At 42.8% G+C, this 144,179-nt stretch overlaps 1 protein-coding gene, 1 long non-coding RNA gene and 1 other non-coding gene across 3 annotated transcripts; 1 reads left to right on the plus strand and 2 right to left on the minus strand.

Moving 5' to 3' along the window:
* Window positions 1-15,816: 15,816 nt before the first annotated feature.
* On the plus strand, window positions 15,817-90,241 carry LOC134737922 (uncharacterized). The gene is made up of 4 exons (XR_010123357.1): window positions 15,817-15,940; window positions 33,425-33,585; window positions 84,941-85,464; window positions 87,657-90,241. It is a non-coding gene; the product is annotated as an uncharacterized LOC134737922 (long non-coding RNA).
* LOC129044766 (U6 spliceosomal RNA) lies at window positions 75,113-75,216 on the minus strand. Its single transcript, XR_008504765.1, has one exon. It is a non-coding gene; the product is annotated as a U6 spliceosomal RNA (small nuclear RNA).
* A 21,585-nt stretch (window positions 90,242-111,826) lies between the features above and the next one.
* Window positions 111,827-112,147, minus strand: LOC129044370 (large ribosomal subunit protein eL42-like). The gene has a single exon (XM_054502273.1). The coding sequence runs from the start codon at window positions 112,145-112,147 to the stop codon at window positions 111,827-111,829; it is 321 nt and encodes a 106-aa protein (XP_054358248.1).
* Between the last annotated feature and the right edge of the window lie 32,032 nt (window positions 112,148-144,179).

Raw genomic sequence — 144,179 nt, forward strand, 5'->3', positions numbered from 1 at the left:
AGCACTTTGAGAGGCCGAGGTTGGGAGGAGGCAGGTCACGAGGTCAGGAGTTCGAGACCAGTCTTGGCAACATGGTGAAATCCCATCTCTACTAAAAATACAAAAATTAGCCAGGTATGGTGGTGGGAACCTGTAATCCAAGCTACTTGGGAGGCTGAGGCAGGAGAATCGCTTGAAACCGGGAGGTGGAGGTTGCTGTGAGCTGAGATTGCGCCACTGCACTCCATCCTGGGCGACAGTGTGAGACTCCATCTCAAAAAAAAAAAAAAAAAAAAAATGATAACTCTATGAAGGTAATACTGTTACTATCCCCATTTCACAGGTAGGGAAACTGAGGCACAGGGAAGTTAAAGAACTTGCCCCATGTCACACAGGCAGAAACAGGCAGAACGAAGAGTTAAACCTCAGCCCTCCAGCTGTACTCTGTGCTCTTCACCAGTCACTCCAGGCTGCTTGTGGCTGCCTCTCCTGTATTGAATGCTCTCTTTGCAGGGTGCCAAGGGCTCCCTGGCTGGGGCCAACCCCCATTTAGAATATCTGGGAACCCCAAGCCCACTGTGGTCACTGGTTCTTTCACTTGGTTGATATAGTAGAGAGTTCCAACTGCACTATCTGACCCAAATCTCTCTGCTTCTCTCAAACTTTGGAACCTCGGACAAGTTAACTTTGTCTCCTGAGGCCTGTTTCTCCATCTCTAACCCAAGGATATCTCTGCTGCTCACTCAGGGTTATAGTGAGAATTAAAGGAGGTTATGGGCATTTTTTTTTTATTTTATTTTTTTTGAGATAGGGTCTTTCTCTGTTGTCCAGGCTGGAGTGCAGTAGCATGATCTTGGCTCACTACAGCCCCTGCCTCCTGGGTTCAAGCAATTCTTATACTTCAGCCTCCCAAGTAGCTGGGACTACAGGTGCATGCCACCACACCCGGCTAATTTTTGTATTTTTATTGGTGACAGGGTTTCACCATGTTGGCCAGGCTGGTCTCGAACTCCTGACCTCAGGTGATCCACCCACCTCAGCCTCCCAAAGTGCTGGGATTACAGGTGTGAGCCACCGCACCCGGCCTGCTATTCTGACTTTTAAAGTAGTAATAGCTCCTGTTGATTGGGTACCGATTGTGTGCAGTCCCTATCCTAGCACTTCATAGACACCAAGAACCCTGTGACAACACCCTGTAAAGTCTTTCTACTTACCCCTGGGCTTCACTGCCAATGAGCTCATTACATTTAGTGGCTCAGATGTCATTAGAGATCCAGCTCTAAGGGGAATCTAAGGATTCTAAGGGGGAATGGCCTATGAATGACGTTCTCACTCATAGCATGGGTGAGAGATGTGAGATGAGAGATGTGAGAATCCCTGAGACATGTTTTTGTGCCCCTCACTGGATCCTAGTTAATGCTTCTCAGGCAAGGTAATTGAAAACATTTGTTTTTATCTGCCTGGATTTTTCTCTTTTCCTTTATCTTTCATTTTCCTCCATTCAAGTATGCAGAAGGTCTGTGCTTCCTTAGCTCAGAAGTTTATAGTAGGAGGCTTGCGATTGGAGGTTTGTGGCCTAAGCTAAGTGCTGATAGACCGAAGTCCTGCAGGGTTCAGGTAGGTAAAATGTCAGCAAAACAGAGGAAACAGGCTGGGTACAAATGTAATAAATAATGGTGGAGAAGTTGGGGCAAACTGATGTGTACATACTCTATCCGAAGGGACCAGCGATACCAGATCTTATAACTTTCCAAAGATATCTGTGTGGAATGTCCTGATCTAAAATTTTGACAATTAATTCAGCTTGATTTTTTTAAGCTAGAGGCAGGCGAACACACTGCTGGAAAAAAAGCTTACCCTGACAGTTGCAGGCAGTCCTCTGGTATAGCCAAGGAATATAGGGTTTGAGAGAAGAAGCATCCCCCAAATGAAAGAGAGATTCACTTAGGATATGGGGAGAGAAGGATGTCTCTAGGGACTCTTTTTCTTTTATTTTTATTTATTTATTTTTTGAGACAGAGTCTCCCTCTGTCACCCAGGCTGGAGTGCAGTGGTGCAATCTTGTGATTACTGCAACCTCCGCCTCCTGGGTTCAAGTGATTCTCCTTCCTCAGTCTCCCAAGTAGCTGGGATTACAGGCGTACGCCACCATGCCTGACGTATTTTTGTATTTTTAATAGAAATGGGATTTCACCATGTTAGCCACGCTGGTCTCGAACTCCCGACCACAGGTGATCCGCCCACCTTGCCCTCCCAGAGGAGTGGGATAACAGGTGTGAGCCACCACTCCTGGCCTCTAGGGACTCTTTGAGCAAAGGGACCTGCATCCTGATGGAAAGACCTGCACCCTGGGATACGGTAAGACCCTAGGGGGAAAAGCTACTTGGTTCACATAGGAGGCTGGCAACACATGTGGGGCTCCCCTATCCAGAGAAGCTTGTGTCACATATCAGGGTGTCAGGCCCAAAGGGGTCATGTGGACTGGACAGTGGCAGGGGTGGGGGTGGTTAGAGGAGAAATTGCTTTGGACAAACCACTTATAACCATAGAGAGCCTTCCTGAACACCTTAATACTAGGTGACACCCTGGAGTCACTGATGCAACCTTGGGAGAAGGAGAGATCCAAAGTAGGATTGAATTTCTTCCATTTTGGTAGGAAAGAGCTCAGGATCAGAATTAAGTTGATTTGTGTAAAATTACTATGCTCGTTCCCTCGCATCTGAGTTTGTGGACTGAGATTCATACTCATGCTTCTGTTTCAGGGAGTGCCATGGCACATCCGTCTTCTTCCCCTGAGGGTGTGACTTTGCATGTCTCAAGCGGTTAGCCCCTCTCGTCCCCTGCCAATTAGTGCTTTATCTCTTCCCTTTAGGTGCTGTTGACCTCTCCAGACTCTTGGGGTCCTTCAGCCATTTGCACAAGATTGTCCTTGAAGCACATCAGCCAGTGGCCATTGACAGGACACTTCTCCCAAAAACTCGTGATGGTGGGCTTTTTCCTCTTCTTCTCCTTCTCCCTCTTTCTCCTTTCCTTCTCCCTCTCCTTCTCCTTCTCCTCCTCCTCCTCCTCTTCTCTTCCTCCTCCTCCTTCTCCTTCTCTTTCTCCTCCTCCTCCTTCTTCTTCTTTTTTTTTTTTATTGACGAAATCTCACTCTGTCACCCAGGCTGGAGTGCAGTGGTGTGATCTCGGCTCACTGCAGCCTCCACCTCCCGGGTTCAAGCAATTCTCCTGCCTCAGCCTCCCTAGTAGCTGGGACTACAGGCGCGCACCACCACGCCCAGCTAATTCTTGTATTTTTAATAGAGACGGGGTTTCACCATGTTGGCCAGGATGGTCTTGATCTCCTGACCTCGTGATCTGCCCTGCTCTGCCTCCCAAAGTGCTGAGATTACAGGCGTGAGCCACCACGCCCGGCCCCTACTTCTTTTACAAGACACTTTTTCAGAGGTCTCCATTAAATGACAGTCTTTTGAGGTTATTCTAAAAAGGTCTCAGAATAGAGGATCCAGAAGAGGCTTCCATCATCATGGACTCCATGTCATGTATTGTTGATAACCCATGTCTTTCACTCTCTTTCCATAATTCAGCTATATTTTCAGAATGCCAGACATATCTTGGGCACAGTGCTAGAGGCTGGAAGCGCACACAGAAATAAGCCTGCTCCCTGCTCTTAGAGTTCTCAGTCTAGTTAGGGAGGCAGAAGCATCAAGAGAGTGCTGTCGTGTACTGCGGTGAGAGTTGGTGATGGCATGAGTGATGGAGGAAAGGGGAGAGGAGGAGGCAACAGGCTGCTCGGGTGTAGGAGGATGTGGTGAGCTTCTAAAGAAAAAAGAAGAGAAGTTCTCATGCTGACAATGGCATTGACCTGGGTTGGAAGAGTTGGGAATATAGGGATGAGGCCCCAGGTGAATGCTTATAATTCCTCATAGAGGAACATGAAGTAAAGCTGTTTGGAGATGCCAAACTACTTAGTGTGTGTGGCAGGGACAATGTGTGCGCTCACCAATCCCCTTTCCCTTCTCCTCTTAGATATACAGTTAGACTATACTTCCCATTCCCTCTCACAGTTTGGCAGGACCATGTGACTAAGTTCTGGCCAGTGAAATGTGTGCAATCTCCCACACTGTATTTCTCCATCCTTTGGCTTAATGAAGAGAACTCCAAAGACGAAGATGATAGAACCAAAAATTGGATGGAGCCAGGGCCCCTGAATGACTGTGTGGTATAGAGACCCAGAGGACTCTAACTTGAGCTGGAAAAGTTTATTGCTTAGATCACTGTGATTTGGAGATTGTTTGTTCCTTCTGGTGTTTTATCAATGCTGCTACCGAATAAAGTCCAGGGAAGGAGGAGAAATTACAGATTAGACTGAATAGGAAGATTGGGGGGCCAGGTTATGAAGGGCCATGAGTACCAGTCTAAAGAGTATGAATGACCATGGCAGACTTTTTTTTTTCTTTCTTTTTTTCTTTTTTTTTTTTTTTTAGATAATGTCTCATTCTGTTGCCCAGGCTGGATTGCAGTAGCATGCGTCGTTAAGTCTCACTATAGCCTTGACCTCCCAGGCTCAAGTGAACCTCCTGCCTCAGCCTCCCAAGTAGCTGGGACCACAGGCATATGCTACCAGGCCCGGTTAATTTTTTTAAAAAATTTAAGAGATGGGGTCTCACAATGTTGCCCAGGCTGGTCTTGAACTCCTGGGCTTAAGCAGTCTTCCTAGGTTGGCCTCCCAAAATGCTAAGATTATAGGTGTGAGCTACCACACTCGGCTGGCCATGGCAGATTTGCAAGCTTGTTTAAGGTAGAGTGGGAATATGAATGGTAGTGATGACAAGGCAGTTAGATTTGCCCACATTTCTCAGAGCATTAGTTCTTTTGGGTAGCAGTTATGGACATCTGGTTAAGAGAGCCTTATAGTTGAGAGGCTTAAAACCAGACTCTGTCAGCACCATGATGTACAACTTGAGGTCCTCATAGCGAGTCAGAGCAAACCAAATCGACAATACTGTCAAGTATCTATTATGGTTTGAAAATTTTGTCCAATTCATTAGATGGTATTCTTGACTACTGACATTCCCACAAGAAAGTCTACCTTCTGATGACCATTAACACTCTTAACATGCAAAGCAAACCAAAGACATTTTAGACACCTTTCAAAGAGGATTCCAGCTCGTCTTTGCCAATGGAGGGGGATTGTGGGGAGCCCCAGATGATTTGTTTGACATATAAAAAGTCTAAAGAAAGGCAGGCAATAACAAGGATGTGGAGAAAAGGGAACCCTTATGCCCTGTCAGTGGGAATGTAAATTAGCACAACTATGGGGAACAATTTGGAGGTTCCTCAAAAACTAAAAATTGAGCTACCATATGATCCAGCAGTCCCACTACTGGATATATATCCAAAAGAAAGGAAATCAGGCTATTGAAGAGATATCTGCACTCTCATGTTTGTTGCAGCACTGTTCACAATAGCCAAAATTTGGAGCAATGTAAGTGTCCATCAATAGATGAATGGACAAAGAAAATGTGGTACTTATACACAATGGAGTACTATTCAGCCATAAAAAAGAATGAGATTCTGTCATTTGCAACAACATGCATGGAAATGGAAGGACTTATGTTAAGTGAAATAAACCAGACACAGGAAGACAAACATCGCATGTTCTCACTTTGGAATCTAAAAATCAAAACATTGAACTCATAAACATAGAGAGTAGAAGGTTGGCTACCAGAAGCTGCAAAGGGTAGTAGGGGTTGGGAAACGGTTAAAGGGTACAAAAAAAAAATAGAAAGAATAAATAAGACCTACCATTTGATAGCACAACAGGGTGACTATAGTCAATAATAACTTAATTATATATTTTAAAATAACAATGTAATTGAATTGTTTGTAACACAAAGGAAAATGCTTGAGGGGATGAATACCCCATTCTTCATGATGTGCTTATTGCACATCACATGCCTGTATCAAAACATCTCACGTACCCCATAAATATATACACGCACTATGAACCCAGAAAAGTTAGAAATAAAATTCAAAAATTTGAAATACAAAAACAATTAATTAAAAATTAAAGTCTGAGGAAATTGGTGAACTGTTTCTAGCAAAGTTACATAAATGCACACAAGCAACTTGAGCAGTACAATATAAGTCCAAGGAAAATTTGGATCCTGTTGACTCATCAGATATGAAGTGAACTTTGACTTTGGAAGAAATCCTTCCATTTGATACATGGTGCCGGGAAAGATCTAGGATGCTTTGGTATTAACAGTGTTTTCTGGGGTTGTATGTATAGCAACAAAGAGGTCAGGCCAAGGCATTAACAGTGTTTTCTGTGGTTGTATGCACAGCAACAAAGAGGTTAGGCCAAGGCAGATATTATTCACTTGAGAGAAACCAGATTAGAGGCAAGTGTGGGGGCATGAGCAAATGTGCGTGTATGACCGGGGCTGGAATTGTTGTCTGATAGTGTCCATAGGCCAATGGGTATTTCACTGTTGCCTACGAAGCAGACCACAACTTTGTGCAAAAGAAACGCCACATCACGGGTGTGTATTTAGTTCAGGATTGTATTTTAGGTGTTTTTTTTTCTGATGCAAGAGCTATATTTCCACTACAGAGTAAGAGGTGATATTCATATGGAATTGGCATATATTGTGTGCCCATGAGGTGCCAGGCTAGATGTTTTGCATCATTATCTTGTCTAGTTTTAACCAGAACTCTTTAGAGTAATGTGGTGCTATTTCCATTTCATTTATGTAGATATTGAGGTGTAATGAGAATATGTGATTGCCTAAGGTCATCCAACTTGTGAGTGGTAGGGCCTGGAGGTTGAGTCTAGTTTTCCAATTTCAATTTCAAATCCAGCATACTTTTTACTCCAGGCCTTTTTGTTGTTGTTTTGTTTTGTTTTGAGACAGGATCTCACTCTGTGTCCCAGGCTGGAGTGCAGTGGCAATCATAGCTCACTCTGGAGCCTCAAACTTTCAGGCTTAAGTGATCCTCCCATCTCAGCCTCCCTAGTAGCTGGTACTATAGGTGCGTGCCACCACACCTGGCTAAGTTCTGATTTTTTATAGAGACAGAGTTTCTTCACGTTGCCCTGGATAGGTTTTTTGTTTGTTTGTTTAAGACATCGATTAATTGGTAAATTTCTTCTCAAGAAAGCAGAATGTTTTTGTTTACATATGCTGATAGATTTTCTTACCTGCTAGGCATAGTACTGATACCTAGAAAATTTGTAGTTTCACCCCACACATTTTTGGAGATTGGTGTTACTCTCCTCTCCTCTCCATTTTGTTTGTTTGTTTGTTTTTGTTTTGTTTTGTTTTGTTTTTTGAGATAGAGTCTTTGCTCTGTCATCCAGGCTGGAGTGCAGTGGCGTGATCTCGGCTCACTGCAAGCTCCGCTTCCCAGTTTCATACCATTCTCCTGCCTCAGCCTCCCGAGTAGCTGGGACTACAGGTGCCCGCCACCACACCTGGCTAATTTTTTGTGTTTTTTTTAGTAGAGACGGGGTTTCACCATGTTAGCCAGGATGGTCTCGATCTCCTGACCTCGTGATCTGCCCACCTTGGCCTCCCAAAGTGCTGGGATTACAGGCGTGAACCACTGTGCCCGGCCTTTTTAAAATTTTTATTATTATTTATTTATTTATTTATTTATTTATTTTTGAGATGGAGTCTTGCTCTGTCACCCAGGCTGGAGTGCAGTGGCACGATCTCAGCTCACCTCAACCTCTGCCTCCTGAGTTCAAGTGATTCTCCTGTCTCAGCCTCCTGAGTAGCTAGCTGGGATTACAGGTGCGTGCCACCATGCCTGGCTAATTTTTATATTTTTAATAGAGACTGGGTTTCACTATGTTGGCCAGGCTGATCCCGAACTCCTGACCTCGTGATCCACCCACCTCGGCCTCTCAAAGTGTTGGAATTACAGGCATGAGCCACCATGCCTGGCCTTTTTCTTTCTCTTTCACTTCCCTTCCATCCCCTTTTCTTTCTTGTTTTCTTCTCTCCTCTCCTCCTTTCCTCTCCTTTTTCTCTTTCCTCCCTTTCCTTCTCTTTCCTATCTCCCCTTTCCCTTTCTTTCTCATCTCTGTATTTAATAATAAAGAAAACACTGAGGGTAACTCACTAAATTCATTTCATGACTCATGAATGGGCTAAACCAATAGTCTAAAAATGCTGCTTAGAGAGAAGTTTCCAGAGCTTCTATGAGTTTCTCTGGCTCCTGCATTCTCCCAAGGCCTGTTGTTTTGGTCTTCCTTGGATTCTGTGAGCAACTCTGAATCCTTCCTGTAAGCTGCCCCCACTCCAGTCCTCCATTGTTCTGTGCCTGAACAAGAAGGTCAGTTCACATCACTTGTAACTGAGGAATCTTAGCTATCAACTGGCATCCCTTGTCAACCTTTTCTTTCTGCCCCTTACTCCATTCTCCCTCAGATTATAGGCAGATTCATTCAACAGCATTGCCAGTGCTTTTGGCTCCTAGAACAGTAATTAGGCTCTGGGTTCCTGAGGACACTTGGTCATCACTACAAGAAATAAAAAATAGCCGAGCATGGTGGCTCATGCCTGTAGTCCCAGCTACTTGGGAGGCTAAGATGGGAGGATCTGTTTGAGCCTAGGAGTTCAAGGCTGCAGTGAGCTATGGTCATGCCACTACACTCCAGGGGTTGAGTGCTGCATCCACCTGGAGACAAAAAGGCTTTTAAAACATTAGCACAGAAGCACCATGCTAGCAATAGTGCCGGGATGAGTTGCAGGAGGTTAGAAGGTATCATCAGTGCTGCTGATGGAGAAGGCAGTGCACAGCTAGCAGGCCCCTCTCTGGATCTGATTGGTACTGTGTGTCAGGGAGCTAAAGGGGACTCTACTAGATTTCAGGGTGATATGCACTCATCCTATGCCACCTCTTCTTCTGACCACAGTCATGACCTAAGGTAACATGAAAAACTTGGAAATGAGACATTTTAAAAATAGTATTTTAGCCAGGCATGGTGGGGTGTGCCTGTAGTCCCAGTTACTTGGGAGGCTGAGGCAGGAGAATCACTTGAGCCCAGGAGTTTGAGGCCATGAGCTATGATTGTGCCACTGTACTGCAGCCTGGGCAACGTAGCCACAGTAAGAGCTATATCTGAAAGAAAACAAAACAAAACAGAAAACCAGGAATGTTTTACAGAATATCGTCATTTTAAAATGCTTTCTCATTCATTGTTTTGACATTTCTTTTGCTCTGACCTCTTAACAGATTAAAAAAAAAAAAAAAACTGGGACCAGGGAGATTATACTTAGGGGGAAGGCAGCAAAGAATGATGCAAAGATCTAGACAGGCTTTGAGATCTAACAGACAGACCTAGTTTTCAGTTTTATTGTTCGTCATTCATTTATTCCGCAGGCTTCTGATTTGTAAGCTATTATGTGCTAAAAATGATGCTGGGCAGGGTTTGTGTCATGGGCACATGACTTCTGCAGTTACACAGGACTCCACACGTGGGGGGTTCCTGCATGTGCTTTTTTTTTTTTTGCGTTTTTAAAACTGATATATCATAGTTGTACATATTTTGGGGGTACATGTGGTATTTTGATACATGCATACAATGTGTAACAATCAACTTAAGATAATTAGGACATCCATGATTTCAAACGTTTAACTTTTCTTTGTGTTGAGAACATTACAATTCTTCTCTTCTAGCTATTTTGGAATATACCATTGTTCCAAATTATTGTTAACTATAATTTCCCTACTGCACTACTGCACTGTTGAATATGAAGTTATTCATTCTATCTAATTTTTTTTTTTTTTTTGAGATGGAGTCTCGCTCTGTCACCCAGGCTGGAGTTCAGTGGCACAATCTTGGCTCACTGCAACCCGCATCTCCTGGGTTCAAGCGATTCTCCCATCTCAGCCTCCTGAGTAGTTGGGATTATAGGCGTGCACCACCATGCCCAGCTAATATTTATATTTTTAGTGGAGACAGAGTTTCACCATATTGGCCAGGCTGGTCTCAAACTCCTGACCTCAAATGATCTGGCTGCCTCAGTCTCCCAAAGTGCTGGAATTACAGACCTGAGCCACCACTCCTGGACTATCTAATTGTATTATTATTATTATTATTATTTTTTCATAGATGGAGTCTTGCTGTGTCATGCAGGCTGGAGTGCAGTGGCACAATCTCAGCTCACTGCAACTTCCACCTCCTGGGTTCAAGCAATTCTTCTGCCTCAGCCTCCTGAGTAGCTGGGATTACAGGCGCCCACCACTGTGCCCAGCTAATTTTTGTATTTTCGCTAGAGATGTGGTTTCACCATGTTGGCCAGGCTGGTCTCGAACTCCTGATTTCAGGTGATCCACCCACCCTGGCCTCCCAAAGTGCTGGGATTACAGGTGTGAGCCACCACGCCCAGCCTCTAATTGTATTTTTATACCCATTAAACAATTTCTCGTCTTCCCCCTCCCAACACACATCACCCTTCCCAGCCTCTAGTAACCACCACTCTACTCTCCACCTCCACGAGAGCCACTTTTTTGTCTCAAACATATGCATGAGAACATGCAATATTTGTTTTTCTGTGTCTGGCTTATTTCACTTAACGTGATGACCTGCGGTTCCATCCATGTTGCTGCAAGTGACAGGATATCATTTCTTTTTTAAGGATGAGTAATATTCCATTGTGTATATGTACCACATTTACTTCATCCATTCATCTGTTGATGGACACTTGCGTGGATTTTATGTCTTGGCTATTGTGAACAGTGCTGTGATAAACATGGGAGCACAGCTGTCTCTCAGAAGGTCCCAGGCTTGATTTAATGATCTACTGTTACCATCTTGAAATTCTTAATAATTGTTAGACAAGAAACCCTGCATTTCCACTGGGCATGGTGGCTCATGCCTGTAATTCTAGCACTTTGGAAGGCCAAAGCTGGAGGATCGCTTGATCTCAGGAGTTCGAGACCAGCCTGAGCAACATAGTGAGACCCCATCTCTATGAGAAATAAAAAATAGCCACGCACGGTGTGGCTTATGTCTGTAGACCCAGCTACTTGGGAGGCTGAGATGGGAAGATCTGCTTGAGACTAAGAGTTCAAGGCTGCACTGAGCTATGATCATGCCATTGTACTCCAGCCTGGGTGTCAAACAAGACCCTTTCTCAAAAAAGCAAAACAAAACAAAACAAAAAAACAGCCCTGAAACCCTGTATTTTCATTTTGCATTGAGGCCTACAAATTATGTAGCTGGTCCTGATGCCTGTTGCTAGGTATAGAATCCAGAGCTGAGCAAAAACCAGCCATGGTCCTTGCCCTAGCATAGAGTATAGTATAGGAGGTTGATGACCTGGGACAACACACTTTCTGATTCTCGGTTTTCTCATCTGTAAAATGAAGATAGTCATTCCAACTTCAAAGAGCTGCTGTGAGCACTAGAGATAATTGTGTAAAGTGTCCAGCCCAGTGGCTGGCATGATGTTCTCAGTGGGCTTGAGATGCAGAGTCCCCATTTCCCTGGTCTCTCAAGGGAGGTCAAAGCTGGTATTTTTTCTGCTACCTCGATATCATTGACCCACCCAAATACTCTTCCATCTCTTATACATTTGGTGTCTTTTGGAGACCGACGTCTTTGTTGGAAGCCTTTGTCTTCCACTCTGCAGTTGGGCACACCCAGAATCCCAAAGCCTGCCAAGGCTTTCCCACTGGGAAGCTAGCATTCCTCCAGTGCCTCGGATTTGCCATGGCAGTGCCCTAATGGAACCAAGGCTGATTCTTCGGGCTGGTTGAATCCCTGGGGGCCCCCATAAACCTGAGTGTCATGAACAGATGGCAGCTTCAGATTCATAGCATCTGTTGGTGTCAAATGTTAGGAAGAGCACAGCCAATCAATTATCAGAGCGTCCTTGTTGAACAAGGCTCTGGTCACTGCTGGAAACCATACCAGAGCTGTTGGTAGTGCCAGGCATTTTTCAAGGAAACACAAGCAATTTAAGATAATCCATGAGTGGAATTTTCATCCCGGGCTCCCCAATTTCCCTGAAGAACTGTGTGCAGTTGCCAAATGATAGTGAAATAAGCAGTTTGTGATTTCCTTTGAGAAACAAATGCCTTGTGATGGGAGTTAGAGTGAGTCCATCATAATATGTAAGAGAAGAGGGACAGTGTGATTCAAAAGCAAGAGCATGGATTTTGAAGTCAGAAAATCTGGGCTCAAGTCCCATCCTTGTGTTTTAGTGGCCGTGTGTCATTAGACAAGTTACTTGCCCTCTCTGAGCCTCAAGATCCCTAGCTATACAATAGAAATAATACTAGTTACCTTCCAACACTGTATGTAAAGGGAATAGTACCGGCAATATCATGGAACTCTAATCATCAACATTCCTTTCCTTTCCTGTTCTGTTTTGGGTATCCACTGGCTGAAAGGCTGGGAGGTAGATTCTAAATATGAAGCTAAGAGGCTACTTTGTATGGGTCATACTTATGCTAGTTTCCTGATGGCCCATTTCCATGGGCAATTGGCACTGTTACTATACCAACACTTGTCACTCTAACATGGTACAGGTTGACCTCCAGCTCAGCAGCTCTCTGGCCTAGTGCTAGCTCACCCTGGGGATTCTCAGATCTCAGCACTGACACATGTCTTCATAGTGAAGACAGACTGATTGTGTGCCTAAAGGTAGACAGTTGTTTCTCTGCTTGAGGTCTTTTGACTATGCAGATCGTGTTGTCCAAGGCCAGCATTACTGCCTCCTAACAGGTCTCTTGCTGATAATCCAGAATTATCATCTTCAATCTACTCTACCTTATTCCCTTCTTCGTTCCCTGTCTCATCATTCATATATTCATTCTCTGAATGAGGATTGTAAGCTAGCACTGGGAATACAATGGTAGACAAGACTGGGAGCAGCCATGACTTCAGGGAGCACCCAATCCAGAGGAGGAGACACAGTAGCTGAGGAGTGCAGCTGCAGGCTGTGGGTGCTGGAGGAAAGCAGGTGCGCACCAGGCTGAGGGTGGGAGGAAATGTCGGAAAAGGTGCCCTTCGAGAGCCAGAATTGACAAGTAGCCACCCAGTGGACCTGTGTTTCTTCTGGCTCCTGAGGGTCCTCCTATTTAGAATGTGAGTGACTGTGTCTTGTGTCATCATTCTGTCCACGTTTATGTCTTCGAATAGACTAAGAATCCTATCACAGCAGGAGATGCATCTTCTTCAAGTAGCTATCCCTCCATGCTAATGTTAAATGATTAGGAATCAATCAATCAGTGTATTAGTTAAGTAGTTAAAATGAACATAGTGTCATTTTGGGTGGAGTCTCCATCGTGAATAAATATCCCTGTGGTACTTAGGAGAAGGATTCATGTATACACTTCTTGTATGTGAATTTGTACTTCTTGTACTTAAATTTTTGCTAGTGCCAATTCAGGCAAAGCATATTTTGTAGCTTCTTAATTGTAGTGAGCTGAAACTAACAGCAACAAAAAAGCAACACAAATAATAACTACTATCTAGTGAGAACTTACTATATATCAGGGATTGTACCAAGTCCTTCTCATGTTTACCCATTTAATTCTCAGACTGTCTTTATGATATAGTGACAATTATTATCATGCCAATTTTACAGGAGGAGCAACTGATACATGGAGAGGTTCAGTTGTCTATAACAACTGACATGGAGAGGTTCAGTTGTCCCCATAACAAGTAAGTTTCAGAGCCGAGGTCTGAACTAATGCAGTCTCCCTCCCGCATCAGAGTTCTGGACCTCGGCAGTGGGTTATCTCACTTCCTGCACCCTGTCAAGGGTTAATTCTTGCCTTGTGCCAGGAGAACTGGCAGATTTCTGGCAGTGTGTATTCATCCCTTTGCAGCCTTGGCACAGATTCCCATTCCCTTCTGCTGACAGATGTCTCTTAAAAGAAAGTCATTGTTGACAGAGACATGCATGGAAAGGTCCAGTTTATATGAGTTTAGTCAAGGAATTTCCAGTCCTATTGACAACTGAGTTGTAGCTTGCAGGACCCCACTATTACTCAGGAAAAAGGCTGTGACCGAATGGTTTCTGTCCTCTCTGCCGGCCAGCGTTTTGCAATGTTAGTAGGGCCAGGCATTACAACAGGGAATCCAATTGTTGTTGTGCATATTTCTGAAGACACACGATTCTGAAATCTGTAACCCTGCAGTCAGTCAAGGTTTGTACCAGCGTTGTAATCTGTTTCAGGGCTGCCAAATAGTTCTTTTGAAAAACTTATTGGCAGCTCACACGTTTTCTGCTGTTGTGTTTTGAACAAGTGTTTCCCAAAACTACTTCCTAACAGCACCAAGCAAAGGGTTGGGGGAGGAAAGAAAATAGAACAGGATAGTAGAATTTACTGCGGAGGAAAAACACAAAGTGAAACCACCACCACCATTTACCAGCATCACTCCTAAGCCTGGACTGTGGCTCTCGGCTCTTCATAATTTGAAATCAGAGCTTCTGAGCAGGTGGCCTTTCTCTGGCAAAGGCGATCTCTGTTTTTATTTAGGTTCAGAGAGGGGTTTCTCTTCACCCCTTTGGAATTTTTCAGTTGGCAACGGTGACTTCCAGGAGAGAAAGATGCAGGCAGTGGATGATTGGAAAATACCCTGTCATAGAAGAGGCCAGATGCAAAGATGTTGATGACCTGTGGGTTTCAAGGGCAGTAACTCCTTGTTCTGCATGGTGACTGGTGTCACGTGTGTCCAGCTCAGGCCTGCTGACGGGGCCCGCTGCTCATACCATCCTGAGTTGAACAGACTGGACCAGAGGCCACTGGAAGCACAGCTCCTAAAAAATCCGAACAGTGATTTTTGGCCTTTTCCCAACATCCAGGGAATCAGATTGGAGCTAGGTCAGGGTTGTGAGCACCCACTGCTCTCCTGCACATTGTCCTTCCTTTTGGGGTTTTGGAATACACATGGATATATTTAACTAGATATAGTACATATATTTTAAAGATACATACTTAGCATATATATTTAACATAGATATTTCTCGAATATGCATATTCTGAATATATGAAACATCTAAGCTTGACATTATTTGTACATAAAGTAAGTATAATATTTATATTTATCACTTTAAATTTTATACATAGAATGGTTATTTCTCAAGATATCTATATATCTATGTATTTCCAGCTCCTAAATATATTTATATATCTTTATATCTATATACAGCGAAGATGGTTCATATAAATAGATATATACGCACGTACACACACACTGTATATATATGTATATATGTATATATGTATATATGTGTATATATGTATATATGTATATATGTGTATATATACGTATATATGTATATATGTATATATGTGTATATATGTATATATGTATATATACGTATATATATATTTCTCCTTTTCCAGCTTTTCCAGTTACCTGCACACACACACACAGACGTACATAAGCATCTCGTATATAGAGTTTTCTCTTTCTTAAGCTGCCATACCTCAGCAGTCACTGGACACCCCCACATGGCTGTCAGGGCCAGCAAAGCTGTATCCCCTTGGAGAGGCAGAAGAAATTCACAGTCCCCTTATAAAATCTCTCACTTGCCTTGCACTTAGGGGATGTCAAAAGTGTTCTCTCTCTGCCAGCTCCTCACTTTCCATACCCCCTTGAATCTCATGTATTTACCACCTTGTTTTTTTCTTCTTTTTTTCTTTACAGTTTTTCAACAGGGGCTTTGTTTTCATCAAATGAGCATTTTAATGCGTAGTTCAAGGGAAATTCAGTCCGTATGTTTCAGATTCATTTACAGTTAAATCATCAGTAGTTTTGCAATCACAATTTGGCAGCCAGGAGATCTTGGAGGCTTTTTTTTTTTTTTTTTTTTTTTTTTTTAGGCCCTTTGACTTGGAGTCAAGATGTGCTGTACAGTTTGGTGCTGAGTGCTCTGGACGCCCCAGCAGGGCCGGAGAAAATCTGCAGAGGCAGCAGCAACTGGTAGGTGGAACAGGGGTTTGGACCTGCGGACTGTGCTTGCTTCTTTACCATGTGCTCAAAGGCCACTTATCTGAAATGAACTGTGCATCGTCACCCTGGGCTTGGCTTCTCCATCTATAGACTAGGGTGTTACCTACACTTATGAACGTCTTTGTGCTTCATTCCTTTTATCTTGAAAATGGGGACAACAGTAATAGGCTATGAAGGATGCATAAGCTATTTAAGGAAAATGCTTAGTACTTGGCCTTGTAAGAGTTCTATATGGCTGGGCACAGTGGCTTACGCCTGTAATCCCAGCACTTTGGGAGGCCAAGGTAGGGAGGATTGTTTGAGCACAGGAGTTTGAGACAGCCTGGGGAACATCGTGAGACTCCCATCTCTACAAAAAATAAAAAAATTAGCTAAGCATGATGGCATGCACCTGTGGTCCCAGCTACTTGGGAGGCTGAGGTAGGAGGATCTCTTGAGCCCAGAAAGTAGAGGCTGTAGTGAGACCTGTTTGCACCACTGCACTCCAGCCGGGGTGACAGAGCAAGACCCCGTCACAAAAAAGAAAAAAAAAAGTTCAATAACTCAATGACAGTTACTATTGTTCACATTCCTGCCAGTTGGGTAGAAAATTGCCAATATTGAGGACACCTTGTATGTGCCAGGTGCTGTACTAGCTGCTTTTAACTCAGTTCTAATGAGAATCCCACCTTGTCTCCTACCTCTGCCTCTTACCTTGCTGAGTATCTTTTCTTCTCTGCATGATTCTCTCTTCTCTTGACTTTCCTGACTGGCTGCAAGTTCACACAGCTCTGTTGCAGGTCTCCTCTTTTCTGTTTCCATACACTCTCCTTAGGCAGATGCATCTTTTTCTATAGTTTTAACAACTTCTATGCTGTATTTTCATCCTCAACTTCTTCCCTGAGTTTAGGCCCATATATTCATATTCACTTGGATGTTGCCAGGGGCCTTTACTCAATAGACCCAAAGCAACATGCTTGACCTCTCTATTGTCCTCCCCACCTCCTCCGTCTCCAACAAATGGTCCTGTGTGCTTGATTCCTTGCCCTGGCTAATGCTATCACCACCCAACTAGTTACCTGATCCCGGGCACTCATCTTGATGACTCTTTCTGTTTAACCACCAGTCTAATAAATGACCAAGTCCTGTTGATTTTATGGATTTCAGGCTTTTTGAATTTGCCCCTTCCTCCCAGTTTCCACAGTTCAGCAACTCAGGCTTTGGCAGTTCTCCTAATGGCAGCAGCAACAGCCCCTCTCTTATCTCCTGGCTTCCAGCATTGCCCCCTTGGAAGTGTGTCTTCCACTTGCATCTGGGTGAGCTTCTGAGACAGGCTAGAATTCGCCACTCCTCTGGCTGCAAACTGTTTATACAATTAATAGCCAAACTCCTGACTTTGACATTCAATGCTTGCTGCTGCCTATCCCTAAGTTACTGACCCACCCTCATCCTTGGTCTCATCTCCTGCCGTTAATTAAAACATAACAGTCTGGTAATCCCTGGGTGGGTCCTGAAGCCACTTTCTGAATGATTGTACTGGGGTGACATTCCAGATCTATTTGCTGTTTTATAAACTCAGGACATTGGGGAGATAATGGAGTAGGGGTGCCTCACTGTGCTACCTCCAGCCGACCCACATCATTGCCTGCCTGCCAAGCAGAGCTCTGCAGACGAACTGCAACCCAGCTTCTGCAAGGGACCGCAGATGCTGGTTTTCACTGGCAGCGCAAGTCAAAGGAAGTATGATGGTACTCTCTGGGGATAAGTTGTGGCACTTCAGGATTTGTTGAAGGACAGGAGCTGGCTCTGGGCAGCTGAGGCAGGCCTTTTGACCTGCTCTTCCCTCATCACTAGGACTGGAGCAGAAGAGAAGCATCCTTGAGTCTCAGCAGAGCTCGTCGGTAGTCAGTAGGGTGGCTGTGAATTTGTAGTGGGAGGCTGACCTGCAGAGATGGATATCAGCTCTCTGCTTTCTTTCAGCCAGGACCAGGCACCCCACTCTGCTCACCCCACATTTTTATGCCAAGAGGAGAGAGATTGAGATTGACTATGGTCAAGTGCCTTCAATGAGCCTAGCTCCATGACAATGGCACATGAGTGTAACCAGAACCCAGAATGTTCTCATAGAAACATGGTGGTGGCCTGGTTGGCATGGTGGTGCATGGCTGTAATCCCAGCATTTTGAGGGGCTAAGGCAGGAGGATCCCTTGAGCTCAGAAGTTTGAGACCAGCCTGGGCAACATAGCAAAACCCCATCTCTACAAAAATTAAAAAATTAGCTGAGTGTGGTGGTGCATGGCTGTAGTCCTAGCTACTCAGGAGGCTGAGGTGGGAGGATTGCTTGGGCCCAGGAGGTTCAGGCTATAGTGAGCTGAGATTATGCCACTGTACTCCAGCCTGGGCAACAGAGCAAGACTCTGCCAAAAAAAAAAAAAAAAAAAAAAAAAAAGGAAAGAAAGGGAAGAAAGGAAGGAAGGAAGGAAGGAAGGAAGGAAGGAAAAGAGAGAAGAATGTGGTGGCCCATGTCACCTGCTTCAGAATGTAGAACAAAATAGGATTAGAGTTTCTGACTGCTACAAAACTCTTCTGCAATTTCTTCTGGAAGATGTGCCCAGGACAGTCATACATGTTAGTGGACCAGGGAAAACCAAGCTGGGTGGACAGGAAAGCCCTGGAGCGAAATAACCTGAATGTCTTTTTCTGTCTCCAGTGGCAGTTGGCTTGCTCTGGTTGCCCATTCAGCATTTCCCCTGGACTCCAGAGGCCTGGTACATGCATATCTCCAAGAGAGTATAAACCAAGGAAAATCGACGTCTGTGTAAACTATTGAGGAATCATGGAGAGGGAGAGATGAATTCTACCTGGGGTGGGGCAAGGATTGGCGAAGAAAGGGACATTTACATCGGGTTATGGAAGAGGAATAGGAGTTTTATGGGCAGAAAATAGGGAAAAGCATTCACTGCAAAGACAAAAACATGTGAAAAATCATGTTTAAAAGCCAGTAAATGGGCTCACCCTAAGGGAAGAGTGGGGAAGATGAAGCTAGAAAGAGCCCCGCAGGGTGAAGGTCCAGAAGGTATGGGGGCTGAGAAGACTGGGCACTCTCCTTATCATGCCAAGAGGTGCTAGACTGGTGGAATAAATTTTCCTGCAGCAGTTTCAAGTTGACTCGAACCCTGGCCTTTTCACCCTGGGCCCTATGCCCTTTTATTTTCTGTCTTCCTCCCGCCCTCAGAGTAATTTCAAATAGGTCTCATCTAAGTGAGTAAACATCTCCAATTCAGGCACCCTTCCAAGAAAACGAAAAACACAAAACAAAACAGAAACCTGGGGATTTTACTACTTGGAGCGTGGAGGGAAGAGGCATGCCCAGGCAGGAACCCAGCTCCAGACAGCTTGGGTGGGACAAGAGGGCTGATCAGAGACGCTGGGATTCCCACTTGGGAGACCAGCCCTAGGGCTCTTCTTGCATTGCTTCTCTTTTTCAGGGGAAAAGAAATCTCAGAGCAAATATTTGTCATGAAAAGGAAATTTTGGCCGGCCTCAGAAATCACAGATAATTAAGAGATATGATTTATCATTGGTGATGTTTCCCCGTCATGGCCAGAGTATGAGTAAGTGTTTTTCAAGCTGCTTGGCCTTAAACTCAGCGGCGGCTGCTGGGGAAGGCTCTTCTTGCACTGTCGTCGCTCTGTCGTCGTTGGGACACAGGCAGGGGCTGGGCAGAGGCTAGGCAGAGACCTCTGGGTCTTGCCAGTAATAGTTCTCTGGTCTGTGAGCCCTGCCTGCTGAGGGAGAATGGCCTGGCAGAATGGAGGGAACGCTGGCTTTGAAGCAAGGCAGACCTAGGTGGGCTTCCTTCCTCTGTCATGGCCTCCAGCAACTTCCTTAGCTTCTCTGAACCTGTTTCCCCCTTTGTGGAGTTAACACAGAGGTTCTCAAATGAAGCAATTTTGCCTGCCACCCCAAGGGACACTTAGCAATGTCTGGAGACATTTTTGGTTGTCACACTAGGAGTAAGGGTACTGGTGGTATCTGGTGGGTTGGGGCCAGGGATGCTGTCACATGTCCTGCAATGCACAGCATAGCCCTCCACAACAGGGTCCTGTCTGGCTTCGATTGTCACTAGGGCTGAGGTTGAGAAAGCCTGAGTCACAGCAATGACACAGACCTCAGAGTTGCTGAGAAGATCACGTGAGATCATCTATCTGTACTGCCTGACACAGAGTGAGCCCCAGATAAATGGGATAAATAGAAGTTTAAAAAGTGGCTGCTAAAGTCATTTCTCCAAAAGGTTATAAGGCCACCAGTCTGGGGTAGTTCTGAAGGAGAGATGCCAGCCAGGAAGAGAAGAAGGCTAACCAGACCTACTCTCTCTAAAGATTCTCCCTCACACCCTCCCTTTCTTCCTTCTTTTCCTTCCTCCTCCTTCAAATGTTTACTGAGCACCTATTAGCAGCTAGAAATGGGATATAGTAGGGAATAGAACAAAAAGCTTGCTGTCCTCATAGAACTTTCATCCTAGTGAATTTCCCACAAATGAATAATATACATTATGATATGCCAAATGGCAAAAAAAATATTTTTAATCCTATTAAAAAAAAACCTGATAAGGGGCATAAACAGGGGTGCTGGGGTGTATGTGTGTAATCGCAGTAGGTGGGAGCAGGGCTTTGAGCAGAGGACTGGAGGACATGCAGGCGAGAGTCCACCAGAGTCAGCGTCTATTCAGATCCCAGAGCTCCGCTCCTTGTCCGGAGGGCAGCTCCCAGCCCTTCTCAGATGGCCGGGCTGCTTTTGGCCAGGGTTGAGCGGTCCTGCGCCAGCTCTCTCAGTGTGGAGCGTTTCAGGGAGCACGGGGTAGATCAGCTCTGCCTGTCGGCCCGCCCTGAGCTGACCACAAGGGTGTTTGCAAAGGAAGGGTGGGGGGTTTCGCCGATTAGGGTCCGTGTGCTCAGGCCCTGGCTTGAAGGAAACCTGGCTGGGCGCCCAAGGGGTGAGTTGCTGGCTCTTGGTCTGCCTGGAGGGGCCTGGGGCTGTTTGTACTCCACCCCGGGTCCTGGCAGCTGACTCAGGGCTGCCTGCCATAGCAGAGGCAAGGCCAGCTTCCAACTTCAGGAGGAGTGTGTCTGCAAGTGGGGCCTTTGCCATGGTGGGTGGGGGAGTGAGAACATTAGAAAAAAAGAAAAGATGCCACCTGTAACTACCTTCTTCTCGGATCCTCAGGGCTTTTCCCCACTGTGCCTCCTTGAATGCCTGGGAGAGATCGTAAGGAAGTAGGATCGACAGGACTGGGTGTCTGTAGGGTGAAGAGATGCAGGGTCTTGAAGCCAGAGAGATGGGGGAGGTCAAAACTCTTTCCACTTTATCATCACTTGTTTCCATTTAGCAAAAGTCTTTGCTGAGCAGTCCCCACATGGCCAGCACTGGACTAGACAATGGCATCTGTCTTGTTCCCAGCGGCACCCTGCGTGCCTAGCACAGAGCTCTACAGACAGTGGGGGTGCAATGAGTACTTGGGGAATAAATATTCAGGGCATGTGGATTATCTGGAAGAGAAAAGACAAATGGCAGGCCACCATCGTCTGGGTCACCTGAGTTGGGTAGCTAAGATTACGCATAAGGTGAGAGTTTGGAGAGGTGTCTCAGAGAGGAGAGGCAGGGCTGAGGCAGGTGGAGAGAGATCTGGAGGCAGGTCTAGGAAGCGGTGAGGGTGGCTTTTCCTGGAGCCACTGCAACTGATGGTTAGGCCAGAGATTTAGGGCAGAGCCATCACCAAAATGAGGAGACGGGGGAGGACACGAAGGCTTTCAGAATAGGGAGTGAATGAAGACGAAAGTACTGTTCCTGGCTCCACGCCTCTGCTCATGGTGTTCACCTTGCTTAGGGATCCCGCCCATCTCCACTCTGCCAGTTCCTGGATTCACGCAGTCTCAAGTTTTGGAGGAATCTTTTTTTTTTTTAAGACAGAGTCTCACTTTGTAGCCCATGCTGGAGTGCAGTGGGGTGATCCTGGCTCACTGCAACCTCCACCTCCCAGGTTCAAGTGAGTCACATGTCTCAGCCTCCCAAGAAGCTGGGATTACAGATGCCCACCACCATATCTGGCTAATTTTTAAATTTTTTTTAGTACAGACAGGGTTTCACCATGTTGGCCAGGCTGGTCTCAAACTTTTGAAGGAAGCTTAAAGGCTACCAGGTCCGTCCTCAGCAGCACCCCCTCCAGTTGCTTCTCCACCATCCCCTGGGGTCTGTTGTTCAGAGTATGCTTGACATCTGTAGGGATGGGGTGCCCTCTGCCACCCCACATTGCGGAACAGAGATTGCAAAATGTTGACCTGAGGCCATATCTGTCTTTCAGACAGGATTTGTTTAGTTTTCTATGTGTTTAAACAATTTAAACATTATTCTTCAGTATTTAAAAATCAGATTTTACACCCAGAAATATAAATAATTTCTGGCTTATCTTGACATGGAAAGATCTGGCCACACTGGGTCCACATTCTCAAATGGCAAGAGTTGGCTGAAGCTGAAGCTGAGGAGAAGCTGCCCCTTTAGATGAAGCATGTGTTCTGCGGTTTTCTGCTCTCTCCACCTCTTCCTATTAAGCCCACCCTGCTTTCCTCATTTGCATAATCTGCCTGGTATCTGTAGCCTTTGGGGCTTATGAATAGGGAATTTGAATAGGAATTGGAATCAGTCAAATGTGAGTGCAAATTCTGACTGCCACTTGCCAGCTATGGGTCAGTGACCTGACCTGAGCCCCAATTTTCTCATGTGTAAAATGGGAATCATAACTCTCACCTCTTGGAGTTTTGCGAATTAAATGCAATGATGTGTTTACAGTACCTAGTGGAATTTCTGGACAGCATAGGTAATTTATGGCAGCTCTGATTTTTGTTATTATTCCTTTACTCCCTCAATTTATCTGGATTTCAGAGGTCCCTCCTGTGTAGAGTCTTCCTGACTTCCAAAGAGGTGAGAGGAGTTAGTGCCTGGCATTTCTGTGGCCCTGGATGTCCAAAGCCCTTTTGCACAGACTCACAGATCACATTCGTGCCGTGCCCTCTGCCCGTTCCTGCTCCCAGCTCCTCGATGCCACTTGCTGTTGTCGTCATTCTGCATTTTCTCCCTGCGTTGCCTTCCTGGTCAGAACTCAGTCCCCCTCCCCATGCCTGGCATAGTGCTGTGGGCAAGGTCTGCAGGCCGCAGGCTTGTCAACATGGAGACCCACATCTCCCTTTCCAGAGAGGCAGCGGCTTTCATGGGAAAGAGCCTTGGGGTCAGAAAAACCTGGTTTTGTTCCAGTGCTGCCACTTTCTACTCCTGCAACTTGGGTCAAGTTATTTCTAAGCCTCAATTTACTTGTCTACAAAGTGGAGCTACGAAGACATAGCTCCAGGGTTAGCAAGAGAATTAAATGAGACAATACAGCACCTAGTGCCAGTTGCTACTTACCGAGGGCCGATCTCTTCTGCTTCCTCCATCTAACTGCTCCAGAACTTGATAAGCTGCTTAAGCAGCTACCATTTTCAAAGCACCTCATTTGTGCTAGGAGGGTTGCTGTCAGCTCCCATCACGCAGTGATGACTCTGAGCAGCCCCTGCCCTCAGGGAGCTCCAGCAATGGGTCCAGCACCCAATTCCTGCTGCACTGTGAGGATTAAGTGCCCCTCTCCAGGGCTCAAAGAGGGTTTTGCACAAAGCCTTGGCTTTTCCCAGTTGAGAAAGCAGAACAAGGCCAGGAGGCATGGGAAGCGATGGGTGCTCTGGGTGATCATAGGAGCTTCTCTCTCCAGAGGAGCAGGGTGGCAGGATGCCCAGGGTGGTGGGAAAGCCTTAGGTCTCCTGTTCTGGAGATGAACAGGGCTTCTTCCTGAGAACTCTGGATGCAGCCCAAAGCCTGCTCTGCCTTCCCTGCAGGCCAACAAGGCCCGGAAGATGAGCACAGCTCTGCCTTGGGCACGTCTGTACCTGGCAGGACCTTCCTTTCCTTCTCCTCGGAGCCTGGTTGGGGGCACCAGCAATATCTGCCGGGAAATATCCTGGTGGCAGACATAGGCCAGGAATATGATGGAAAGGCCCATAGAATTTGAAGAAGTTCCGGGAAGAAAACTGGTGTGTTCCGGCAAGTGTTTTGCATTTTTTTTGTTTTTCTCTTTGATAGGAAAAGCACGCAGTTGGATTTTTCTTTGGCAGTTCTTTCCTTCTCAAAATATGAAGCTCTGGGAGGGGGCGCTACATGGGCCTGGAATCTGTGTGGTCCCTGAGACCTTTGGGAGTGTGTGAGGCAAGAACATGGAATGAACTTGCCGTTCTGATAGAGTTGCACGTGTCAGGGAGTTATCCTATCAATTAATACAGATAATAATATCATGTATTGTGTGCTTACTACGTGCTGGCACTGTGCTAACCGTTATTTTTTAATGTTTATTTATTTGTTTATTTATTTGGGACCAGGCTGGGCTGCAGTGGCCCAATCTCAGCTCACTGCTACCTCCATCTCCCAGGTTCAAGGGATTCTCATGCCTCAGCCTCCCATGTAGCTGGGATTACAGGCATGAGCCATTGCACCTGGCTAATTTTTTATATTTTTTAGTAGAGACGGGGTTTCACCATGTTAGCCAGGCTGGTCTCGAACTCTTGGCCTCAAGTGATCCGCCCGGCTTGGCTTCCCAAAATGCTGGGATGTCAGGCATGAGCCACCAAGCCCGGCCTATTTATTATTATTTTTTCCAATTTATGTTTATGGCTGGCCGCAGTGGCTCACACCTGTAATCCCAGCACTTTGGGAGGCCGAGGCGGGTGGATCACAAGGTCAGGAGATCGAGACCATCCTGGCTAACATGGTGAAACCCCGTCGCTACTAAAAATACAAAAAATTAGTCGGGCGCAGTGGCGGGCACCTGTAGTCCCAGCTACTCGGGAGGCTGAGGCAGGAGAATGGTGTGAACCCGGGAGGCAGAGCTTGCAGTGAGCCGAGATCACATCACTGCACTCCAGCCTGGGCGACAGAGTGAGACTCCTTCTCAAAAAAAAAAAAAAAAAAAAAAAATTTATTTTTATTTATGTATTTATTCCAAAATTTTTTTAGAGTTGAGGTCTTGTTCTGTTACCCAGGCTAGAGTGCAGTGACATGATCATAGCTCACTGCAGATTTAAATTCCTGGGCTCAAGTGATCCTCCTCCCTCAGCCTCCCAAGTAGCTTGAGCTACAGGCACATGCCACCATGCCCTGCTCTGTGCTAATCTTTTTACTTGCATTATCCCTTTTCATTCACACAACAATGAAGGAAATGTGATCATGCTCATTTTACAGGTGGGAGAACTGGGGATTTAAACAGTTGAGTGGTCCCAGAACAACAGAGTTGGCAAACCAAGTTTGATCCCTGAGACTACACACTTAACTGCTTAGCTAGAACCGTTTGAAAGGCTCAACCACTCAGTGAGGGAAGTCAGTAATTCTGGTGTTTCCTATTTTGAGATTCAAAACGATACAGTAATTTGCTGAAGCCATACAAAGGAATGCTTTGTAGAATTGCTCTGATTCCTACTTTCTTGGGGAATAACTATTGGGAAGCAGATCAAGCTGCATTTGAAGAAGTAACTAGAAAGTGCTCCCATTTATTTTTTGTTTTAAGGGTTTCAGTGGCTCCTGTTTGCCCGAGGCAAAAAACAGAGCTCCTTGGAGTGCCCTTCACAATTGCCACAATCCAATGTACTTTCTGCACTTGTCCCTGTCGATTGCACTTCATGCTCACACTCTAGCTTCATGGAAAAAGTGATTCTACCTTTGTGTCCTGGGGCAGGCTCGTAAGACACACTGCACATTGTGATGACCTGCATCTCTTCTCATACACACGCATAACAGAGAAGTCAACAGAGGACTCATCTCCTTCAGGGAAGAGACCAACTGAGTCATATTTGCTTCTTCATTCTGCTCCCAGCACAGAGCCTGGCACAGAAAACACATGCTCCATGCCTATGTTGAGAACGCATAAATGAATGAATGAATCAAAGAGTGTGTGTGTGAGAGAGAATGAATGAATGGGATGAATGAGGATGGAGTAGCCCTCTTCTTTTAACACCATTTCTAATACCAAACCAGGCCAGAGACTTTTGCCATCTGCAAGTATAGACTCCAGGAGAGTGAGGTCAGGAGAGGAGAGGTGAGAGCTGAAAGCCTTTGTTTCATCTTGGAAAGGTAACAGTGAAAATTTGCATCCCGAGTTACAGTTCATAAACCACACCAGCAGGCCTCATCTTATTTCTCTTCATAAAGGAGAAGGAAGCTAAGATAAAGTGTATAAACTTCAGGCTCCAAGAGGGTGCTGAGCAGAGGGGATGCTCCATTTCTTCCCAGCTCAGGACACCCATGTGGTGTGGGAAAGACATCTCTGTGATCCAGGGAAACAGCCAGGGGTGGAGCCAAAAATTAAAGTGGGCAGGAGAACTTGTGGGTAGTTGGAGAGAAGAGAGAAGATGTCCAGAACTTGGCTTGAATCTCGCCCATGTGCCAGCTTTTGAGTGTGGAGTTTTACTTATAATCTCTCATGAGTCTTCAAAACCATCTCATGAATCCTCAAAACCATCTCATGAGGAAAGGATTACAGTTGACCTTTGAACCACATGGGTTCGAGCCGCGCACATCCCTCTGCCCACACTTACATGTGAATTTTCTTCTGTCTCTGCCACCAAGAGGCAGCAAGACTAACCCCTCCTCTTCCTCCTCCCTCCTCAGCCTACTCAATGTGAAGACAATAAGGATGAAGACCTGTAAGATGCTCCACTTCCACTCAGTCAATAGTCAATATATTTTGTTTTCCTTATGATTTTCTTAATAATGTTTTCTTTTCTCTTGCTTATTTTACTGCAAGAATATAGTATTTAATACATATAAAATACAAAATATGTATTAATTGGCTGTTTATGTTATTGGTAAGGCTTCTGGTCAACAGTGGGCTATTAATAGTTACGTTTTTGGGGTGTCAAAAATTATACAGATTTTTGACTGGTGCCCCAACACCTACGTTGTTCAAGGGTCAATGATCTTTTAGATAGTGCTCACCATGAAAGGAAAATAAATCTTGGCACCCCAAACTCACCAAGCTGAAGGCAAAAGTTAAGCTGGGAACTGGGTCATGCAAACCTGCCTCCAAGTTTTGTTCCTAAATAAGATGGGTACAAAGATGAAAAGCTACATAAAGATGAAAAGCTACAAGGAAATTCCCGGTGGTCCCCAAGATCTTTACCCTAAAGCATTTCTGTTAAAGCTCAACGTGGCAATTTGTTAATAAATAGATAGCTTATCTTCACAGGTGTGGCAATACAGGATAGAACTATAAGTCATCCCTCTACCCACCTGAAACCAATGCATATCTGATTGTTTCCTCTGCCCTATTGTCTATGTTATCTTACATAAAAATGCAGATTCACTGAGCCAGACTAAGGCATGAATGACTGTTTTCCCCTCCCCGCCTCTCACATGAAAATTGTGTATTCTCAATTTCTCACCCTTTCTTCTTTAAATATTGAACCCCTCAAAATCATATTTGGAGAAAGGCATAGACCTATCTCTTGGGTATCTCTTTTTTTTTTTGGAGATGGAGACTTGCTCTGTCACTCAGGCTGGAGTGCAGTGGCATGATCTTGGCTCACTGCAATCTCCACCTCCCTGGTTCCAGCGATTCTCCTGCCTCAGCCTCCCAAGTAGCTGGAGTACAGGTGTCCACCACCATGCCCAGCTAATTTTTTGTAGTTTTAGTAGAAATGGGGTTTCACCGTGTTGACCTGGCTGGCTTCGAACTCCTGATCTCAGGTGATCGGCCCGCCTCAGCCTCCCAAACTGCTGGGATTACAGGCATGAGCCACTGCGCCCAGCCTGGGTATCCTTAACTTAGGCAAATAAACCACCTAAAATGACTGAGACTTGTCTCAGTCACTTTCCTTGATTGACATCACTCACACATGAGGTGATTGAAAATCTAAAGGTTTAAGTAATTTTCTACCTGAAAATGTAAAAAAAAGGGGTTACATTCAGAGCTGTCTGACTCGAAGCTGCTTGTTTTTAATTCTCCATGGCTCCCTTGTGCACCCTTGGTGATGGATTAACTAATCCAACCAATTCTTTCTTTGATTCTACTGCATGGAGACACAAAGATAGAGAAGGCCTGCTGGTGACTGACAGTGTTTGTGTGCTGGGAATGGAGAGTTGTGGAAAATGGATAGGTAAACAGATTTTTCCTACAAGGTGCCAGCCATAAGCAAAACAGGATGTGGGAGCACTGGGTGGAAACACAGAGCAACTTAGCCTGGGATGTTGTTGAAGTCTTCATGGAGGAAGTGATGATGGTGTGGGTCCTTTCAAGAAGCTTAATGGTGAGCCAAGCACCATGCTGGGCAAAGTGCTCTCCCAGGCTAGTGAGGAAAATGAGGGAATGAGAAAGGAGGATGAGGAGGGCTTTGATGGTGATGAGTCAGATGCGGGCACAGCCTTGGTAGTAGGTGGGTTTTAGTCCATGCTCCAAGATGCCCAGTTTTTCATGAGAAAGAAAAGCACGTATGCCCACCCAGAGGAATGATTGTAAGACAGGCCAAGAATATTGAGAGCAGAATGCACAGCCAACACAAACTTGGCTTTATGCTCTTCTTTCTATGGGGATTTCTCTCCCTTTCCCTGCCTATCGTTCAGTGAGCAGAACAGAAATGTGTTCAGGCACAGGAGGAGGATGAACTGCACACCAGTTGAAGGGAACAGTATGGGGTAGAGCAGAGTAGCACAAAAGAGCATGCACATTGTGAGTCTGTGTAAGTTAGCTTTTGCTGTATAACAAACCAACTCAAAGCTTAGTGACTTAACCAATATTTATCATTTTTTAGAATGATTTTTTGGGTTAAGTGAGTGATTCTCCTGGTCTAAGTGAGCTTAGCTGTTGCTGGAAGGTCTGGGATGGTGTTACCCACATGTTTGAGGCCTCAGCTGAGATCTCTTTCCACATGGGCCTTATCCTTAAGGAGTCTAGCTAAGGTTAGTAAACATAGTGGCTGGAGGGGCTTGCAGAAAGAAATAGCTTTCAAGCTTTTGCTTGCTTCACATTCGCTAATGGTCCCATTGGCCAAAGACAGTTTCATGGCCTACTGAGATTCAAGGGGCAGAGAAATATGTTCCACTTCTTAATATAAGGAGCCACAACTCACACTACAGGTATGGGAAGGATTTATGGGTGGGAAATCCAGTGTTCTTTCTGCATATGGTGATGGTAGAGAAGAGGAAACCAAAGAGACAAAGGCACATCCTGATGGGCCTTGAATGCCAAGTGAAGGGCTTCAACTTTATTTCGTAAGCATTGAGCGTTCCTAAAAAGATTTAAGCAGGCCAGCTTTGGATTTAAAAAACCCATTCCAGTGGCTGTAAGAAGGTTGGATTGGAAAAAGGTAAAATTCAGGGAAAGTACCCATTAGGCCATCCACAGTTCAGGAACAGGGAGTCAAGGCCTGAACCAAGACTGTCACTGAGCTCTTTGAAAGCAGGGCCATAAGTTCCTCATGTTTTTAGCCCATGTGTAGCACAGTGCCTGGTCTTGAGTTGGTATTCACCGAATGCTCAAATGAATGTTATACGGAGAGCAGAGTGTGGACTGCCAGATGGTTTGGAGGTCGGATGACCAGGGCTTTTCTGATAGGCAACAACAGATAGAAAGAAGAATGAGATGGGTGTGAGTGTTCAGAAATTTGTTCATGTCAGCTGAGGAGGTGAAGGCTGGGTGCAGAGTCAGAAGCCAGTTACAAGGACTTGAGATGCACATCTCTCTGTCCAGCTTCTATCACCTCCTTCATGTCAAGGACACTCTCTAACATGAACTTGGGCAACTCTCTTCATTCACCAGGGCCTCTGTTTCCAAATTCTTTAAAACAGAGATGGTAACTCGAGGACCCTGGCAATGCCAGTAATATACTCTGAAGAGAAACTATGAGAGAACTCCACATAAAGGGCGGACATCACTGATGCCCTCTCATTAAGGTTGAGCATTATTGGACAAACCTACCCACATGAAGGGCAGGCTGGGAGGAATGGAGCAGGTTCTTTTTTTTAGTGAAGAAATTTTCCATTGGGAGCTTCATGGAAATGATGCTCAATGCCTTTACCACTCTGCCTTTCCAAAGCATGTTAGTCTCCCTCATGAGAGAATCTATGTAATGTACTGGTGACGTAGGCATCATCAAGGCCTATTATGCCCATTTCCCAGATGACGGGCATCCCATTGGAGGTGGCAGTGATTGGCAGAAAAATTACAGGCAAAGGCTAGGTCAGAACTCTGAAGCCTGAATTATGCCCTGAAGGTCATGGCCCTTCTCCAGCAGTAGCTCCAATACAGGCTTCTCAAGTTTACCCGACTCTAGCGCTAACCAGCTTTTCAGAGTCCTTTCTCTCCAATAGTCATCTTTGTGTAAAGAGGCGAAAAGCAAATGTTCCAAAGAATGAAAAGGCTCTTCTATAAAAGGATTTGTATGAGATCAAAAGGGTTTCTAACTGGGACAGACCTGCAAGCTTGGAGTGCTGTGCTTTTCCAGCATGTGCTGTAATGAATACATACACTGAACATTACATATCATCTGCATATTAGTGACCCAATGCACAATTCATATGGTAATGCCATTAATTGCATATTACCTAGGCTGCTTAATGAACATTACATAGGTTTTTAATGGATGTAGTTATTATAATTGAGTTCAATTATATCCCTTCCATGCATATGAGGTCAATAGACTAGCTTGACCCCACGGGGTCTGGGAGAAAGGAAACAGGTGTTCGTAGTGAGGGCAATTTGTGAGCTGGAGCAGAGGGAAGGGAGAGGCCAAGGGCCAGAGACGACTTGCTTGGCTGGGCCCTTTTGAGGGCCTGGATAGTGGTGCATAAAGCTGGGTAAACAGCAGGCAGTCTATGTACAAAGGCAGGATCTCCTGCTTGCCCCTCTGCTGTAGGTTTGGAACAGGGCACCCGACTGGAGCCCTGAAGCCAGCCACGCCCACGCTGTAACAGGACACTTTCTTCTAGGCTGACCCAAAGCCAATGGGCAGTTGCATCACTTCCTCTGGCAGAGTGGAGGCCACATGATTCTAGCATCTGGGCTTGCCAGGGATGCAGGGGAGCCCTGCCTGCCTATGATGCTGGGGCAGAAGGCCCTGAGCCTGGTGTTGCTTCTTTTCTCCAAATTCTATGTCTGGAGTGGAAGAGGCAAAGCTGCTGCTCCCATATTCTGGGTGCTCACACCCTCTAAAAGAGATAACCCCATGTGGACAGAGAACTAGGGAGTGAAGAGGCATCAGAGTTCTAGATACTTCCCTTCCTAAAAAAGAGAAAGGTGACTCAGAGACGACAAACACCTGCCATAAACTAGGCACTGCTGGTGTTACATACTTTACTCTCCACTGGATTTCTCCCATTTGATTAAAGTGATATTAAATCTTCAGAGAGGTTAGAAATTTTCCCAAGGGCACACACACGCACGCACGCACGCACACACACAACACAACACACACAGAGCTAGTTGAAGGTGGGGTCAGAATTTGAACTGAGGTCTGTCTCACCCCAAAGTTTACAGCACCCAATTACTCCAGGCTGCTTTGTTGCAACTTTGCTGTGTTCCTATTTTTGAAGGCCACTCCAGAAGTTTGGGGTAAAATAATGATGAAAAGAAAAGTTTGATGCAGATATCCGGATAGAAAGAAAAGAAGAAAATGAATGATTTTTTATTTTAAATCACAGAGAGAGAATTTGATTTTTCCAGTAACCTTCTTGCAAAGTATACATTTGCATGTCTCTTTTTCTGCCTGTCTTTCCACTCTCATTGACCGCTGATTTGCTAAGTTGGGCTGGCCAGGAATATACTTTCTATTTAGAAAGTAAATGCAGCCAGATTTGGGCCCCGGCCTAGGAGCTGACTCACTTTTGCTGGGATGACACATTCACTGCGCATGTTTCACAATTTTCAGAAACACCAGATTTATTTCTGTCAATACCCAGAACCCCACTTCGCCGTCCACCTAAGGCCACACACTGAGGCGTTGCTATTTTTTTCCCTGGGGCCTAAATGGATGGGAAGACTTCCCATGCCTGAAACATCACCCTCATTTGTAAGGAGAGAAAGTCTGGCCAAGAATTGCAGTGTTTTTAACCAGAATTTGGCTGGCTTTCAATAGCTTTATGCCAAAGCTGTACCAGCCAGAGAGATGGCTGTGAGTGTGTGTGTGTGTGTGGAGGTGGGGGTTGAGGCTTGAAAACAAGGCAAAAAAAGAAGGAGAAAAATAAAAAAAAGCATGCAGACAGCAGAGGGGAAAGGAGAGAATAGGAGAGCATGAGGGTTGACTAAGTTTGGCAAGGAAGAAAAGAGAAGGAAGAGAGGGAGTTTAAAAAGAGAAAGGCAGCAAGAGAAATAACAAAGGAAGAATCAGGAGAGAGAGGGAGACATTAACTTACTTTAACTGATCAACTACTATGAGAATGCCAAGCATTGTTGGGGATGCTTCTGCACACCACCTCATCTAATTCTCACAACCACCTTGTGGGTACACACAATGAAGCTTCATTGTTATTAATAAAGAAGTATGAGGCTCAGGAAGTTGGAATCCTTTGCCCTGAGGCTATACTGATAATACAGGGCAGGGGGATTTGAACCTCCCATCTCTGACTTTTAAAAGCTTGGAGGACTCTGCTTGCAATCAGGGAGCTTCATGGGAGGCCCTGTGATCTGGATGGTCCGTGACAGTCTCCTCTAAGGGGGTTGTTTACACACTTAGACACTAAGTGCTTAGGACTTGAAGGGACTGCTACATACACAAAGCTCTGGATTCAGAGCTATCTGGAAACTTTCTCCAGGGTAAATAAAAACAACCACTTCAACAATGTTGCCAATGAATCTCTCTCCAAAAAAGAAAAGGAAAGGAAAAGGGAAAGTGATGCTATTTTTTCCCCCTCCAAAGTAAAGGTTACAACAACATTTTCTTTGAGCTGATGTGAGAGCAGCCAGCAGACATTTCTTTGGTAACCATCTCCATGTGTCTGTGTGGAAAGTACCTTGCAGTGACTAAGCGTTCGTTGAGGTGATTCACTTGTCACTCCGCTTGGGGACTTTGGACTAGTCCTGGCAGCTGCAAAGTTATTTTCATCGGCTTCTGACCTAGGCCCTCCCTGCAGGGCACAGGTGCCTGAGAACGTACCCCTGTCTCTGCTCACAAGGTGAGCAAGGGGACCTGGAGGACAAGCTCTCTCTGGACTCCTGGCAAGACTTCTAGAAAGTCCTAGCTGCTAATTTTCTTGGCAGTCTAGGAGTCAGGGATCTGAGGCAGCACTCAGGGCTTAAAATGAAATGAAGCTCATTTACTGAGCATCTAGGATATGCCAGAAGTCTTCTCTTTATTTGTCTCATCTTCCTCACAGTAATCCAAATAAATGTTTTCTTTTGTCATTGAAACTGAGACCCTAACAGAGCAAGAGGCCTGACCTTCACACTTATGTAACCCAAGATCACAGAAATGCTGAGGGGCCATGTGACTCCAGTGAAGCAGGAGTATCTATCCAGCCACAGAGATGGGAACTGTCCAAATGGGACCTGTCTGTTCCAAAGGTTATTCTGCTTGGTAAGTCTGTTTAGATTGCAATATTTTATTAAAATTATATACACATAGAAAAGGGCACCTATAAGTATACAGGTTGATAAATGTTGACAACCTGAATAGAGCCTATAATTAACACCCAAATCAAAAAGCAGAACATTCCCTGTGGTCACCTGTCTCCAAGATGACTGCCATCAGTTCATTTCCTCCAAGTACATTAATGTCCTTTTCCTGGAGAAGTTGAATTCTTCCTCTTTTCCCCTTGAATTTGGACTGGCTTTAATGACTTCTTTGACCATAGAATGAAGCAGAAATGTTGCTAGGGCTAGATCATAAAAAATCTTGCAGCTTCTCCCTGGGTCTCTTGGAAACCCTCTCCAGGAGCTCTGAAATACTACATAAGAGGTCCAGCTACTTTGAGACTGTCATGTTGGAGAGGCCACATATAGGCATTCCGGTTGACAGTTCCAGTGGAACCCAGACTTCTGGTGATCCCTGACAAAGCAGGAAATTTGTTAGGAGAGTTTTCTTGGACCCTGCAAAGCAGCCCATTTGCCAGCTAAAGACCACTGAGTGACCCCTGTCAAAACTACATGGAGAAAAAGAATCACCCACCTGAGCCCTGACCAAATTTCTGACCGACAAAATCATGAGATATAATGAAATGATTGTTGTTTTAAGCCTCTAAGTTTTGGGGGTAATTTATTAGGCAGTGATAAGATAAGTAAATATAATCCATCAGCGCAGAAGCCCCCAGTTGACCCTTTCCAGTCATTATGCTCCCTCCAATGGTAACCATGTGTCAACTCCTCTACCATAGATTGGTTTTTATACCTTCTATCAATGGAATCATACAATATGTTCTTTTTTTGTGAGCCTGGCTTCTTTGGCTCAATATTATGTTTATAAAATTCTTCCCTAATGTTGCATGTAGCTGCAGATTCTCATTCTCATCCTTGTAGTCCAATGTGTGACTATATTGATTTATCCATTCTATTATTGATAGACATTTGAGTTGTTTCCAGCTTTTGGCTATTATGAATAACATTGCTATGAACATTTCAGTGTGTGTGCATTTCTGTTTGATATATACATGTATCCCCATATATATACATGGAGAGAGAGAGATGGGGGTGTGTGTGTGTGTAGATATGTATATAGCTGTGTGTCCACCTATATACATACCTATATCCATCTCTATCTCTATCTCTATCTCTATCTCTATCTCTATCTCTATCTCTATCTCTATCTATATATACACACACACACCCCCCACAGTGTTACAGGTCTCATATATATTAGGTTGGTGTAAAACTAATTGTGGTTTTTGCCATGACTTTTCTCTCTCTCTCTGTGTGTGTGTGTGTGTGTGTGTGTGTATATATATATATATATATATACATACACACACATTACTTACAAAGTTTTAAACACTTTATTCCCTAGCAATTCCTCTCCTGAGGGTGGTGTGTATGTGTGTGTATACAGGTGTATGATATAGTTTGGCTGTGTTCCCACCCAAATCTCATCTTGAATTATATTTCCCATCATCCCTATGTGTCATGGGAGGGACCTGGTGGGAGGTAATTGAATTATGGGGGTAGTTACCCCCACACTGCTGTTCTTGTGATAGTGAGTTAGTTCTCATGAGATCTGATGGTTTTATAAGGGCCTTTTCCGCCTTTTGCTTGGCACTTCTCCTTGCTGCCACCATGTGAAGAAGGACATGTTTGCTTCCCCTTCCACCATGATTGTAAGTTTCCTGAGGCCTCCCCAGCCATGCTGAACTGTGAGTCAATTAAACCTCTTTCCTTTATAAATTACTGCGTCTCAGGTATGTCTTTATTAGCAGCATGAGAACAGACTAATACTATGTATATAGGTATGCATATAGATGTGTGTCCAACTATATACATACCTATGTACACCTATATATATATATATATACACACACACACCTCCCCAGTCTTATAGGTCTCATATATATATACACACACACATATATATAGGTCTTCTAGGGTGTGTGTACACACACACACACATTACTTACAAAGTTATAAGTACTTTATTCCCTAGCAATTCCTCTCCTAGGGTGTGTGTGTGTATATACACAGGTTTTCAAAATGGTTGTACTTGGTTTATATTCTCATCAGCGGTGTTTGATGGTTGCTCCATATTCTCCTTAGAACTAGCTGTTTTCTGTCTTTTTCTTTTGTTTTGTTTTCTTTTTCTTTCTTTTTTTTTTTGAGATGGAGTCTCGCTCTTGTTGCCTAGGCTGGAGTGCAATGGCATGATCTCAGCTCACTGCAACCTTTGCCTCCCAGGTTCTAGCAGTTCCCCTGCCTCAGCGTCCCCAGTAGCTGGGATTACAGGCATGTGCCACCACACCCGGCTAATTTTGTATTTTTAGTAGAGACGGGGTTTCTCCATGTTGGTCAGGCTGGTCTCAAACTCCCGACCTCAGGTGATCTGTCTGCCTCAGCCTCCCAAAGTGCTGGGATTAGAGGCATGAGCCACTATGCCCAAACTGTCTTTTTCATTTTGCACTTGAGGATCTTGTACAATTAGCTAGCACACAACAAATAACAGGGCTGTCCACCTGCCAACATGGCATCTGAGACACGCAAGCTAAATGCAGAAAAATTGAGTTCCCTTGACCCAGATGGGCTCCTTCCATGAAAGGGAAAGAATATTATAATTGTTTGTTCATGTCCAAGAAGAAGGTAGCTGGGTTCAGCTTTCACTGCCTTATTCTTCTGGAGAGTTTCTGTTTTGTAAGTCAGGCTCACTGAAGATGTGATAGAGGAAGTGATTGAGATTCTGATTATTTTCTTCATTCTTGGGCCCTGAGTCATCTCCAGGCCATGGGGCATTTGGGAAAAGGTGAGGCGGAACATGGCAGTTGGGTTTATTTTAGGGCAATCAGATGGCTGGGTCATAAAAACCTGTTCAGGGGACTTGAAAATTCACTCTGCTGCATGCTCCATGACTCATACATTTTTGCTTCCTAATTGATGTGACAAGACATCCGGGCACACTAAACTCAATATTACAAGGGAAAAAACAAGAGCGTGACTGATTTGGGTAGATGTATTGAGCTTATGGCAGCTGAAAAAAGTACTGTCCTCATGTGACTAAATTTCCTTAAATCCAGTCGAATCACAGATTTTGAAAAATGGTAGAAACTTGGCGTGATGGTTAGTTTTTTGTGTCAACTCAGTTATTTAAGCAAACACTAATCTAGATGTTGCTGTGAAGGTACTTTGAAGAGGTAAAGGAAATCACTTGTCCTTAAGTAAAGGAAAGAACTGGACATCATTTAATCAGTTGAAGGCGTTAAGAGCAAAACTTGAATTTTCCTGGAGAAGACAAAATTCTGACTCAAGACGGCAGCATCAATTCTTGGCTGAGTTTCCAGTCTGCCAGCCTAGCCTATGGATTTCAGACCTGCCAGCCTCACAATTAAATGAGGCAAATGAGATATGTACATGTGTGTACACATACATGCATATATACATATACATATATATACATGTGTGTATATACATACACACGTAGATGGAGGAGTGGATAGATAGATTAATAGATAAATAGATGGATAGTTAGATACTATTGGTCTTCTTTCTCTGGAGAACCTTGACTGATACATATGATATAAATGAAATGAAACAATCCAGAAAAATTTTTCAGATTTTGATCAAAGGACAGGCCATCCTGTTTCTACGATGTGCTTGGAATGGGCGCCTGAGGGTAGGTATGATTGTCAAGCACCTTCCCTGCTTAGCCTGACTCAACTGTAGAAAAATGAAGCTGAAAAACACACTATGGCTACTCATGAAAAGTTCTGGATGGTAAGTTGAGATTTCTGTTGAATCCTATGGCCAAACTCTAGATCATGTTTAGCCCTGTCTGGTTCTATGGAAATCCTTCTTTCATGATTGACTGGCTACAGGTGAAAGCAACTCTCTTTGATGTAATTAGGAATTAACCTGGAGGAGTCCTCCATGAATACCTGTTCTTTCCAAACCCATTCTGTCTGAACACATCAATGTTCTCACCAACTTAGACTGAGCATGGACCAGCACAAGACTTACACTCATGGAAATCTGTTTTGTCTTTTTATAAATAAAGTCAATTAAGTAATTCTTAAAAACAATTTTTTTTTTTGAGACGAAGTCTGACTCTGTAGCCCAGGCTGGAGTGCGGTGGCACAATCTCAGCTCACTGCACCTCTGCCTCCCGGGTTCAAGTGATTCTCCTGCCTCAGACTCCCAAGTAGCTGGGATTACAGGTGTGTGCTGCCACATCCAGCTAATTTTTGTATTTATAGTAGAGATGGAGTTTCACCATGTTGGCCAGGCTGGTCTGGAACTCTTGGCCTCAAGTGATCCACCTGCCTTGGCCTCCCAAAGTGCTGGGATTAGAGGTGTAAGCCAATGTGCCTGGCCAAAAACAACTTTTATATTATTGAGTTGAAAAATAATCTTATATCTGAATAGTTAACTGATTTATCATTAGGGCCCCCATGTGTGGATTTCTGTGTGATGGCAAAACAAAGACAAACTAACCCACTTTGAATGTTTTTCCACCAGACCTTGCTATCTCAGGATTCTAATAACTCTCTGTACTACCTTGGATGGGTCACTTAGCCCTTCAACACTTGAGTTTTATTAAAAACTTAAGTCTCTGCCAGAGCAGAAAGGAACTTAACAGGTCACCTAATTTTGACATTGACAAAATGAAATAAGTGTCTCACAGCAGATTTCCTCATAGAAATAGAAAGCATCAACATTTTTAAGAGATCCACCCATAGGCCAGTCCCTGTTTTCACAGATGCTGTGTCTTATGTCTGGACTCCAATGCTTCTAGCTCTCTGTAGAAAAATTGACAACCGTCATCTGCAGTTTTGATACTGAACTCTGGGTAAGCTCAGTTTTGCCCATTGTTTGCCTTCCTTGGAGAGATTTCATACACAAATCAATATTGAAGGACTTTAAACACCCTGTAATGTGCATATGTATCCACATGTACCCACATAAGTAAGACACATCTGTAGAAATCAGGAGGACCCTCTTGCTACAGAACCAAGGCCAAGGGCCCTTTTTAGAGAGACTTGGGAGGCTCCGTCTACTTCAAAAGCATTCTCACTGGTCCCATGGCTCCAGGTGCTCCCCTGTTAATACATTCTTCTCCTGCTGCCAGGGTGAGATTCTAATATTCGATAGAATCACGTCCCTCCTGCAGAACCTGCAAAGGTTCCCATTTCCCACTAAATAAAACCCAAACTCCCTAGTCAGACATACATGGTGCCCCATAATGTAGCCCTGCTCCTCTTGCCCTCTGTACTCCCACCATCCCCATCTCATCCGCAACTTCCCAGGAACACACAGAATGAAGCTCTCCCTTCCCTGAATATGCCAGAATTCCCCTAATGTCCACGTCCATGCTATTGCCCTTGACTTTGTCATTCTCATCCCTTCTACCTGGGAAAATATATTTTAAAAGCTAGCTCAAGTATCATTTCCTCATTAAATCCTTCCAAGATTTCCTGGGAAGATTATTTTTCCATTAACTCACTCCTATAGCAGATTTCATGGATTTCAGTGATGGCCCTTATTATATAGGATTGAATTAGTTTTTTTGTGTTTGTTTGTTTGTTTAACATTAGCTTCCCCCTCTAGACTGTGAGCTCACAGATGGTAGAGGCTGAGTCTTGTTTCTGTTAATAGTTGTGTCCCCATCACCCAGCCCAGAACCTGGCACAGATTATTGTGGGTACAACTCAGAGTTCTAGTTGAGGTATAAACGAATTATAAACATATAAAGAGGTACACAGCACTGAAAATAAGAAGGATGGCTCTATTTCTGAAGGCACTTATACTCTAGAGGATAAACAGACACAAAGTTGATACCACATTGACGTCCAGGTGGAGCATGTGATGGCTAATGGCTCTGGTGCCTGCTCTTCCTTGGCCAGGCTGTTGGGGAAACTCATGCTGATGTGAAGTTGCCTCTCTGAGCCATCCCCTATGGAGGTTGGTGGTCCTGGGGACTCTGCAGGTCCATAAAACCAATCTGTGACCAAGACACGTTTGTGATTTTAAGCCACTGAGATTATTGACGGTTCTCTGTTACTGGAGTATAACCCAACCTATGGTAACTAATATCCAACTCATGGCACCATTCTTCTTAAGGACAGGAAAAGAGTCCTGGCTTGAAATGCAGGTATACGCTTTAGGAAAACAAGTCCTGTTTTGAGATTTCCAGCTGTCCTGTTTTTCAACATGGCAGCCAGAATCTGCATCTTGGAGCCAGGAACTGTGTCCGTTCTTGCCTAAGAGAGCATCCATTGGAAGTTCCCCTTTCAGCGTCATTGTGGATGCTATTCAGGGAGGTAAGATCTGGCTGAGATCTGTGTGAAGGGCTCTGCCCTTGGTCAAGAGTCCTCCTGTTTTCTGTCCTTGAACTAAAGGCCAGGAAGCCTTCTGTTTCCTGGACTCCCTCCTGAGTCCCAGGCCTGGATTATGGAAGAAGGCTGAGAGCAAGACATCAAGGTCAACACCCAAGGTGGTGATGAGTAATCTTATTTGACCTGGCGTGTCAGTGAAATGGCTCCACTCTCCATTTCTCTCTAACTGTGCAGAGGTGGCCCCACTGGGGCATGTGTGTGTTTTCTCAAAACCATTTTCTGAGACTGGTTTCATAGTTCCATTTTACAAACTGAAAACTGACAGGCAGAGAGTCTAACGAATTCAAACCAATGTCATAGCTATTTGGTGATACAGCCTGAATTCAAAAGGAGGTATTTTAGTTTTTCGAGCTTTGGTTGTTTCTACTACCACACAGTTGTAGAAGTGAGTTTCAATGAACATGTATTGGGAACCTCTCTGTGGCAGGCATTGTGTGAACACCGGGCATGAATGTGAACAAAGCTCAGTATCTACCCACGAAGAGGTTTCAATTTTGTTGGGGACCCGGGCACATAAATGAGTGATTATAGCAGACTCAAAAATGCCACATGTAAAGAACACTGGGGAAGAACCATCAGGGACGGCTTCCTGAAACAGGGACCATGGGGCTGAGATCTGAAGTGTGAGGGGGGATGTTCTGGGCAGTGACAGAGGGGAGCAAAGAGAATTCTAAGCAGAGACTCTGGTACATACAAAGGCACTGAGGTGTAAGACAGAGGGACTTGATGGGGAACTGAAAGCCTAGTTGGTGTGATAAAGAAGTGGTAGGCAGGGAATTTACAATCATCTGCAAGCAACCTACAGCTCTCTGAAATTTGTGGGGGCCTTAAATAATTTAGATAATTGCAACAGGTCTTCCCTTGGCTTGACATCAAAGTCACCTCTTCCCAGCAGCTCCTGAAGTTGCTGAGGATGCTGGCTCAGGGCCATTTATCACCACCCTGGCTGGACTGGTGGCTGGAGTGGTGGCAGGCCCGCCGCGAGGCCCATGAGGCAGTGACGACAGTGCCCTGCAGGTACAGGTACTAAACGCATTCCAGGTAGAGCAGTGCTACAGCCTGACAACCTCCCAGGGGCCTCCACTGAAGGCAACAACAACACTTTTAGAGGAGAAGGTAATTAGCTTTGTTTGGCGAGACTTCCACGGATTCTGTGCTGTGCTAGTTACTAAATATTGTCTCATTTGATTCTCAACCATCCCAAGTAGAGGGCTTTCTCCTTCTCGTTTTATAGGAGAAACTTGGCTTCTCAGGGTTTTGCACACCTTGTCCTGGGTTACACGGCTGGGATTCAAATCCAAGCTTCTTCATATCTTTCCCTTACCCAGTCCTGCTTCTGTGAATTCTGGTTGCGGATTTTAACTAGAATCAAAATGGAGAGAAATCGCCTCTAAAATGGGTGTATTGAATATTCTTTACATTTCATACAAAACGAAACTCATTCTTGGACCCCTTTGGTGGGCCTTGGCTTTTCGTGACCTGTTTTCCTGGGGGCCTGGCCGGCCTGGTCATTTTTGGCAGTCTCTGTGCTGGGTCAGGCCATGCTGCCTTGGTAGCTCCTTCCTGCCTGAGGAACTACGGGGCCAGAAATGGTAACTCCTACTTATTTTTAATCCTGGCCTTTAACCCAAGAAAGTCACCACTGGCTTTTGGAACAGGCTTCCCCCAGAATAAAGGGAGGAGGAGATTAACGATTCAAATGGGGAAGTGGTTCAGCAAGGAGGAGAGCAGGGAGGAGCAGGGTTCCTGAGACCCGCAGGGGTCTCAGGAAGCCTGGCTGGAAGAGGAATCCCAGAGGGAAACTCAGAGCATGCAGGAGGCTGGGCAGTGTGCAAGGCCAAGGTGCAAAACGTGGGTGTGTCTTCTAGGGTAAGGGAGCAGGGAGAGGATGAAGGGGTGGGAGGCTGGGATTGGAGCCCCAGGAGTAGGAAGTCAGTGAGGGAACGGTGCCTGGGGTGTGTTTTGGTTCTGCTTTCAGAACTAGAGCAGTGGTTTGGCTGCAACATTCAAAGACCTGAAAATATGGAAGCAGACTTTGGGGAAGAGGACTACTGAGAATAGCAGTAGTGAATACAGGAAGTGCTGAGCCCAGGGCTCCACGGAGAAGCTGTGGCTTCTTTCCGGAGCCTGTCAGTCTACAAGAAGAGGACGTCCGGTTCCAAACTGTTCCAGGTCTGTTAGGGTCATCCAGCTGGTTCCCTCTGTCTTTTGCTGAACGTCCTCACTCCAGACTTGCCCATATCAGCTTAATATACTTTGCAAACCTGAAGGGGACATAAAAGAAAAGTTGCTGTTAATTAAATTAATTGTGTATTTATTCAGCATGATTTGTTGAGACCTAATCTGTACCAAGTCTTGGAATTTAGAGATGAACTGAAACTCACTGCTTGATGCAATTATATAATATGGTGTGACTGGCAGTATAAAGATGCACATTCCCAGAGCTATGGAGCCCAGAGAGGGGAGAGGCTGAGCAGGCTCCGGGAGAGTAAAAGTCATTTTCCCAATGAATTTGCAAAGGTATGTACACCAACTTGACCAAGAGGAAAGCAAAGGGCAGGCCAGGCAGAGAGGCTACCTGTGCTGAAAGGAGGAAAGGAGACGAAAGTGTATGGCATCATTGGGAAAGAGCCAGGATTGGGCAAAGATGAGGCCAGGAATATAACAGGGATGGGGGGCATAAATTCCAGGCTATAGAACTTAGATTTTATTCCATAGGCACTGAGAACTAAGGAAGGTTTTTATGTAAAAGGTAAATGGAATCTTAATACTATATTTCAGGATACCAAAGTTAGCATGATTATGATGAATGATAATATTAATTATTGTAAATGATAGTGGTGATAAAAATACAAATAAATCCATCCATCGCAGGTCAAAAATGATGGGCTATTACTCTCATGATCATATTGCACTATATATGACTCCATCTTAGTGGACTGAAGCAGGAGATTCTCCTGCTGGCTTTGAAGAAACAAATTGCCATGTGGTGACCTGCCTATGGAGAGGTCCATGTGGCAGGGAACTGCGGGTGGTCTCTAGGACCTGTGGTTGGCCTTCAGAAAACAGCCAATAAAAACAGCATCTTGTGTCATGTATCTGCAAAGAAATGCATTCTCCCAACAACTCATCCAATTGAGCCTCCAGATGAGAACACAACCTGCCTGACAACTTGTGAGACCCTGAACATACAATGTTTGGTTTTCCATTCCTGAGTTACTTCATTCAGAATAATAGACCCTGAGCAGAGCTAAGTTAAACCTGGACTCCTAACCCATGGAAACTATAAAATAAATGTGTATTGTTTTAAGCTGCCAGTTTTATGATAATTTGTTATAGAGCAATAGATAACGAAAACAGATTCTCCTAAATGAGCGGTGCAGTAATCTGCTTCTGGAAGACTCTATTATAGTTAATGTTAAGGATTACAAAACTGCAGATATGCCTGCTTTACAAGCTGGTATCATCTGCAGCTACCCACAAAGTAGAATTTGAGAGCAAGTGCTATCCCACCAGGTGTTCCAGCCCCTAATAGTCCTCCATTGCATGTTGGCAATTGGAGAGTAAACTTCTTTTTTTTTTTTTCTTTTTTTTTTTGAGACAGAGTCTTACTCTGTTGCCCAGACTGGAGTGCAGTGGTGTGATCTCAGCTCATTGCAACCTCCAACTCCCAGGTTCAAGTGATTCTTGTGCCTCAGTCTCCTGAATAGCTGGGATTATAGGTGTGCGCCACCACACCCAGCTAATTTTTGTAGTTTTAGTAGAGATGGGGTTTCACCATCTTGGCCAGGCTGGTCTTGAACCCCCAACCTCAACTGATCTGCCCGCCTTGGCCTCCCAAAGTGCTGGGATTACGGGCATGAGCCACTGCACCTGGCCTGAGTAAACTTCTTAGAGTTTTAGAGGCAAGGCAGTTAAGGAGAAGAGCAAAGGCTTAGTAGTCAGATAGGCCAGATACTACCATGCAACTTTTGCCTATATTTATCTTTGTATGACTCAGTTTTTTCATCGGTAGTGTTGGTGTAATCTACTTAGATATATCAAGAGGGTTTAAAAAAATCAAAAACTACCTATGAGGTACTATGCTTATCACCTGGGTGGTGAAATAATCTGTACACTAAACATGATATAGTTTACCTATATAACAAACCTGCACATGTACTCTGAACCTAAAAGTTTTATTTATTTATTCTTATTAATTTAGTTTAATTTATTATTGTTTATTTTTTTCCATAGGTTATTGGGGTACAGGTGGTATTGGGGTACATGAGTAAGTTCTTTAGTGGTGATTTGTGAGATTTTGGTGCACCCATAATGTGAGCAGTATACACTGAACCATATTTGTAGCCTTTTATCCCTCACCTCCCTCCAACTCTTGCTCCCAAGTCCCCACAGTTCATTGTATCATTCTTATGCCTTTGGGTTCTCATAGCTTAGATCCCACATATCAGTGAGAACATACAATGTTTGGTTTTCCATTCCTGAGTTGCTTCATTTAGAATAATAGTCTTCAATCTCATCCAAGTCACTACAAATGCTGTTAATTCATTCCTTTTTATGGCTGTATAGTATTCCATCATATGTGTGTGTGTGTGTGTGTATATATATATATATATATATATATACACACACACACACACATATGATGGAATACATAAGTATGTATATATGTATGTATATATGGAATACATATATACATATGATGGAATACTATACAGCCATATATATATATATATATATATATATATGATGGAATACATAAGTATGTATATATGTATGTATATATGGAATACATATATACATATGATGGAATACTATACAGCCATATATATATATATATATATATGATGGAATAGTATACAGCCATAAAACGGAATGAATTAACATTATCAGAGTTTCTTTATCCGCTCGTTGATTGATGGGCATTTGGGTTGGTTCCATGATTTTGCAATTGTGAATTGTGCTGCTATAAATATGCTTGTCCAAGTATCTTTTTCGAATAACGACTTCTTTTCCTTTGCATAGATACCCAATAGTGGGATTGCTGGATCAAATGGTAGTTCTACTTTTAGTTCTTTAAGGAATCTCCACACTGTTTTCCATAGTGGCTGTACTAGTTTGCATTTCCACTAGCAGTGTAGAAGTGTTCCCTGTTCACTACATCCACGCCAATATCTACTGTTTTCTGATTTTTTTGTTATGGCCATTCTTGCAGGAGTAAGGTGGTATCGCATTGCAGTTTTGATTTGCATTTCCCTGATCATTAGTGATGTTGAGCATTTTTTCATATATTTGTTGGCCATTTGTATATGTTCTTTTGATAATTGTCTATTCATGTCCTTAGCCCACTTTTTGATGGGATTTTTTGTTTTTTTCTTACTGATTTGTTTGGGTTCTTTGTAGATTCTGGATATTAGTCCTTTGTCAGATGTATAGATTGTGAAGATTTTCTCCCACTCTGTGGGTTATCTGTTTACTCTGCTGACTGTTCTTTTGCTGTGCAAAAGCTCTTTAGTTTAATTAGGTACTAGCTATTTATCTTTGTTTTTATTGCTTTTGCTTTTGGGTTCTTAGTTATGAAATCCTTGCCTAAGCTAATGTCTAGGAGGGTTTTTCCAATGTTATCTTCTAGAATTTTTACAATTTCAGCTCTTAGGTTTAAGTCCTTATTCCTTCTCGAATTTATTTTTGTATAAGGTGAGACATGAGGATCCAGTTTCATTCTCCCACATGTGGCTAGCCAATTATCCCAGCACCATTTGTTGAAAAGGGTGTGCTTTCCCCAATTTATGTTTTTGTTTGCTTTGTCGAAGATCAGTTAGCTGTAAGCATTTGGGATTATTTCTGGGTTCTCTATTATTTTCCATTGGCCAATGTGTCTATTTTTACACCAGTACCACACCATTTTGGTGACTATGGTCTCATAGTATAGTTTGAAATCAGGTAGTGTGATGCCTCCAGATTTGTTCTTTTTGCTTAGTCTTGCTTTGGCTATGCAGGCTCTTTTTTGCTTCCATATGAAATTTAGAATTGTTTTTTTCTAATTTTATGAAGATAATGGTGGTATTTTGACGGGGATTGTGTTGAATTTGTTGATTGCTTTTGGCAGTATGGTCATTTTCACAATATTGATTATGCCCATCCATGAGCATGGGATGTGTTTCCATTTGGTTGTGTCATCTATGATTTCTTTCAGCAGTGTTTTGTAGTTTTCCTTGTAGAGGTCTTTCAACTCCTTGGTTAGATATATTCCTAAGTATTTTATTTTATTTTTTTTGCAGCTATTGTAAAAGAGGTTGAGTTCTTGATTTGATTTTCTGCTTGGTCCCTGTTGGTGTATAGAAGAGCTACTGATGTGTGTATATTAATCTTGTATCTGGAAACTTGGCTGAATTTTTTTTTTTATCAGTTCTAGGAGCTTTCTGGAGGAGTCCTTAGGGTTTTCAAGGTAAACGATCATATTGTCAGCAAACAGTGACAATTTGACTTCCCCTTTATCAATTTGGATGCCCTTTATCTCTTTCTCTTGACTGATTGCTCTGGCTAGGACTTCCAGTACTATGTTGAAGAGGAGTGGTGAGAGTGGGTATCCTTGTCTTGTTTAGTTCTCAGAGGGAATGTTACCAAAAATATTACCAAAAATAAAGAAGAATTTTTCTACTGATAAAGAGATCAATTCAGTTGTAAGACATAACATTTACAAATTTGTATTCACTCATATCAATCTTTAAAATATATAAAATGAAAATTGAGAGAAATAAAAGGATAAATAAAAAATGGAAATAAAGGATAAATAATGGAGAAATGAAGGATAAATGGAAAAAAAAAACAACAAAACAAAACAGAGCTTCCACTACTACCACTTCCCGTCCATGTTCCCAGAACGTTGTCCTTTTGATGGAAAGCTGTTATTTGAGTGTGGGTAGTTTATTTGGAAGGAGGCCCCAACAAATTTTGCTAGATCTGAGACACAGAGGGGAGGGAAATATCATCAAGCCAGTTGCTATTATAAGCTACTGGAGCTCAGTCCCATGGAGAGCCCTGGGTGATGGTATGGATCGTGACTGAAGGCTGAACCAACAGAGAAGCAAGGAAGCTGTACTATGTCAGAGGGCTGTTCACAGGGGCATTGATTCTATGCCCTCTGCCTTGCCCTGTGCTTGGGCCAAATAGACTCATGACCAGAAAAAAAGAAAATTACATGTGCTCACTTTCTGTTAAGCACATGTGCTTTGGTGTGCAGAGGCTAATAATGAAGGCATGTGGGCAGAGCTTCTATAAGAACAATTATAGGGGTAATATCCTATACTTCTCAGAGTTGTTCTGAGAATAAATGATATAAGTGCCTGGTGCTTGATATACATAAATTTGTTTTTTTCAAAAAATCAGGCTGGGCGTGGTGGCTCACAACGGTAATCCCAGCACTGTAGGAGGCCAAGGCAGATGGATGGCTTGAGCCCAGGAATTTGAGACCAGCCTGAGTAGTGAGACCCTATTTCTACGAAAAATACAGAAAAATCAGCCAGACTTGGTGGCATGCTCCTGTAGTCCGAGCTACTCGGAAAGCTGAGGTGGGAGAGTCACTTGAGCCTGGGAGATCAAGACTGCAGTGAGCAGTGATGACACCACTGCACTCCAGCCTGGGTGTCAGAGCAAGTCCCTGTCTCAGAAAGAAAAAAAAAAAAGAAAAAGAAAAAAGGTCAGTATTTTCCCCCAAAGAAAGGCTCAAGGGAATCTTACAAAATGAGATTTTAGGAGCCAAAATTACTTCATGTAGTAGTCTCTAGTAAAGGCAGAGGATGCAAATGTTGCAGCGGGTCTCTGGTCAGCAGCCATAAGTCTCTTGGATCTAATACTTGTTCTCTTCAGACTTCTGTTTCCTCATAAGGTGAGAACAAGGTTGTATCTCAGTGCTCTGGGCCTGCTCACACATCCTGCTCATATGAATGTGAAGGCCACACCAGCCCTCTGGGAAGTAGTCCCTCAAACAGCAGCCCAGTGCAGGGGGAAGGATGCAAACATTACAGGCAGATCAGTTTAATCCACTTTTGGGCAGGGTGACCTTAGGAAAGCCCATTTCCTTCTGCCTCAATTGTCACCTCTGTAAAATGGAAACAATAATATTTATTTCCGTGGCTGTTTGGAGGATTACATGAAATAACACATACAGTGGCATACCATTTTTTTGAGGCAATTAATGTTCTATAAAGTCACTGCAAACACTGAATTACTGGAATAGTGAGCCATTGCTCTTACTGGAAATACAGGATTAGGTTCCTGAAAAATCTCTGGTCACAACATCTTTGTCAACTGATCAATACATAACCATGTTGTATGTGTGTTTCTTTTTAAAGGTACCTTATTTAATATCATTGTTGATTCATTAATATTAAACTCATGGCTAAGAACACTTTAAGTCATACCTGAATGAAGCTTATCTAATATGTATATTCTCTCTGAAGGTACATCACTGCTCTCTTGCACTTAAACACACCAGGCAGCACTTCAGCACTATGTCTGGAGACCATTTCAAACAGCAAAATCTCCAATAAAAGCACAAAAAAAAAAAAAAAGAAAAAAAAAAGAAAATCATGGCACTAAATAGACTGCAGAAAGGACACCTGTTTATAGGATGAGAGCTGAAAAAAAAGGTAGAGGGCCGCGAGTGACAGCTCACACCTATAATCCCAGCATTTGGGAAGCCAAGGAGGGTGGATCACCTGAGGTCAGGAGTGTGAGACCAGCCTGGCCAACATGGTGAAACCTCGTCTCTACTAAAAATACAATTAGCTGGGCATGGTGGTGTGCACCTGTAATCCCAGCTACTCAGGAGGCTGAGGCAGGAGAATCTCTTGAACCTGTGAGGAGGAGGTTGCAGTGAGCTGAGATCACGCCACTGCACTCTAGCCTGGGTGATAGAGTGAGACTCCATCTCGGAAAAAAAAAAAAAAAAAGGAAGGTACAGCATGGCCTTGCTCAGCTGGGAATGTGTGTGTGCATCAAGCAACTAATTTTTTTGCTGCTCTGTGCTTGTCTGTGAACAGCCATGAAAATGCTGAAACACTGCCCATGTTAATATTGGGGTTATAAATAAATTTAGCAAGTATGCAAATTTGCAAATATGGAATCTGCAAATAATGATTTGACTGTGCTTAGTAACTGGCCAGTAAAAAACAGGGAAAGCATAGAATCTGGTAAAGATCTGTTAGGGCGCACCAGGAATCCAAACTCCAACTGGTGCCCATAGGAGTGGGAGGGAAATCTGTGTGGAGCCCCTCAAATCAATGCTCCAGGGAGCCTTGAGTCCCTCTGTCACCTCTCAGCCAGGTCTCCAAGGACTCCCTAACTCCTTGGACTTAACTCTTGGATCTCCCTGATAATTGCAGTGGGTGAAAACTCCAGGGCCGCAACAGGAGGCTGCTGCATTTGATGTCGAGGCTGTTGGCCCTCTGTATGCCTAGGATAAGCCCCATTTGGCCTGGTCCAACTCAACCTGGCTCAAACAGCTGCATGCCATTGCTCGTAAGCACAGGCCTGTATCCTGCCATTGTTCTGGGAATGACCACGGTGGGACCGACCGGCAGGAGAATAGCACTACAGATAGGGAGTGTGTTTCCAAATTGCAGGGTCACAGGGGAAAAAGAAACTGACCTGTTCCACATCACACCACCCCCTTCCTGCTCTCCACCCTAGCTCTCCGGTCAGGTGACCAGGGAAGCCCCAGGGGGTCCTTAACCTGGATTTCTGCACTTTCCCAGGAAGCCAGCAGGAAAATAAAGGCAACTCCCATTTCTCAAGCCTTTCTCTGTGCCAAGCCTGGTGCTCGCCACTTTCCATTTCCTGCCTTGTGGAGTCCTCCCAATAACCCTGCGGTGTCCAGACCATCCTGGGTTTCAGATGAGGAAACAGAGGTTCAGAGTGGCCCAGTGAATAGCAATGAATTCAACCCCATTTGATGTTTGGCAGCATTAACTCATTTTGAGCCACAATGCAGGATTCTGTTACAGAGACTTTTCAAAGAGCATAAAAAAGTTGCATGAAAGCGACTTCACAGGGGCCCTGTAACAATCGTTAAGATAAAATATAATAATAATAATAACAGCAATAATGACAACTTCTGAGTGTTTTCTAAGTGAATAAACTATACTAAGTGCTTTACATAACTTTCCCTCAATTTAACCATTTCTGCGACATTTTGAGTTATGAATTATCATTATACCCATTTTACAGATAAGGTATCTGAGACTCAGAGATGTGAGCTGACTTGCCTGAGGTTACGGAGGTCATAACTTAGAAAACAGGAGCAGGGGACTAGAATCCAGAGCCTCTCCTATTACTTGTCACGCTAGAGGCTAGGGCCAAAGTGGGGCCCCTTTCTCATTCTCAATCCCCCTCCCATACCCTCGGTGTCTCTTTCACCTCACAGTGTGACAGGCAGCAAAGGTTGCTAGGAGCCCCAGTCCCTTTGTCTGCAGGAAGAGGCCAGAGCCTTCTAAACCAGAGGTACTGTGCTTGCTGCTGCTGCCGCCTGGTTATTCCCATCCCTTCATCCTCATTAGCCTCATTCTCTTCCTCATCCCCACCAGTTTCATCCCCATCATGCTACAGGGCTCAAAAGATTCCTACTCTCCCAGCCTCCTTTTGGCTCCAACTTGTTCATTTTTAGAGTTTCTTGTAAGCTCAAGGACTTCTGCTCTGTTAGCCTTTGTTTCCACAGAGAAGGACAACAAAAGGACCTACCATTTATTGAAGTCCTACTGGATGCTGGGCACTGTGTTAAGCCACCATGCCCAGTGATGAGTATTACTACCATCCTTTTACAGAGGAAGTCACTTGAGAAAGATCAAGTCAAAGATCTTCCCCAAGATAACAGTGGATGATTCTCATAGAGCTAGTATTGGAAACCTGGAAAAGAATTACTGAGGAATCCTTGGTTTTGAGAGAATATCATCTGCTTCCTTTTCTCTTCTCCATTCCCTTCCTGCGAGTGCGTTCATTAGTGTTTTAATGGGGTGGTTTTCTTAGGGGGACTATGAATTTGGAGCTTTCATCTGATGGCCCACCAATACTTGCAATGGGATCAATGAGCTCTTCACACTCAGGAGGTACCCAAATTGCATGCACATAGAGTTTCTAAGTATTTCTTGATCATCTCTCACTGCAAGGCCAACACAGAAGCATGCATACAATCCCAGCATCTTCTCTGCTGCCCTGATCTTGGGGGTGGACGGTGAGGGTAACAGTTAAATTGTGGGAGGTAAGGCAGATGGATGGGAGGTGCTGAGCTCCTGACTTGCAGCCCTCATTCACGCCCTGGCTGATGCAGGCTTCCTCCCACATACGTTGTGCTGACCACATGGCCTTGTCATGGAAACATAGACTGGAGCCCCATGAGCAGGCCAAATCTCTCCATCCCTCAGGACACTGCTGGAACAAGAGGCTGTGGAAAGCCTCGTTTGGCACTGGGAAATGTAGTCTTGGGCTTTGGAGCCAGAAAGACCAGGGTTCCGTGGTCAGTGTCACAGTTTATCTGAGTGACCTTGGGTAAGTCACTCAACCTTTCTGAGCTCCAGTTCCCTCACCTATAAAATGGAGAAAATAATGCAAACGCTATAAGGCTAGGAATTTAGCAAAAGTATGTATTTTGGTAATAAACCAGGTGCTCAATAGATGTCATTCTTCCTCCTTCTCTTCCTCTTCAGAGCAAGATTAGGGTGAGAAGAGCTAAAAGAAGGTGTCCAAATCCACTTTTCATCAGCCACCTTAGGACAGAACTAATTCCCTGCCCAAAGGCTCCTGGCCAGAATGACAATCAGTCCAAAGCTGAAGAGTCTTCAACTGATCAGAGGCATAGATGAGCTTAGCCCACCTTTTGCCTTCCTGAATTAAAATAAAACCTCTCACTAGAGATACTAAGGGAAATCCTTTAGAAGCTGAAGTCAGTGAGAATGAACACAATAAAGAATTTTGGACATGGTTTACATTTTATGCATGCTATTATTAAATGTTAAGTAAAATAATATGTTATCTTGAGTAGGGATTAAGACCAGAGGCCCTGGAGGTGATATGCCTATACATTCAAATTCCTGCTGGCCCTCTTATTAGCTGAGTGACCTCAGGCAAGATATTTAATCTCTTTGTGCATCAATTTCCTGATGTGTTGGAAGTAAGAATGAAATCTACCTCATAAAGTTGTTATAAAGACTTAAGAAATTATTATATGTAAAATGCTTGGAGTACTGAATAACACGTAGAAAGTGCTCAATAAATAATATTTGTTTATATATTTTATTTTACTGAGGTAGAGACTGAGTTGAAAAAAGACTAGATAGATGCTTCAGGAAAAAAGAGAGAGAAGATTTTACTTCATTAATTAGTATTCTATGTTGTTTTGTTTGGCAGCTGCTTAATTAAAAACTTCTGTAATCTTGATTAGAACTATTAATCAGTGTCAATGATTCTTTATAAATTGTGCCAGGAGTATGAGTTTTAAGGTTTTGCATTTATTAGGGTGCAAAATTATCCCCTTTAACCAGTATTTTTATAAAACTGTAAGAACTGGAAGAGACTTTGAATATCGGAGGTTGAGAGGATTGCTACCAGTAAGGCCATGGACAACTTGCTTCTGCAGAGTGATGTTGACTTGAAGTTTCACAATTATATAACCTTCATTCATTAATTTATTAACTCAACCACATTTCATAAACAGGCACTTGCATTAGGCACTGTAGCAGGCCTACGAATAGAGAGAAAAGAAGGCGGGTCCCTGATCCCACAATGCTTGAAGTCTGCTGGGGAGGTAGAAGTGAAAATGGACCATGACTGCATTGTGATCAATACCTTAATGGAGACACAAATGAGATACCGTGAAGGTGCAAGTAATGGAGTCTCAAGTCCACCAGGGGAGGCTTCACAGGGTAGTGAAGGTCATGCAGTGCATTCATGGCAGTGATAGACAGTTATCCTCACCCAGTGTTCTCTCACTGCCTCATGCTGGCTTTCCTACCAAGCATACCTCAGTGAAAGTTCCCATATCCTGAGAGCTAACTGAATTATTGAATGTTTATTAGGAGTCAGGCACTGTGTTAGGCACTTCACATAACTTATCTTATTTAGTTATCGCATTGGCCTTATGAGGGAAGTGCTATTATCTCCAATTTATAGACGGGAAAAATTAGACTCAAAAAAGGTTAAATAAATGTAGTAAAATCACGCAGCTGGTGCAGAGTAATGGCTGAGCTGTGGCTTAAATGCAGGTCTCTCAGGGTCTGTATTAGTCTGTTCTCACAGCTATAAAGAACTACTTGAGATTGGATAATTTATAAAGAAAAGAGGTTTAATTGACCCAGTTCCACAGGCAGTACAGGGGGCATGGCTGGGGAGAGCTCAGGAAACTTACAATCATGGCGGAAGGGCAAAGGGTAAGCAAGTACGTATTCACATGGTGGCAGGAGAGAGAGAGAGAGAGAGCAAAGGGGGAAGTGCTACATACTTTTAAACAACTAGAACTCATGAGAACTCACTCTCTATCACAAGAACAGCAAGGGGGAAATCTTCCCCCATGATCCCATTACCTTCCACCAGGTCCCTCCCCCAACACTGGGATTATAATTCAACGTGAGATTTGGGTGGGACACAGAACTGAACCATATCATTCTGCCCCTGGCCCCTCCCAAATCTCATGTCCTTCTCACATTTCAAAACCAGTCATGCCTTCCCAACAGTCCCCCAAAGTCTTAACTCATTCCAGCATTAACTCAAAAGTTCAAGTCCAAAGTCTCATCTGAGACAAGGCAAGTTCCTTCCGCCTCTGAGCCTACAAAATAAAAAACAAATTAGTTACTTTCAGGATACAATGGGGGTACAGGCATTAGGTAAAGAAACCTGGAACAGAGAGAAATCAGGGTTTTTAGTGTATTTGGCAGAAGACATTTCTAGAGAAATCGACCAAAACAAAGGGACTACGGGCTGCATGCAAGCCTGAAACCCAGCAGGGCAGTCATTAAATCTTAAAGATCTGAAATAGTCTCCTTTGACTCATGTCTCACATCTAGGGCATGCTGATGCAAGCGGCAGGGTCCCATGGCCTTGGGAAGCTTCATTTCTGTGGTTCAGCAGGGTACAGCCCCCTCGGCTCCTTTCATGGGCTGGCGTTGAGTGCCTAAAGCTTTTCCAGGCACATGGTGCAAGCTGTTGGTGGATCTACCATTCCGGGGTCTGGAGGATTGTGGCCCTGTTCTCACAGCTCCACTAAATAGTGGCCCCGTGGAGACTCTGTGTGGGGGCTCCAATCCCACATTTCCCCTTCACACTGTCCTAGTAGAGGTTCTCCATAAGGGCTCTACCTCTGCTGCAGACTTCTGCCTGGATATCCAGGCATTTCCATACATCCTGTGAAATCTAGGCAGAGGATCCCAAACCTCAACTCTTGCAGTCTGCACACCTGCAGGCTCAACACCAAGTGGAAGCCATGAAGGCTTGGGGCTTGCACCCTCTAAAGCAATGGCCTGACCTGTATATTGGCCCCTTTTAGCCATAGCAGCAACTGGAGTGGCTGGGACACAGGGCACTATGTTCTGAGGCTGTACAGAGCAGCAGGGCTCTGGACCTGGTCCATGAAACCATTTTTTCCCTCCTAGACTTCTGGGCCTGTGATGGCAGGGGCTGCTATGAAGGTCTCTGAAATGCCTTGGAGGCATCTTCCCGATTGTTTTGGCTATTAACATTTGGCTCATCTTATGCAAATTTCTGCAGCCATCTTGAATTTCTCCCCGGAAAATGGTTTTTTCTTTCCTACCACAAAATCAGGCTGCAAACTTTCCAAACTGTTATGTTCTGCTTCCCTTTTAAATATAAGTTCTCTTTACTTGTGGAAGTGAGTGTAGGCTTTTAGAAGCACCCAGGCCACATCTTGTATGCTTTGCTGATTAGAAATTTCTTCTGACAGATATCCTAAATCATCTCTCTCAAGTTCAAAGTTCCACAGATCCCTAGAGCAGGGGCACAACGCCTCCAGTCTCTTTGATAAAGCATAGCAAGAGTGACCTTCACTCCAGTTCCCAGTAAGTTCCTCATCTCCATTTGAGACCACCTCAGCCTGGACTTCATTGCCCATATAACTGTCAGCATTTTGATCACCACCATTTAACAAGTCTCTAGGAAATTCTAAACTTTCCCTCATCTCCTTATCTTCTTCTGAGCCTTCCAAACAGTTCCAAACTCTGCCCATTACCCAGTTCCGAGGTCATTTCCACATTTTCAGGTATGTTTACAGCAATAGCCTGCTCCTGGTACCAATTTTCTGTATTAGTCCATTCTCACACTGCTATGAAGAACTACCTGAGACCAGGTAACTTATAAAGGAAAGAGGTTTAATTGACTCACAGTTCCACAGTTGTGTACAGGAGGCACGGCTAGGGAGGCCTCAGGCAACTTATGATCATGGCAGGAGGGAAGGGGAAGTAAGCATGCCTTCACATGGCAACAGGAGAGAGAGGGCGAAAGGGGAAGTGCTACACACTTTTAAATAACCAGCTCTCATGAAAACTCATGCACTATCATGAGAACAGCAAGGGGGAAGTTCACCCCCGTGATCCAATCACCTCCCACCAGGTCCCTCCCCCAACACTGGGGATTACAATTCAACATGAGATTTGAGCCAGGACACAGAGCCAAACCATATCAGGATCCAGTCCCTGTGCCAGCAAGGCTAATCAACCAGCTCTATTATGTTTTCACTGAGTCTGTAATGCCACCTGAAGTAGAACCTTTACCCAGATGCCCTGTCTGAAATGCCTGGGCTTTAAGATTATATGATATGGAGGAAAGAGCTTAGGATTTGAAATGGTTTGCATTGTCCTATTGCCTTCTAGCCATAGGGTGCTTACTACCTAGAACCTAAGCTTAATCCTATGAAAAAATGGGTCTAGTGACATGCATATCTTTTCTTGGGGTCTTATGAGGCTTCCATGAAAGAAAAGAGAATAATTCAAAGACAGTATTTTATAAAAGTAAAATGTATGTTAAAGTGTGTTATTGGAGAAGAAGTGTATTTTATAAAAGTAAAATTTATGTTAAAGTATGTTATTGGAGAAGAAATGTATTGGACAGGCAATGGAAAGTATCCTAGTTAGTTTAGGCATAAAAACAATTTAATGTAAGGAAAATGATGTGTACAAAATTGTTGGAAGTTCTAGAAAATGAGCTCTAGATTAAAAGATAATTTTGAAATATAGTTTTTAGCATTTAATTATTATTAGTTTTCTGAGACATGGTCTCACTCCATTGCTCAGGTTGGAGTGCAGTAGTACAATCATGGCTCACTGCAGTCTCAGCCTCCTGGGCTCAGGTGATTCTCCCACCTTCAGCCTCCCAAGTAGCTAGGACTACAGGTGCAAACCACCACACCCAGCTAATTTTTAAAAATATTTTGTAAAAAGGGGGATTTCGCCATGATGCCTAAGCTGGTCTCAAATTCTTGAGGTCAATAATCCACCTAACTAGCCCTCCTAAAATGTTGGGATTACAGGTGTGAGTCACTGTGCCTGGCCTCATTTAATTATCTATAATCAGAAATATACTGAAGAGGCTGGAAAAGACACTAGGCAAACCCACAGTTTGGTTCAAATGCTTATATGCAGTGATTTAGCAGAGCACTCACCTTCAGCTATGCCAGATGGCCCCTTCTCCAAAGATGGAACCAGGAATACGTTGGCCTCTACCCTTCCTCACCCTACTGAGAGTTGAGGAGCAAGGAGTGGGGTGGGATTAGGAAGACTGGGACATCAAGAGCTTTCAGAACACAAGGATTGGCAAAGCTAGAAACCCTACAATAGGCAGTCAAGAAGAGCACCACAACTTTGAAAGTCAGCAGAGGAGAGCAGTGCATAGGATCAAGAGTTCAAGAGGGAGAGCAGGTGGAGATGACATAGAGAATGGAGCTACTCCATGCACTCAAAGACCAGCTCTGTTTGCAGCTGACTTTCAGTAACCACCATGAGTGTGATATATGGATGAGTCAGTCTAGCTGAAAGGATAGGACATGGGACATAAAGAGAGGCCATGGGTTAAAACATACAATGTCTTCCTTCTCAAGAAGATCTCTGTGAAATAAAACATATTATACCTGCCTCTCTAGGATATTAAGATATGTACTTCCAATACTTTCCTCATTACCATTCTATGCCTTCATATTCACTTTCAAGCAATGATCAGTTTCATTTGTTCAATGAAAACCAAATTTTCAGCTAAATGTAATTCATCTTAAACAGATATCCACACATGATGAAAATGAAATTACGGGCTGGGCGCAGTGGCTCATGCTTGTAATTCCAGCACTTTGGGAGACTGAGGTGGGAGGATCCTTTGAACTCACGAGTTCAAGATCAGCCTGGGCTACATAGTGAGAACTCACTTCAAAAAATAATAAGAAAATTTAGCGGGGCATGGTGGTACATGCCTGTGGTCCCAGCTACTTGGGAGGCTGAGATGGGAGGATCACTTGAGCCCAGGCAATTGAGGCTGCAGTAAGTCATGATTGTGCCACTGCACTCCAGGTTGGGTGACAGAGTGAAACTCTGTCTCAAAGAAAAAAAAAAAAAGGCCAAGCGCGGTGGCTCACACCTGTAATCTTAGCACTTTGGGAGACTGAGGTGGGAAGATTGCTTGAGCCCAGGAGTTCGAGACCAGCTAGTGAGACCCTGTCTATATTAAAACAAAAGAAGAAAAGAAAAAAAGAAAATGAAAATATTTTCTAACTTCATCATCATTATTAAAGAAGATCTATAATTAGAAATTAATCTCCCAGTTACCTTTTTTGTAAAGGCAGGCATGAGATTTTTCTTAAGTCTTTGCAGTTCTTTTCTTATAAGCTGAGGATACATTCTTTTATAGTCATGTCAAGGCCATCACCACTGGTTATCATGGAGATGGTTAAGGCACCGTGGCAAGTGCCCCGTTAGCATGCCTACTTTCCTAAGGACAGGATGGCTGGTGATGTTGGTAGGGATGTGAGAAGAGGGAGGAGTAATTAAAAATGATGAAAGTAACAAGCACGAGCAAAATTACTTCTTAAATTCTAAGGAGAGATTTCACAATTTTATTTAACATGAATGAAATAGACAGGCACTGTCTCAATAAATGATCATGGGTGGGATGTCCCTGTGGGGAAGCCAGGTTATGGTGCTGATTCTAGTAGGGGTGGTCCAGCACATCTGGCGGCCTTGACTGTCTTTACTGGCTCAAGCAGGAAGCGGCTGCTGGGGCTGAGACTCTGGTCTAGGGAGCATGTCCAGACTGTAGCAACATTGCTGTTGTTTCTGTCCCAGTTAAGATTAGAGCCAAGGGCATCTTGAGAGCACTTTCTCCAAAACTCATTTCATAATTAGGAAAAGCAAGGCCCAGAGAGTTTCTGGGAATTTTTCCCCCTTATTTTGAATCCTGAATGTATAAAATTTTGAAAAAGTAAGTAATTGACTTGAACATAAAGGTCCTAAATATACAAATCCAAATGATAAATGAACAGATGGGAAAATATTTAGCTTCCCTAATAATCAAAGAAATGCTAATAAAAAACTGGTGTACCATTTCTTTCCTATTTTTACAAATGTAATGCTAATGCTCAGAAGTAGAGGAAGCATGAGAGATTTGGGCCCTCTCATTCTCTCAGGGACGACACGAATTGATTGGTGCAATCTTTCTGAAGGGCATTTTGGCAATATGTGTCAATAAGTGTCAAGAAGCTTAAAAATGTACATTCAGTTTTTGACACAGCAGTTAGAATTTTAGAAATTTATCTTGTAAGCATATTATAGATGCACACAATTAGCCACAGGTTGTTCATTTTTTGGATACAAGATATGTGTTCTAAAGCATGAGACTATTTACATAGCATATTCATAAAATGGGATACTTGTCACTGTAAAAAAAATCTGGGTTCATATTTCTTTTTTTATTCTTATTTTATTTGGGGGTTTTCTAGTGAGCTGTAACACTTCGTCTTTCAGGTTTATTTCCAAACTTTCTTTAGCATCATTTGCATTGGAAAAAGCAATGAGCTCTGGTGGCACAAGATGCAGATTGAAAGTCTTCCTTCTACCCCTTTCTGGGGGTGTGGCTTCATAACATTTCAGCTCTCTGAGCCTTTGTTTCCTCAACTAAAAATGAAGTCAGAAATAATACCCAAGTTGGAGGTGTGTGGTGAGAATTCCTGAGCTCATATGTAAGAAAGGACCTCATAAACTCTTATACCACCCAGAACTCATGATTATGGTATTTTTTTCTGAATACAGTTGAAATGACAGCTAGAGCCCTCCCCTTGCTATAAGTAGGATTATTCTCAGAGAGTGCACCTGCTGCTCTTAGGTCTGTGGCAGAACAAAATTCCTGAGCAACCTGGACCTCTGTACCCCTCACCCAGAGTCTAACGCAACTTTGGCACCCAGGGAGCCTGGACAACAGACAACAGTGAGAACATCCTGTGACCAAGCCATTTATGGCCACTAACTAGGACCTAAGACTAGACCCTCAGCAGTGAGGGGAGTCACCTCAGACATCAGCACACAGCTCCAAAACTTGAGAGGTATGGCCACGATTACCACCATAGCTATGTGTTTCTTGTAATACCTGCTACATTTAAAAAAACAAATCACTTTTTAAAACTAAACAATTTATTTACAAAGGAAGCTTTTATATCACTCTAATAAAAAAAAAAAGAGTCATTTGCTAAAACAGAAGTCAATCAAAATGCATGCACGATGATAGCAAAATAATGATACTAAATTCTAGCTAAACATTCTTGCCTTCTGAAGCTTTGTCCTAAGGAGTGTTCTCAGTTGAAGAGAAAAGTAGCAAATGTTAGAAAGCTGTTAAAGACAGGCTAGCTCTGATATAAGAATTTCTCCTTGACATATAATTCGAAGGATAAAAAGAGAGTTAAAACATGTTACCCTTTTTACTAGTGATTTTCTTTTAAGCCTATGATTCCTGAAGTCTTCTCTCATAGGGGTTCTGCAACTGCTTTGTGCCCATTCGTTGAGAAATAATAACATAGTTAAAACCTCCCACCACCTCCCTGCCCATCTTATAGATGTGAAAACTGGGGCCCAAACAAGAGAGGAAACTTGTTCAAAAGCAATCAGTGAATCAGTGGCTGGGCTGGAATGAGAATCTAGCGCTTCTGACTCCTAGCTCTATGTGCCTTTTACCAAACACCCCAGTGGATCTTGCAAGAAGGTTTGGTTTCGAATGATAAACAACATGAATAAAGCAAAGCTCTGAATTACTAAGTCTTTTGTCTTGGAAAAATTATAGCTGTTTTTTTGCATTTCTGGTTCTGCATTCAGAAAACAGACCAAAAAAAAACAAAAAACAAAAACAAAACCAAAAACCCATGCCTCCTTCAAAGAACATGTATTTTCAATTATAGCTGTTCTTTGACATGACCTATTTTTAAGCACAAATTTCAACATGTACCTGAGAACAACACAGATAAAGCTGTTTCATCCAGTATGTCTCACTGTCCGATTCTAATTCAATATTGTCATTATCGCTGTACTGGCACTGCACTTTATATTTGTGCATTTCCTTATGTATCTTACATTTGCAGGGTGTTTTCATACATGCCAACCCACTTACTAGTCATCCGAACCACACGAGGAAGATGCTATGCTCTTCATGAGTCCAGCTGAGGATGCTGAGAATCTAGAACAGCAGCTTGGCCAGGGTCCCATGAATAGGAAGGAGAGGAATGGAGACCAGGACTCAAGCCAAAGCCAGAGTCTTTTCATTCCCCCACGTTGCCTCTTCCCTTCCTTGCCACCGATTTCTACCACTGTATATATGCAATGGGAGCAGCTGTGTTGGGACCGAATGATGGGAGAGAAAGGATCCTGAGTTGAAAATAACTAAGGGTCCCCAGTTGAGAGTCTTTGGACTGAAAGGATTTACCTGGGGTAGTTTTAAGAACAGAAAATGCTGTAAGAAAGGAGGCTATGACAGATCTCAGACCCTCATTAGAAGGAGACCATCAGCAGTTTCTTCTTGCAAAGCACAATTATGGTTTGCAAAACCTCAGTGAGATAAGCCACTTCCTCAAGAAAGTTTTTCCTGATTGCTCAAACAAAGTCATGTCTCTAAGTTATGGTCCCCTAGTGTCCTGCTCTTTTCTAGTAATCTTAATAGATTTACATTACTAATTGGAGTGATTATTTTGGCTTAATATCTGACTCCTCCACTTTCCTGGAAGTGTCACAGCAGCCGGGACGTATTTGTTGATGGCCGTTGTATCCTAGTGCCTAGCATCGTGCCTGAGACGTAGTCGGTGGTCAATTAGTATTTACTGAATGAATTAATACCTTGTGAGAAAGGTAGAGGAGTTACTCCAAGGCGCATGCCATAGCAAGGTCATGGAGGCTGTGTAGTGCATACATTTTCAAAGTGTGGTCTGGGGACCCCAGGAGTCCCCAACAATCTTTCAGGGGGTCCTTGAGGTCAAAGCTATTTTTGTGACAATACTAAGTTGTCATTTGCTTTTTTCACTCCCATTCTCTCATGGGCTTGGAGTGACATTTTCTGGAGGCTGTTTGATGTGAGATGATGTTGTACTCGGACGACAAATGGAACATATGCTTGTGTATTCTTGAGCTTTAAAAATTTCACTGTTTTAATTTCTAATATGGTGATTGATATAACCCACAGAAACAAAAGTTCTTTGGGATCCTCAATACTTTTAAAGACTGTGAAGGGATCCTAAGACCCAAATGCTCGAGGACTGCTGACAGGGTGTGCGCATGCCTAGTGTCCAAAGGCCTGGGTTCAAATCTGGGATGTGTGTGTTCTTAGGTGAACTACATAAGCTCTTTGTGGCTTAGTGTCCTCATCTGCAAAACAGGGTAACAATAAAACTAATCATGTGGGGGTCTGGGCACGGTGGCTCATGCCTGTAATTTCACCAGCACTTTAGGAAGCCGAAGCGGGCAGATCACCTGAGGTCAGGAGTTCGAGACCAGCCTGGACAACATGGTGAAACCCCATCCCTACTAAAAATATCAAAAAATTAGTCGGGAGTGGTGGCAGGTGCCTGTAATCCCAGGTGCTCGGGTGGTTGAGGTGGGAGAGTCTCTTGAACCCAGGAGGCGGAGGTTGCAGTGAGCCGAGATTGCGCCACTGCACTCCAGCCTGATGACAGAGTGAGATTCCACAGTCTCAAACAAACAAACAAATAAACCCCAAAAACTAATCACATGGGATGTAAGGTTGTTGAGAGGATTAAATAGGAGTTGATTCCTATCAAAAGTAACTAGAATACTGCCTGGTAAACAGTGTTCTTTGAAGATTAGCTAGCATGGAGGCCCAGAGACATTGAGACCTGTTCAAGGTCCTACTGGAGTGGGTGGCAAAGCCCTGAGCTGTTGATTGGTAGGACTGAGGGTTTGTTTAGCTCCTCCCATGGCTGAACCAGGCGGTGGGGTGGGGGGCGGGCTTTCTCCCACAGCTGAACCAGGAAGTCAGGAAGAAGGAGGTGCGATTGGTGACTGCACAAGCAACCAATCCCTGTCTACAGGGCCTGAAAGAGGTGCTGAGCGGGAGGAAGAGAGCCCCAAGGACAGGGTCTTGGCCAGCTCGCCTGGGAAGGGAAGGGCTTTTGGGCACTGGGTGCTGGCACCTGCCTCTGAACGCAGCAGGGCTGGCCCTGGTCAGGGAGAAGCTTCGATTCCTGGAAATGCACATCAGCACATTTGTTACTGTCTTATCAGCAGAGCGCAGAGGCAGCCAGAGAGTGAGGGACGAATCCTGTTCCTCGTGACGAAATGCCCTTCTGGTCAAGTATGAGAAATGTTTTAGGAATGAGTTCCTAGCCCTGGTGTGAAAACAGATGTTTGATTCTCTCTATCTTTTTTTCCTTTCCACTCTGACATAGTTCAGGAAGCCGGGGCAGGAGTCAAACGTTTGAGCTGCTCACAAGGGTAAAGGCCCTGGAGTGATGTCAGGAGAAAAGCTTCCAGGTCAGGCTGCAGGAACTGGGAGAGCCTCCATCCCCTCCCCCGTTCTGCAGAAGAAGAAACTGAGGTCTCTTTGAGAGGGAAGGAGGTGCCCACAGTCACACAGCTTGGCCAGGGCTCTCTTTGGCTAATGAAAGCCCAATATAAGATTGGCAACAGTCACAAAATTAGGACTGACAACCTTGAATGGGTCCATAAAAAAATGAGCTTGGAAAAAAATGATGACAAGGGCAAAAGGCCTGCCTAAGTATTTATTTTTTATTCTTTAAAATAATTAAAATGTTATTTTTTCTCAAAAATAATATTTATCAGAGAATTGAAGCACTTATTGAGGGTATTCAGCCCCCACATCTGCCAGGTTGAAGGATTGACTCATGGAAATAGGTCAGGCTTTGGCATCAAGAAGAACTAGGGTTAAAAGTTCTGGATCTGCCATTCAATTGTTGTGTGATCTTGGGCAAGTCTCTGAGCCTCAGTTTCTCCTTTATAAAATGGGGATCATGATACTTTCTTAAAAGGAATGTTGTGAAGAAAGTAGAATTATGGCTGGCCGCAGTTGTTCACTCCTGTAATCCCAGCACTTTGGGAGGCTGAGCGGGTGGATCACTTGAGGTCAGGAGTTTGAGACCAGCCAGCCTGGCCAACATGGTGGAACCCTGTCTCTACCAAAAATATAAAAAATTAGCCAGGCATGGTGGTGCACACATGTAGTCTCAGCCTCTGGGGAGGCAGAGGCAGAAGAATCTGTTGAACCTGGGAGGCGGAGGTTGCAGTAAGCCGAGATTGCAACAGTGCAATTCAGCCTGGGCGACAGAATGAGACCCTGCCGCAAAAAAAAAAAAAAAAGAAAGTAGAATTACTATTAGAAGCTGACTATTTTAAATATATCTATGTGCCAAACCATATGTCATATTCTTTCATGGATTATATACATTGGATCATCCAAAGAACTCAATAACTATTAAGTCTCATGCTACAGATAAGGAAATGGAGACTTAGTGAGGTTAACTACCTGCCCACTTAAGGTCACTGAGACAGTAAGAATCAGAGGTGGGATTTGAACCCACACCATCTGACTCCACAGCCTGCATTAACCCATGTAAATTGCCTAGGACAACAGCCGCACATGCGAGCCAATATTGGTGCCATGATCTGAATGTTTGCGTCCTCCCTTGCCCCCCAAATGTATATGTTAAAATTCTACCCCCAAAGTGATAGCATTAGGAAATGAGACCTTTAGGAAGTGATTAGGTCACAGGACAGAGCCCCCACGAACAGTATTTGTCCCCGTATAAAAGAAGTCGCAGAGAGCTAGGCTCTATCTATGAACCAGGAAGCAGGCCCTCACCAGACACGGATCTTGGACTTTCCAGCTTCCAGAACTATGAGAAATAAATTTCTGTTGTTGATAACCCCGTCTATGGGATTTTGTTAGCAGCCCAAACAGAGTAAGACAATTGGTATTATTAAAGTACTCATATTTCATTTCACTTGGCTTATGTAGCATCACAAAGGCCTTATCACTCAGATCATCATTGAAAAGAAGTCAGGAAAGAAGTACCATGAAATATCTGAAGACAAAATCCAAAGTCTCTTTGGTATGTGGGATGAGGAGCTGTTACTGTGGTTCTAACCTAGGAATGCCACCTTGAGGAGTTTGAGAAATATAAATGAGGTCTCCTGAGTTAATTTCTGTATCATAAAATTAAGGATGGCAATCTTACATTGAACCCCTATTATGGATATTCCCAGATGAACTAAACTATCTTATTACTGTGCTTTGAGCAGGAATTACACAACCCAGTGGAGAAACATTGGTTATCTCATGCTGGTCACAGGGTTAGGTTGGCATTAATATAACTGTCTCAATTAAAACAAATGGATCATTACACAATAAACATCTTTGTTGTTATTGGTTGCATCCTTTTTCAGTACGTGTGGCTCAAAGGAAAGAAGTCACAGCAGGGTCCCTCCACGATGACAAAGTTGGGAGCCACTCAGCTGAGAGTTGCAGCCATTTCAGGTTGTTATTTAAAATATATGTATTTATTCATTTATTTTATAGAGATGTGGTTTTACTATGCTGCCCAGGCTAATCTCAACAAACCTCTGGGCTCAAGCAATCCTCCAACCTTAGCCTCCTGAGTAGCTGGGACTACAGGCACAAGCCCCTGGGTCCAGCTTATTTCAAGGTCGTTTTCTTTCTTTTCCTTTTCTTTCTTTCTTTCTTTTTTTGTTTTTTTTTTTAAGATGGAGTCTCGCTCTGTTGCCCAGGCTGGAGTACAGTGGTGCGACCTTGGCTCACTGCAGCCTCCGCTTCCCGGGTTCAAGCAATCCTCCTGCCTCAGCCTCCTGAGTAGTTGAGACTACAGGCATGAGCCACCACTCCCGGCTAATTTTTTGTATTTTTAGTAGAGACAGGGTTTCACCATGTTAGCCAGGATGGTCTCAATCTCCTGACCTTGTGATCCACCTGCCTTGGTCTCCTGACCTTGTGAGCCACTGTGCCCGGCCTTCAAGGTTGTTTTCTGAGCAGAGACTGTCCACGTTGGCAAGGAAATTCAGAAAATGATGAATGATCCATTGATCTGTGATGTCTACAAAACTCCTGATTACTGAAAAGAAATGGAAGTACATCTGCTCCCCTGCATCATTAAAGGAACAGGTGAAGAGTAGACAGGACTTGTTCAGAATTGCCAGGGAAATCCATGCAGGTGTGGGGCTCCTGAGACCTTGCTCTTTTCTCAGTCGTTTTCAAATGTCTTGATGAGTTCTACAGAAGAGTTTTCTGAGCTCTTTGGACAGGAAGCCCTTGTTATTCAACAACGTGTGAAAGCTTCCCTGAGAAAGTGACTTAAACTAAAAAATAAACAAATATAACACACAGAAAATTATATCATAGGTGTACAGCTCAATGAATTTTTATGAACTCATTCAACCAGCCCCCAGATAATAAAATAAGACATTACTAGCAACACAGAACCCCCCATATCATGCTACCTTCCAGTACCTACCACTCCTCTAAGGGATTACTACCATCCTGACTTCTAACACCAATATGGTTTGGATGTTTGCCCCCTCCAAATCTTATGTTGAAATGTGATCCCCGATGTTGGAGGTGGGGCCTGGTGGCAGGTGTTCAGATCATGGGAGCAGATCCCTCATAAGTGGTTTAGCATCATCCCCTTGGTGATAAGGGAGTTCTTACTCTGAGTTCATATGAGATCTGGTAGTTTAAAAGAGAGTGGCACCTTCCCCCTGACCTGTTGCTCCCACTCACACCATTTGACACCAACTGCTCCCACTTCTGCAATGATTGTAAGCTCCCTCAGACTCTCACCAGAACCCAAGCAGATGGTGATGCCATGCTTGTACAGCTTGCAGAACCATAAGCTGCTTAAAACCTCTTTTCTCTATGAAGTATCCAGCCTCAGGTATTTCTTTATAGCAATGTAAGAACAGCCTAATACAAACACTATAGATTGATGTTGCCTGATTTTGACCTTTTTATAAATGAAACCTTATGAGGAGTACATCAGTTAAAGCTGTCTGACTTCTTTCACTCATGATGTGGTTTGGCTGTGTTGTCACCCAAATCTCATCTTGAATTGTACTCCCATAATTCCCATGTGTTGTGGGAGGGGTCCAGTGGGAGATCATTTGAATCATGGGGATGGTTCCCCCATACTGTTTGCATGGTAGTGAATAAGTTTCATGAGATCAGGGGTTTCCAATTTTGTATCTTCCTCATTTTCTCTTGCCGCCGCCATGTAAGAAGTGCCTTTCACCTCCCACCATGATTCTGAGGCCTTCCCAGCCATGTGGAACTGTAAGTCCAATTAAACTTCTTTTTCTTCCCAGTCTTGGGTATGTCTTTATCAGCAGTGTGAAAATGGACTAATAAATTCAACATTATGTTTGTGGTATTTATTCATATTTTTACATGGAATTTTAGATTGTACATTCTCACTGCTGGGTAGTATTCTATCTTAAGAATTCATTGATCTATTCTACTATTGATAGACATTTGGTTATAATGCATAACGCTGTTGTGAACATTCTAATGTGTGTCTTTTTGTGCATGTGTGAACACATTTCTATTGGGTCGATACAGGAGTGAAATTGCTTGGAGAGGTGAATTTGAACTGAATTTAACTTTCCTAAAAGGGTAGGGGGTAGCTATTGCAGCAGAGGGCAGTGTCTGTGCACACATAGTTCAAAAGGGCGAGAAACATCTGGGGAACAGAATGACTCAGTGGGTTGGGTATATGGTGCCCATGAAGTCTGAGCAATGGGATGCTCTCTCTTCTGGGATGACCCGCCTTTCCCTCCTCACCTCTAACTCCTTGTTCTTCAGTCATTTCTAGAGCAGCTTTGAGTTCACCATTTCCTGGAGCTTTCAGCTGTCTTGAGTTAGTTGCCTCTGTCTGGGTAGTTACCAGAGTTTCTATAGCCTGCTGTGATTCTAGTAAACACAGCACTGCCCCCACCATGCTGGCGTTGTCTGTTGACCCACCTGTCTCCTTATTTGGCTATGAGTTCCTAGAAGGGCAGAGCAGGGTTGGCTCAGTGTCATCTCTTCGTACCTTGGACCCACTCTGTCCTATCTCTGTCCTGCTCTCTGTCTACGAAGCTGACCTCTCTGGACTGCATCAAGAGGCCCGCCCTCTCCTTTGCTTCTGACTTTGGCCAAAGAAGAAGCCTTCTCAGAAAACCAGAGGTAGAGATGAGAGTGAAAGCAGGTGATCTTTCCCAAAGTGCCTGGTCTGCAGGGTTATCTTAAGTTGACTGCATTCCCAACAGAAGGTTGTAGCTTCTCTCCAGGTAGAAGAAGTCCCTCTTCAGGTCTAGAGATACAAAAGTCCCAAAATTCCTAGACTCAAAGTACTGCACTATCTTTGTGGTTCTCCTACCATTCAACCAACCCTGCACAAATTGTCTTAATTTGTATGTGCCATCTGCTGGGGCCCTAACTGAGGCATGCATTTTATTCATCTCCATATCCACTTAGCACACTGCTTGGTACATGCTAGGGATCAAGGAAGGTTTATTGATTAAATAAATAGGGAAGTGAGAGAGGCTGAAGATGTAGAAGCTGACCAGTAGCCAATAGTGAAGAACCTTGAATATCCTTTTGTGAAGTTTAGAGTTTAATCCTTAAGACCGGGTGTTGCAACTTCAAGTATTGTAGGGGCCAGGCAGTGCAGGTGGAATTGTGGCATAGTAGGAAGTAAGTGATGTCTGTTTTATACTTCTGCTACTCAGCATCAGCACATTAATGCTCTGCAAGAATTTGGACGTGGAATGGCCAGATCTTCTGATTTTTTGAGAAATCAGAAATCAGAATTTTAAGTGGACTGCCAAGTTTTAAATGTTGTCAATATTTAACATTTAAAAATACTTCATACTGGCAAACAAACATGTGGCTGCCAATTTGTAAGTTCTCTGTAGCCAGTAGGGACCCACTGGACAGTGTGAAGACAGTCAGATGGTCAGATATTGCATAGTGCCATGAAAAAGATATCCCCAGTGGATGAGCTGCAGAGACCAAGGGCCTTTGATCTCCATTTCTGAAGTGGTTCAAACGTACTGAGAGGCGCTTACACTGAGAACGTGAATCTTTCTCCATGACGGATAATTTTTTTAAATCAGTTTTTAATTCTAAAAATAGTGTTTGGTGGATTTCTCCACTTTAGTCAGGTTCCCAGCCACTTTCTCTATTTCTGCTTCAAGCTAGGAGCTCTGAGTTCTTTTGGGTTTTATCAAATTATACACTGTGCAAAGGCATCATTTCACCAACAGATGGACTTAATGTGCATGAAAATACATGCCTTTTAAAGAAACTAAATTAGTAGTTCCACTTCTTTCCCCTTTTATTAAAGACAGAGTTCTAGGAGAGCTCTCTGCTATAAAGTCAGACTTTATAGACATCAGCAAAATGAGATTTATTTGGATAGAAATTGGACGGAACATCAGAGAAGTCTTTTGCAACAGTGAACCTGCAGGTTTCAAGTAGAGATTAGGAGGATGCTGGCCCCTGGACCCAGACTGGTTTAAAAAATAGAAGAGGGAGAGGAAAAGTTTTCAAATCTAACTCTTTAAGAGTTGAAGTTTCCCTTGAAAGAATGGGTTGATGCTTTCCTTCCATAAGAGGCAAAATGGCATGAAGACTGTGGAAGTTAAATGAAGCAGGAAGGTGCCATCCATGGAGCACTGGAACTGGAATACAAAGACCTGGGTTCTGGTCCCAGCTTTATCACTAACCCCTCCTGGCCCATCTCACAAGTCCCCTCTCCTCTCAGACTCTTTGGTTTCTCATTTAGGATGTGGAATCTGTCTACCCCATAGCATTTTGGTGAGAGAAGTAAAATAAATGGTGTAAAGAAAAGCACTTTTATTTCCATGCTTTTATTGTTTATGTATCTATTTATTTATTATAATGATATGAACAATAATGAGCGCATTCTCACTATGAATTTCAGACAATATGCCATCAATGCAAAAGCTCTCTTTGTTTTCCCTTTGTTCCAATCCCAGAATGATTAGCAGTAATTATTAGCAGTTTGATATGTATGTGTCCTTGAATTTTTATATAAAATTATATACATATAGATATACAATACATTTTTATCACGTAAGTAACATTATGCTATACATACCACAAGTTTTGTTCTACTAAATAAAACATTCTATGTCAGAATATACAAATCAGCCACATTCTTTTGGAAGGTTTCACGGATGCCATAGTTTGGATGCACCATGATCCGTTTACCCATTCCCTATGAATGGGTAATATGGTGCTTCTAATATTTCGCTGTTACCAGAAAATGCAGTGGATGTTTTTCATACCCATGTGAAACTATTTCCCTTGGGTAGGTATTAAGAACTAAAACTACTTGATCAAAAAGAATACACATTTAACATTTTTATAGATACTGCCAAATTGCCCTTCACACAGTCTGCTGATGTGTGATCCTACAAGAAGTATTTAAGAGCATTCCTTTCACCTCTCCCTTCCTGACACTGGGATAGTATTAGTCTTTTAATTTTTACCCAACTGATGAGTGAAAAATAGAATTTTGCTGTCATTTTAATTAGCACTTTCCAGATAACTAGCGAGGCTGGTAGCTTTTCAGACCTTTACTGGCTATCTCCAAAGATGAGTATCTTGCTATGTGTTAGCATAGCTAACATAAAAAGCATGGCTGTAGTAGAAAGAATGGTGTATGTGAGAGAGAGATTGGCTCACGTTCTAGCTCTTGCCTTCATAAGCTTGGTGGCTTTTGGCAAGTTACTTCACTTTTTCAGGCTTTAGTGTTCCCATCTGTAAAATGGGAAACATACTGTTATAGACTGAATTTTTGTGTCCTCCCAAATTCATATGTTGAAGTCCTGACCCTCAATGTGATGGTATTCGGAGATAGGGGCTTTAGGAGGTAATTAGGTATAGACAAATGAAGCCAGGTACAAGCCAGGAAGAGGGCTCTCACCTGAAACCAAACTGGATGGCTCCTTGATCTTGGACTTCCCAGCCTCCAGAGCTATGAGAAACAACTTTCTGTTGTTGAAGTCACCCAGACTAAAACATTTTGTTATGGCACCCTGAGCCAACTAAGACACATATTATACCACCATTCCCTGGACTGAGGATTGTTATGAGAATTAAACATGAATGTGCATGGAAACTTTTCTTGTGATAGTGTATTAGTCTGAGTTCTCTAGAGAGAGCTGATGGTATAGTGCAGTCTGAGTCCAGAGGTCTGAGACCGAGGAGAGCTGATGGTATAAGTTCCAGTCCAAGTCTGAGTCTGAAGGCAGAAGTCCTGTGTTCCAGCTTGAAGACAATCAGGCAAATTTTGTTCTGTTCAATTCAGGGCTTTGACAGGTTGGATGAGGCCTAAGGGCAATCTGCTTTACTTAGTCTACTAATTCAAATGTTAGTCTTATCTAGAAAATCCCTCCCAGATAAACACAGAATAATGTTTAACCAAAGATCTGAGTACCCCATGGTCCAGTTCAGTTGACTCATGAGATTAGCCATCACATCTAGACAAAGATACAAATTGTGTTGTTGTTCATTTAACCTGCTGGGGAAAGAGTGATTTCTAATCCTCATCCCCTCATCATTCTGTCCTTATTTAGTATGCACTGATGGTCAATGATTGTGTAGCTATTGAAAGAGTACATTACTATTAAAAAGTTGAGGCTGCCGGGAGTGGTGGCTCATGCCTGTAACCCCAGCACTTTTGGAGGTCGAGGCAGGCAGATCACAAGGTCAGGAGATTGAGACAATCCTGGCCAACATGGTGAAACCCTGTCTCTACTAAAATACAAAAATTAGCTGGGCGTGGTGGCACGTGCCTGTAGTCCCAGCTACTTGGGAGACAAAGGCAGGGGAATCGCTTGAACCTGGGAGGTGGAGGTTGCAGTGAGCTGAGATCACACCACTGCACTCCAGCCTGGTGACAGAGAAAGACTCCGTCTCAAAAAAAAAAAAAAAGTTGAGTCAAACATTTTCTGTTTTGCCTTTATTAGTAGTGAAGTTTATTTTGTATGGGGAAGAAGGTTTGGGATGGATTTGGACAAAATCTCCAGCTGTGAGTGCCATTTTTTTTTTGCTCTTCTTCCTAATGCACAAGTATCTGACCCAACACTTCCTCTGTAAAGAGACCCAAGAAGTTCCCTTCCAAAGGTAATGCACAGGTGCACAAGTATAGTCTCCTATTGGCTCATGGGTATATCCTGTTCTAGACACTCTCTCTTCTCTCAGACTAGCTTGCTGATCCTCACTTGCCCTATCCCTTGAAAGCTTCTTGAGACAGAGGAGTTATCTTACTGATCTTTGCAATTCCCAAAGGGCCTAGTATTAGTCAGCCAGTAGGGGCTCCAGAATTATTGGCTGAATCTTGATGATATAGAAGTGGACACTCTGCCTGACCTAGTTGTGTGTATTTCCTCCTGTGAATTTAAACAGATGAGATATTAGAGCAGTGGCTCTAAGCAGCTTCAAAACTGCAGCTGCATAAAGAAACACCTGCAAAGTTTCTAAAATTCTCAGTGCCCAGCATGCACCCAGGACCAATTAAGTCAACATGTTGGAGAGTTAGACTCAGGCATTCTTGCTTTTTAAAGCTTCTCAGTTGATTCTAACTTTCATCATCTGCCGTAGAGGTTAGGTTGGTTCTTCTCCAGGCTATGGGTTATCAGCCTAAGAAGATTTTGCACACTGGATACCAGATAATCTCTTGCTATAAAAATGTCCTTAGAAGGAAAACTTTGTAATTTTTTTTTTTTTACTATTCTCCAACCTTCTATCCTGAAAAACTTTGTAATTTTATAAAGAGTCAACTCATAATAGCAATAGTGATTTTACTGCAGTCCAAAGTTCAAAAGTTATATTTCAGAAATGAGGGCTTAATCCAAAGGAGAACAATATTTGGCAGAACAAGGCTGTAAAAATTTACCAGCAAGCAAGTAAATAAAGAACCTAAGAGTCATAGAGCACATGGCAATAAAGAAATGTTAGCCTAGTTGCCTTTTACCAAAGACTAGCCCTCAAACCAACATTGCTATTAATCTGTCACTATCTGGAGAAGCTGGCCTGGCGGTTTGTCACAGATTAGATTGTGCAAAAAAGCTGTCAGCCTGCTGTTGAGCTAGAAGGCAGTTAGAGGAGGTATGGAAGAGGAAAAGGAAGATTGCTCCTAGTAAAATCCCGCTCTGGCTCCCTCAAAGTGATTGGATTTATTTAGAAAGAGTATTCAATCTCCTGTGCAGAATTACTGAAATTACATTTTGTATTTGCATTACCTTTGAACTATACGTTCTGTAGCTTGTACATGCATATGCATTTCATTCTTACTAGAACAGTGTAAATGGTGCACAAAACTAACTCAATTGTTTTAAATTCACTTCTTGATATGTGAACATTCTACCAATGGTGTCTACCTTTGGCTCACTGATGAGTAAAGATGGCCTAAAAGGAAACCAGGCTAAATGATTGCCTGAAACAGGAAAGTAACACAAGCAAGAAAACATATGACAGGGCTTGTTGGCCATTTGAAGTAAGTTCTGCTTTCATTAAAAAGTATGGTCTCTTAGGACAGCCAGTGCCCCCAGCCCCCTGACCCCCCAGCTTACCTAGTTCTAGAAATAACACTCTTACCTCGTACTTCTTTGAGCCTCACTGAACTTCTACATACTGTGGGTCTGCTGGAATTTTGTGTTCACGAGGCGTGGTTGGCACTCCATGTGAATATGGCAGCAGGGAACAGGGGGCACACAGATTGCCGGAATCTATTCTGGTAAACTGTATGTTCCCATGTTCCATCAGATTTTGCTTAGAAAACACGTATTCAAAGCTCAAACTATTAAGAATTTCAAGATGGTGCCAACAAAGCATTAAACCAAACATGGGGCCCTTCTGAGTGAGGGTTCTCTGGGGCTGCCCAGGTTGCACTGTTATGAAGCTGGCCCTGAGGACAGTGAAGGAAAATGCACTGCAGATGAAGCGATTACAGCATTTCAGAAAGGATTTGGCAATTTGTGTGATATTCATACCTAATAGACTCATACTCCATTTCTGGGGATGTATCACAATGTTCTAATTAAAGCTTTACTTTCAAAGTTGCTCATGACAGAATTGCCATGAGAGAAGTGAACAACCAGTTATAACCTAAATATATAGTTTAAAAAGATTAATTAAATAAATATTTCCTTGATAATGTATTATGCATCCAGTAAAACCCATGGAGACTGTGTCAACACATGATGATATGGTTAGGTTTTGTGTCCCCACCCAAATCTCATCTTGAATTATAGTCCCCATAATTCCCATAATCCCCACATTTCAAGGGAGAGACCAGGTGGAGGTAATTGGATCATGGTTTCCCCTATGCTGTTCTTATGATAGTGAGTGCGTTCTCACAAGATCTGATGGTTTTATAAGGGCCTCTTTACCCTTTGCTCAGCACTTCTCCTTCTTGCTGCCTTGTAAAGAAGGTGCCTTGCTTCTCCCTTGCCTTCCACCACGATTGTAAGTTTCCTGAGGTCTCCCCAGCCATGCTGAACTGTGAGTCAATTAAACCTCTTTCCTTTATAAATTACCCAGTCTTGGGCAGTTTTTTACAGCAGTATGAAAATGGAAGAATACACATGAGAAAATGTGTCTGCTTAAATGTTAGTGGAAAACAAAAAGATGTACTATTTCATGCTACATACTCTGATTTCATATTTATATATTTGAAATATTATATAGATTATATATGTAAAATATGTATTTGTATCTTTAAGTAAATGTTAGTCAAATACTTCACAGTCTTCGCATATTAGATTATTAGGCACTTTTCTGTATTCTTTATTTTAGTTTCTACTTATTCCAAACTTTATTGTATGATAATTTATTTCTTAACTACATTTTGTTTATTTGTTACAGCCTGATCTTACTGATGCTCCATAATTCTTTAGGACTTCAGGATAATGAAGACATTGCCATCAGTCAATTTCACATGTTTCATACAGTTTATACTATGTGGCATTTTTAGATTTTTTCTCAAAAAAGCAAAATTATGATTGAATGATTTGGCAGGGGAGACTGGAGAAGGGGTCAGGAGGGTTCACTGAAGAGAGGAGGCATTTTTTTCTGCCTGGATTTTCAGTGCCCTGTGTATTAGTCCATTTTCACGCCACTGATAAAGACCTACCAGAGACTGGAAAGAAAAAGAGCTTTAATTGGACTTACAGTTCCACATGGCTGGGGAGGCCTCAGAATCATGGCGGGAGGTGAAAGGCACTTCTTACATCCAGGCAGTAAGAGAAAATGAGGAAGAAGCAAAAGCGGAAACCCCTGATAAACCCATCAGATCTCGTGAGACTGTTTCACTATCACGAGAATAGCAGGGGAAAGACTGGCCCCCATGATTCAATTATCTCCCCCTGGGTCCCTCCCACAACACGTGGGAATTCTGAGAGATACAATTCAAGTTGAGATTTGGGTGGGTACACAGCCAAACTATATCAATCACCTCCAAGTTTTCTTGTGTCCCCTATGCTGTTTTTTTTTTTTTTGTTTTTTTTTTTTTTAGAAAGTATGGAATGGTTCATGAATTTGCATGTCTTCCCTGGGCAGGGACCAGGCTAATTTCTGTATCATTCCTATTGTAGTATATGTGCTGCTGAAGTGAGCATTCCAACCCTTTTTTGTGATAAGAGCACTTAACATGAGATTTATGTTTAAACAAAATGTTTAAGTTTACAATCCGGTATTGTTAACTGTAGGCACTATGTTGCACAGCAGATCTCTAGAACTTATTCAGCCTGCATGTAAAATGTTGCAGCCATTATGGAAAACAATATGGAGATTCCTCAAAAAATTAAAAAATAAAACTACCATAGTACCTGCAACCTCATTTCTGGCTATATATCCAAAAGATTTGAAATCAGGATCTCAAAGAGATATTTGCCCTCCTGTGTTTATTGCAGCATTATTCACTGGCTTAGTTTATTTTCTGCTGCTATAACAAAATACCTCAGACTGGGTATTTTATAAAGGGAAGACATTTATTTCCTACAGTTCTGGAGACTGGGAATTCCAAGAGCATGATGCCAGCATCTGGCGAGGGTTATCCCCTGGTAGGAAGTATCACATGGTGAGTGAATGTATCAGACAGAGAAAAGTGAGCCAAACTTATCTTTTTTTTTTTTTTTTTTTTTTTACCAGGACCCTACTTCTTTGACAACTAACCCACTCCCATAATAGCAGTATTAATTCATGCATGAGGGCAGAGACCTCATGACTTTATCATCTCTTAAAAGTCCTGACTTTCAATACTGTTACAATAGCAATTAAATTTCAACATGAATTTTGGCAGGGACATTCAAACCATAGCATTCACAGTAGCCAATATATAGAAACAATCTTAATGTCCATTGATGAATGAATGGATAAAGAAAATGTGGTAAATCCACACAGTGGAATATTTTTCAGCATTAAAAAAAGAAAGAAATCTTTTCATATGCACCAACATGGATAAACCTGGAGGACATTATGCCAAGTGAAATAAAGCAATCACGGGAGGACAGCTATTGTATCATTCCAGCTCTAACTCTTATTAGCTGTGTGATTTTTGAACCTAAGTTATTACAGCTGTAAAATAGGAATGATACTCCCGCCATAAGAAGGTGAATGAGAAGACACCATCAGAACATTGAACTGTGCACTGTGTGCACTGAATCTGTCTTGGAAAAGTCACTCTGTCAAATGTTGGTTGTTGGTTGTACCACAAAGCCTCATATTCCATATTCCTCTGGGGGATTAGCGGGCCAAGGTTTGGCCATTGAAATAGCAAATTAGTTTCCAAATATATTGTTTCCAGGAAAATTATCTTTTCAAAACAGTTATGGTGTTTCATGTCTCACAAACCACAGAGTTTATTGTTCATCATTTCTGCTTCACAAAAAATGCTCTTTTTTATGTTTTTAATGTATTCCAAGAAAAATTAAAGATGTTTCCATCACGGTTAAAAAAAAAACAAACCACCTTTGAATTCTAGAGGTGGTCAAATTTAATAAAATGAGACATAGGCAGCTAGAAAATGTCTTTTTTTTTTTGAGATGGAGTCTCGCTCTGTCGCCCAGGCTGGAGTACAGTGGCACAATCTTGGCTCACTGCAAGCTCCACCTCCCGGGTTCAAGCCATTCTCCTGCCTCAGCCTCCTGAGTACCTGGGACTACAGGCACCTGCCACCACGCCAGGCTAATTTTTTTGTATTTTTAGTAGAGATGGGGTTTCACCGTGTTAGCCAGGATGGTCTCGATCTCCTAACCTCGTGATCCACCCGCCTCGGACTCCCAAAGTGCTGGGATTACAGGCATGAGCCACTGCACCCGGCCTGGAAAACTTTTATTCAACATTGTAATAAGAGTAAGTCTGCTGTGGTATTGTTTGTTCTGCATTCAGTGATTGATTCATTGACTCACACGCTCAGCATCTGCTGAGTGACTAGAGCTGAGTATAGGGGTAGAGAAATAAGATGAATAAGGTATGATTCCTCTGCCCTCTCTTCCCTGCACCTTTTTTTCCAGGAAGCAGGCTGGTAAACTAACAATATGTTAGCAGTACACAAAAGATTATAGGAGCCGTACCTGGGGGTGCCAACTCTGGCTGAAGAAGTTGAGGATGGTTTCCATGGGATGGATCTCAGCTCTCCCAAAACCTTTCAGAGGTCTTACCCCTACAACACCTTCATTATGATGTGGTGTAGATACAGTCTGGCTCCACCCTCAGGGCATGCACCGCTGGTCAGACAGGCAAGTGATTTAAAGACGTTCTTCTTACCACCGTCAGCAGTAGGGCCTAAAGCTTGGTCAGAAAGCAAAATGAAACTGTTAGCAAAGCGAAGCCTGGGAATTCCAGATCCTGGGTCCTTATGTGCCCATTGTAACAGAACAGCCTTTGGCAAGCGTACAAATGGGTTCACTAGGCTACAGAAATAAGACCTTTGTTTGTGAGTACAGATTGAGTATCCCTTATCTGAAATGCTTGGGATCAGAAATGTTTTGAATTTCAGGTTTTTTTCAGATTTTGATATATCTGCATGTATGTAATGAGATATCTTGTGGATGGAATACAAATAGAAACACAAAATTCATTTATATTTCATGTACAGCTTCTGCAAATAGCCTTAAGGTAATTTTATATGATATTGATTATTATATTTATACGATAATATTTATATGATTATTTATATGATATTATAATGATTTTGTGTATGAAACAAAATTTGTGTACACTGAACCACCAGAAAGCAAAAGTGTCACTATCTCATGTTGGTGCTCAGAAAATTTTGGATTTTTGAGCGTTTCAGATTTTGGATTTTCAGATTGGGGCATTCAACTGGTGTTTTTAAGAGATTGCTGGATGAGGGGAATAGTCATTTTCTGATCACCTAGATCAGAATCATTTGTGGATGCTTGTTGAAAAGCAAATTCTGGGTCAGGTGCAGTGGCTCACGCCTGTAATCCCAGCACTTTGGGAGGCCAAGGTGGGCAGATCACTTGAGGTCAGGAGTTTGAGACCAGCCTGGCCAACATGGTGAAACCCCATCTTTACTAAAAATACAAAAGTTAGCCGGTCGCGGTGGCGGGTGCCTGTAATCCCAGCTGCTCGAGAGGCTGAGGAAGGAGAATCGCTTGAACCGGGGAGGTGGAGGTTGCAGTGAGTCAAGATCTCGCCACTGGACTCCAGCCTGAGCGACAGAGAAAGACTCCCTCTCAGAAAAAAAAAAAAAAAAAAAAGCAAATTCCTGTTCTTCATAATAGAAGAACTGAGTCACAATCTCTGGGATTGGGACCTGGCAATATGTTTTTGACCAGTTTCCTGGTTAATTTTGCATACAACCTAAGATTTATGAATCACCAGTACAAGAGAAAGAACATATAGCTCAAAGTCAACAGTTCTGGTTCTATGGCTTGGGCACATCGTTTGACTTTTTTGAGCTTCAGTTTCCATGCTGTAAAATGGGGCTTGAGAACAGTATTTCCCTTGCAATGTGGTCGTGAGATTGAAATAAAATTATGTGGGTGATGTCACCTCATAATAATAAACTGCCTTGCAGTGCTAAGTCATTGTTATTACTTTTCAAGACAGTGCATTTTCTTTTCAAAGAGCTTTTAACTGAATGAAAGTCCTTTTATAAATTGGTTGAGGGGTGTGTGGAATAGTCTTTTAGGCTTCTGCTCCTAGTTCTAACTTTGGAGATACTGTCAACATAATCAATTTGCATTGAGTACAATATGATTTTGATATACAATGATAAAGACTACCTTGGATTTCTTTGTGAGTCTAGTCTAGGAAGAGATATGTAAATAAATAATTTCAATGCAATTTGAAAATAATAATTATAATGGTCATAATAAAAATATTTAAATCAACAATTATTATAATTAACATATTTTGAGCATTATGATGTTCCTGGAATTCTGCTAAGTGATTATATTTTCTCATCTAAGCCTCATTATTACCCTGTAAGATAGGCATTATTATTTGCATTTTACAGATAATAAAATTGTGGCCCAATGAGGTAGAATGACTTGCTCGAGGGCATACAGTCATAAATAGAAGAGTTCAGATCCAAATCCAAGTCTTGGTTGGGTGTGGTGGTTTACACCTGTAGTTGCAGCACTTTGGGAGGTGAGGCAGGAGGATTGCTTGAGGCCAGAAGTTCAAGACTAGCCTGAGCAACATTAAACAAAAGACCAAAAAACCCCTTAAAATCTATCTGTCTGATTCGATCTTTCTCCTCTTTCTATGGATCTATAGAGTTTCCAGCAAACTGTTAGGTTTGCGTTTGCAATTGTGAGACCTAAGTCCCTAGGCTGAAAGAATCTTCCTTAATGCAGTAACTTTCAAAAGCCTGACAGTAATCCACAGTAAGAACTTGATCTTACATCATGACCCAATGCACATACACACATACACAAAGGTACACACGTGTGTGTATGTATACTTGTCATAAAAAAACACTCAATACTCATTTTTACTATGATGGTTTTTCTTTTCTTTCATTGTTTTTTTTTTTTTTTCTGAGACGGAGTCTCACTCTGTCACCAGACTGGAATGCAATGGTACGATCTCTGCTCACCGCAACCTCCGCCTCCTGGGTTCAAGCGATTCTCCTGCCTCAGCCTACCGAGTAGTTGGGACTACAGGCGCACATCCCCACCACACCCAGCTATTTTTTGTATTTTTAGTAAAGACAGGGTTTCACCATGTTGGCCAAGTGGTCTCGATCTCTTGACCTCAGATGATCCGCCCACCTTGGCCTCCCAAAGTTCTGGGATTACGGGCGTGAGCCACCACACCTGGCCTTGTTCCTTTTCTTTCATAAAAAATGTTTGTGGTGACTCCATTGATCTGATTACTTTTTGATGGGTCTGACTTACGGTTTGAAAATCCCACCTTAAGGGATATTGAAACCAGGTCTCTCTTTTATAGATGTGAAGACTGTGACTGGAGAGGGCAAACAATCTGGGGAGGGTCTAATTGGTAATCAGCAGGAATAAGCTACCACATGGCTAGCCTAGAGTTTTGTATTTTCTGTTTTTTCCCTATTCATAGGTTCTAAAATGACAGTCCTGTTAACAGAAAGAACAATCACTTTGTGGTACAGCTGCCCTTGATTCAAATCTGAATTCCACCCTATCCAGCTATATGACTTGATGTATAACTTGCCTCTTTTCCTCTCTGGACAAGGGAGGTAACAATACCAATGAGGAGGCTTGTGAAGGTGAATTGATATTAAGGCCCAGTGCCTGGCATACATTATGTGCTTAACATAGGGGAGACACCACAGGTAACTGGGGGAAATGTTAAGTAAGGGACGGTGAAGACTGAGAGTCACTTGTTCAGTGGTCATAAATGCAACCTCATTGGTTTCCAGAATCCAGTGCAGCCTTAAGATTTGAGATGCGGAGATAACATTTGTATATATTTAGCAGTGTGGTTCAGTGGGGGAAAATGCTTGCCTTTGATCCAAACAGATGTGGCTTATGAATCTCAGCTCCAGAACCTTCTAGCCTCAATCAACCTGTTTCTTCATCTGTAAACTGAAATATTAAAACTTCCTTCAAGAAGTATTGTGGGATTCAACAAGGTATTTTCCCAGTATTTACCCCTTCCTTTCATAACATGGCTTAGAAATTTTATGGATCACCTTTAATTTTACCTTTTTATTATAGAAATTTTTGAACGTACAAGAAAGTAAAAAGCATCCATATACACCAAGTTTCCTGAATTATGGACCTGTTTGCATTGAATAGTTTAGTCTCTCCCCACAGTTGGCTAACATAGTGCCTAGCTGATAGTAAGCATTCAAGAAATATTTGCTGGTTGAATGAATGGATAGGGGATGAAGAATGACAAACCTCACTTCTGTCACCAATTACTTATAGCAGGAACCCAAACTCAAATGACTTCAGGGGCCAGACAGTCAGTGTAATTGGGTGAATTATGCCTGGGTAAGACAATAAGGAGTAAAGGAGACTGTGGAGAGGATATATGGCTTCTAAAGGGACTTGAACTTAAATAAATTTTAACACTCTATGAAGGTCCACTCTCAAAAATCTGTGGGCTGTCCATGATCTCTGATTTTTAGAATGCCTGTTACATGATTTGCACTATGCTAGGCATTGAGACAAAGATATATCATGGACCAGTGAAAGGTAAACTGGAGAGTCCCGCAGACCTAATCACCTGCTAAGTTGCTTTGGTTCACTAAGCCTCAGTGTTCTATCTGCAATTGCAAGTTATGAGACTGAATTTGCAGGATTGCTTAGGAGATCGTGGTAGGCAGCCTCTGAGATGACCCCCAGTGATTCCCCACCACCTTTTACTCTCAGTCTTGTGTGATCTCTTCCCCTTAAGTGTGGGCTCAATTTAGAGAGTTGCTTCTAATGAATAGGATATGGCAGACGTGATGGGATGTCATTTTCAAGATTAGGTTATAAAAATTAAGGCTTCTTTGTTGAGTGCTCTTGCTGTTGCTTGGATTGTTCACTCTGGAGGAAGCCCTGTCCTGAGGAAGCCCTCTGGAGAGGCTCATGTGAGTGAGCTGGGGAATGAATTTTCTAAGACCTTCCAATAACCATATGTGGTGAGCTCAAATGCAGATCCTCATCCAGCTGAGTCTTCAGATGACACCACTGCCCCAACCCACACCTTGACTGCAACCTCATGAGAGACCTTGAGCCAGTAGCACCTAGGTAACCAACACTCACAGTTTCTCAACCCACAGAAACATTTACTTGTTATATGTGGTAACAGCCACTAAACAAGAAATCTTAATATCCTATAAACAAATACTATGGCAAAAAAATTGTACATGGAGTGTAGGAACCTGAAGGAGAGAGCTTCCAATACTGGAGTCAGAGAAAGATTCACAGAATAAATGAGTATTGGGTTACATAAGATGACTAAGAATATGAGGCAGAGAAATAGAGTAAGAGTATACTTTGTAGGGGGAACAGCCAAGACATAAGTAGTGAAAGGAACAGCAAGTGTGGATGGTGTGGCGGTTACGGGGCAGGAGATGAGACAGAAGGCAGACCACAGAGGACCCTTATTCAGTAAATGTGCTTTATATTTGATTGACATTTCATTTTAGGATGCTCACTAGAATTGCATACTCAGAGAAGTAGGAGAGACCGTCGAAGTAAGGTAGTTCTTTGCCCACCTCCACTGTCTTTTCCAGGTAGTCCTCAAGAGAAAGTTAACTAAGGTATTTACTAAGGGCATGGTGGCTTATGCCTGTAATACTTGTACTTTGGGAGGCCAAGGTGGGAGGATCACTTGAGCTTAGGAGTTCACAATTAGCCTGGGCAACATAGTGAGACCCCATATCTACAAAAAAATACAAAAATTAGCCGGCCATGGTGGCACATTCTTGTAGTCCCAGCTCAGCTACTCTGGAGGCTGAGGTGGGAGGACTGCTCGAGCCTGGGAGGCAGAGGTTGCAGTGAGCCGAGATCGTGTCACTGCACTTCAGCCTGGATGACAGAGTGAGATCCTGTCTCAAAAAAAAAAAAAATTATTAAGGTGTTTACCTAAGTCCGTTGTCAATTATGTTATTGTTAAATAGACAAGGCATGCAGCCGAGGAGGTTCATTTGACCCAGGTCATCTTGTATGAAAGTCCATACCTCGCACTTCTGCTGGCACTGCTTTTGTTATGTAATAAAATCATGCTCCTCTTGAGCAGCTGGAATTTCCTTTAATCTGACAGACATTATGAATCACACATCCCTGATAAGTGTTTCCAACTTAGCCTGTGGAACACTCAAGTTAATTTGTGTCCCAACTTCCTACTCTACCTTGGGAGAATCAGTTTTCCTCTGGCTTCATGTAACTATTCTAACTTAATTTTGCCATTCCCATTACTTTTTAAGACTGTTTTCGTTGTATTGTAGTGTAGATTTTTTAAATAGCTACTTCAAGATTTTTTGGGGAGTGGGATGTGGTAAACATAAATGTATAGAAAGGGTTCTATTAATTCTGTGGAAAGGAAAATGAGGAAAAGAAAGAATGATGCCTCATCTCCCTCAGCAAATACTTGAATTCCTACATTCTTAGGAAATACTACAAGAAGAAATGAAAAGTTTTGGGAGAAAATGGACAGTTACTTTTAGCACATGCATATTTGAGGTCCTCTGGAAACAGAGCTGTCCAACACTGAATTGGTTATGTATGTAAGGAGCTCAAGAGTGAGGTAGATTCTGGAGAGGAAGTTTAGAAGTCATCACCCCAGTTGTTGAAGCCAATGGAGGAAAGAGACAGTTCTTTAAGAGTGGTGGCCTAGCCACAAATGACAGCAATAGAAAGAGAAAAGATGTATGATCCTCTAACAACGCAGAAATTATCCCATGACTGATGGCATACACATGTACATTACCCATTCACCATGCAGCTCACAAGTGAATTATATAACACCACATTGACATCTAATTTTAAATCATATAAATAGACATGAAGTGCCAATTTACACTCGGCAGTAGAAATTCTTTCCGGGATATGCATTTTTTATAGATTCGTTTTCTTTTCTTATTGAGTTTATAAATCATTTATTTCCCTGTGGTTTAAAAACAAACATACAACATTATTTGGAGAAGTGATGGTCTGCTATAAAAGTTAGATGGTCAGTACTAATGGGGAAATTTTGATCGCTTCAGGGTTGTGCTTTTCCATGCCTGGCACATGCTAGATGAAGCTAATTTGTATTATGAAATATAATGTGTTCTCTTTTTATTTTATTGAAATGCTTTAAAACTTAAGATCAGAGCTGAGTTAACAATATTTTCCAAGTAAAACACCATCAAGTACAAATATTACCAAGGACCTCGAAGTTCCTTGTTAAGTGCCCTATACATTTACATGAAAAGGGATTTTTAAAAGTTTCCTCTATTCCTTACTCCCCACTCGGTGCTGGTTAATTAACCAATCATAAAGAAAAGATGAAAGTATTTGAACCTCAAATCCTTGTGTTCTGGAACAAAAACATAGTCACAGAATAATGAAAATAAATTTCAACTAATGAGAACCAGGAACAATGACCACTGGAAATAGTGAAAACAGTTGGATCAAACAGGTAAAAACTTCACAGAAAATTAGCAGTGCATTGGTCTGGCTTTGCTTCTGTGTCTCCTTAAGGCCTATGTCTTGGTTGGATGACTTATTGGTAGGAGCAGAGGGGAGCTCTTTTCTTCAGAGCACGTGGTTTAAATGTTCTTTCAACTTTGTTGGCTAACAGGTTGTTTAATATGCCTTTTCACCTGGCTTCCATCTCTTTACATACATATTTAAAGTCCCTGCCTTCTGCTGCAGTCCACCATCTTGAAACAGCCTGTCCCTTATTCAGCCAGCACAGACACTCCAACCTCCCTGATATTGCATAGCAGGGAGATGAGGTTTAGAGTTGTATGACTTGCTTGACTTGGAAGAGGAACTGGAGTTGTTCCATTTTAAATGCTGCTTGTAGCAGTCTATGGCAGGCAAAACTTTTGTCCTCTTTCTAGGTATTAGGATGGGATAAATTCTCCAGCCTTCTTTGCAGTTAGGTTGGGGCTTGCGTTGGAGTTCTTGCCAATGGAATGTGCACAGAAATGATGTCCACTAGTGGTTCTCACGCTACAATGTGTATAATGAGTCATCCCATCACTCAGGGATCTTGTTGAAATGCAGATTCTGATTCAGTAGGTTTTGGGTGAGGCCCATGATTCTGCACTTCAGTAAGCTCTTAGTTAATACCAGTGCTGCTGGTTTTATGGACAACACTTCAAGTAGTAAGAACGTACACCAATTCCAACCTGGCCATGAGATATCATGTGCAGTATTCCAAGATTTCTCTGCTTTATCTGTACAGCTACAAGTAAAGCACTTGGAATGGTAGAGCGCTTCCCTCAATGGATGGAAACAGACTGGATCCCTCTGACACTGACTGGAAGAGCTCTGCTAAGCAAAGCTCTGAGCTCATGAAAGACTGTGAGGAGAGTAAGAGGTAACCTTTTATTGTGTTAAGTCATTAATGTCAGGGTTTGCTTGTTACCACAGCATGGCTTCCTCTAACACCTCCTCTTATCAACTGCCTTTTCTGAGTCTTTCCTTGACTCACGATTTTGAGTTAACTTAGTAAACTTACCAAAGGCTGACTCTGCACCAAGAATCATTATAGGTTTTGGACAATTTAAAAGATGAAGGAGATGGAGTCATTTTTTCCTAAGGAGCTGGGAGAGGAGATAAGAAATGGGATCAAATAATGAACAACAAGTTTCAAAGGGATCAGAGTCCAATAAAACCTGCTGCCTGAGCTCTTAAGAGAGAAATGGAAATCGTAGTTGTGGACATCAGGCTTTCTAGAAGTGGCTGTACCAACATCAGCCTTGAAAGGTGAGTAGATTTTGAATTTATAACGATTAGGATAAGAGCACATTGGAGGAGTTAAAGTCAGGAAATGGCAGGAAGGTACACAGGAAAGGTGGGACTTGCCATTGGGATCCAGTATAGGGTGAAGCATTGGAGTCATGGTATATCCAACAGAAATGAAGGTCAAGGTTGTATCATAGAATACTTTGAATGGCAATTTGAGAAGCTTGGATTTATCCTGAGGATAGAAGGGAACTCTTGGGTTTCAATAGGAGTGTGATCTCACTGGATATAATGAGGAGGGGTGTGTGGCTCTGGTACCACACTGTCCCTACTCCCAGGGTCTGTTGCAATAGTTCATGTATAAGAGACTGAGGTCCAGCAAACTAACACAGGAACAGGAAACCAGACACCACATGTTCTCACTCATAAATGGGAGCTGAACAATGAGAACACATGGACACAGGGAGGGGAACATCACACACTGGGGCCTGTTGGGGAGTGGGGGGAAAGGGGAGGGAGAACATTAGGACAAATACCTAATGCAAGCAGAGCTTAAAACCTAGATGACGGGTTGGTAGGTGCAGCAAACCACCATGGCACATGTATACCTAGGTAACAAACCTGCAGGTTTAGCACATGTATCCCAGAACTTAAAGTAAAATTAAAAAAAAAAAAAAAAAGAGGTTGAGGTCTGAGCATAAAGATGAAAAAGACAAGGAAATCTGACACCATTGGGAGAAAGACAGAGAAGCACCTCCCCATTCCACTCCACCCCCTGTTCAGAAACCAGGGTGCTGCATCTCTGAGATGTTGTGCATTGACATGTAACCATTGTGTCTTAGTTACATGTAACAAAGTCAGTAAGCCATGGAGTTAGGTCTCAGACCCCTGGCTTCTTGCTCCAAGCTCACTATGTTTCCACTTGAGTACAAGGTTGTCGCCAGTGTCATAGGTGCCCTCTAAAGTTGTACTCGGTGAGCTGGATCTAAGTACAGCATAATTCACATCTTGCAATGTGACCACCTTTGCAAATTTAATTTCAATAGTTTTGAGTCACCCCAGTTGGGAAATCTATTGGAACTCTATTTCACTATGACTTGCCAACAGCAAGTTTAAGACACACTTTAAAAAGACATTGACTACTCTAAAGGTGCTTCAACCAAGCCTGCTGCTATTTCTTTGGGGTCTGTACCACACCACACCTGGGTGAGAGGGTTTAGGCAGTCTTTCTTTCTCTCTTTTCTTTCCTTTTCTTTTTTCTTTTCTTTCTTCCTTCCTTCCTTCCTTTCTTTTTTTTCTTTCTTTCTCTTTCTCTTCCTTCCTTCCTTCATTTCTGCCTTCCTTCCTTCCCTCCTTTTCTTTTCTTTCTTTCTCTCTTCCTCTCTTTCTCTCTCTCTTTCCTTCCTTCCTTCCTTTTTTTTTTGAGGCAGGGTCTCACTCTGTCACTCAGACTGGAGTGTAAAAGGGAGAACTTCCTGTAACTGTTGTCAGACAGAAATTTGTTTGAATCTTATGTCTGCCACTTCCTAACCATCTGATCTGGAACAAATAATTTAACATTCTGGAGCCAAGGTTTCTGTAGTTTAAAATGGGGAGGGTGATTACCTGCCAAAATTATATGAAAGTTCCATGAGATGATGGTGATAAAGTTCTGAGCACAGTGCACTGCACCCAGTGCCGAGAGTCCAGTCAGCGTCCATGCTGCTATCTCTAACCTGGGTATACTAATGAGAGCAATGGTAGCTGCTCTAATGAACAAATCCAAAAGTTGCAGTGACCTTAAAGTAATAAAACACTATTTTTCACTCACCAAGCTGTTGATATGGATGTACCTGGTTGCCAGAAAACCTTTCACACGGTGAGTCAGAAACCCTGCCTCCTTCTTCCTGTGGCTTCTTTCTCACCTAAGATGTGAAAAGACAGGATGGAGAAGGGATACCTTGGACCAGGAGTGAGACACATCGCTTCTGTTCATTGGTGTAAAGTGGTCACATGACCACCCACGAGAAGCAAGAGGTGCTGGGAAATGTAATCACTGACATGGCAGCTACTTACCAGTGACAGTTCTACACTATGGAAGGGAAGCAGTTAGCTGTCTCCACCGTAGGAGGGGGAATTCTGAGGCAGGACTGGGATATGGGCCAAGGAGCTGGGTTTATAGTGGTGAAAACAACATGTCGGATTCACATTTCTTTCCTCTCTGTCTCTTCTAGAGCTCAATCCAGCAGATCCTGTCCCACTTGGAACCTGGCTATGAGTGAGAAAACATCTGTGGTTGGAAAATGGGGCTGGTGATTCAGGCCTGTTTGGGAAGAAGATGCTCTTGAATGTTTTGCTCAACAAACACCTCCCTTCTGCAAGGAGGTGAGAGGTCATCTGTCTGTCTACTTTGACACTTTCACCCACTGAACTTCAGGGCTTAAGACACCTTCCCCATAAACTGGAGTGAGCTCGGCACAAACTGTCCCTGAATTTGACCATAACTGACTCACCAAAGGTCTGAGTAGGGGAGAAGGCAAAAGCAGACAAACAGGCACTGAGGACTTTGCCATCCCAGACCTGTGTCATGTAAACAGGCTGTCTGCTTCACAGCCAAGGAATGAGCCCTGGATGTGGGTCGGAACTGGAGCCTTAACAGCTAATACCCAGAGCCTTTGACTGTGGACGACTGTGTTCAAAGGGGCAGGCTGCCCACTACTAGGGCACGGAGGAGAGGCAGGATGTGGGGAAAGAGTGTGGTTTTGGAATCAGACACAATTGGTCCCCGCCACTTACTCAGCCTTGTGACCTTGGATGAAAAAGTCTCTTATTCTTTCTAAGGCTCAGTTTCCCCAACTGTGAAACTGACCTAACACTATGGACTTCAAAAAGCTTTACAAGCAAAACAATTTATAAAACAATTTATTCAACAATTTATTCAGGCACTTAGCACAGTGCTAGCACATAGATATAAGTAATAGTTTTTTTCTCTGTTCCTTCTACGTGGAGGAGAGGCATCTGTTGTCTCTTCAAGTTAATTAATTTGAAAATATCCAATAGCAACCATTTCTTAAATTCCTCTTATGAGCCATTTAGTTTTGCAACAACTGCAAGATAGACAGTATTATTCCCATTTTACAGATATGGACATTGAGGCTCAGGGAGTACACCAGATATAGTGACTTTGATCTTCTCATTGCCATGACACTGAGGAGAGATAACAAAATCAAAAGGAACAGTTGGAGGAATAAATGTCAAATATAGGAGGCTGGAAGCATAGTCGCTAACCTCAGTCTAGCCTTGGATAATAGCATTTTCATCTTGCTACAGCAGTAGCAGACACCAGCTGGGTGCCCTCCCCCTATTTTATTCATTTGTATGTTCATTGAGCAATTTATCTATTGCTAATTCCTTAGCAAGCATTTACCGTGAGCTTCCTTTTATTATTACTATTATTATTATTCATTTTAGAGACAGGGCTATGCCATTATGTTGCCTAGGCTGGAGGGCAGTGGTTATTTAGAGGTGTGATGCCACTACTGATCAGCATGGGAGTTTTGACCTGATTCTTTTCTGACCTGGGCCCATTCGCCCCTCCTTAGGCAACCTGTGATGCCCCACTCCCAGGAAGTCACTGTATTGATGCTGAACTTAGTGTGGGCACTTCATGGGCACAGCACACTACAGCCCAGAAGTCCTGGGCTCAAATGATCCTTCCACCACAGCCTTTCCAGCAGCTGGGACTACAAGTACATGCCATTGTGCTCAGCTACTGTGAACTTCCTATGTCCTCAAATCCTGCTACTCAAAACATAATTCCTAAGCCAGAAGCATCAACATCACTGAGAGCTTATTAGAAATGCTGATTCTCAGGCCTAACCTCGGACCAACTGCACCAGAGAATCTGCATTTTAACAAGATCCCTGGGTGATTCACAGCATATATGAAAGATTGAAAATTGCTATCCTTGATGCTTTTCTTTTTTTTTTTTATTTTGAGATGGAGTCTCACTCTGTCACCAAGGCTAGAGTGCAATGGCATGATCTTGGCTCACTGCAACCTCCGCCTCCCGGTTCAAATGATTCTCCTGCCTCAGCCTCCCAAGTAGCTGGGATTACAGGCACGTGCCACCATGCCCAGCTAATTTTTGTATTTTTAGTAGAGATGGGGTTTCACCATGTTGGCCAGGCTGGTCTTGAACTCTCGACCTCAGGTGATTCACCTGCCTCGGCCTCCCAAAGTGCTGGGATTACAGGTGTGAACCACCACGCCTGGCCTCCTTGATGCTTTTCTATCTTGGTGAAATACTTATTGGGAGGACTCCCAGTACTGCTACCTTCCTTATTGTGAGTAGAAAAAAACTGAAAAGGCAAAGTGTTTTTTTCAATTCTCTCACTCAACAATCACCACTGAAGACTCCTGTGACCAACTCTGTGGGGATTTCTCCCCACCAACAAGCAGTCAGTTCTGTAGCAGACACCAGCTGGGTGCCCTCCAGTCCAATTCAGTTCTGATGTTACCTACCTGGAGGTAGTGTCAGATTCCACAGGTTGAGGGCTCAGTCCCACATGACCGCCCCCAACTTATGATACCAGTCAAAAGCCCCAGGTTGTTTTACTTGTGCTTCTGACTGACCGTCTATGTCTGGGATCCCCTGAACCCCTTTTTGTGTATGATTAATTTGCTGGAGCAGAGCTTATAGAACTCAAGGAAACAACGTTTACTGGTTTATAATTGTATTAGTTCGTTTTCATGCTGCTAATGAAGACATATCTGAGACTTGGTAATCTATAAAGGAAAGAGGTTTAATGGACTCACAGTTCAGTTCCACATGGCTGGGGAGGTGTCACAATCATGGCAGAAAGTGAAGGGGAAGGAAGACATGTCTTGCATGGTGGCAGGCAAGAGAGACAGCATGTGCAGGGGAACTGCCCTTTATAAAACCATCAGCTCTCCTGGGACTTATTCACTATCATGAGAACAGAATGGGAAAAACCAGCCCCCATGATTCAATTACCTCCCACCAGGTCCCTCCCATGAAATGTGGGGATTATTACAAAGTGAGATTTGGGTGGTGACACAGCCCAACCATATCAGTTATAATGGGTATTACAAAGGATACGGATGAAGAGATGCATAGGTCAAGACATGGGGTAAAGGACACGGAGCTTCCATGCCCTCTCTGAGTATACCACCCTCCAGGAACCTCCATGCGTTCAGCTATCCAGAAGCTCTCTGAACTCCGCCCTTTTAGATTTTTATGGAGGCTTTATTATGTAGGCATGATCGATTGATTAAACCATTGGCCATTGGTGATCAACTTGACCTTTGGCCCTTCTCCTCACCCCAGAGGTTGTGGGTGGGGCTGAAAGTCCCAACCCTCTAATCATGTCTTGGTGACTAGCCCTCATTCTAAAGTTACCTAGGGCCTGCAAGCCATCAGTCAACTCATTAGCATACAAAAACACATCGCTTTGCAGATTCCAAGGATTTTAGGAGTTGTATGCCAGTAACAGGATGGAAGATTAAATATATATTTTACAATATTACATTAATCCACACAAGAAACAATGGGGCACCTCTAGACCACAATTTTTTTTTTCTTCACTTCAGTGCACCTGTGATCATCTAGACGAGGGATGTCCAATCTTTTGGCTTCTCTGGGCCACATTGGAAGAAGAAAAATTGTCTTGGGCCTCACATAAAACACACTAACAGTAATGATAGCTGATGGGCTAAAAAAATATTTTTTTGCAAAAAAAATCTCGTAATGTTTTAGGAAAGTTTATGAATTTGTGTTGGGCTGCATTCAAAGCCATCTTAGGCTGCATGCGGCCCATGGGCCCCAAGTTGGAAAAGCTTGGTCTAGAGCCTGGGTGACCACTCCTTCCTAGCTGTGCATATGTGGTATACACCTCTAGACTTTAACAGAATGGAAAGTAAAGCAAAGAAGGCTTCGATCTTAGAAAGTGTTTAGGGTCCCTAATCTCCTCATCAGCTGCACCCTACTTGTGCTCCTGGGGATTCAGTGGGAGGCAGAGAGGCAGTGCCTGAGCCCTGAGACATCTATACATGGTGTCCAATGTATTTCTTGTTGTATCATGATAGCACCATGATTAACCCATAGTTAACCTTAGCATCACAGTGATTATGTGACCTTGGGGTAGCTCTGCCTCATCTAACCAGTCCAGGCACCACTTGTGGGGATTCCAGAGTCATTAAATATGGAAAATGGGAAAAGCTATGAATTACTTCCTGCCTCATTTGGAAGAAGCTGGCTATTTAATAGGCAGCAATTCAAGATTCAGCAGAGGAGACGGGGCCTGGCATGCATTAACTGTGTTCCCATGAACACGCGGGAGACCTTGCCATTATTTACAATTACGGAGCATCTGCTGCATGCCACGCAGCAGAAGGAGCTATGGCACATCACCTTGTTTCATTCTTATGATATCTTCAGGTAGGCAGCATGATTTCCATTTTCAGAAGAGGTAACTGAGGCTCAGAGAGACCATGTGACTTGCGCATGTCACATAGACAATCAATGGTAGTGCAGGGCTACATCCATGCATTTTTCAAAACTTGGCATGGGGATTTTAATAAGAGAAATCATGCATTTTTTTTACAATTAGAATGGGAATTTACATTCAAATAAAGGACACTTTCATTAATGGGGTTTGGGAATGTAGGATGTTATTCTCCTGCTACTTCCAAAGCAACTGCAGGAGAAGGTGTAGGAGGATGAGCTAAGTTAGTCAAGAATGGGTGCAGAGACAGTCTTGGATATGTTCCACTCCTGTTACTGATATATCACAGCCATCCTGCTCCTTGACTTCCCCACTTCAGCTTGAAAGAGCTCACCATGGACCAAGAAGGTGGCAGGTCCTGGATGAAATGCACTGCCTTAGCGTTTGTGTTTCCTCCAGCTTTCAGGACCATGAGTATCAGTTGCAGAGCATGTCTCCACCGATTTCCTGGCATTTGGCATAGGCAGCCCAAACAACCACTAGGGAGGCTTTGTTGCTGCCAGGGTTTTGAGCTGGGTTCTGCCACCCTCAGGAGCCCGGTTTGGAAGCTTGGAGCCTCACGTAGGACAAAAGTCATTCTGTGGCCCTAAGCTTCGGAGGGAAGTGTTGACATCTTGCTAATTAACACAAAAGAGGTGTTGCTCTCTATACATTCTTCCTTTGGAAGCAGAGAGTGGAGTCAATGTAAATTGAAATTTAGATTGGGATCTCCACTCCTCCTTTGATTAGCTCGGTGATTTTTGTCAAAGTCAAGCAACCTCTCTGAGTCTCAGGTGACTTCATTTGTTCAGTGGAATGTTCACATGAGAGATGCTGTCAATGTCTTAGTACAGGCCTTAACTCCAAATGGGCATTCAATAAATAATTGCAGTTATTATCCCGTTTTGCTACATGAAGTTTACTGAAATATAAACACATTATATTCATTACAACATTTTCAGTCGTAAGTAACAAAACTCAGCTTAAAACTAACCTAAACATAAACTAATAAATAAAATTTTATTTACTCAGCAAGACCAACTTTAGGTGCAGCTGGATTCAGGGATTCCAACAGTGACATCAGGGCCCAGCTCTTAGTTCAGAGTCCCTGTAGGTATTGGCTGTATCCTATAGACAGGCTGTGTCCACCCACAGCTCCAGATTCACATGTTTTCCAGCTTATTAATTCCCAATGCCCATTTATTATCAATCCAGGGAAGATTTTGATTGGCCTTGCTTAGATTACACAATTTACACCTGGACCAATCATTGTTGCTAGAGGCATAGAGCACTGAGATTGGCTAATCTGGAGTCACATGACCAACTCTGTGATGAGGAAGGGGATGTTGGTAGATGTTCCCAGCTCAGCTGGGAAGACACAGACTGGAGACGAGCAGTTCTTCAATGGCGTTAAGGTTGCTAGGCAGAAGAAAACAAAGCAGTATCTACCTCAAGAGCCTTAGAGAAAGAGGTGTTTGCTCCTGACTCTTCCCTAGGTCTCCCTATGAGTCAGTCCTAGTCCAAGTAAATTTGTTTCTAAAGTCATTAAAGAGAATTCTGTTGGCTTAGAAATACATATAGCTTCCATCAAAGTAAAATAATTTGCAGAAGAGTTGCTGTTGAGCTGTGTGAATCTGAATTGTAAGTAGGACCCCCAGGCAAAGTCTGTGACTTTGGCTTAAAACACATGGAACTCAGGGCAAAATTTCACTCAGCCAGCTGGGTGTCACATGGATGTCTCCTGCTTCAGTTGCTTTAAGACCAATGCCATGCACATCAGTATCGAAGGGCACATGGGAACTGTTCTGCCAGTATTCTGAATGCCCCCTTTATTTCCCCCCCCGCCCAAACTTTTCCAAAGCAGTAACAGCCAAACACCCAAAGCCTACCTTATGTCACACGGATAGTTCTTTGACTCTGTAAGCTACAAACTTGCCAGCTCTTTCTTGGCAAACATTTGCACATTGTGCTAGCTTGAGGTTGAGAAGGTCAGGATTTGCCTTTGCAAACTGATAAGGATATTTCTGTTTCGATCCCTGTCAGTCCTTTGCAGTGGTAAGAACCACAGTTTTCCTTGTGAGCTTTTTTTCTAGTAGTTATTTTATTTGTTTCACAAATACTTGTTGAACACCTGTTTTGTGTAACAGGCTGTGTTAGAAGACGAAGCCCACACATGTGAGCCAGATGTGAGCTGTCCTTCATCTCCTTGCTCTACTTCTTCAGGCCCTCCTCCCTTTTCCCACCCCTGCCAATGTAGAGAAGGCTTCCAGCACCTCTCTTTACTCAAGAGTTCTAAAGGGAGATGGAGGAAGGAGATTACTTTGCACACCTTAGCAAACAATTTACAACATTCCCCTGCAACATTTTCATCATTCAAGGTTGGTTCTAGGACATGGCCATGTGCTAGATTCATGAGTTTCCTGCTTTCCCTTTTCCTCAGCCTTGCTGGCCTCAGTTTCTTCCATTATAGTATCCACTTCCCTCCCCCATTCCCACATATTCGGCACTCTTTTTTATGAAGTAGATCAATTAATCTATACCCGAGCTTCTACCTCCATTCTTATATATGCAAAAGGCATCGTAATGGTTAGAAGACTAAAGGACCCCCCAGTTTCCAGAATGTATGCTCCTTATAAAGCAATGTTAATGTGATAGTTATCAGGCCCCATTTAGCACCCAAAGGGCATGGCAGCATTGCTCAAATGTGGACTGAAAATCTCTGCTCCAAGATGCTGGTTAAGAATTAAAATTCTCGGCCAGGCGCAGTGGCTCACACCTATAATCCTAGCACTTTGGGAGGCCAAGGCGGGGGGATCATTTGATGTCAGGAGTTGGAGACCAGCCTGGCCAACATGGTGAAACCCCGTCTCTACTAAAAATACAAAAATTAGCCAGGCATGGTGGCTCACGCCTGTAGTCTCAGCTACTCAGGAGGCTGAGACACAAGAATCTCTTGAACCTGGTGAGAGGCGACAGCATGCTGGCAGTCCTCGCAGCCCTTGCTCGCTCTTGGCGCCTCCTCTGCCTGGGCTCCCACTTTGGCGGCACTTGAGGAGACCTTCAGCCTGCCACTGCACTGTGGGAGCCCCTTTCTGGGCTGGCCAAGGCCGGAGCCGGCTCCCTCAGCTTGCGGGGAGGTGTGGAGGGAGAGGCGCGGGCGGGAACCAGGGCTGCGCACGGTGCTTGCGGGCCAGCGCAGTTCTGGGTGGGCGTAGGCTCAGCGCGCCCCGCACTCGGAGTGGTCGGCCGGTCCTGCCAGCCCCGGGAAGTGAGGGGCTTAGCACCCAGGCCAGCAGCTGCGGAGGGTGCTCCAGGTCCGCCAGCAGTGCTGGCCCACCGGCACTGGGCTCGATTTCTCGCCGGGCCTTAGCTGCCTCCCCGCAGGGCAGGGCTTGGGACCTGCAGCCCGCCATGCCTGAGTCTCCCCCCCAACCCCCCTCGCGCCGTGGGCTCCTGCGCGGCCTCAGCCTCCTCGACGAGCGCCTCCCCCTGCTCCATGGCGCCGGGTCCCATGGACTGCCCAAGGGCTGAGGAGTGCGGGCACTCGGCGCGGGACTGGCAGGCAGCTCCACCTGCGGCGCCGGTGCGAGATCCACAGGGTGAAGCCAGCTGGGCTCCTGAGTCTGGTAGGGACTGGGAGAATCTTTATGTCTAGCTAGGGGATTGTAAGTACACCAATCGCCACTCTGTAGCTAGCTCAAGGTTTGTAAACACACCAATCAGCACTGTGTCTGGCTCAGGGTTTGTAAATGCACCAATCTGGTGGGGACTTGGAGAACCTTTGTGTCCACACTCTGTATCTAGCTAATCTAGTGGGGACGTGGAGAACTTTTGTGTCTAGCTCAGGGATTGTAAACGCACCAGTCAGCACCCTGTCAAAACGGATCAGTCAGCTCTCTGTAAAATGCACCAATCGGCTCTCTGTAAAATGGACCAATCAGCAGGATGGGGGGGGGGGAGGCGGGCAGATAAGAGAATAAAACCAGGCTGCCCGAGCCAACATTGGCAACCCACTGGGGTCCCTTTCTATGCTGTGGGAGCTTTGTTCTTTCGCTCTTTGCAAGAAATCTTGCTGCCGCTTACTCTTTGGGGCCACGTTGTCTTCATGAGCTGGAACACTCACGGCAAAGGTCTGCAGCTTCACTCCAGAGCCAGCGAGACCACGAACCCACCAGAAGGAAGAAACTCGGAAGGCATCCGAACATCAGAAGGAACAAACTCCGGACACGCCCCGTTTAAGAACAGTAACACTCACGGCGGGGGTCCACGGCTTCATTCTTGAAGTCTGTGAGACCAAGAACCCACCAATTCCGGACACACTGGGAGGTGGAGGTTGCAGTGAGCAGAGCACACCACTGCACTCCAGCGTGGGCAACAGAGTGAGACTCTGTCTCCAAAAAAAAAAGAAAAAAGAAAATAATTAAAATTTTGGAGCCCTATCCCAGGTAAACAGAATGGGAATCTCTTTGGGGAGCAGTACTTGTTCTCAACTCTGTTGGGCTATAGGATTCACCTGGAGAGCTTTTGTCTTTTCGTTTTGTTTTTCGATTGTCCCCAAGTGATTGAAATATGGAGCCAGGATTGCCAGTCTTTGGATTAGAGGCACCTGCATTTTTACAAGCATCTCAGTGACTTACCCAGCTAATGTTTGCATTATAGAAGTTTAGAGGATAAAACATAGCTTTTTTCTGGAGTTCGGGGAAGGTGGAGTGAGGAGAAAACTTCCTAGAGGAGGTGAGTGGTTTTGTGGGTGAAATTGGGAAAAGTGAGTGGGGTTTCATTAGTTGTGGGGAAAGGGGAACATGGACAGTTTAAATCATCACGTGTTAATAAATTCTAGGGTATTTAAAACAGAGCTAGTGGTAGCCCAGCTTTGAAAGTAGATCCAACTCTAAAATGACATTGTTATTTGCCTGTAAGCTTTTAAAATACTTCTTGTCCTTCCCATGATCATACACCCTTTTCCCGCCTCCTAAGGAGACAAATTCACAGGTACAGTCACTAAGGGTCGTGGATTTTTCTAAAACTTCTGCCCCACTGATGTAGTAAGTCATGAAAATATTCCAGCCATCCCAATATTTAAATCTTCAAATTCCATTTCCAAGATGACCTCTGGCATTTGAAAGTGACACAAAGGTCTGTTGACAACAGCAAGTTTCAGCTGAGCGTTTAAATAATAAGGCCTTCACTTCCCAGGTGGCCAATAACACCAGCTCTCATCAAAGTGTGCTGGGACAGGCATGCGCACCTCACCAAGCCAGCTGAGGCCAAGCCTGATAACAATCAGTCAATACTGAGATCAGGCCGCTGATTGCTTTTCTCAGCTTAATGCTGTTTGTTTAACTAACACCAGTGAGAGTCCTTATTAAGGGCTGTTAACACTCTGGTGTTTGTTGAGCTTGCCAAAGTGATAAGTGATGCTGTGTTTACTCTCTTGTTCTCAAGGCTGATGGAGAAGCCTAAAACACAGTTTTGAAGTGCTTTGCTCTAATGAAGATACTAGTGAGTTCCACAAATAAGCCAATGGTTTGAGAACAGAGTCACGAAGGCTAAAAAAAAGTTTGCAAATGTTTGTTGGCTTGTAATGGATTTGCTTGATGATAACCACAAAGCATACACACACGCGCGCACACACACACTACCCACTCATACACACACATTTCACTGTGTCTAAATACATCTAAGATCTGTGCTCTTTTACTCTCAGCTCTGTACAATGCAAGTGCTTTCTTTGCCAAACATGTGAATGAATTGTGTGTGCTTGTGTTCAGAAGGAGAGAAAACATCAGATGGCCGGAGACCTAGAGTGAGTGAGGGACTGCTTTCCCCAAAGTGTTGCCGTCTAACATAAGCAAATGCTGGCTTTCTGGAGAGCTAGCTTTCTTCAGGACTCTTATCCACTGTGACTCCAGTGGATTTTGGGGAGGGGGGAGGGGTCTCTACTATTGAAAGAAAGGAAAAGAAGCAGGAGGAAGAGGAGGAGAGAAGCAGGAATGTGAGGAAGAAAAGGAAAGAAAGAAGAAAGGAAAAGGAGGTAGGGAAGGGAGGGAGGCAGGAAGGCAAGAAAGGAGTAAGAAAAGACCATCATTCTAATTTAAGCCCCTCATTTTAAAATAGAAAAACTGAGTTTCGGAGAGAGAAAATTTCTTATCCGAAGTTGCATAACAAATCGTAAATAGAGGAAACAATGGTCTGCAAAGTCCAGGTTTTTTTTATTTTCAATCCTTTTTTTTTTTTTTTTTTGCTACACTTTGCTGTGTAGCAAACATATGTTGAGAAAACATGTTGCTGGTGGGAGCTATTTCCATATTTCACCTGTTTTGACGTTGGCAGTGAATAGCTAGTCCTTAGGGAAGCTTTTCTTTCAAAGGGAGGTAAAACTGTTTTTAAATATTGAGCAGGAAAAGCTGTCACAGATTTCAGATATACTATGGAAGAGGTTTTAAATAAAGACAAGTGTGTACGTGTTGAATTTTAATCGTGAAATGTAGCATTCTTGAAATGCTTTTTTTCCTTTTTATCATCATAGTTCTGAACTATTTAAAGAACATTAAATGATACTAATTTAGGTTGGAAAGTGGAAAAAGCTACAATCACTTCTCAGTAAACTAGGATCGGGGACTGGAGTAGAAAACTACAGAATATTGGTCGAGGGAACTCACAAAAATAAAAACATAGCAGAGACTTAAACAGTCATCACCGCTCACCACCCACAGAGGCTTCCTAATAGCTGGTTAACTTAAGTGAGAGACTTCCCTAAGACAGGAGTAAATTTTGGGACTGGGCCTCTTGGAGAGGGACAAGGGGGAAAATCCTAACAGACAAAGCTCTGGGCTCCATCCCAAGCTTCCCTAGAACTGTTCCACTTTAATCTTCTCATATTTTGAAATATTTACTATGTATTAGGGACTTTTCCAAACATTATACACGTGCTAATTTATTTAATCTTTACAACCCTGTGAGGTTGACATTGTTATTATCGTCAAGATCAAACGGCTAATAAATTGTAGAGCTGGAATTGAGACCAAGGCAATTCAATTCTGAGTGTATGTCCTCAACTGCATGCCACACTCACTCTGAAATTTGCAAGGATCATCTGGAGGCAACGCTGTAGACTCAGGGCATGCACGAACGGCCATCTACATCACTTCATGGTGCTGTGCATGTTGGACAGCAGATTATGCCCTTTAGCCGTGGGATGTGGCACTAGGGTAGCAGTGGGCATGGTGTTTCCTTCTCCTTGAAATTCTTTTCTTTGGCTGGGCGCGGTGGCTAACACCTGTAATCCCAACACTTTGAGAAGCCAAGGCTGGTAGCATTGCTTGAGCTTAGGAGTTTGAGACAAGCCCGGGCAACATAGCAAGACCTAGTCTCTACTAAAAATAAAAATAAAATCAGCCAGGCATGGAGGTGCACACCTGTAGTGTCTCAGCTACTCAGAAGGCTGAGGTGGGAGGATCGCTTGAACCCGGAAGATGGAGACAAAAATGAGCTGTGATCACACTGCTACACTCCAACCTGGGAGACAGAGCAAGACCCAGTCTCAAAAAAAAAAAAAAAAATTTTATTTTTTTTTGGTTAATTCTTGCTCCTGAGCCTTGACCATGGTGTATTTGGGAAGTAAGAAGAAAAGGAGTGTTCAGAGAGGTTGTTGATAAGCCCATTCTCAGCAAATTCCTCCAGACTCTTCAGCAGATGTTGCAGTTTGAGTTAGATGGTTAGGTTATGAGATGCCTGATTTCTGCTGTTTATCAGCTTTGAACTTTGTGGGTGATGTTTTTCTCTGAGCTGAATCTTGGTAGGGTATACAAACATTGACTTCCTGAGTATGTAAACCTCGTTAAACTTTTCAAACCAGGAATATAATAATTGAAAAATCTGTTTTACTCTGCTATAATCATACATTTCAGGAAATTTAGGAGCCAACAGAGAAAGATACTTCAGAATGGGAACAGATGTCAACCTTTTGCATTTTAAGAGTAGTGACATAAAATGTTCATTTTACTCTGGAAACTAGCCCACAATGGGTGCTCAGTTAATGTTAGAATTAAAAAAAATTAATAGTCAACAAACTCAAGTATTTCTGAAGGTTTTGATTGGCCACTGACTTTAAGGACTATGTTGATCACCCCAGCTATTTGCAATAAACAAAAACAAAGAATGAAAAACAAATCTTAATAACAATGTCCTCAGATTCTTAGCATTTCCATTTGTCTACTGTTTATTTTTTTTCAAACTTATCATTTGTGATAATATAAGACACTCCACAGACAAGTGGCTTGGTATTCAAGGCCCTCACTGTTTGATTTGCAACTGGCCTTACATCCGTTTTACATCTATTTAGTTAAAACTATGTTGCCTGAAAATAACAGAAAATCCCACCAACAGTGGAACAAACAATTAAGGAATGTATTTGTCTCATGCAACAGGAAGTTCAAGGTAGACAGTTTAGGGCTAGTATGGCAGCGTGTATACGCCACCAGCAACCCTGCTTCCTTTTATTTTCCTGCTCTGCCATTCACAGACTATAACTTTCTTCACAGAAGATGAGATGGCTCCTGCACTTCCAGGCATGGCTTCCGCCTGGGCTAAAATAAAGGTGAAGAGTGATGAGTAAAGGGCTTTCTCATAGCAGGGCTTTGGGAAAGAGTGTCCTGGACAAGAACTTCCGCCAGATCTCATTGGCCAGAGTACTATGGAGCCGGGAAGATCCACATTTCTTTAGGTGGGACCATTGTCACTCAGAACAAAGTTGGGCTTTCTGTGAAAGAAAGAAGGAAATGGCAGTAGGAATGGTCATTACCAGTGTCTGCTGCACACAGCTGTGCTGCCAAAATAAATGCCTTGCAGTGCCCTGTTCATATCCATGGACCCTGCTTTCACATTTCTGCTTATACTCTTCTTTCATCCTGAAATATTTTCACCTCCATTCTAATATTCTTATTTCCACCATTTCAAGTTCCCCCCGTCTCAGGTGCCTTTTTTCTCAGCACCTTTCCTGACATCCTTATCCCAGTGGGCAGGGGTCTCCATCTTCCTGCATTCCCACTGCCCTTTACCATCTGAGAGCCTAAGGATGTGGCTTCCCTCCAGCCATCCCTACAGTTTGGATACCACATTCTGCAAAGCAGGGTAGAGGGCTAGTTTTCCCTAGAGAAGCAACCCTTCTCCCACTGTGTTTTGTCCAGAAGAGACACTAAATGAGTGGGGGTAGATATTTACACGTTACAACTAAGACACAAAAGGAGGCATTTTTGTTTTCTATTGCTGGGGAGATTGTACTAACTAGTTTGCTTGGGACAGTTCTGATTTATGCCTGCTATTCTGGAGAAATTATTAATAGCGCTCCCTTTCACCCTCAGAAGTGTCCCAGTTTAAAAAATAAATTCTGTGTTTATCGATAAATGACCTTATTTTGCAATGGAACGTCCACTCCCATTCCCTGGGGGATGGGTGGGGAGGAGAAGTTTGCCGGTTAAGGGAAACTGTCTTTCTGGTTTAAAACACTTTCATCTGGATTAACTCACAGTCAATTAGATATGTACTTGGCTTATTCCAAATCTAAACTATCAGAGCTGTTTCTGCCCTTCGGTCTCAGGATCTTCTTTTTTCCAAAATGAGTCTGAGAGCAAGTCCCTTGTCCAAGGCACCAGTGTCAATCATTTCTAAAACTTGTCTGCTATGCCAACATTTGGAGTTCACAGCTATATTAAGAGTTTTGGTATTATCCTTTACTTCTTCTCCCATCTATGGCTTTTAATCTTACAGGGAGTTGGAGGTGACATTTGACCTCCTCCTTCCTAATCTTCCTTTATTTTTGTCTTGTGAGCATTTTCTGTTTCTCCTCCTTTACCTTATAGCTTGTAGAAAACTCTCAATCCCAGGTCCACTAGACTTGAGTTTTGATAGGTAATGGAGAAGTATGGAATGTAGAAAGCCATTTTTTCCTTTCAATGAAGTTTAGTTAATTATTTTTTTATTTAATAAGGAATATGTGCCTCTGGGCAGAAAGAGGGAAAATCATGAACAACGATGTGTGGGGTGAGAAGGGGAGAAAAAGACAATTCTGTATTTTCCCCCAAAGGATGATCCCTGTTATAGCTACTTATTGAGTGACTTGATAAACGTGTGACTTCATACAACTTTTCAGAAGCTACCTAATGCCAAAAACTATGAAGAAAGAGTATGTATGTGTTAAAACCCTTATACCACAGTGGAATTTGGTGGCTCTACTGGCACTCCTCATGGACCCCTCACCCTTCAGGAGTGGTCCTGGCTGTTGTTGGAGCCCCAGATCATTTCACTCCCCAGCCAACTCTCTGGGCCTTGCAGTGATTCGCTTATAAATGTAGAAAACAGAATTTATTCTGCATTGTCAGATAAAGACTGAGCAGTCTAAAGAAAGTTTAATGCATTAAAACTGCTTTAAATCTTCCAGATTATGGCAAAATGGCTAGGTAGAGAAAAGAAGTGAGCTCTATTCTCTGTTTCACTGTGGCTAAACTGTGCATTGGTTTCTAATTTTATTATTGCCGATAAAATAAGGGCAGTGTTATATGTGTTTATTATATATATAATATATATATATTTACTTATATATATTTAATTTCCAAGAGAGCTTTAGAAAAATTTTGTAAGACAGCTGTGGAGTCGAGGAAAAATGCTGAACTTGAAATCAGAGGACCTGGATTTGGATCTTCATCTAATTCCCTATAAAATGGCTTAGTTTTGGTTTCTTCCTCTGTAATAAGGATTATACCTACCTCACAAAATTGCTACAAGAATTAAATGAGATAATGCAATTGGTGATGCATTGTAAAATAATTTATTAGATATGAAAGCATCCAATGTTTTTAAGAGAGAAATTTATCTATGTAGCAAATGTTATATCCAGACATTGTGAGCACAAACTGTGAAAGCAGATCTAAGCATCTAAATTTATAGATACACAGTGGTACCTAGCAAGGGGGAATTGTGACAGCCTGGAAAGTCATCTTTCCAAGGCTAAAAATGGGCCAGGCATGGTAGCTCATGCCTGTAATTTCAGCAGTTTTGGAGGCCGAGGTAGATCACTTGAGCCCAGGGATTTGAGACCAGCCTGGGCAACACAGGGAGACCCTGTCTCTTCAAAAAATTAAAAACTTAGCCAGGTGTGGTGGCGCATGCCTGTAGTTCCAGCTACTTGGGGGGCTGAGGTGGAAGGATTGCCTGAGCCTGGGAGGTCAAGGCTGCAGTAAGCCATGATCACGCCATTGCACTGCAGTCTGGATGACAGAGCTGATCCCGTCTGAAAAAAACCCCAAAAACCAAACCAAACAAAAAAAACGCTGAAGAGGCAAAAAGTTGATGACAAAGGCCAGAGGGGGACTCTGTTTCTTTTCCAAGCTCTGGGTAGGCAGTGTCTCCTGGAAAGAAGGATGTGTTCCTCTCACTAAATTGTAATTAAGGCAAGCAATAAAACAAAGTTCCCTGATGTTTGCATAGGCTTTTTTTTTTTTTTTTTTTCCCCTTCAAGGAGAGCCAGGGAGTCAAACCCTGCCTGTCGCACTCCAATACTTAAAATTGTCTTCCTGTCCATGAGGTTTAATACTTTTGTTTTCAAAAAGGCTATTGGTCCATGGAAGAAAGAGAGACTTCCTTTTTGGAAAGAAAACCTCAGTGCTGCAAAGAAAGTTCATGAAGATGGTATATCCATGAAGGTCCTTTCTCTTCCTAATAATAGCTAAGAAGTGTTTCCAAGTGTGAATAGGGAGTCTGATCAATCTGGTGATCCTTTGAAGCTCCCTCTACTGGGGTCCTGTCTGATGGTAGTTCAGCTTCTTGTATCATTGGCCTTTGAGGCTGGGAATCAGATTTCATCTTCTCTTTTCTTTGAGGCTGGGAATCAGATTTCATCTTCTCTTTTCTTTCTTTTCTTTTTTTTTTTTTTGAGACGGAGTCTCTCTCTGTCGCCCAGGCTGTAGTGCAGTGGCGCAATCTCGGCTCACTGCAAGCTCCGCCTCCCGGGTTCACGCCATTCTCCTGCCTCAGCCTCCGGAGTAGCTGGGACTACAGGCACCCGCCACTGCGCCAGGCTAATTTTGTTGTATTTTTAGTAGAGATGGGGTTTCACCATGTTAGCCAGGATGGTCTCGATCTCCTAACCTCGTGATCCACCTGCCTCGGCCTCCCAAAGTGCTGGGATTACAAGCATGAGTCACCGCGCCAGGCCCAGATTTCATCTTTTCAAGGAATCCTGATCTCTTAGGAGCTAGAGAGATGGTTTGCCTTAGTTTATTTGTGTGACCAAGGAGAGAGACAAAAGACCTCTCTTTCCAGGAGTTCAAATTCCTAGAATCCTGGGACTATGGAGAAGGAAAAGAAGAAGTACTAGTGGGCTACTTGCTCTTTAAAGAGCTGGGTCTTACTGCTTCTCTTGAAATGTGTGAGGGCAGTATAGAGAGTTCTTTCACCTGAGGACCTGCAGACTCTGCTCCATAGGGGAATGAACAAATGATTGCATCTGTCTTGTAAACCTGTTTCCTCAAAGCCTGACATCTGAGGCTGAGGCAGCAGAATGGCGTGAGGCGGCGGAGGAGGCGGATCTCAGTTAGCTGAGATCACACCACTGTACTCCAGCCTGGGCGACTGAGCGAGGCTCCGTCTCAAAAAAAAAAAAAAAAAAAAAAACAACCCTGACATCTGGCACAGAGTAGGTGCTCATTAAATATTAAATGATTGAATCAATGCAATAATGCATTTCTGAACAGTTCTCAAAGCTGACATCCAGTGAGTGGAGTAGGGGACAGAGGTACTTATATTATTAGTAATATGTATTGTATTTGCATGTCTGTTACTTCATTCACTTTGGCTCAACTACAGAAATGGAGAGAGACAGAGATAGAGAGGGAAAGCATGCGCGAGAGAGAATTGCACATGATACATGATTCTTATTGACTAGATAAGGAAACTGAGAATTGAGTGACTAAGCTTCTTGTTCAGGGTTACAATGAGGCAGATCTCAGGCTCATACCTAGGCCTGTCTGGCTGGAAAACCAGCACTCTGTGTCCCCACTCTGTTGTGCTAAGTGATAACGTTGGCATGGAAGGGGAAGTCAGCAGTCAGAGTAGAAAAATCAGCATTCACGAAGATGGAAGATGGGGAGGTGAAGTGGGATGTAACCAGGCATCTTGTGGAAGGGCAGTCATTGCATTTTCTAATTGCTTTGAAATCCAGGTTTACAATTCTTGAGAACTGAATTTTATTTTTTTTGAGGCTATTGAAACTGCAGTTTGAGTCCACCTAAGATCTGTCACTGATGTTTTGGCAGATATCTGGACATTTCTTGGCTGGCTGTTATATATCTAGAAGTGCTAGACTATTCCATGTACATTCTGTTATTCCATCCTCATAAGGACCCAGTGAGATGTTTTAATCTCCATTTTATAAATCCAGGAACTGAGTTTCAAAGAAATAAGTGATTTCACTTGAGGTCATACACTATAATTGGCAGAGCCAGTGTATGAATCAAGAAATGTCTGTCAGTTACGTGTTCCTTGTTTATTTTTATTTTTTACTGATGTATCATAATTGTACATATTTCTGGGGTACATGTAATATTTGGATACATGTATACAATGTATAATAAATAAAGGTAATTAGGATATCTATCACATCAAACATTTATCTTTTCGTTTTTGTTTTGTTTAAGACAAGGTCTCACTCTGTCTCCCAGGCTTGAGTGCAGTGGCATGATCACTGCATCCTCCACCTCCTGGGATCAGGCAATTCTCTCACCTCAGCCTCCTAAGTAGCTGGGACCACAGGCGTATGCTACCACATCTGGCAAAGTTTTTAAAACTATTTGTAGAGACAGGGTTTCCTTATTTTGCCCAGGCTGATCTTGAACTGCTGGGCTCAAGTGATCCTCCTGCTTCAGCATCCCAAAGTGCTGGGATTATAGGTGTGAGCCACAGCACCTAGTCAACATTTATCTTTTCTTTGTATTGAGAACATTATAATTATTCTCTTCTAGCTATTCTGAAATATATAATAAATAACTGCTGACTATAATTTCCTTACTGTACTATCAAATGCTAGAACTTATTCTTTCAATCTGACTGTATATCTGTACCCATTAACCAACTTCTCTTCCTCCTCCCCATCCCAGCTTCCCTTTCCAGTCTCTGGTAATTACTGTTCTACTCTCTACCTCCATTAGATCCATTTTTTGTTTTTAGCTCATACATATGAGTGAGAACACACAATATTTGTTTTTCTGTGCCTGCCTTATTTCACTTAACATAATCACCTCTAGTTCTATCCATGTTGCTGTAAATGACAGACTTTTTTTTTTTTTAAGGCTGAATAATACACCATTGTGTATATGTACCATATTTTCTTCATTCATCTGTTGATGGATGCTTGGGTTGATCTCATATCTTGCTTATTATGAATAATGCTGCAGTAAACATAGGGGGGTGCAGATATCTCTTTGATATACTGATTCTCTTTCTTTTGGAGATATATCCAGCAGTGGCATTGCTGAATCATATGGTAGTTCTATTTTTAGTTTTTTTGAGGAACCCCCATACTGTTTTCCATAATGGCTGTTCTACTTTGCCATCAATAGTGTCCTAGCATTCCCCTTTTCTGCATCCTCACCAGCACTTGTTATTATTTGTCTTTTTGATAATAGCCATTCTAACTGGGTGAGATGGTATCACACTGTGGTTTTGATTTGCATTTCCCTGATGATTAGTGATGTTGAGCATTTTAAAATATACCTGTAAGCCATTTATATTTCTCCTCCTCCTCCTCCTTTTTCTTCTTCTCCCCTTCCCCCTACCCTACCCTTTCTCCTTTTCCTTCTTGATGGGGTCTTGCTATGTTTCCCAGGCTAGCCTCAAACTCTTGGGCTCAAGTGATCCACCTCAGCTTCCCAAGTAGCTGGGACTACAGGCACACACCACCACTTCCAGCTTCTATTTATATTTCTTCTTTTGAGAAATGTCTATTCAGGTCTTTTGCCCATGTTTAAGGAAGATTATTTGTTTTTCTGCTATTGAGGTGTTTTAGTTTCTTATATATTCTGGTTATTAATCGCTTGTCAGATGGATAGTTTGTAAATATTTTCTACCATTCTGTAGGTTGTCTCTTTACTTTAAGTGTTTTCTTTGCTATGCAGAAACTTTTTAGCTGATTTAGTTCCATTTGTCTGTTTTTGTTTTTGTTGTCTGTGCTTTTGAGGCCTTACACCAAAAATATCTTTGCCCAGACAGAGGTCCTATAGCATTTCTCCAATGTTTTCTTCTAATAGTTTCATACTTTCGGGTCTTACATTTAAGTCTAATCAATTTTGAGTTGATTTTTGTATATGGTGGAAGATAGAAATCTAGTTTCATTCTTCTGCATATGAGTATCCAGTTTTTCCAGAGCTATTTATTAAGGACACTGTCATTTCCCCAGTGTATGTTCTTGGTGCCTTTGTCAAAAATTAGTTGACTGTGTGTGGATTTGTTTATTGTTTCTCTACCCTGTTTCATTGATCTATGTGTCTGTTTTTATGCCAGTACCATGCTGTTTTGGTTATTATAGCTTTGTAGTATAACTTGAAATCAGATAGTATGATGCCTCCAGGTTTGTTCTCTTTGCTGAGGATTGGTTTAGCTATTTGAGGTCTTTCCTAGTTCAACATAAATTTTAGGATTATTTGTTTTATTTCTGTAAAAAATGTCACTGGTATTTTAATAGAGATTACATTAAATCTGTAGATTGTTTTGGGTAGTACAGACATTTTATCAATATTAATTCTTTCAATTCATGAATGTAGGATATCTTTCCATTTTTTTCTGTCCTCTTCAATTTCTCTCATCAGTGAGAGATCTTTTACTTTTTTGCTTAAATTTATTCCTAGGTTGTGTGTGTGTTTATTGCAAATGGTATTGCTTTCCTGATTTCTTTTTCAGATTGATTGCTGTTAGTGTATGGCAACACTATCGATTTTTGTATGTTGATTTTGTGTCCTGTAACTTCACTAAATTCATTTATCAGTTCTAAGGGTTTTTGGTGGAGCCTAAAGGTTTTTGTAAATATAAGATTGTGTCATCTGCAAACAATGATAATCCAACTTTCTCCTTTCCAATTTGGATGCCCTTTATTTATTTCTCTTGCCAAATTACTCTGGCTAGGACTTCTAGTACTATGTTAAATAAAAGTAGTGAAGTGGGAATCCTTGTCTTGGTCCAGATCTTAGTGGAAATGCTTTCAGTTTTTTCCCATTCAGTATGATATTAGCTGTAGGCTTGTCCTATATGGTCTTTATTGTGTTGAGATGTTCCTTCTATACGCTGTTTGTTGAGAGCTTTTATCATAAAGCAATGTTGCATTTTATTTAAGTTTTTAGCATCTAATGAAATGATCATAAGGTTCTTTTATCCCTGATTCTATTTATGTGATGAAGTGTTCTTTTTAGTTTTCAGCTTGATGACATTGCAGTTGACTAAAAAAAAATAGAGAGAAAAAAAGAAGAAAGTCTAGAAGCCCAACTAATTATTTGAGAAGCAGACAAACTGTGCCAGAAGTTATCTTGCTCTGTCTTCTAGAAGAAACCTATCATTATCTGTGGAATAAAAACACTAACATCCTTGCGGCTAATTAATGTTGTTTTAGTTTTCAAGGTTTCTTCTCACATGTTCATTAATTCAGCAAATGTTTATTGAGTGCCTGCTTTGTGCTCATAATTCTCTAGACCTCAGGAAAATAGCTATAGGACAGGCTGGGCATGGTGGCTCATGCCTGTAATTCCAGCACATTTGGAGGCCAAGGTGAGCAGATCACTTGAGTCCAGGAATTTGAGACCAGCCTGGACAACATGGCAAAACCCATTTCTACAAAAAATTGCTGGAAGTGGTAGTATGCACCTGTAGTTTCAGTTACTTGGGAGGCTGAAGTGGAAGGATTGCTTGAGCCTGGGAGGTGGAGGTTGCAATGAGCTAAGATAGCACTACTGTACTCTAGCCTGGATGACAGAGTGAGAGCTTGTTTAAAAAAATAAATAAAACATAACAAAAACAACTCTTATTTGTCTTCTGGCAGGGGAGAAAGATGGCAGCAACTTTTATTCTATTTTATTAAACAGCTATGTTGAGATAGACTTCACATACTATAAATTCTACCGTTTGAAAGTGTATAATTCAGGGGTTTTTAGTATATCACAAAGTTGTGCAACCATTACCAATACCTGATTCCAGATCAATTTCAAATGGCTATCTAATTTGTTAGGAGTGACAAGGTCACTGAAGACAAATAAGTGGGGTGAGGTGACAACATTGCTAGTTTACCTGCAGTGATCAAGAGAAGGCTTGCCAGATACGGTGATACTGGAGCAGAAACCTGCATGCAGTGAGGGAGTGAGACCTGGATATCTGGGGAAAGAATGGTCCTTGGAGAAAACAGTGCCAGATCCCGAGGCAGGAGCACATCCAGTGTTCAGGGAAGAGTAAAGAGATCAGTGAGAGGCTGGGTGTGTGGTTCACGCCTGTAATTCCAGCACTTTTGGAGGTTGAGGTGGGTGGATCTCTTGAGTCCAGGAGTTCGAGACCAGCCTGGGCAACATGGCAAAACCCTGTCTCTACCAAAAACATGAAAAGTTATCTAGGCATATGATGATGCCTGCCTGTGGTCCCAGCTACTCAAGAGGCTGAAGTAGAAGAATCACCTGAGCCCAGGAGGCTGTGAGTTTGCAGTAAGCAGAGATGGTGCCACTGCACTCCAGCCTGGAAGACTGAGTGAGGCCCTCTCTCAAAAATAAAAACAAACAGAGATGAGTGAGAAGAGTCAAGGGCCCAGGAAGGGAGATGGTCCTATCCGAGTGTTATAAGGGATCATGTGTTGAAGCACTTGGTACAATGCCCGGTACACAGTACATGAAAGGTGTGATTATTATTGCTGTTCTCATCTTAAGGACACCAGGTACTTTGCTTCCTGAGCACCAAGGCTCTATTTCACCTTTGCATGCCCCTGCAGACAAGACCAATGATGTGGCCTTAATGTGAAAAGTCATTAAACATCCATTGAGTGAAAGAAGGTTCTTTAGTCTTTAATAACCTTTGTTTGCTCTAGGAATGAGCAGAAATATACATGCTCAGATGGACTGATAAACCACAAAGTCCAATTTTAACTCTCTACCAACGGGGCATTATTTTCTCAAAGGCTTTAAAAATTTCTATTTCCTTGAGAGGCGGGGTGGGATGAAGATTTTTTTCTTTTTTTCTTGGCCCCTTGTTGAAGGCGGCTCTGTGATGGGGTTTCTTTATAGTTGGGCAAGGGGCTGTCTGGGTCAAAGTGACAGCCAACGTGTGCTGCTATTACAACGCATTACATAAATAGCTCTACATAATTGCTACCATCCATCAATTTGGGGAGATCCATGGTGAGAGACGCTGCCAGTTTCTTGGAATGAAAACTAAAGCTCCAAATAGCCCATACAGTCACACTCACTAATCAATGCCAGTTTTTCTAAGGGAGGGTAAAATTGGTCTAGTCGCCAATTCAACCTTGAAAAGGATTCCCTTGTGTGTCCTTCATGTGGATTTGCCAGCCTGTTTCCTCAATGCTCTCTTTACATTTTTTTCCTTGAATCTCTCCCAAACTCTTTTTATCATAGCATTTTTTGCTCTGCATTTTCCTATGTTACAAGCTGAAGTCTTTGTTGAGCTGGCTAAAGATGGTTAGTTTTCTGGTGGCTTTAGGTTAATCTGACCACCGTGGGCAGCAGGACAGAACGTCTCAGCTCCATGTGCAGTTGGGAGTTCTCATTGACCAGCTTCTCTGTCTGCATGGGTTGAGTTAACCTGGTTATTTCTCAATTTCTATTTCATTCCGGATTGGAAAAAGAGTAACCATGAGTTACAAAAACAAACAAGTGGAAAAAAAAAAAAAACATGTTAGAGGTGCAGCATTCCAAAGTGTGAAATCTCTCAATAGTCACATCTTGCTCTTCAACTCAGTCATTCTAAGACACTGGGCCGTAAGCACTGTGCAGCAGGCAGGGCTGTATAGGGCAGGGCTAATGGCAGTGTATCTGACACGATGAGGCAGAATAATCTTATTGAGTTGATGCTGAAGTAATGAAGTCACATTCTTGTTGATTGAAAATACAATTAAACAGAAAATTCCCACAAATAAGGCTCTTCTGAGCAGCGCTGTATGGTCAACAGCTTGCTTTGCAATAACTCCGAGGGACTCTACAAACTCATGGAATGTCAGAACCTTGTTTAGTTCCCCTAAGAATGGGCCATAGGGTCTCTTTAGCAGTGGTAATGGTGGAGGGTGTATGTGTTCCGCAGATCCATGTTACAGACACGGCTGACAACTTTCCACCCCCAGCAGATAGTCTGGTTTTCTTTCTCCATGAGAAGTGTGTTCCCTTGATACGAAAAGCCCCCTTCCATCAGAATGCCCCTTGAGGCATGAGCCCCTATCAAAGGATGAGATGGGGAGCCTATGAGGTTCCTTTGACTTCATGTTCCATGCTGTATCTGGATCCTCTAGTAATGTTTGTCTGAATGAATGCTCCATGTTCTCCAGAATGGTATAGCCTATTATTATACTAGTCAGAATTATTTTTTTTGTGTGGATAATTAATAGGAAATAAAAGAATTCAAGGGTGATTTGGTGTTTGCAGAAATCCTTAGAAGTTCTTTAAGAGGAAAAAAAAAGTAAGTCTTGCTTAAAACCCTCAAGCCAAGGGACGTGGTTCTTTTTCATGGACAATTGCTACTGAGAAAAATGCAATAAAACATGTCATTCTTTCCGGTCAGTAGACACTAGACATTTAAATTTTCTGTTTTTGTTTTTTTGAAGCGAACATGCACTCAAAGTTTTATTGTCTTCATCATAAAACAAAAGATGACACTTAGAACTGGATCGCTTGGCCCTTTGTCTTTGCACCTCCTCCCAGTTCAAAATCCTTGCATCTCTTAACAGCCAGCACTTCTGTAGATCTGCAGTTGGGCTCAATGCACTCAAGCCTCAGCACAATCTTCTTTGTAGTTTTAGCCTTTTTCCTGAAAATGGGCTCAGTCTGCCCACAATAGCCACTTGGCTTCCTATTATAGCACTTCTTTCCCTGGGCATACAGAGAATCTTTGCCCATCTCATTCTCTGTCACTTTGTGGGACTGGTGCTTGCCACACTTGTTACAGAAAGTCCGGTGGGTTTTAGGAACATTCACCATATTTGCAGGAGTGCTGTGGGCACAGAAGTGCATTTAAATTTTCTTGGGCAAAACAGGATCAAGAAAACGTAGTTTTACATTTTCTGAGTTCTGGCGTAGTTAAAGAGATGGTCAGGTAATTAACTCTCCCCTCCTGGCAGGCAGCATATAATAATAGCAGTATAATAATGAGAAAGAAAGTGTGTTATATTTGAGTAGCACTCTATACTCTGAAACTGCATTCACCTGCATTTTCACTCGATCCTCCTGATAAGCCTGTGAGGACACTTAGGCAGGCATTACACAGATAAGGAAACCGAGGATCATAGAGAAAGTGGAAAGCGACTTTTTCAAGATCTCATAGTTAAATGGTGACCTTGAAACTTGGGTTTCCCTGTTCTCCAGCTGTCACCCTCTCTGCTAGAAGAGGGGTTGTGAGGAGGGGAAAAGTATTTCCTTCCAATTTGTTTGTTTCAGTGGTTGATAGACCCTCAAGAGAGACTCCCTTTATTTCGGCTCTCAGGAATCTGTGGTACTGTTTGCCCAAAACAGGCTTAAAAACCAAACAAATATAAAAACAGAGGCTGGGCACGGTGGCTCATGCCTGTAATCCCAGTGCTTTGGGAGTCTGAGGCAGGCAGATCACTTGAGGACAGGAGTTTGAGACCAGCCTGGCCATCATGGCGAAACCTCATCTCTACTAAAAATACAAAAATTAGTCGGGCGTAGTGGCCCGTGCCTGTAATCCCAGCTACTTGGGAGGCTGAGGCAGGAGAATCGCTTGAACCCAGGAGGCGGAGGCTGTAGTGAGTCAAGGTCATGCCACTACACTCCAGCCTGGGTGACAAAGTGGGACTCTTTCTCAAAAACCAACCAACCAACCAATAAATAAAAACAAAACATTCTAGCTGGCTTTGTCAGGCCTGCTGCTTTGGGGCCAGTGAAGAAGTGTGCTCACCTCCCATGCTTGTACAAGTTTCCCCAGAGCAGGCCCTGACCACATCTCCATCACCGCTTATCTCAAGCTTGTCCCATGCTACCACTTTCTATGGTGAGGACTTCTGTCCTTGAGGCTGCCACCTATAGTGCCCAGCCTTAGAGTCATTTTCTTTCCTGCTTTGCTAACACCTGTCCTTTAAAACGTCACTTTTTCTCTGCTGGGAAAAGTGCTTTTGTGCCTTTTTCACCATGGTCTCTGCCATCTAAGGCTATGTCATCTCTCACCTGAACCTTTCTTTTGGGGACACTTCACTCCTTTTTTCTCCTCTAAACCCCATCTTCTCAACTCTACAGCATCTTTCTAAAGCATGGATCTGCCTAATGATCCCCATCAGGAAAAGTCAAGCTGTATGGAGGCAGCATTTGGGACTCTCAGTGGCCTGGTCTGAATCAGTTGCCAACCTCACCCCTCCGCCTGCCACTATTGACTTGAATGATCAACTCTAGCCACACTCTCCTGGCACTGCATTCATTATCTTTTTTGAACTCTTCCACCTCTAGGATTTTGCTCACACTATTCTATCTCCAAATGTAGAAATTTAATAAATCAACTTTCAAGGATTACCGCAAATGCTGTCATCTCCAAGAAAACTTCCAGTCTTAACTCCTCCGGGAAAGGAGTCTCCCTTCACCATTAACAGCTAGTGCCAAGACCTGTCTTGTTTGCAATATTTCCTTATCTATCTGCCTTCACTGGGCCATGAGTGCCCTGAAGCTCATGACTAGACCTTGGCCATCTTTGTGTCCCTGTATCTGGTATAAAATAGATACTCAAAGGTTTCCTTTGGATTGATTCTGGCACCATGTGAATTATAGTTGAATGGCTCAAATATTAGCCCCTCCCCTCCAGGGCAGGATTATCAAAGAATGCCGGAATATCTGTAGCAAACCAGTCAGTATCTACTTGCAGGGGTAGCAAGAAGAAGACAAAGCAGATAAATGGATGTTGGGCTTGGAGTTCTTGCCCTTTGTGGAACCTGGACTGTTAGGATGGCCTGAGGGCTCTGAAACGCTGGTGGGAGGAAAAGCAAAAAAGTGGGCAAATCTGAAGGAGCTGCCAAAGGTGGAAGTGAGCTGACGCTGCTCACAAAACACCCACCTTTTGGCAGCAGCATTCTTCCCAGAAGGGAAAGAGGTAGGCTTGGGCTCAGAAACTCTATCTTCCAGTCTTTTTTTGTCCCTTGAGCAATACCCTTGGGCAAATCTCTTGGCTCCTCTGAGTGTTGGGGTTCATTAGGGTTCCCTCATGGTTTTATTGAAAGGGTGGTCCTTAAAAACTTGGACTGGGTCAGGTGCGGTGGCTCATGCCTGTAATCCCAGCACTTTGGGAGATCAAGGCAGGTGGATCGCCTGAAGTCAGGAGTTCGAGACCAGCCTGGCCAACATGGTGAAACCCTGTTTCTACTAAAAATATAAAAAATTAGCTGGGCATTGTGATGCGCACCTGTAATCCCAGCTACTCGGGAGGCTGAGGTGGGAGAATCGCTTGTACCCAGGAGGCGGAGGTTGCAGTGAGCCAAGATTGTGCCATTGTACTTCAGCTTGGGCAAAAAGAGTGAAACTCCATCTCAAAAAAAAAAAAAAAAAAAAAAAAAAAAGGAAAACTTGGACCGCAACTTTAAGCCATGGAGAAACAATGAAAACATTTGAGATAGAAAATGAGTTTGATAAGTTGGTAGTAGGAGGGTCAGACAATTTCAGGGGATATTTACCTAAGAATAGTAAAAACATGCTCACAAAAGATGTGTAAAAGAGCATTTTCAGCAGCTTTATTCACAGTAGCATGAAACTGGAAACAACCCAAATGTCTATCAGCAGGAGCATGGACAAACCAACTCAGGATACAGTATCTTCATACCATGGAATACTACTCAGCAGTGAAAAAGAAGAAACTACTGAGATAGAAAACAACGTGGATCAAACTCAAAAAACATGTTGAGTGAAAGAAGCCAGACCAAAACGAAGAAAAGAATATTGCATCATTCCATTTATATAAAATTGAGGTCAAACAAGTTGAGGCTTTGGTGAGAGGTACTGGAACAATAGTTACTTATGGGGTGGGGTGGGGATTGACTGGAAGAGGCATGAGAGAATGTTCTGGGCTGATGATAATACTCTAATTCTTGATTGGGATATTTACTTCATGAGTGTCAAAACTCATCTAATTATATATTTAAGACTGTGCAGTTTAGTTGTCCATTAAAATAGCTCTTGAGAAAAGTTAAGATTTATTTTTTAATTTAATATAATTTTAATTAATTAATTAATTATTTTGAGACGGAGTCTCTCTCTGTTGCCCAGGCTGGAGTACAGTGGCGTGATCTTGGGCGACTGCAACCTCTGCCTCCCAGGTTCAAGTGATTCTCCTGCCCCAGCCTCCAAAGTAGCTGGGATTACAGGTGCCCGCCACCATACCCAGCTAATTTTTTGTGTTTTTAGTAGAGATGGGGCTTCATCATGTTGGCTAGGCTGGTCTCAAATGCCTGACCTCAGGTGATTCACCCGCCTCAGCCTCCCAGAGTGCTGGGATTACAGGTGTGAGCCAGAGCGCCTGGCCTAATTTTTATTTTTAGGGACAGGATCTTGCTTTGTTGCCCAGGAGTGAGTGCAGGGGCACAATTTTGGCTCACTGCAGCCTGGACCTCCTGGGCTCAAGTGATCCTCCCATCTCAGCTTCCTGAGTATTTGGGACTATGGGCACACACCATCATGTTTGGCTAACAGATTCATTTTAGGCCAGACCTGTAAGTACACTTGTGGCATTGGAAATTGGTGAACTTGACAGTCAATGTCAGGCAACAGCAAAGCAACTTATCTGCAACCTAGGTTTCCAAGAGGAGAAGATATTTGGAATGAGCTATAAAACAGTAGAAACCCACCAGATGGACCAAGGTGTAGAATTTACTTCAGGAAGAAGAGAAGGGAGATCATAGGCTACAGGTTGGAAAGAGAGGCATCTGAACCTTGCAGATGAGTTGATGTGACAGGAAAGAGAGTCTGTGAAGGAGCAAGGGATAAGGCTACAGAGGCGCGTGGGTAGCCACAGGGATGGGTTAAGTGGTCAGGAGATGGTGGTCCCTCACTGTACAAGGCAGAGGGATATGCAGGCCTGGATCTCAGAAGAGAAGCCTGGAGACTAGAGTTTGGGGAGAGTGGCCAGCATAGTGGAGGTAGTGAAAACATCTGGGAATGGACAAGCTAACCCAGAAAATTAGAAAAACATGTAGTATATGTGGCATAAAAATGAATCATCTCTCAATCTTACCAGCAAGAATAAAGTAGTGACGGCTGGGGATGGAGGCTCACCAACACTTTGGGAGGCCAAGGCAGGCGGATCACCTGAGGTCAGGAGTTCGAGACCAGCTGGACAATATGGTGAAACCCCGTCTCTACTAAAAATACAAAAATTAGTCTGGCATGGTGGCAGGTGCCTGTAATCCCAGCTGCTAGGGAAGCTGAGGCAGGAGAATTGCTTGAACCCGGGAGGTGGAAGTTGCAGTGAGCCGAGATTGTGCCACAGCACTCCAGCCTGGGCAGCAGAGCCAGACTCCGTCTCAAAAAAAAAAAAAAAAAAAAAGAAAAAAAAAAAGAATAAAGTGGTGACTTGACCTGCCACCTTGGCTAGACGTTGACTTGGGTTCAGCCACTGAAGATGAACATGAAGCTGGTTTCAGATACAGAAGAATGGAAAGAAAGATCATTCTTTCCTTGACATGTCCAGGGAAAGCAAATCTGGTGGCCTCTCTCTCTGAGCTATATACAACGTTGCCCTTGCTCAAGGTTTCTCCAGTGACAGAATCCCATACACTGTCTTGTTCAGACCAAATGGAAATGAAGCCATTCCTCAGCTTATGGAAAAAAGAAGTCCCAGAAAAGGAATTACAACCTGTGATGAACAGACTTTGTGCTGTTTTATGTCTCCTGATGCCTAACTTCTCTATGCCTCATTTTCTTCATTTGTAGAAAGGGGTTGCTACTGCCATAGGATTATTATTAGGAGTCAATGAAAGATATTTAGAAAAGACATAGAATGGTCCTTGGTACATAGTAAGTGCTATACAAATGTTTTTCAAATAAAATTATTTAATTGTTAAAGGTAGAGTTCTCAATGGAAAGAGCTATAAAAAAGAACTTGCCAAGAGTTCCATTGGTTCACTGGTAGAAGATCAACTCCCAAGGAAGATCAAATTAATTGTCTTATTCAATTTGTATTTTGGGATAGTTTTAGATTTATGTAAAAGTTGCAAAGAAACTGATAATTCCTCACCAAAATGATTTTTGGAATGTATACCCAATACTAACCATGTGCAAAATAGTAAACTAAGCTGAGTGCAAGGGTCCAGAGAAATAAGGAGAGCCATAGAGTAATGACTCATCTAATCCTTCCTACCTGTTGATTGTGTGGGAAAAGAAGAGTTTATGTTCATGTATTTGTTTGCTGTTAAGAGCCTGCTAGTTACTCAGCACTGTGATAGGAACTGAGGATATAGTGGACAAATTCCTACATCTGCCGAAGAATGTTCCTGTAACTATGCCAAGCACTAGGAATGCAACAGTGAAGGTTACTGTCCATAGAGGTCATCGTTATAAAAGCAGAAAGAGAGAAAGATGCATGTCAAGCACTATGTGAGCTTCAAGGAAGAGAGATCAGGTCCACTTGGGAAGAGGCTTCATGGATAAGACAACTTTTGAAAGATTGAAAGGTGGGTAATTGGGGAGTCTTATCCCCTTATAATAAGGGCTTCTGAAGAAGATATGTAGACTTTAAAAGAGCTGAGACACTGGCCAGGTGCAGTGGCTCACGCCTGTAATCCCAGCATTTTGGGAGGCTGAGGTGGCCGGGTCATGAGGTCAGGAGTTCGAGACCAGCCTGGACAACATGGTGAAACCCTGTCTCTACTAAAGATACAAAAAATTAGCCGGGCGTGATGGTGTACGCCTGTAGTCCCAGCTACTCGGGAGACTGAGGCAGGAGAATTGCTTGAACCCGGGAGGTGGATGTTGCAGTGAGCTGAGATCGCACCATTGCACTCCAGCCTGGGTAACAGGGCGAGACTCCATCTCAAAAAATAAAAATAAAAATAGTGACTTGACTTATCAGCTTGGCTAGACTTTGACGGGTTCAGCAGCTGAAGATGAACATGAAGCTGGTTGGATGGAACACACACACACACACACACACACACACACAAAAGAGTTGAGACACTACATCAGTGGGAAAAGAAAAAAGGGTTTTGATATTAAACCTGCAACTTTGGTGACATTGTGCCATTGACTGGAGAGCAAAGGGATGAAATAAACTTGTTTCTTAGCAACTGCATTCTAGAAAGAGAGACAAGAAAATATGAGAGCGAGAATTAGGGCAGGAGAAGAAGAGAGAGGGGAGAAGAAAAATTAAGTTCTGTTTTCCGCTTAGGTAGGAGCAGTGTCTGAAGGATTTCTAGAAGCCTGGATTAGGCTTCAAACATTTAATGACTCAAATCACCCATGCTTGCTGATTTCCAAGTTCTTCCTGAAAGAACATAGGCACTTGTTCCTTAAAACAACCCAAAGAATGTTGCAATATACTCAAATCAGAAACCACGTTATTTTTAGTTACTTTCTCCTCTTCCTCCTGTGAGTGATTTCTTGCATCAGATGAAGGCAGCACATAACCTGTGTGGCCTGCTGACCTTGTATCCTTGGAGAAGGTGGTTACCTGTTACCCAGGAGATGGGTGGGCTCTTCTTTTCTATGACTCGCATCCCCCCACCCAACCCCCATTCTTATCTACTCTTGTTAACTTTCTCAGGCTCAGATACTATGAGTTTTTAGAGGACAAAGAACTTGTTGATCACCTCTGCATCCCAGCACAGGCCTGACACACAGTAGATATTCAATTCTTCATAAATAGTTTGCTAGAATGATGGTGGAAGCCTCAATTATGCCAGAATTGTTGTGGTGAGATCCTCAGATGCATTGCTTCTACAAATACTTTCAAGAACAAGTTATTCTAAGGTAGTTTCACCATGAAAACAAAGACCCAGTGGACCTTCTAGGTCCCATCCAGTTCACTGAAATTTCTAAGCCCAATTATGCTCACTATACGTAGAACTAAATTCATAATCTTTCACCCATTTCCCTAAACCAGTCCCTATTTTTTTGTTTTAAATGGCATCACCTTATTCAGACACCCACATTAGAAAACCGAGCAAGATTCTCAACTTTTCTGCTCTTTCACTCCCCTTGTGAACTGGTTATTGACTCTGAATGCTGCTACTTCAATATTTCTCTGAAACACATAATCCTTCATCATTCTTCTCTGAATTGTTCTCATGTCTCCCATTGAGCCTCTGTCTAATCTTCCAGCTCTGATCTGTTCCTCAATATGGTCCTGCTAATATGCAGAATTGACCATGTGTCTCTCTGGTTTAAACCCCTCTGGGAGTATCTTTGCTTTCATCCAAGTCCAGAATTGAGAATCTGCATGCTTCTTAACACAACTCATACACTTCTCCATAGTGCTCTACCCATCCCCTCCAACCTCCAATCTACTGTCTGTCATAACAAATGTCTTTATGTTTCCTAAAAACACCTGCCTCTTCCTCATCTATGCAGGATGTGTCTTCTCAAAGCTCTGGGGAGGAGGCAGCTTAGTGAGATTTGGCACAGCAGCTTATTCTGCTAGTCCCACCACTGTTGCTATAACTGACCCCAAAAAGCCCAAACTGAATGAATCCACTGCTCACTTTGTTGAAATACCATGGAGGTCAATTCAGGCAGTGTGAACTCCGTGAGTTTTGTTTAATTACTGGTATGTTTTGGCTGTGTCCCCCCTCAAATCTCATCTTGAATTGTAGCTCCCATAATTCCCACAAGTCGTGGGAGGGACCTGGTGGGAGGTAATTGAATCATGGGGGTGGGTTTTTCCCATACTGTTCTCATGATAGTGAATCAATGGTTTTAAAAAGGGCAGTTCCCCTGCACATGCTTTCTTGCCTGCTGCCATATAAGCCGTGCCTTTGCTCTTCCTTTGCAGTCTGCCATGATGGTGAGGCCTCTGCAACCATGCTGAACTGTGAGTCATTTAAACCTCTTTCCTTTATAAATTAGCTAGTCTTGGGTATGTCTTCATTAGCAGCGTGAGAACGGACTAATACAATTACATTGCCCACATATACCTAGCTCCTTAAGTTCTCATTTGAACTGGTTTTAATGTCTTATTAATTGTAGAGTTGATTAAAATCTTTGATACTTGTTTGTGTGTGTGTGTGTGTGTTTTGTTTTTAATATAAATAGAAAAGTCATGTTTTATTTTGTTTTGCTTCTTAAAGCAGAGATGGGGTTTCGCTATGTTACCCCAGCTGGTCTTGAACTCTTGGAGTCAAGGGATCCACTGGCCTTGGCTTCCCAAAGTGCTGAAATTACAAGAGTGAGCCACTGTGTGTCCTGCCTGCCTTCTTTTTTTTTTTTCTTTTTAGAAAAGTCATGTTTCTAACCCTTCAAAAATTATATTTTAATGACAGTCTTAAATAACAATTATCCTTTTAATGACATATATACTCCTAAAAGTGGGAGTGACCTGTCGTTTCAGATTTTTCAAGCTTAGCCTAGTCTTGTGTCTTCCCCCTGGTAGAAACAATTTATCTGCCTCATCATGGGCCACCTTCTATCTCATAAGTTATTATCTTCTTTATTCCCATAGCACTTTGAATTTAACCTATTTATAACACGATTGAATTACATTCTGGGTATTTATATTTGGGCCCTGACCCCATCCCTGTGAGAAGACTGTAAACCTTTTGAGGACAAGAACTATACCTTTCTTTCATCATTATATCCCCTCAAGTTTCTATAGACCCTAGTGGTGCAGACTTTAGAAATAACGAATGGATGGATGAATGAATGAATGAACAAATAAATTGGACAAGAAATACAAAGATGAAATCAGTTTTCTTGGTGGAAAGACAAATATATGCTGTCATTCCTTTTGCCTGGTGTCCAGAAAAGCCTTCTGGATCCATTATTATATATGCATGCATTTTCCTTTTCATGGGGATGGCTGTTTGATGATTGACATTATTTAAATAACTGCAACTAATCAGTTCTGCCCATGGGATTTGGAAACCCTGAACTATGTTCTTTGGAATAGCATACAGCATTATTTTAAATACAGTGCAGGTCAAGTATTATTACTAACATATCTCATAAGAAACCAGATGTTGCCAAGGTTTAGTTCACTTAATTCAAGTAATATTCAACATAAAATTGTTTTTCGGCAAATAGTTTTGAATAGAGTTTTAGAATTTGTTGTAATGCGATTAACTCATTATATTAATTATTACCTTGATTCTCAGGAAACTCCTTCTGTGTTCCCAACTGGGGATGGGGACTTCTCACTTTGCTCCCAGCTTATGTCTTTCACTTTATCCAGGCAAACAGTCTGTGTCATTATGCCTCCTCATATGCCTCCTGAGTGGGAGTTGTCTGGTAGCAGAAACCATGCCTGACTCATCGAAGATGCCTATCACCCAGCACAGGGTCTGACACTATGTAGGTTTTCACTGAAGATTTCCTGCATGGAGGGGAGGACAGCAGAGATCATGGGCTCTGGGTGAGACCTCAGTCTGTTAGAGAATTATTTCCAAACAAGGAGAACATCATGACTTTGTTTTTTCTTCTTCTTTTTTTTAAAAATAGAGATGGGGACTCACTGTGTTGCCCAGACTGATCTCAAACTCCTGGCCTCAAGCAATCCTCTCACCTCGGCCTCCCAAAGTGCTGGGATTACAGGTGTGAGCTACAATTCTTGGCCTAACATCATGATTTTCACACAGGTGGAAATTAAACACGTGTTAAATATTTTATTTAACTTATTAATTAAAGAGAGAATGAGGCAGGTATTACAACCAGTTCAAAGGAGAATCTGAAGAACTAGCACATGTATACATGAGGAATATTGAAATGAATATGCAAATGAAAACAAAACTAGTTTCCTTTACAGTGGAAGAGGAATCAATGGAAACCTTTGTGGATAAAACAGAATTTACATGTCCATAAATAAGAATTATTTTGCATCACCATCAGTTATCTACAATTTCCAGACTTGTAAAATAGCTCCCTTGGAATCAGAATCAGGTAACTTAGAAGGTGTTCTCTAGACAATATACAGTTTCCCATTAAAGCACAAAATTCCCCTTTCAGTTCAAATCTCACTTGAGCTCACCTGAGGGAAGGGCATCTGGGTAGAAATAACAGCACCAGGAAAGGCCTGGAGTCATGAAACTTCTGTAAGGGGAGGAAAGTTGCTAGAAGAGTGAGAGGTAGGCAGTATTCAGAACATATTAATAACCCAGGAAGACCAGGATAAAGATTTTTATTTTTTATTATTTTTTATTTTTTTGAGACATGGTCTCGCTCTTTTGCCCAGCCTGAAGTGCACTGGTGTGATCACCACTCATTGCAGCCTCTATCTCCTGGGCTCAAGTGATCTCCCAGCCTTAGCCTCCCAAGTAGCTGGGACTACAAGCATGCACCTCCATGCCCAGGTAACTTGTTGATTTTTTGTAGAGACAAGGTCTTCCTAAGTTGCCCAGACTGGTCTTGAACCCCTGAACTCAAGTGATCCTCCTGCCTTGACCTCCCACAGTGTTGGATTTACAGGCATGAGCCACTACACTCAGCCAAGATAAAGAATTTAAATTTAATCCAAACTTTTAAAATCACACAACTCTAACAAAAAATATATTTGGAGCACCTCATCCCCATTTGTGCATATTTGTTAATAAGTTATGCATATGTGTTGTGGTATTGTGATACCAGAATAACTCTAATAGCACAAACTCAGACATTTAACAGCTGTGTGACCACAGGCAAATTACTTAACACAGCCATGCCTCAGTTTCTCCATCTTTTTTTTTTTTAAAGAGATGGAGTCTCATTATGTTGCCCAGGCAGGAGTTCAGTGGCTATCCACAGGCACAATCATGGAAAACTATAGCCTTGAACTTCTGGGCTCAAGCAATCCTTCTGCCTTAGCTTCCTAAGTAGCTGGGACTAATTTGCCCAATTTCAGTTTCCCCATCTTTAAAATGGAGGTGAGGCTGGGTGTGGTTGATCATGACCGTAATCCCAGCACTTCGGGATGCTGAGGCCGGAGGCTTGCTTGAGCCCAAGAGTGTTGCTTGAGACCAGCCTGGGCAACACAGGGGCACCCCATCTCTACAAAAATGAAAAAAAAAAAACAAAACGATACAATACAACACAACACAATGGAGATGATAACGTAAGGTTGTCTTTCTGTATTCAATGGATCAGGTTGACCACCCCACATGGTATGTGTACTCCGTTTCAGAAATTATAAATGAGAGACTTGATAAACTCTATGGATTGTAGAGATGAAGAGTTTGGGATAAGAGAAGGGGTAAAGGCAATGAGATCAGAGAAGAGGCAGTATTGCAGCACAGGAGAGAGATAAAGGGGGCTTGAGCTAAGGCACCCACAGGGAGTTGTGAGTGGGGCTCACTGAAGGTAAGGTTGGGTGCCTTTGGTAACTTTTGGACAAGGACTTGCAGAAAAAGGCAGAATGAAGACATGGAGAAGATTCTTTGTGTGGGAGGCAGATGATGCCTAGAACGAGCTTGAGTTGGGAAGAGAGGCAGAGAAGTGCCAGAAAAAGGCAACAGTAAGAGGCTCGCTGGACAGTGGGCTCATGTCCTATTGTCCCCACTGCTTTGGGAGACACTAGTGGCTCATGCCTGCATCGGTATTTACAACTGAGACTACAACAGGCTATGGTGTTACCCATGATTTATAGGCCCACTATTCTGTACAGATACAGTGCTTGTTACTTTACAGACAGTGTTTACTTCATTTAGTTTTCCCAATAAACTTGTAGGAATGACTACCATCCCCATTTTACAGATGAAGAAACTGAGACTTAACAGAGGTTAAGAGGCTTGAGCTGTGAAATGACATGCTCAGTATAAAGCGCCCTGCTATATAATCCCAAAGAGTGTGTGCTCATTTACTCCTGCACCTTGTTGCTTCCCAGCTGAAATCTAGAAAATTGCATTCTCTTTGCACTGGTTACCTCACTTCTCTGTGCTTAGTAATTCTCGATGTCTTTACAAGCAGGAGGCTCCTCCTGACCTCTGAGGTGGCCACCTGAAGAGCAGGATATGTCAGCACCTGCTTGCTGGGAAGCACCACCCAGTGTATCCCATTCCTTACCCCAGGAAGCAGACAAGGATGGGGAGAGGCCTGTTTGAGAAGAGAAAGCTTCATGTGGTTCAAGAAAAGTACCAAGTATCTTCTTCTTCTTTTTTTTTTTTTAAGACGGAGTCTTGCTCTGTCGCCATTAGATGGGGTCTTGCTCTGTCACCAGGCTGGAGTACAGTGGCGCAACCTCTCCTGCGTTCAAGTGATTCCTGTGCCTTAGCCTCCCAAGTAGCTGGGACTACAGGTGTGCGCTACCCCGCCTGGCTAATTTTTTGTACTTTTTTAGCAGAGACAGGGTTTCACCATGTTGGCCAGGATGGTCTTCATCTCCTGACCTAGTGATCTGCCCGCCTCAGCCTCCCAAAGTGTTGGGATTCAGGCGTGAGCCACCGTGCCTGCCCCCCAAATAACCTCTTAAGAGTTACAGACTGCACAGGTTACTGGCTGAGTAAGTTGGGGGAGGCTGGTAGGGAACCTAATCTTTTAAGATTTAATCAACAGGCAAACAAACGGAGACCCTCCAGAAATCACAGGCCATTGCTAAGGGGGAGAATCGGTTGCCTTCAGGCACCTTCACCCCAAATGGCTTGTGTCTTTGACGTCCTGCCCTCTACTGCACCTCCATTTATTGTAAAGTGTTACTACTTTCAAAGAATTGGAGAAAGTCTACAATAAGATAGATAAGTTACAGGTGACTATTGTATGTAACTTAAAAATGTGCTTTACAATTTTAAACTCTTCATGCAGACCTAAAAGGATTAAAAGGTGAATGACGCCAGGTACGGTGGCTCACACCTGTAATCCTAGCCCTTTGGGAAGCTGAGGTGGGAGGCTCGCTTGAGCCCAAGAGTTAAAGACAAGACCAGCCTGGGCAACATAGCGAGACCCCATCTCTATTTAAAAAAAAAAAAAAAAGGTGAATAAGGATAATCCCTGGAACTTGCTTTAATGAAGGAATCAAAATTATTTATAAAGTGAGCATGTACCTTTCTATGCTCTCAGTGGTTTGCAGTTTCCCACCTATTCTGAATAATCATGTGAAAAGCCTGCATAAATGGTGCTTCTAAAATGCTTAAGCCCTTTCTTATCTGAAAGCTTTGCTTAAACTTCTTTGTGAAAGGCAGTCTAGGTTTGTTGAATGAATGAAGGAATGACAAAGAGAGTTTTAAATTTTTCTTCAGTACCAAAGGCCAGTTTAAGCCAAGCCCTTGACTGAGTCATCACAAATTCCTGAATTCACACATAAAAATGAACTCTTACCATAGATGATGTGTTTGCCAGGACAGGATTAGAATTACTTTTGTTGAAAATATTTTATTTAAACATGGGAGGTGCATTTACAGTTGTGCCTGTACATTAAGTTATATTCTCCATTATAATTGTGTTGACAGTTGTAACAATTACTCACATTCACTGGGCTCTGCAGAGTTTAAAACTCTTTGACACTGAAATGTCAAAGAAATGAGGATACCGAAGTTCAGAGATGTTTCAGCTTGCCCAGAAGTTCACCAGCGTTTGTTCATAGATTAACAAGCAGAGGTTAGCCCCTATACAACAGCAGGGGTGGCTTCTCTTTAAAAGGAGATATTGTTCTTTCTGTTCTCTAAAGAGGCAATGCAAGCTCGTTGAGTGTTGCAGAGAAATCAGCTTCCCAATTCAGGAGAAATGGGAGCAGGGCAGGCCTCATGCAAGATGCAGCTTTCGAATACTTGAATTTTTTTAGAGTTCTCCTCCTCTTCTGGGTTGGGCACGTGGCATTCTAGCAAATTCAAAATGTTTTAATTTCAGACTAACCATTCATCTGAAGCAGAACAACAACAACAAAAAAAGCAAAAAGAAAAAAAACACATAAAACAACTAAATCCGAGTGTTGCAAACTCTTTTAGCAAATAGTTGTGAAATAGCATTGACTTTGCCAGTTCCTGTTTTCATTTTCCATAAATCTATTCTGGTATAATTTTATTCCCTTGAAGTAGATATAGCAAGTTCTTCATGATACTAAATAAAACAACAAGATAATCAGTTAAAAAGCCCACTATATATTAAATAACAGCAACAACTAAACTCTGGCCCCAAGTTAAACTTAGAAAAATTACTTTTTTGGGGGAGAATTCAAAATGTTTTAGAGAAGCCGTAAGACTACTTAAAAGTGTCCTCAAAACAATGTTAAAACATTTGTAGGCTGGGCGCATTGACTCACACCTGTAAATCCCAGCACTTTGGGAGGCAGAGGTGGGCGGATCACTTGAGGTCAGGAGTTCGAGACCAGCCTGGCCAACATGGCAAAACCCTGTTTCTACTAAAAATACAAAAATTAGCCGGGCATGGTGGTAGGCACCTGTAATCCCAGCTACTTGGGAGGCTGAGGCAGGAGAATCACTTGAACCTGGGATGGGGAGGTTGCAGTGAGCCAAGATCATGCCACTGCACTCCACCCTGGGCAACAGAGTGAGACTCAGTCTCAAAACAAACAAAAACAAAAAACAACATCAGTAGTGAGTGACTAAACATAGGAACTATACCTTTTTTTTTTTTTTTTTTTTTTTTTTGAGACCAACTCTCTCTGTGTCACCCAGGCTGGAGTGCAGTGTCGCCATCTCGGCTCACTGCAACTTCCGCCTCCTGGGCTCAAGCGATTCTCTTGCCTCACCCTCCAAGTAGCTGGAATTACAGGCATGCGCTGCCACCACGCCCAGCTAGGAAATGTTTCGCCATGTTGCCTAGGCTGTCTCAAACACCTGGGCGCAGGTGATCCACCTGCCTTGGCCTCCCAAAGTGCTGGGATTACAGGCATGAGCTACCATGCCTGGCCAGGAACTATAAATTGAATCAGCTCAGGAGAACCATAAAGATTCTAGTGTCTTCAAGTTTCTGTAGCACTTATGATGGGGGTGGGAAACAGCGTTTGGGGGCTGGTAGGTGCCTGTGACTTCGGGAAGATCCTTGCTCAGTTGACCCCTACCCAGATGCATGACAGTTGGGTCACTCTGAATCTTTGCAGCCTCAGCTACGAAGGGAGAAGGATCATTGATGTCAAAGGGTTGTTGGGAAGTACCGAGAGTTGGGAGTCATCTCCACCCAGTAGGAGCTTAACATGGAGTTGCTGCCATTGTTGTGAAGATGAAAGACAGAAAGGATGAAGAAAAAAGAAACTAAAATTTTGCTTTTGTGCAGGAGTGTCCAGTTGTTTGGCTTCCCTGGACCACATTGGAATAAGAGTTGTCTTGGTCCACACACAAAAAATGCGCTGACACTACTCATAGCTGATGAGCTAAAAACAACAACAAAAAATCACAAAAACATCTCATAATCTTTTAAGAGTTTACAAATTTGTGTTGGGCTGCATGTGTGGCCCATGGGCCATGGGTTGGACAAGCTTCCTTTTGTGAGTGAGGCTTGAAGTAGGAGAGGCTTAAAAAAATATGAGGGAAGTCCTATCAGAAGCAAGTTACTATGTAAGCAAAATATCCTGTTATCCGAGTGAGGCTTTTTGGATAAAAATCTGACACCAAAATTCTTTCCGTGTGCTCCTAATAGCACCTTGAGTGGAACAAATGGAAGGCATTTACATTTCACCAACTCCCCTCACCATCTTTTGATGGGGCAGTCAGGCAACATTAGGACCAACTCCAGGCAGCTCAGGCTGGAGTGCTCCAATTTGTAGCATCTTCCTGCCTGCTGCTTCCCTATTGCAGGCCCACCTGGTCAGCCCTGCCCACTCCTCTTTTGGTCCCTTTTTGAGTGGAAAGGCCGCTCTGAGGGGGAAAGCACTTGCAGTCCTTCTGTTGTGTTCCTGGTTGTCATGTGGGTTTTGCAGTGTTGATGAAATGAGAAGCAGGGATCCAGATATCACCCTGAGGTCATTTGCCCTATTCTCACTGTTACTCGGGCAATGAGAGTAGGCTGGGCAAACATATAATGGCAAGAAAAGACAGTGTGGCCTAAAACCTTGTGTCTCTCTCATGCAGAGCCCTCAGTAGTCCTAGAGAACAAACTCAGAGCTGGCCATGATCACAAAATAAAAATCATGTCCTTTTGATCCTTCTCATAAGGTCAGATCCTGTTGCTATGCTTGCTCATGGCATCCCAAGCATCACATTCATCTCCATGTAATTCGTCAGTCTGTTGTTTGGTGGGTCCCACTCCTAGCCTGACTCTCACCCCCAGGCTATTAGCTCCATGAGGAAGGTCCTGTGTGGCTCCTGTGCACTGTGATATCCAGTGGATAACACCGCATCTAGCACCAGTTGGTGCTCAGCATACATTCCTAGGATGAATGACTTGAAATGAATGTTGTATTCTAGTTTACACCTTTTTGTCCCAGGACGTTGGGTCCTCAATAACCTTTGAAAGCCTCCATTAAGTTCTTCCTAACAGACAATAAAAGCTTGCATCATAAAAGGTTTAGTTTTTGGTTTAGTCCACTTGTGAAGATATAGCACACACAGGAGGACTGGAGGGTCCCTAAAAATCTAGTTCATCTCCTTTGCATTACAGATGAAGACAGGGACACTCAGAAAGGGGCAAGAACTTAAATAAGTGCAAGAAGGTGACATAATCACCACTGGACTCTTAACAGCCTGTGTATTTAACAGGTGCTCGTAATAACTCAGGGACACTGGTATAGTGGTTAAGAGAGTGGGTTTTAGGTACTTGACCACCAGGTTCAAATCCTGGCTTGGCTACTTATTAGTGTTAAAAGAGAAACTTCAGACAAATTTAACAGGGTTTAATTGAGCAAAGAACGATTTGCACTTAATCCATGCTTAACATTGGATTTATATTCTCTTAAATACCAACTTTGTTTCTTCAATTCAGGTACATAGCATTGCTTATTAAATGGGTTATCATAGGTAATTTGCCTTGGACTGTGGAGCTCATTCAAATTGCATATCTTAATAATTTTGGTACTGGCTGCTTTAACATGAAAATCTGGCAAAGTATTTCTTTGGCATTTAATTAATATCTTGCTTGAGTTAGCAGTTTTATAAACCAGTCAATCTTTTCATTAGAGTTCTGGGAATTCTTTCTTTGTCCAAATGATCCTAAAGTAATCAGAAATCTGTATTTAAGAATTTTTGTCAGCATCCTTTCCATCCTTTCCAGGAGCTGACCTGCTTAAAGATACAATACTTTAGAATTTTACTTGCTTGTAAAGAGCTTTCAGAAAATGCATAAGCATTAAGCAATTAACTGTGGACAAGACTTAAAATGGTCATGGTTAAAGATGCAATTGACAAGAAAATTTGCTTATTTGTGTGGCTTACAATAATTTAACATAATAAGCACAATTATGACTGATAATACATCAGAATTTTATTTTATTTGAGACAAACTCTGTCACCCAGGCTGGAGTGCAGTGGTGCAATCTCAGCTCACTGCAACCTCTGCCTCTCAGGTTCAAGCAATTCTCCTGCCTCAGCCTCCAGAGTTGCTGGGACTACAGGCACGTGACAGCATGCCCAGCTAATTTTTTTGTATTTTTAGTAGAGACGGGGTTTCACCATGTTGGCCAGGATGGTCTCTATCTCCTGACCTCGTGATCCGCCTGCCTCAGCCTTCCAAAGTGCTGGGATTACAGGTGTGAGCCACCATGCCTGGCCATTAAAAGGTTTTAAAAAGCAAAAACATTTATTCTTTGAAGGAGAGGAGGGTCAGTTTTCCAAATAATCAAAAGACCTAATAAAGACAGCGTGAAATACAATCTGTCTCTCATTCTCTTCCCTGTTTTTTTTTTTTTTTTTTTTTTTGCAGTTTACTTAAAGGGTGAAGAATATTTCTTTTGCTCTCTCGCATATTAATACTTCACAAACTCCTTCCAAATTTTACTTTTGTATTAGTGTATTATCAATACTAAAATTAATTTTAAGAAAGTTTTATAAACAGAGGGTGGGTATGGTGTCTCTCACTTGTAATCCCAGCACTTTGGGAGGCTGAGGCAGGAGGATCACTTGAGGCCAAGAGTTTGAGACCAGCCTGGGTAACGTAGCAAGACCCTTACGTCTACAAAAATAATAATAATAATAAAAAAATTAAAATAGCCAGGAGTGGTGGCATACACCTGTAGTTCTAGGTACTCAGGAGGCTGCAACAGGAAAATCCCTCAAGCCCAGGAGTTGGAGGCAGCAGTGAGCTAAGGTTATACCACTGCATTCCAGCCTGGGTGACAGAGCAAGATCCCATCTCTTAAAAAAAAACAAAAAAACCCCCTCATAAACAAATACATCTAATCTCAGCCAGCTTTTGAACACAAAAATAAGATTTCCGTACAATGGATACCTTATATTTTATAAAATAATCTCTTTTAACCTCTTACATAATATCTTATAATCTTATAAGATTATAATCTCTTGTATAATTCTTTTTATCTTTTTTCCCTAACATTATATTCAGTTTTATCTATAGCATATTTTCCTTCATTTTGAAACAACTTTTACATAACCTCAAAAAGAGACAAAATTACTTTTCGTTTAACAACATACTCATCCTCATCCTCATGTCTTTTTTATAACGTTCTTCACCAAAAAACACCCATCTCACTTTATTTATTTATTTGAATTACAATGTGACTTTTCATACTTTGGAGTGAGCCCCACAGGAATAAAAAACACTGGGAAGGGAAAACCACTTGACCTTGAGGAGTGGCCCAGGGGGAGAGAGGCTACCTGAGGGGAAGGAAGTACAAAAGAGATGCCCTGTGGGCTCAGGGCAAAGGGAATGCCATTGGTGCTGGGACCTGTGAGCACTACAGGAGGAAATGCGAGTACGGTTGAACTGGCTTCAGGCACACTGGCAAAGGGCAAGAGGGCTGGACACAAAGCCACAAATCTACTTGGGTCCTCCTCCTTCTTTTTTATTTTTATTTTTGAGACGGAATCTCTCTCTGTTCCCTAGGCTGGAACGCAGTGGCATGATGTCAGCTCACTGCAACCTCCGCCTCCTGGGTTCCAGTGATTCTCCTGCCTCAGCCTCCCGAGTAGCTGGGATTACAGGCGTGTGCCACCATACCTGGCTAATTTTTTTTGTATTTTTAGTAGAGATGAGGTTTTGCCATGTTGCCCAGGCTGGTCTCGAACTCCTGACCTCAGAATCCACTTGCCTCGCCCTTCCAAAGTGCTGGGATTACAGGTGTGAGCCATCGTGCCGGTCTGGGTTCTCCTCCTTCTCATTTGCCTTTTTCTGCTTCTGCTGAATGGTCTCCAAGTCCCTCTGCTTGCAGGAGGCAACAGAAAGCCCATCATCACCTTGGTGCTTCTCCTTAACCAAGTCATTCTGCTTTTTCATATTCTTCTGGTGGGCAAGTTCACCACAGTCATGGCTACAGCAGGGCAGCAGCTCTTACCTGCCTCTGTTGTGTCCCCTCTTTCTGTCCGTATCTCACTTCATACTCTCCGTATACAGAATTGTTTCTTTTTTATCTTGTACTTTGAACTACAATTAACTATTACAATAAAATTAACTACAATTTCAACCCTTAGTAACCCTAATTTCCAGTGAAAAACCTAGGAAGTAATCTGAACTGTTTTATATCAGTATTTATAGATAAAAACCATTTCATAATTTTTTAGAAAGATATGTTCCCAGCTGGGCATGGTGGCTCACATCTGTAATCTCAGCACTTTGGGAAGCCAAGGCAAGAGGATCTCTTGAGCCCAGGAATTCAAGACCAGCTTGGGCAACACAAGACTCTCATTTCAAAAAATAAAAATAAAATAAAAGACATATGTTTCCTCAATTTTTTTTATTTACTAACAGATCTAAATATATTTAGCTTTTCTATATGATATAAAATAAGATAAAGTATAGAAACTTAAGCTTATGTTTAATAATTAATGTTTTAGTATTTTATAATAACTTAGAAATGACTCAAACATTTTATGATTATCTTTTAACATAATGTATCTTTTTTAACATAATATTAAATTTAACATAGTGTTTAATTTAACAAATGTGTCTTTAAGATTTTTAAATTACTGAAAAGAATGTTCAAACTATGACACAGGTACACTACTTAATGTCTTCTTCTGTCATACTGTGTCTCAAATACCTCATGGCACCCAGGACAGCTATGAAAGGCAGGGACCTTCTGAATCCTGAATTTACACAGCAGATGTAGAGGTCAGAACACAGGACGTAGCTGTAAAGAGAATGCCTGGAGGATCTGACTCTTCCTAGTATAACCAAGAAGCAAAGCTGGGCCGTATTGGGCCTGGCTCTGCCTTGGAGCTGGTGGCTCAGGCATTGAGAACACAGGATGTGTCCCCAAGCCCACAATAGCCACTTGGCCAGGCCCCAGTATCCAGAGGCTCAAAACCAAATACTTATGTAAGCTCACAGTAAGATGTGTGCAAGCCTTCAGGGGAGCCCAGTAGCCAGCCCTTATAGCTTTAGCTTACAGATAAATCAAGTAAGTAATCAAAAATGTTACAGAAGCAGCAGTTTTGCTACCTTAAAACATGTATTAGAGACAGCATAAACCTGTCTGATCAGTAGATCCAGGCAAAAATGTTTGAATTGTATTTAATACTGACAATTCTGGAGATATTCCTATTTTATTATACCAACAATTTAAAAACTAGCTTTATCTACTAAGTATCATTTTAGAGCATATAGAAATATCACATACACATAACATATATAGACACATAGATATACAGACACACAGACAGAAGCACATCTTATAGCTTTCATGAAGGTTTTGCATTGGCCAGTTTACAAATAATTTTTCTTTCCTCTTTTCAGACTATTTTCCAATTACCTATTTCATTGTCCTAAGTAATTGTTAGTTACGTAACCCTACATTTACCCTTTCAAAGGGATGCCTTTTAGGTGAAACAAAGGAGAAAATGTGTATCTCGAAAGCAGAGACTTCAGGCCTAATCGTCATAACATCACTTGCTCAAATCAACAAAGGAGAGTGTAGGTAAGGGCCCAGTTAAGATGGCCAGGAAAATCACCTTATAGGTAACACGTTAATGTAAATCTAATCTACCTTTCAGAGTTTCTAGTGACTCAGTCCTCCCTCTCTTCCCAGTGCACAGAGGAGTCAATCTTAAAATCTAAGATTTCCTTTATAGATGTATTTTTTAAAATATAAAATGGTTTTAAAATAGCTAGCTAAATGCCAGAAAGATGTATTTTGGAGACCAACTTAGTTCAATAGGTGGACTTTTAAACTTAGTGTCTGTTTCTTAGCTAAAATTACAGAGTTCAGGGTGAAACCCATTAAAGAATAGGGCAGGGAAAGCATTCTCTATGCCTGAACTCAGCATGGATAGCTCTGAAAAAGAATTAAGCCCACTTTACCTGAGGGCCTACGTTTTGTAAATACTGCAGCCAACTTTCTTTTCACCTTCAAGGCAGAATAGAAACTCAGCCAAAAAGTTAGCAGATTCAGTTTTTCTTATGAATTAATTGCTTAAGCTTTCTATTTGCCTTTCAAAAAGCCTTTTTAAAAAGATAAGAAAAATATTAGAATCTTTTTAGAAGCTTCTGCCCATCACTAGGTATCCCTGGATAAGCCTAATTTCAGGAGCCCTCACTTTTAAATGCCTTTCTTAAAGTGCAGCGTTGTTCATTTGGAAAGTTCTACTGTAATTTTAAATTATCTTTAGTAAGATTTCGCCAACTTTGTTAAGTGTTTTCTGCTTTTATCGCTGGAAGATGGGGAGCTCAGTTCTTCAAAAATTAAGGGTCCTATTGTTGCGGTACTTTTCCTTAGCTCAGCTATAGATGGAGTTCTTGTTTCATGGCCACAAAAGATTAGGCTTGCAGACAATTTGAAGGGTGAGTAAGGCAGGGTTTTATTGGGTGAAAAGGGAAAGAATGGGAAACAGGGGCCCTCAGCAAAGCCAGAGTCCCTGCTGGTGTGCTTCCTGCCTTGCAGTTTGAATCCCAGGTTCCATACAGGAAGAGGAGGGGCCAGGCTCCTCCCGGCTGCAAACTGTGTGAACTTCTGTGGCTCCAACTCAGTGTGCACTCCTCCCAGTGTGTAGGCCGGCTGGAGTTTCTCTGAGGACTCCTTCCCACCTGGCTGTCTCATTATTTTTACATTGAATCTTGGCTTTGGCTTTCAGATCTCTTTGATCAACTTAGCCAATAATTTATTCCTACCTAAGCGCACAAGAAAAAGGATTGGTAACAGTTGGATGTCTGCCTTATTTGAACACAGTTTAAACAGTTGGCTGCCTTGAATTGGCTGAAACTCTATAATTGGTACAAGAATAGGTTACTTTGTGTGTGACTTTGAAAAACTTACTTAAAACTCAGTATGCCTCACTTCCCATATCAGCAAAATGGGAATATTAATAGTTCTGGCCTTGAGGGGTGACTGTGAAGATAAAATGAGTCAATGCCTTCATTGCTTGCCTTCCCAAACTACCAAGCCAAAGCCATATTAGTATATATCTTAATATATATTAGAAAGATATATATATGTGTCTGTATATATTTTTTAAGACAGTCTCACTCTGTCGCCAGGCTGCAATGCAGTGGCACGATCTCGGCTCACCGCAACCTCCAACTCCCTGGTTCAAGCGATTCTCCTGCCTCAGCGTCCTGAGTAGCTGGGATTATAGGCATGCACCATCACACCCAGCTAATTTTTGTATTTTTAGAAGAGATGGGGTTTCACCATGTTGGCCAGGATGGTCTCTATCTCCTGACCTTGTGATCTGCCCCCCTTGGCCTCCCAAAGTGCTAGGATTACAGGCATGGGCCACCGCACCCAGCCTGTATGTATTTTTTAATTCATTTATTCATTGATGGACACTTAGGTTTACACATTCAGTTATGTACAGTTTGGGATGTATGGAGACAAAATCTCTGCAAATTTCTGAATGCTAGAGTTCCCAAGGCATTTTCTGCAGGATTGTCATTTACTGCCAGTTTTTGTGTGACACAGTCTGACACCTAGGCCTCTAACTGGATCCAGTCTAGTTAATTACCAGATCCAATCTCATCCTAGAGCCAGGCCAATTTCTGCTGGGAATACTGAACCCAGTTTGGATACAAAATTTGCTCAAACAAACTCAAATAGCTCAAAACACAAATCTATGGCGCCTCAAAATACAAGAGAGAACTTACCCACCATTCCCAGCTGCTGTGAGAGAGTGATGGACACAGTGGGCCCAGTGAGCACCTCGCTTGGTCACTTGATGCTCTTAGGGGTCGCTGGAAGTTCTACTTCAAACCCTACTTCTGATGCCATCTGTTGAAAGAAAAACTTTAGACAAATTAAATTTAGCATAGTTTAATTGAGCAAAGAAGAATTCATGAATTGAGAAGTTACCAGAATCAGAGTAAGTTCAGAGTAACTCTGGGGCTGCCCCATAGTTGGATAATATTTATGGACAGAAGAAGGAAAGCTATGCACAGAAAATGGAAGTAAGGTACAGAAACAGCTGGATGGGTTACAGCTGGATGTCTGTCTTATTTGAACACAGTTTAAACAGTTGGCTGCCTTGGATTGGCTGAAACTCTGTAATTAATTGGTACAAGAATAGGTTACAGTCTGTTTATGCATCTGTTTTTTTTGTTTGTTTGTTTGTTTTTGAGATGGAGTCTTGCCCTGTCGCCTAGGCCTAGAGTACGGTGGCACGATCTCGGCTCACTGCAACCTCCGACTCCCTGGTTCAAGCAATTCTCCTGTCTCAGCCTCCTGAGTAGCTGGAATTAGAGGCACTCGCCACCACACCCAGCTAATTTTTGTATTTTTAGTAGAGATGGGGTTTCACCATGTTGGTCAGGCTGGTCTCAAACTCTTGACCTCGTGATCCGTGCGCCTCGGCCTCCCAAAGTGCTGGGATTACAGGCGTGAGCCACCATGCCCGGCCCACATCCAGTTCTATACAGTTCAGGATATATGGACCTTAGCGCTGAACTTAAAATATGTAAGGAGGCAGCTTTAGTCAAAACGTAATTTAACATTAGTTACCTGATGTTGGACAAGTTATTAAACCTGTCTGCTTTGACTTTTTTGTCTGTAAAGTGAGGATAATATTAGCTCCCACCTCCTAATGCTCCTTGGAGGATTAAACAAGTTAATAGCTCTAAACACTTAAAACAGTACCTGCATTAATAAGCACTATACAAATGCTAATTCAAATCATCATTATATTCTATAAGAATCTGAATAACCTAATAATCCCATTCAATAATTCCATATTTCTGAGTCTCGTTCTGTGCCAGGAGCAGCATATGGATGGGAGGCTCCAGATAAGCAAGTCCTGACTTTGGCCCCCAGGGTGCTTACAAAATGTTTTTATTGGGAAAAACATGAAGGAATAATTTACCTGATCCAATCTTGGGCTTAGAAAAGAGCAAACCTCTATGAAAAAGGCCTGGGCCAGACATAGCAGCTGTATCTATCCTCTTTATATGGGTAGAAAGGTGAAGGCCTCGAGTGAGAAATATCTGCTGCTACCTGTGGGAGACTGTATTTTCCAAGAATGGCAGCAATAATACCACCCATTCTACATGTTTTTCTGGAACCTTGGCACTTTCCCATCAAGAAGTGGAGTCTAATTCTCTCCTCTTGAACCTGAGCAGGGCTCCCAGCTTGCTTGGAAGAAACGGAATGTTGTGAAAGTGACACTGAGTGACTTCTGAGGCTAGGTCATCAAGATCAGGAATAGGGATTGGAGGGGGCTTCTGCCTTTGTGGCTGCAACATTTGCCTTTGGAGCTCAGAGCTGACACTGAAGAAGCCTGAGGCTGCCATGCTGTGGGGAAGCCCAGGCCACATAGAGAGTCCATGTGCAGGTTCTCTGGATGACAACCTCAGCTGTGGAATGAGGTCCCTCCTGGCAGCCAGATATGTGAGTGAATATAGTTCCAGATGCCTCCACTCCCTGTCTGCTTTGTCTTCCCTAGTCTTTGAGTTTTCCCAGAAGAGGCTTCAGACATTGAGGAATAGGGTAAAATCTGTTCCCTTTGCAAATCTCCAACCCACCGAATTAGTGAGCATGTAAAAATGGTTATTCCAAGTCACTAAGTGTTGGAGTGATTTGCTATGCAGCAATAAAACCGGAACACTGCAACAGACACTTCTTTCTCTAGAGATCTTAGAGAAAGAAAATGTGTTCATAGCATAGTTAGATTTGTTTCTTAATCAATCTAAGGAATCCCCAGTGATTAAGCATGTTGCAGCTGGAAGTTTTTAGAGCTGCCATCCTTGCCAACATAAGGCTGTGATGGTGCCTAAGAGAGTGATCACCAGCATCACCAGCAGAGAGGGCAATGAGGGTGATGCAGCCTCCTCACCTGCCCAAGACTGTTTCACAGCTCTTCTGTGGAGCTGGCCCAGATTGCAACAGCTGGTGCAGATGAAAGTACCACGTTAATAATGGAGAAATGTTAAATCCACCTGGAGGAATGCAATTCCCCTTAAAAGAGAGGAGCTCTTCATTTGGTTTGTGAGATGGTTCTCACATTTTTCAGCTTCTGTGATTCATCTTACTGTCTGATATTTTGTTAGAGCTCTATATTTCATGTCTATTATTTAGTTCTAGTCTCACAATCAAAGTGGGAAGTCGTTTGTCAACCTCATTTTAGAGATGTAGAAACTAAGATTCAAAGACTAACCCAGGCTGGGTGCGGTTGCTCACGCCTGTAATCCTAGCACTTTGGGAGGCCGAGGCAGGCGGATCACCTGAGGTCAGGAGTTCAAGACCAGCCCGGCCAACATGGTGAAACCCCGTCTTTACCAAAAATAGAAAATTAGCTGGGTATGGTGGTGCACACTTGTAATCTCAGCTACGGGAGGCTGAGGCAGGAGAATCACTTCAACCCGGGAGGCGGAGGTTGCAGTGAGCTGAGATTGTGCCACTGCGTTCCAGCCTGGACAGCAGAGTGAGACTCCATCTCAAAAACAAAAACACTAACCAAGAGCACATTTATCTAATCAATGGTAAAGCTCAGACATAACCCCATGGTTTCTGATTCTAAATTCAGGTCTCTCTTATCACTGTACTCTGGAAAGAATCCCTCTCCTGGACCAAAAAAAAAAAAAAAAAAAAAAAAAAGATTTGTGTTTGTTCTAAAGTCATCAGAAGAGTGCTCATTAAAGGTGTGGTGTTTCTTACTTTTTAGTTCCTTCCAAAGTAATATAATTCACTTCATCTGTGCAAAGAATTTAGTTTTCTGTTCTGAGTGTTGGCTTTGTGTACTTCTTCCCAGGAGTGAAAATGAAACAAATGTCATGATGGCTTATACCCTTCCACCCTTCCCCAACCCTCCAAAAATGATTTGAAGTATTTGCCATTTTACACTCATGGTGTAAATGCTCCTGTCACGGCTGTCTTCAAGCGACTAAGTTGATGTCATTCACCATTAAGTTGAGAAGAGATAGGCACATTGAGCTTTTGAGAGCCAGCACTAGCCCCTTCTAGCAATGGATGAAGCCAGTGCAATTACAGGTGTTTTGTAACTGTTTCTTCCAAAGCAATCAAATGTCTTCCACTCACATTTTTCAAATTATTGAAGACAGTGAAAAAAGACACTGCTGCTATTCGCATGTGAGGACAGGACTATTTTTGCTTCTATAAAGGGTCACACTCTGAAGCAGCCATCCACTCTAGAGAGCTCCTTTTATCTTTCACCAGTAACACAACCCCAGTGATACAAGTACTGAACAGATATCTTAGTGTGGTGTGACCATCTTGCTTGCATTGGCGTGGGGGTGGAGGGCAGTATTATAGGGCTGAGTTGGAGCAGCCGACAAGCCTGGAAAAGAATCCCACAAACTTCAGTCTTGCTCCCCAAGTCAGTTTTGATAGGCCTGAAGCTTATTTGGTTCCCTTGGCTCCCACCCTCCTGGTGAGTAAGGAAAACATTGAAGGGGAAGAGGGTCCCCAGTGTCTGCTGGGACCGCTCCTCCAAGGCGTGACTCACTTAACCAGGTGGGAGTGCACAGACCTCCTTCTTGCCCCACTGGTCTCCCCAGTGTCTCCCTCCCCATTTTCTTCTTTTTCTCTTCCCTGTCCTCTTTGCCCCTAGATATCTGGTAGCATGTCCTTCTTCTCTTACAAAAGAGCAGATGGAGAGAAGTGGGTGGAGACCTCAAGAAGGAGATTCGGTTCAGATGGAGCTAGAGATCTGAGAGGTGTGGGTGCCAGAAGGCAGCTGACTCCAAGGGAGTGGGCAGTGAGTTTCCCAGCATGAGGATGGACAGCTGGTGGGGATTTGTCTACACTCTTCAGGAGCCAGAAGCTTGCATGAAGGAGGTAGAGGTGGTTAGAATACATGTGAAGGTTTATGATCTGGCTTCTGCCCTCCTCCCTCCCAATCTCTAGTCATTTCCAAACTGAACTTGCAATTCTTTCAAACCCTAGCCTTCTCACTCTTTGCCACTGCTGTTCTCTTGCAGTAAATTTCCTACCCCGACCCTGCCGTACCTTTGTAATTCCTGCTCACCATTTGACACCCAGCTTAGGTGTCACCCCCTGAGGAATCCTTTTCCGGCGTCAGCCTCACCTTGACACTCACACACACACACCCCGCCACACCATACACACCACAATATGAGCTAGAAGTGCAGCCTCAAATTCTGGCCCACAGTTGCCATGGTCTGAATGACCCCAGTCAAGACCTTCCACCCTCTCAAGTCACATTTCCTCATCTGTAAAACCAGGGGTTGGGTAAGCACTTCAGTTATTCTGAAGTTCTGGGGAAGTGTACACCATGAATACGTGCCCACATTGGTACAGCAAATGGCACGGCCTCTCCATTCTATTCTAAGTAGAAAAAAAGGCACCTGAGGTCAAAGCAATTTATTTGCAGGTACTCACAATGCAGCTTTGCCCACAGTGGCTCTAATTCCATGCTGACATTTTCGATGCAGCCCGGCTTAATAGAGAAAAACGACTCTATTGCCTAAACAAGACAGACTTTAGTAGGAATTGAGATGGATAGTGGGGGAACTTTTATTTACATGTCACATTTCTCTAATTCTAAGGAATTTAAGCATCCTCTTTGCTTTCCATTTCCATTTCCTACCCATCCCATTAATAAAGATTAATGAAAAGACTAGAATTGGTTGAGAAAAACAAATCAAAATAACAATTTTCAGTCCTTTTGCCTAAAAAAATGGCATGCTCAATTTGGGCAACTCATAAAATTCCATCCAGTTAAAACTGTGGCTATTAGGCAATTAATACTTAGTTTTGGTTCTGCTTACTCTCTGGAAAGTCTGTTTTCCAAAAGCATAAATGTGACAGGAAATTTCTTCACTCCGTTTATCCCTAGTAGTTTAAATATTATTTCATAATTGCAAATGGGCTTTTCCCCGCTTCTTGCACAGGCAGGCTATGGCTGGTCTTCTTTTTGGTGGTATGGGCATGGTAATATATTTTTTCCCAGGGTGACAGAGAGAAGCAATTGAGCTCATGGATGAGAAAACTCTCTCCAGACTCCCAGAAAAATGCAAGGAGGCGGCATGACCAGCAGTGGTCCTGGACAGGCGTTCAGTTCTAGGAGGCCAAGTGCCTTTTGGTCAGGATTAGCCAGGGATCTCTGGAGAGAATGGGGTGATACTCAAGGAAGGCCTGTCAGATGGAACTAGGGGAATACAGACTCCCTTAGCACAGTTTAAGAGGAGTCTCGAATTGAAATGCTTGCACAAGACCAAGGTTTCTCCGTGTTCTTTATTTCTCCTTTTCTTTCACAACTTTTTCTAAAGGAGTGATATTTCTTGCCAGTCTAGTTCCTCAACCTCAAAATTCGAGGAATTTGCAAATAGTTATCTCACGTGGCCCTGCCTCAAAGTTTCCTCGTGAATGCTTCCATCCCACGTCTAAAAGTATGTCTATAAAGAGCAGATCTTTGGGTCCTTTGGTGCACTGGAAAATTTTAAATGCCAAAGCAGCATTATTTATACTTACCCTTGAGTACAAATGTTCCTCTGAGAATAACACTTAAGGATTCTTTGTATATAAGGAATGGCTTCATTAGACATTTAAGACTTAAGGGACCAGGGCATCGTGTTTTCTATAGAGGCTTCTAGATTTATTTATTTGCTTCTCAGCCTGACAAAGTTCTGGCTAATTGATCTGTTGAGGAGGAATAAATCCATGCAAATTTACAGCTCCTCCCAGTCACACTGAAGACCGAGCTACACTGGTCCTGTCCTTATCATTTATGCTGCCAAGTAAAATACAGTCCTTCATGTTTTACTCACGTGTACCAGAAAACCAGCACCAGAGAAGGACTTCTAACCAGGTAAACCTTCCATTTAGAAGAACGTGTCTCCTAGGCTCTTGCAAGAGGATGGATCTCATTATTCAAAGTATCAAACAGGCAGAAGATTTGAAATGCCAGTAATTTTTTTGTGTATGCTGATAAATGCTTTCTTCCGAAGAGTATCAGGAATTCACTTTAATAAGACCAAGTGTTTATTGATCAGTCACTTTGTAGTAGGCATAAGGATGGGAGAATACAGAGTTGATTAAAGCCCAGCATTACTGGTAGAAATATACATCTCACATCTGAGTGGTGTTTTACAGGTTCTGTATTTGCCCATCATCTTTCAGTTCCCCCAATCTCCTTGAGAGTCTATACTCTTTCATAGAAACCAAAGATCAAAGAGGAGACTTGACTTACAGAGGATGTACAAATAGTCTACCTATGAGTCCATGTCAACTCCCCCAGGTTCCTGCTTCTCAGGTTTTCCCTAGGGCCATGGGTTGTGTTTCTAGGAAGCAAGAACCTAGAATCTAGACTACTTGGGGATGACAAATGTTGAATTTGAAATGAAGGAGGAAAACATCCCTAAGATCTCAACGTGGGGCAGTGCAAAAGGAGAGCATGGCCAGACAGTGATCTGGGGAGGGGATAATTGCAGTAAGCACGGAACTTCCGACATGGCTGTGGGCAAGCCCACCCCTGACAGATTGGCCAGAGGGTAGCCTTAGAACGGGCCCAGACTTCAGTTATATATCAGGTGTTTTTAGGACATATAAATGTCTTCCCAGAAACCAAGGGCTTTAGACTTTTCCCAGCCTCTTCTGAGATACTGGAGGTTCCAGAGGTTACAGCAACTGAGGTTTCTGGTCAAGGAATATAGTCCCAGCTACCTGGAAAGAAGGCCAAAGATTTGCTGTAACTTTTTCTCCCTGAGCAGCCTTCACGGACGCTTTGGTCATAATCTGACTGCTCAGCACTTTAGAATCCGTTACCAGAAGCTTCAGTGGACCTGTTGCAATTCACCCTTAAGATCAAGAAGAGTAATAATAAAAAATGAAAGAGAAATTGGTTTCTCAGTAGAATTGAATAATTCTTTTTCATTTGCACAAAAGTAAACACCTGGATGAACTCCTGCTGCTACCTTGCACTGCAGCATCCAGAGCACTTACTTATATATTATTGCATGCCATTTCATGTTGATATTAGTAATTGTTATTTTCTCTGAGTGATGAGGAAATTGAGACTCAGAGAAGTTAGTATTTGAGTTTCTGTATCCAAAGCTGCTGCTTGTTCTATCACATTAGTGGCGGTTCCATGATACTTGATGAAACTCAAGAGAACCCATGAAGATAATTTTGGGATGCTTTAGTAGAGAAAGAGAAGGCCAAGAGGCCTGCACCCTAACCTTGATTCAACCAAAGCAGTTACAGTTTTAATTTATTTTATACGGTGGATTTCATGTATTATTTCATTATTGCAATTCATGATTCCTGAACTTTTAACTAACACTTTCAAGTGAATAGGCCCAAGCACCTTAGATCTATATCCATCTATATCCAACTATGGAGTTGTTTGAACTTTGAATCATCCTGGGTGAAGGCCCTTATAGTAACTTGGGCCTCTTTGTCATTCACGGCAAACCCAACTGGGGCAATGAGAATGAGTTTTTATTCTTATTGTACCACTGAATCCTTGTGTGACTTTGAGCAAGTTACTTCTCTCTGACTTCAGTTTTTTTAATCTATAAAGTGAGGACACTGGCCGGGCGCAGTGGCTCACGCCTGTAATCCCAACACTTTGGAAGTCTGAGGTGGGCAGATCATGAGGTCAAGAGATCAAGACCATCCTGGCCAACATGGTGAAACCCCATCTCTACTAAAAATACAAAAATTAGCTGGGTGTGGTGGGGTGCACCTGTAGTCCCAGATACTCGGGAGGCTGTGGCAGGAGAATTGCTTGAACCCAGGAGGTGGAGGTTGCAGTGAGCTGAGATCGCACCACTGCACTCCAGCCTGGCGACAGAGCAAGACTCTGGCTAAATAAATAAATAAATAAAATAATGAGAACACTGAACTGGATAAGCTTCCAGGCTGGCGTTCTGTTAATGTTGAGGGAGGGGTGGAGATTGTTGCAGTCTTCCAAAATAAAGTACTCGTGTACTGGCTGGAGGCCTGCCAATAAGGTTGCCAGATTTAGCAAGTGAAAATGCAGCACTCTCATTTAAATTTGAATTTTAGATACACAACAAAGTCTTTTTATTTCGTTTGGTTTTTTTTTTTAGTGTAAGTATATCCCATGCAATATTTGGGACATACTTAGAATATTTGTTGTATATCTGAAATTCAAATTGTGTCTGAGTGTTCTATATTTTATTTGCAATTCTACTTTAGAAGTATATTGTTTCCTTTAGCAAAGAGTTGATATAAATAAGCAAACAAACTAACAAATAAAAAACTCTTTGTTAATTATGGTCTTTTGCCTTGGTAAAATCTTCCTCTTTCAATTTGTGACATCATAGCACCCAAAAGTATTAAACGTAGAAGGTGATAACTAACAGTACCATTCCCAGAGTTTCCTTTAATTTAATTAATTTATTTTTTTACAAATTTTTTCTTACTTTTTACAAATTTTTTACAAATTTTTACAAATTTTTTACTTATTTTTAATTTACTTAT

Source organism: Pongo pygmaeus, chromosome 13 (assembly GCF_028885625.2).
Source record: "Pongo pygmaeus isolate AG05252 chromosome 13, NHGRI_mPonPyg2-v2.0_pri, whole genome shotgun sequence".
Classification (NCBI taxonomy): domain Eukaryota; kingdom Metazoa; phylum Chordata; class Mammalia; order Primates; family Hominidae; genus Pongo; species Pongo pygmaeus.

Bases quoted from the DNA above. Each gene is read 5' to 3' on its own strand.
- LOC129044370 (XM_054502273.1), bottom strand. From the start codon at position 112,147: ATGGTGAATGTTCCTAAAACCCACCGGACTTTCTGTAACAAGTGTGGC.